A 126,036-nucleotide genomic window follows, 5' to 3' on the forward strand; every position below is an offset into this window, starting at 1 on the left:
AAAGGACTTGACTTTAATAAATTAGCATTTTTCTAATTACTGAGAAGTTGTTTTTTGTTTTTTTTAAACATGACTGGATGATCTCTAGCGTGACAAGCAAACCTACCAGGTCTTAGTAACAGTGTTTGTTTGTTTGTTTGTTTATAAGAGAAGTAGGTCACAGTAGTAATGTTGCGCTCAAGGAAACGTCAGTGGTCAGAATTTCCTAGTTTCCAACCTCAATGCGTGCACACCACCTAGAGTAAACAAAAACCATGGCTGACCCTGACAAATTGTTGAGTTTCATTGGTAAGTGCAGCCACCTAGCTTAAACACAGAGGACTAAAAACAATGCTTGAGGTTTAGACGCCACATTTGATTTTATGGCACTTGATGACACTGGTGATATATTAATGCATCAATTAACATCCAGAACAGGTATTATTGTATGATAGTACTGATTATTTTAGGCTTCAATAGTTGCTGCAATTGTTGTGTGATGTCAGACTCTTCATGAAGTCGGGGTCGATGGATTTGCTCCCAGTAGGAACTCCGACTTTCAGTGGCATTCCACTGCAGTTTTTCTTGTAGGAGGCCAGAAATTTATGAGTTCCGAGTTGTCTGGAATGCAGCAAAAGTAGCCGTGATAAATCTGGCTCCCATCTGCAACTCTCACAATCCCACCTTCCATTGCTGTTCAATGTGGAGGCTTATTATCATTGATTGACACAAAATTTCCATTATTTGTAGGACAAGGCGTGAGCAACAGTAATGTTGAAACTAAAAGACAGTAGTCATGAAAAGTTGAGTTTTAACTGAGTTAAAAGTGGGCGAGATCTTTCTTGATTCTCACCACACTAACTTGGGACTTCCTTGAGACTTGAAGGTTAAGATCTGTGACTTGCACGTTGCACCTCTGATGCTAGTATCTAAATTAATCGAAACATAAGGTGACTAAAATGACAACCAGTTTCAGCAACCGAAAGCTCACGCCTTTTAAAGGTTAGGGTGAAACCCTGGTAAACAGATTTTCGTGTGTAAAACTGATGGAGCTTCCCTTTAATCTGGCCTCTGTAGCTAACAAACCTCTGGGAATTCTTTCTTGAATTATGTCATTAAGACAGTCTGAGCAGGAGAGCAATCCTCCCCCTAGATAACACAGACCACAACCCTCTGAATTGGATCCAAATTGTCCTTGAGAAAGATACTGGACTCCTATTGGCCGACTGCAACCTCTGATCTCTCTTGAGGTCTAGTAGTCACGATAATGCACTCATGACTCAGGATAAATTAAATACTACATTATTTTTGAGTCATCACTTTACTTTTACGCATGTCTCTTAAATTGAGTGAGATCAAAGTGAATTGACCTCCGCTCGCCTCAGAGAAAACTGCTCTCTGAGGTGGGGGTGGGGGGCTGCCGTACTTTCTGCCAATCTTCACACTGGAAAGACTGAAACTGATGAGCTGTGGCTTCTTAGTGAAAGCAGTGATTAATATCTATATGAATTATAATGGCTAAATCAGGAGACTTATATCTAGCAGACAACTTGGAGAAGACATGAGAGGTCACACAAATAAAGATTTTTACTTTACCCTGACAAAGTCCCGAGAGGTTTTCTCCTTCCAGTCCGTCCCGAATACCCCGGAGAAGCTGCCTAGCGCTACGGAGGCACAGAGGGAGAGTTAGAGGAGAGCGTCAGAGTTTCAGTTCAGTATTATTCCTCTCTCTGTTCCCTTGTTCTTCCAATTCCCCTTTGATAAATCATATTCAGGGAGGTGCTAAGAACAGAGAACCTTTGATCCGAGAACAAAGAGGTGAGAAAAGAGGCAGCAAGTTTGGAGTTTTCACCCCAGAATAACTGTTCCATTGTACGGCTGCACAATTAAAATTAAGTTAGGATTATAAGGATTATAAATGTAATTTTAATTCACTTTGGATATCTTAAATTAATCTACCATGTTCAACTCACAGTTTTACACTTATTATTACTAAATAAATGCACAGAATCCATTGTGTGAAGTTTACAAGTTAATAATTGCTGCTGTTCAACATTTAGTATAAGGAGCACAATCTGACTGAAGCTGGGAAACGTACAGTCGTCGAAGACGCCGGCGTGGGCCAGCAGCAACGTGACCAGTTTGGGGTCCTTGTCCAGCTGCATGGCGTGCTTGCTCTCATTGGAAAGCAGAGTGCAAACGTTGACAGCAAAGTCCACTTCATTGGGTAGGCCCGAGAGGAGAGACAGCACCAGTTTGTTGTAGTCGCACGGCGGAACGAAATCCGTAGACAGTCCATAGCTTTGGCGGAGATAGTCTGGAAAAGAAGAGAGATCCCAGTGTTACTTTACATCAGGCTGACGTGAGCGAAATATGACAAATAAAGCTAAAGTACATATCTCTGAGCTACTTTGAGACATCTGAGCCATAGACTGAGCCAAAATACTATTGGTTTTATGCCTTTATAAGGCTGCGATAAGATTACATCAGCTCCACACCTGCCATTCTCTCAGTTAACATGAGCTGCAACCGAAGCCTTGACTAAGTGAACAACAAGCCTTATAGTGATGATTGTGAAAATTTCCAATTCCAGAGCGAATGGACTGACATATACATTGCTGTAAATAAAGAATACACATGAAGAGGCACTACAAGTCAAATCATGACTAGTTTTTGGCTGTTTGTCATGAGGGTTCTGTGGAATATATCTATTAACATTATACTGTGAGAGGTATTTGTAGCCATCAACTGACTGGATTAAGTATTCTGTGTGGACCACGATGCCCCGGTCATTTTCTATTTGGCCCACCTGATGCTGAAGTTGAATAGCCCTGCTACATATATTCCATAATAAAATCTAGCAGCTAAATGTCAGTGAGGTGAGAGAAACATCTTTAACTTGTGCTTTGCTACAGGCCTCCATACAACAGCGTACACCCACTGAAACATTTACTGGACAAGATCCAGCAGCACAGTACAACTAACTACACATTACAGAGTAACATTTTCACTTTGTAAGACAAAAATATATATACACACGTCTAAATTTTCCAACATGAAGCCGGTAAATTTAAAGGGACAGTTCACCCAAAAATCCAAAATCCATATATTTCCTCTAGCCTGTAGTGCAATTTCTCAGTAAGTACATGCATGCTTCACACGCCTCTGCTTCAGAGTGATCCTACATGAAACTTCTCAAAACAAGGTCTGAATAATCCTGACTAAGCAGGCCATTTTTTCTGGAACGAGACATTGCTGTTGAGTTTGTCAAATGTATTTTTTGGCGATTTGAACACTACAAGCCGAGTGCTGTCTAGCTCCATTATACTCCAGAGAAAGCAGACATCTCCAAACTCAGCAACTTGCACCAAAACAAACGAGATGCAATAACAGCACAACACATAAGAGGAAAATGTGTAGTTTTGATTTTGGGCTGTAAGTGTCCCTTCAAGACTGGTTAGGCCCTCAATAAAGATCAGACAACAGGAAAAATGGATACTGAACTGTTGTATGCAAAGGACCATTATGTAAAGGACCAGTTTATAAGAGTTGATGCAGTCAAGCAATGAGGTTGTAAAGTGAAGTAACCTTTAACTGACTGCATACTGTTTCCCTTATTCTACCCTCCCAGGTGTGTAAGACGAACTCAGGTGACTGCACAAAACGCAGAAGGGCGAATTTAGTGGCAGTGGTTTGTCCATTCTGGCCTACTGAAACATAGCGGTACAACTTGGTGGCCTCCATGGAAGAGAACCCATGCCCTTTGTGAATAAAAGCGGCTCATTATAAAAGGTACACAACACCCACAGATGCACACAATGATTCATGTTTGTCATTACACACTAATGAAACCATACTGATGAATATTATAATCCATTTCTGTGATTTTCTGCCAGTAAATCCATGTAAATATTGCACACTAGACCTTTGAAGCCAAGAAATGAAGCATTACAATACTGACTACCACAGCAAAAGTAAACGCGAGTGGATTTTATGTACACAGTGTAATGCTAATGATGTGACACATGAACTACATACACAAAGTTTGTCTCTGGAGGAGATACAGGTCAGTGAAGTAGGACAAGACAAACAACACTGTAGAGGAGATTGGATTTTAACAGTCATCACTGCAACATGTGAATACAGCAAAAGACTGGAGACGTCTGATTACTACTGATACTAAAACAACTAGTAAGATTACATTAGGCTGAAACTGAATGTCAGTCTGAAAAGCTTGCATAGTTTGTGTAATGTAACTTCAACCATTTGTTCAACCATTGTGGGCTGCTCAACAATTCTGGCTTGTGACATTCACATTTGCAGCTGATAGGCTGAGGGACTGCCCTCATTTGCATAATATCCCATGATGCACTGCTGAGAGTTTAAATTTTCAAAATGCAAATGTTACTGTTTATTAGTGTTTGGTCAGAGGATGGTGGTTTGTGTTGATAATTGTAATTTTTGTGCTGGTTTGCTGTTACATGAGTGAGGTTGCTAGTACATTTCTTCACTCCAGCAGTATCATCTCACAGAAATCTGGAATGGTGTCCACTAACATTACATGCTAATGAGATGCGCTATAACACTCTCTCATGTAGTTTAGAAATAGAAACATGGCATACACGTGGCATTACAGATCAGTGTTGCAGGTCCAATACCTAATTAATATTTTACGTCATATCCGTCCCATCTCTTAAATAGACTGCTGCAGAGTGAGAGGAAAGCCTTCAGATGCCCTCGTCTTGTGCTATTGCCTGTGCGCACCTTCAGCCCGTTTAACTCAGATTTATTTTTCCTTAACTGACTTTAAGCAAACCAAATGGGGCATTAAGCTGTTCAGTGAAAGCTGTCTTTAGTTCAAATTAGTTTGATGAGCCGTGTCTTGTCTGACTGAGGAACATGAATGTTCTCTAACTTTTAATTGTGTTTGTCTCTGACTCAGTCAACCTCCATGATGAGCTTTTTATAATTAAAAGACTTCTAATCCTAAATACTAGAGAACCCTGTGTGCAGTGGGGGAAAGAATCATGACTTGAATGTTATTCAGCAGCTCTACATGACAGACGATCCAGTCTGTCAAAGTGCAATCATTGCGTCAACAAAAGAGCTCAGTTTCCTCCCATCTTACAGTTTGATTTTCTGCCATCCATCATTTTGTGTGCATAGGTGCCATTTTTCTATACAGTAGATATTTCAATTTGGTCTAGGGGCTTTGTAGACGGCTGCCTCTGGAAACCAATCATAAAGCGGACAGGAGTCCTGCTGAGTGAATTTGATTTCCATGTTGAAAAGGTTTGTGCGGGCAAATGTAATTCAGCCCAGTTGCTATTACAGCAGCAACAGCTCCGTTCAAAAGCTGCCTGTCTCTGCCCGTCCTCCAACACCTGCAGCGAGCCGGCACTGTACAGAAGTGCAGCGGACTGATGTACGACAGGCAGTTTGACAGACAAGGAGAGTATTAAAAGCTGTCGCAGGCCTATGACCAAAACATGACGAGACAAGGGGGCAGACGAGAGCTCAGTGAGAGATTTTCAAACCAACTGTCAAATAATTAACCATCTTTGAGCCTGCAAAGTCAACATAGCAGCCTAGCTGACTTACTACATTACAGTTACATCTAAAGTCAGAGCCTGGGGGACAGACAGAGTTCACTTCTGAGAGGTCTGCAGCAAAACCAAAATCACCCAGGCTGATACATCAGCTGATACTAGCTTAATGCAGATATGTCGATATTCATGTATATCTAAGGAAATGGCTAACAAGAAAATGTAGCACAGAAATGCCTAAGTAGGTTTCGGGTCATGTAGACACAGTGTCGTTATCATCATCATCACCAACATAGTTTGTCCACAAGAGAGCACTGACTGATTTGTAAGCAGTAAAATGTCTCACTCTGCATGTATCTTTGCCATAATTTAAAAAATGACAAAAACAATCAAACATAATGTTTCTGTATCATCATTATTTATGTTCTGTGTTCATGTAAAGTCTTGTGCCTGGAATGTGGCTTTTAGTCCAAAAGTCACATTCCTTTTAGCTCCACCTTTGGTCTCCAACACCTGCCAAGGGAAATGTCTGGCTCTTTCTTGGTTAAATACTCCAGTCAGAGCCACAATGATTAATGGATTAATTGATATTAAAAGAAGAAGAGAAAATGAATCACTGACTATTCTGATAAATGGTTTGTCATTAAAAATCTTATTTCCAGCTACTCAAATGTGGAGATTTCATGGTTTTCTTAGTCAGCTTGATTTTTCAGTCAGCCAATATTAGCATTATTATTAAAATATTCAGTAATTCACTGATACTGAACAGTATTGATTTATTCTTTTCTCGGTGTATCTTTCTACAAATGATCGTCAAGTGTATATGCTAAATGATTTAACATGTTAAAAATAACATATAATATTCTATAATAAAGTCAACTGTTTGAGAAAACAGCCTTCAGCACAATCCACATAGATAAGATGCATTTTCATCCTAGCTCAAACACTCATTCTATCTGCCACCATATCGGTAATCTGTGAATCTTTGAATTCTTAACTTAACTAGGGCATTTTTTACTATTTGTTGGCATTTTGTAGTCAGCCTTAGCTCCAGTATTATCATTAGCTACTAGCTAGCTCCAGACTTTGTCTGCCGTTTGGCGCTGGCAGGGTAGATCATGTTCAGTCAGGGCAGCTCACTGCTGCTGGAAAGACATTATGAGAGCAGTGAGAGTGAATCAAAACAGTAACGTTGCAGGGCACATAACAATGTAGAAGCTGCAGAGACAGGTGATAACTGTGGGTTTGTCACTACGAGCAACAACTTTTAAAATAAAAATGCTGGATTTAGCAGCTTTAAAATTAATAGTTTCAGCCTTAGTAAATGGGATAAAATCTGCAACAAGCTTTCCAAAAGAGTAAAATTGCAATGTCAACTTTTCACCACTGTTCACCACTGCTGGTCGTGCCTTTTCCCACCCCGGTCATGTTTTGGAGTCAATTAGCTCGGCAAGCAGAGGGCTGATTGCTAGAGAAAAGAGCCTGCGACTAAAAGGCTGCAGGCTCTAATCTGAACTGAGGTGGAGGGAAAACCAACAAGTGCTTCCTTCTTGCCTTCATCAATAACTGCTGTCAGGACAGTCAATTACCTCAGAGAGCAGCTCAGCGGTCAACACTACAACACTGTGAGCCTAATGGACAACTCGCACTCACTGTGAGTAAGCGGGGCTGGACAATACAGACGAGAGGGTGGCCTTGGCGAGCTGTACAAAAACATTTAGAATAAATTATGATGTGGTTTCTCAGAGGCCGTTCTTTCATCGTGAAAGCAGCAGCATGCTTGGGTTTAGAGGATTATTAGTCAATGCTTAGGTGTGTGTGTGTGTGTGTGTGTGTGTGCAAGAAAAAAAGGCACTGCCACTGCAAGTGCATGCTTCATAGCCTTGGTTCAAACAAAGCAGAGCTTAGCAAGGTGAAAACTGAATTAAATGAGTCACCAGGTAATAAAAGTGATGAATGTGAAGTACAATAAGCAGACCTGTGAACTAGTCAAACGGCAGAAAGCTTAGCTGTGACGGGGGTCCTCAGCAAAGTTTGTAAAAGTAAACACAAGCATTGATATTGCCACAAAACTTAGCTGTAGTTATTTTCTTTGCATGAAAAAACAAACTTTATAGAGACAGAATTAATCAAGTGGCCTGATGTTCCTACGCCATGAGATACTGAATAAATATCACCATGGAGATTAGGCACCAAAAACACCAAGGTGAAACAAATAGCAAAGGACTCTGTGAAAGCTTGAAGTGAGCAGAACAGAACGACCTGACCAAAAGGAAAAAATAAAGAATATGTACCAACTTTACACTTTACTTCTGAGGTGAGATTTCACATCAGATTTCTCAATGTGGAGATGTAGTCAGTAGACATTTTGGGGAAAATGCTTATTTGCTTCCTTGCTAAGAGTTCAATGAGGAAATTGATACTAGTTCTTGGCAATATCATTATTATACTGATAACATAATGAGATAAGATTTTAGGTATTGTTATATGGCACAGGCCCAAGTGCTGTCTTTTTCTGGTTTTTAAAGCTGCATTGCAGTAAAGTCATAGGATTTTTCTGAACTCAGTTTGTTCTAGCTGCTCTATTATTTGCCTTTACAATCCAAGTCATTTTATCCACATCACTGAGTTCTCTTATAGTGTTGATAATTCTTGAAAGCACCAACAGTCATCCCATTTGGTCAAAAATATTGTGATATTTTTGATTGATAGCACCCTCATGTCTATACATGTATGTAGCTGCAGCTAGCAACCACTTGGATTAGCTCAGCTCTGTCAAATGTTTACAAAATCCACCTGCAGCACCTGTACAGCTCACTGATTAACATACTATATTTTGAGAGTTTACTCCATACTTACTCTTCTCTTCAGTCAGCAAAAGTGTTTTACAGGAGATTATGTGCCGGACTATTTTCTTGGCCGAGACCAGTTACTTCCAGACCTCCGCTCCCAGCGACTGCTCCCAGCCAAGAAATGGCACATAATAGACTTGGGCAGTATCAACATATCCATCTAGTGGGTAAGAAATCTACTGACCCAAAGCCAGTTTTAGTTGCCCCAATACAAATTATTAGCAGTTATCAAATAACAACAAAGAGTTAAGTGTCATGTTTAATCTAGGGCTGCAACCTCTTTAAAATTTCAGAAAATAGTGAAGTCCAAGGTGAAGTCATTAAATACCTTGTTTTGTCAACTTAAAACCAAGACATTGAGTGTAACATGAACAGAAAAAAGCAGCAAAATCTCATAATTTGAGGATGAAAACAGCATTTTCTGTCATTTTGCATGAAAAAATACTTAAGTGATTATTCAGTTATCAAAGTCGGTTACTTATTTTTGACCTCTTGCTTGATTGGGTAAATGAGTTGCTAGATTTATTAGTCTAATGTGGTATTTCAATTGCCCCAGGCAAGCCTCATTGTTAAGCCCTGCAAAGCCGGGTAACTGTTTCCTTCTGTCTCAAGACCTTGTGTGAACAGGCTGCTGGTTCCAGCTTCATATTTAGCATTCAGACAGGATTGGTGTCAATTTTCTCATCTAACCCTTAGCAAAGAAGTGAATAAGCACGTCTCCCCACATGTTGAACTATTCCTTTCAAAATCCCTGCTATTTCCACACACTAGTTCAGGCACATTCAGAGCAACGAAAAGCAGCCTACTTGACTACATTACATGAAGATCTGACATTTTAGTAGCACAACACAGTGGATTTTTAAAAGAGTTAAACTGCAAACTATTTCATAACTAGAACAACAGTCAGTCAAGCCAAACACTGCAGCTTGTAACACTATTGAAATAAATTCACCCCACTAGAAAATCTTTGAAACAAATGGCTTTTGTTGAAGCACATTTCTATGCATATTCTTGACCTGTGGGCTGACCAATTTCCCATGCATCTCACACACCGCTCTGATGATGCTTTGCTGTGATCACATCAGCGTGAGGATTAAGTGTTTGAGTTGGCCAAAGGGCAGAAAAACGGGATGAACTTCAGAGAGAAACAGAGAAACTGAGTGAGACAGAAAACAAGACAGTATGCAAATAGAAACTCGATCCATGTATCTGATACAGATGAGACCAAGACAGAAAGAAAGAGTGAACTTGTGACCAAAGAGAGCGCGAGAAAGAATAAGAAAGCTTTTGAATATTAAGTATGGTCTACACAAGAAGCAGAGTCTACCTGATACACTGTGTTGCTGGTAGTTATAAGAGTTGGGAATTGCACCGATTGGAAGAGAGGCTTTGGGATTCCCCGGCTGCGCTTCTTCATCATCCTCGCCGAAGTGGTGGACTTTCTCATACTTCTCCAAGTATCTGTGGAGGAAGGGAAAAAAAACACAGGCGATGAGCCAAGACTTGCTTAGTGTGAATTTTGCTGTGAATTTGTGCTCTACTTTCTTCCAAGACTTGAGTGACTTAGGATTTGTTTTCTTAATTATGCAGACACATTTCCCTGTGAGTGCAGAAGCCTTGAAGTTGATGCAGCGTTCTGTCTCTGTGATATTGAGTACAGACTCCTAACTAACCACTGGCAGACTCTGTGTATTTTAAAATTAAAGTGGAAGCAGCTTCTATCAGCTAAACACTAAGAACCAGGACTAAAAAATTCCCCCATTAGAGCGAAAAGTGTTTACTGTGATGGACTCATTTGTCTCTTTCTCCAGTTAAGCACAACAGCATGAAACATAAAAACTACTGCAGGTTGGTTAGATTTAAAAAGCTGCTAAAAAAACATGAATCAATGGAACTCCTACCTAAAAAGGACTGCAGTGTATCCTCAATCTCGACAAGCCGGGGACTATGGATACAGGTTTGACTGTGTGATATATTATTCTTGGTTTGCTTTTACTTTCCTAACTACTTAGCTCTGACACTGGGTGCTGCTGTCATGTTTTAAAGCATAATCTTGAAAGAAGAAAAAGGTTCTATAATTTCCCTTGAACTCATCCTTGAATCTTGTGCTGTGCTCGCAAATCTTTAAAGAAAACAACTGCCTCAATTATAAAAAATATTCTTGCATGAAAATTCAGCATCACTATGCAAAACTCCTTAATCTGAAATTTTAAATATTTTATCAAGAATAAAAATGTTTTCATAGCACAAAAGAGTGGCTATAATGTTTACAATATCTTATAGGCTACAGTATGGAAACTATTTTGATTTTCCAAAGCTGGACAAAAGCCAATATACTGAGCAATTTGTGTTTTGTTCAGCCATGTTTGGAGGGAAAACAGTCCGTTATTGATGCCAGACAAAATACTCAAACAAGTGTCACAGCTTTCAGATACTTCAAAAAGGGTGAAATCAATCACTCTTTCTGTAGCAAGTTTTATCATAAAGGCTCTAAACCCATACATGTTGTTTGTGGGAAAACAAATCCCATGACATGGCAACAGAAGTTAGTTCATGTCTCAAAACTCGAGGAAATGGTTCTAAACCAATCAGCAGTTTGGAAGAGTGACAATAAGCTTGAAACTCTGAAAATCTGTTCAGACAGATATTTGGGAAGCATGTGGCTTTTTGGTGCTTTAATCGCACACTTAGCATCTGCTCCTTTTCTATATTTTATATCATGTTTTATCTATGTTTTATTTTATTCCATTTGATTTTATTTCTTTGACTGCAAATCACTTTGTGACTGGTGTCTGTGAAAGGGGCTATATAAATAAACTTTGCTATCTAGAAGCCAAATGTACCAAGATACTCAATTTGAACTTCTCAAATGTACCAAATCAAAAGTCCTTCCTTCAGGGCTTATGAGTCAATGAAAGCAAAACATGGATTTTTGAAACAACAGGCCATCATTTAAGCTAAACAGCCTTCAATGCTGAAGGAATGTTAATGATGCCACCATAACCCAGTCAAACTAGGAACAACAAACAGCATGAGCAGTGTAAGCAACCATGACTGAGAAACGGAGAGTGTCACCTATAGTCACTCAAACATCAACAACAGCGAATCTGAGGGAAAAACTCCTATAGTGTCTCACTGGGCTGAGAAGCACAGACACACCACAGCAACAAGCATTTCATAAAAATCAAGAGTGTCTTACAGAGGGCACCTTATGTTCACATAAGGCACTCATTGAGTATTCGTCTGATGGACTCAGACACCGATCCACATTACAGTCATGGTGTGACAATAAAAAAAAGCACAAAAATGACAATAAGCCTCCATAAACCACCATGTTTTGAACAAACACATTACAAATGAATGACAAGCATGAACATTAACATCTGTATTTTTGAACATACAAAAGCAGAACTTAAACTCTCAGCAATGCATCATGGGAAATGATACAAATGAGGGCTGTCTCTCAGACTACCAGCTGCACATGTCACAAGTCAGAATCCCACAGCACCAAACAATGGTTGAAGGACACCATTACACAAGTTACACTAGACAAGGTACACAACCTCTCCAGTCTTAAACACTCCTTTTTTGATGATGATGATTATCAGTAAGATTACTTGTGCTGATGTAGTATTGGTATCAGCAGATACCCAAATTCAGATATTGGAATTGGATCAGAACCGAATCAAAGTGGATTAATACGTCACTACTTTTAACTACGGAACATAAACTAGACTTCGGAATTTATTCACCATCACAAAAAAATACAACAAGGATTTCCATTTACTTTCAATTCTAAAATTATTTTTTTTCCAGACTCTTAGCTGCTTAAAATCTATGTTGTCCAATAGTGTTTATACCACTGTAAAGATGAATATTATTCTTTACAGCAACATATTTCAGAGGATGCCCAAAACATTTTGAAATAAATCAGTGAATATCAGTTTGAAACACTCTCTTAGATTTCAGTGCAAAATGTTTGTAGTTTTACTTTTAATACCAATACAAACTACACTTTTCATAGCAACAAGTGAACTAGCTTCAACACCAACAGCTGCGAGTCAACATGAAGCAAACAATTCATCTTCGACTGTAATCATTCTCACGTTCTTGAGAAGTTTGCACTTCATGAGCATGCAACCACCAAGTCAAGCTTTCTTGGGTTTGATAAACACCTCATAATAATGTGGAGCAATCTGCCAGACAAACAAAAACACACACACACGGCAAAATACCTCAGCAGTGATAGTGTGGTGAACCCTGCCTGTGTGGCAATGAGTCACCGAGCGAACGAGCCGAGCGCCTGTTTCTGAATGAGGCCCCGCTTGTTCATCGTGGCCAAGGTAATCCCCCGTCCGCTGGCTGCTGGGTGACACGCTGGACTATAAATACACTCAGCCTTCATTTGTAGAGAGAGAGAGAGAGAGAGAGAGAGAGAGGAAGAGAGAGAGAGAGAGAGAGAGAGAGAGAGAGAGAGAGGGAGGGAGGAAGGGAGAGAATGGGAAGCGCGAGAGAGAGCGGGAGAGATAGGCCCCAGTCCCGACTGCAGCGTCATCAACCGCTGTCTGGGCATAAGCAAGGGAAAAAAAAAGCTGTGTGTAAAGACGGGTGGGGGCAGCTGCTCCCATCTGCACTTCCCCTTTTTTTCATACATGCATGATGCGAGAGAACATCAATCCCCTCCCACTTGAGTAGCACGCGACCACCAACCAACAGATGCCACCACAACGGTTTAGGCAAATAATATTGAGGTATGTTTTCCCTCCAAAATGTGCAAAAGGGAGGGAAACTGACTGAAGAGGCCTGAGAATGATGAACTGAACTGCAGCAACAGCCACCGTCATCAGATCTGTGCAATTTCTGGTCATCTGGGTTACACCGGTTCACATACTTCTGGCTTTGATTACTCTCAGCTCGCTGGCTGCCCAAATGCCCTCGGTGCGTCTGTGTGTGTGGGAGTCGGTTGCCCCCTGCTGGACGTGGACGCAGACATGCAAAAACACACATCCACTGCCAATTTTCTGGACAGAAATGTTTGCTGGGATTTAATAGAGCCGGCTGTCCAACACAGTCTGAGGGTGGTTTGCTTTGTCAATAATCGTGGGACCATTTATTGACGGCAGGAGCCAAATGAGAAAATACTATGAAAAGCTGGATCGTTTACAGGACAGACCATTTGTTGCCTGACAGCAAACTTAAAGTCACAATAGAACGCAAAATACAGCAACTAAGTTGACAGAATCCTCGCGAAAGCCATGGGCTCACTAGTTGAAATAATGGAAACGGAATAACTTCATTTACTTGACTGCAATACTAGCCACTGTGCTCTAATGGTATTCCTGTGACTCATTGGAGCGGTAAAGGAAAAGTCTGTTTCACCTGTGTGACCAATGCATGCATGCACACAGAAGGGTCAGCACAAAAAAGAAGCGATACAACTCAACTGAAATGGAAGTGTTTGCACTTATAAAAGAGTTATCTGCCTGGTCAATCTTGATGGCACGGTAGCTCAGTGGTTAGCAGCGTTTCCTGGGTTCAGACTAGGCCTTTTCACAGTAGAAGAATTTTTACACAGCAAAGGCAGGTGATGCATGTCGAGGAAAAGATGCTTTCTTTTCACCTGAGTTAGACTTTGTACGATTGGTTTTCAGTGTAAAAGTACACCAACTCCTTGGAAGTATACTTGATGATCACTCAAGCATATTCTACCTTGGACTGTGCGTTTTATATGATGTAATTCTGAATAAAGCTTTAGCCTCAGCTGTAAAGCTCAATGAATATACTGGGTCAGGGCTGAAACACATTAGTTCAATTTATTCATAACTTTTTTTGCATGATGAGTAAAATCATGCAGATATTATAATGTGCTCAAGAAGTCAACAATATGAACAACAACACCAGGTAGCTAGCTAGCTCTGGATACATTTAATAGTCGTATCTACGAGATGGAAAAACTGAAAAAGTCTCATGTAGCCATGTCGCTAGCTAGCTAGCTAGCTATCCATCAAGCAGTCTTCTGATTAAGGATGTTCATGATTAGTTGACTCATCATTGCTACCCTCACCACACTGCAACGCTGGCTAGTGGCAGGTGGCTAATGCCCAGATGGCCCAGATGTTGTAATCAGCAACGCAGGTTAGCCACACTGTTTAACACCTAACGTAAATGACTTCATTAGGGCTGAAACGATTCCTCGAATAATTCAAGTAACTCGATTACAAAAAATGATCGAGGAATTTTCTCTGCCTCGAGGAATCGTTTAATTTTGCCAGCTCAAAGCATGGTATTTCGCCCGGACTACTTTTAATGCGGCACAACGCGCTGACGTCACGCACGTAAAAGAGGAAGAAAGAGGCGGCGGATATGTTCGGTTTTAACCATGGATGTAGAGGTAATGACGAAGAAGGCGACGAAAGCAATGAGAAAGGCACAAAGAAAAGGCAGAAAATGTCAAAAGTGTGGGAGCATTTCAAGCTGGACACGTTGTGCTAATTAATGAGATTAAAGTTACTGTACCTTGCTAACATAACGTTAGCCCTGCGGAGAACTAGGTTTCTATTAATTATGACTACTGTCGATGCGTGGCTAACGTGCCTTTCATACAGGCTTTATTTAATCTGTAAAAACACAGCGCTGTAGAGTGATGAGGGTGAAAAATAAAAACATAATAAAGCTAACTGGGTAGTTGTCAATTTTAGCTCAGTAGTCATTGATGGATAAAACATCAAGTAGCACTGGTGCCTAATGTGCTCCAATACAGCAGGTATCATAATTTTATTTTGAACACTGCAAAAACTCAAAATCTTATCAAGACTTTAACTTAAAACTTAACTAGAACTTAAAATGTGCTTGACACAAATGAAAGTTCAATTGAAACACGTGGGAAAAACACCTAACCTTTTAAGTGATGTGTGTTATCAGGTGTAATGACATTTTTAGGTTAGAAATAAGAAAATTTCTTGGTAAGATCCTTAGTTTTTTGAGTGAAGGCAGTGAATTTGGTCAGCTGGTGTAAGTTCAGGGTTTTTAAACAATGTGCATCTAAAAATAAAGACATTGATTGTCTAAAAAAGGAAACCAATGGTTCATTATTAGGTGAAATGTCTTATTTTCTCATGTATATTTATAATTGCTCTTTAACTAAACAAAAATATGTTTTATTTATATATTACTTGATTAATCGATGTAATTTTCAGTAGAATACTCGATTACTAAAATATTCGATAGCTGCAGCCCTAGACTTCATTGACCCACAGATGCTGTGATCATGCTCAGTCTGAAAAGCTTTCAGAGTGTTGCGGTGATGTTTTGTAGTGCTACACATTTCAGTGGCATTTTAAATACAATTTGGTTATTCAAGGTTGTGACTACTGGCGGCTTCAAATGACTCTTAATAGACAGAACAATTTTTCAGACAATGTTTAACCTTATCAATGAATAAATTGTGCTCAAGTTTTATTGTTTGAGTGTTTTCTTGCTTTTAAACTAGTTGACTCATGTAAATGAAAAATTTGTGGAATTGACATGGAAGTCACTAAGAACATCCCTACTTCTGAAATCTGAGCTGAAATTATTAAACCAGGCTCTATGTAATTGAAGCATCTGGTACTGACAGTCCACAGGTGGGTCATGCATGCTTTACTGCATGATGGACCATCTCGGGCGTGACTTGGCACATTATGTCTAGTAGTGGAAGTGTAAATCAACACAGCATGGTTTGTCTCGGCGCAGCCAAAAGTGATATTGGAAAAGCCTTATATGACCCTGGTTACTATTACTTGGGGAAGGTCCATGAACATGGAGAGAATGGACTCATTATGTGTAAAATGCACTTAGCAAATAAAGAGACTATGTCTGCTGAAGAGTTGCATAAGACCCAGAGCAAAGCTTTTAACCATATCATCTAATGAAGTGGTAATGCCAGATTCTAGGTTCACTGTCAAGTACAAGGCAGATCTGCTCATCCGCTAGTTAGCAAGGAGACTGAGAGACGGAGATTAGGCTATCAGTGGTGGCCAACACTGCTGCAGGGCAGGTCAAATTACAGACAGGCCAAAAACACAAGTCTCAAGAGCCTTCAGATGTTATCTGTGATAGCAAGTTTGGCCTGCTGCTCTTATTTTGTTAAAAGTCTCTTATTATGCTGTAGAAAAAGGCAGAGGCAGACAAACACTAGCCCACACAGCCTCGTCTTTATCCATAACCAGTCGTCATCTGAGCATCACTAAAGTCTGAGCAGCAGCTCGGATGAGGCGGGGGAATACAAACACAGCTAATGCAAGCCAGATCAAAGGCCACTTCAGCCAGATGTTTTATATGAGCGGGAGAGTCTATCGGCATACACAGGAAGCAGAGCAGGACCAACAAACGTGATGGTACCAAGAATAATCTCCTAACCAGGTGTGAAAATCAACACCCGCCAAGAAGAAAAAGGTAGTGAGATGTGTGTGTGGTGGAAGGCTGTTTTGTTTTCCATTTTCATTTTTTCAGTAGAGAAAATCACACGTTGTCTTTCACCTAATCAAATTACTAAATCAGGTGAGAGCTGCCTCAAGTTCAGTATGTTATCTGAAAATCAAGACTTCTGACATTAAATGCACCATTAACCAGGCAGTTTGGCACCATTAACTTCGAGTATACTTCAGGACATAAATAGATGAGTAGAGATATTAACAGATGATTTTCAGTGCCTGTAAACTATTTTCACTTTAGAATTCAACTTTGTCTCTATACATTTCAGTTAAAAGACAGTTCACCCCCCAAATCAAAAGTACATTTTTTCTTCTTACTTGTTGTGCCATTAATCCATTTCAATAGTTTTTGTGTACATTGCAGAGTTTTGGAGATATCGGGCCTAAAGCTGTCTCCCTTTGCTTGTGATACTCAAAGCTACAAAAAAACAAATACATTTGAAAAACTCTGCAGAAATGTTTAAAAATAATCCAAAGACCTTGTTGTGATCAGTTTAACATAGGAACTATTTTCTCTCTAACAGACACTTTCTTTGTACTAGAGATAAAGTAGTTCTTAAATGAAACTGCTCACAAGAAAGTGTGGAAAAAAGCCAAGTGCCATCTAGTTCTATTATACTGAAGAGAAGACAGACAGATGGATAAATAGCACTACAGGTAAATGAAAACATGTGCATTTCTGATTTTGGGGTGAACGGTCCCTGTAAATGAGAAATGTCTTTGTATCAAACATGTGAGTTCTCTGTGTTCCCTGTCCCCACAAGTAGAGGCGTTTGGACTTCTGTTCTTCTGCTATGCACGCAGGGTCACAGGACATCTTTAATATTGATAGAATTCTGCTTATTGTAAATTTTTTCATTTAAAAAACTAATTTGATAACTTTGAAATACTATTATCTATAATCCACTTGCAGCTGGCTGCAAATCAGAAGGAAAAGTATGTCATTCCCAAACTCACATGACAAGTATGACACTGTCTAATTGCAGAGGTCGTGAGAATTCGGGGTTCTAGAAGTGAGGTCAAAAGCCAGTAACGGTTGAGAAACATGTGCAACTAGTATGGTGTTTGCAGAGGATTAATATTAACTATGAATCATTCTAATACAACTGACATGAGTACACCTGTGATTGCAGCCGTCTCTCTACACAAACAGTCAACGTGACGGGTGAAAGTGTGGTGTCTTCATTTTACTATACAGGAAGCAGCATTTTCAACTCTGAAAAAGAGAGATTACTAGACGCTGTTTGATTCAGCAGACAGAGGTATAGTCAAAGGGCTGCTTTCTTTACCTGTGATCACTATGGACAGTAAAACCTGTCCTTGGCAGCAGAGCTAAAAAGCCTAAGTTGCTCATAATGAAGCATGGAGTCAAAACGTGAAAATCAAATCAAGGTTTTATTTAAAAATCCTAAAGCCCTCTGGATGAAGATTATTCCTCACAATGAAAGCCATATGACATGACGGGATATCAGAGAAACACAGTCCCCATTTAAACGAGGCCAGCCCCACGCTAGAGGATAATTAGGAAGATTTTGGGTCTGATTCACCCCTCCTGATAATCGCGGGGTGTTCCCAATTCAAGACTGGTCTGAACAGATCATCTCTCCAAATGATCCTGTAGTGTGAGGGGTTTACTGATATAGTCTTAATGTTACCTACTGGATCAGACTCTCCCCAACTTTGAGTCCTAAACACCAAGCGCGTTTGATATTTATCACTTGAAATCCTGTAGTGTGAAAGGAACAGTAATTGAATATTGAGCAGAAATCTGCAGTAACTAATAGACATGGGCGGTATCCAGGTATTATGATATACCAGGGTATTTAGAAATTCAGAGGGTATGATTTTCAATACCGTCATCGCTAATAAAGTCTCTCAAACACAGAAGTTCCTTTTTTGACTGTTGGAAAATAAAAATACAAAATTAATTTACTAAAATAGGGAACTTATTTGGGGGTAGAAAAAAATAATTGGCTTGTCATTGTTGCTCTACAGCTAATTAATTAATTATAACTATGTAGAATCATGAAAATACTGCCCTATATGACTTTCCTCCAGCTATAAAAGCAGTTTATTAGCCACATGATACATCAGCCAAATGACGTGTTGGTATCCACGGCAACAAGTGCCATCGGGTCCTTTAAAAGAAATCTATGGAATAAAAGCGCATATTTCCTATGTATTCATTAATCTATAACCAACAAGTATTTAAACTCAGTAAGACTTGTCTAAAAAAGCTAACTGCACATTAGACACAACGCATTGTATGCTAGGCAATGTCATATAAGATACACACTGACTTTTAACACCAGCTTTTAATGATTTGTTTTTCACACAAGTATCGTCATAGACTGTATACCCTGATGAAATGTCAGGAAAGCATGAAGGTATGAAAAAACAGAAACTGCACAAGCCTAGTAGCTAATGAGATGAAGCTGACGGGGAGGCGAGTAGAATAAAAACACACAACTAACAATTATTTTCATTATCGATTTAAGCTACAGGGAGTTTTTAGCTGTTCATGCAACAGTCTTGATTCCATACTGAAGTCTCTATAAGACCTCCATACGTTAACAAGACTGTCCGCGAAAAGATCTGCAATTACTGTATAGTATTTCTTAATGGCTGCCAGCGGGTTGGTTTCCCCGTGAAATCAGATGAAAGGAGCATGTGTTTACATTTTCACAAGCAAAGTTAAAGCGAGTAGCACGGTGGACAGTTAAACAGAAGCAGGAGGAGATTTTTATTTTGGGATTTATTTATTTATTTGGTATTTATTTTCCTGATATTTTTGCTTTAAAATCATGACTGAACCCATTAAATGATTATCAACATAATTGGCAACTAATCAATCGTCTACTTGCTGCAGTGACTTTATAGTTGTGGTAAAACTGAAGTTTTAAAAATTGGTTAAAGGACCAGTGTGTAGGATTTAGTGGCATCATGTGGTGAGGTTGTAGATTGCAACAGCTGAACACCACTCAACTCCCCCTCTCATATGTCAAACTACAGTGGCCGCAAAACTCGCAAAAGGCCCTGTCTAGAGCCAGTGTTTAGTTTGTCTGTTCTAGGCTACTGTAAAAACATGCAGAGCTGCAACAATTAATTGATTAGTTGTCAACTATTGAAATTAATCACCACCTATTTTGATAATCGATTTATAGATCTGAGTGAGAGAGGAAAGAAATCTTTGATTTCAGCTTCAATGTGAATATTTTGGGGTATCTTTAGATACTAACTGTTCATTTTAAGGTAAGAAAAGCACAGATTCTTATCTTCAGTTGATTATACGCGAATTAAATCACTTATGAATATTGTGTTCCATTCTGCAACTAGACCCCACAAAATGCTGCACACTGGGCCTTTAACACAAATGTTATGTCCGTGGTCTCACGTTTTTCAAATGAGATGAGATTTGACATTCCTCTAGTGTTCACCAGGCATTAAACATTTCCAACCATGTGTACAAAGCTCATCAGGGCAACAGATATAATAGCTTTGAGCTAAAGCAGAGAATCAAGTGAGCAGTTCCTAGATGTCAGTGCCTCATGGGCCCGATTTCCTCCCAGTGGGGATGCAGTGGAGAGGGCAAACAAAGGTTGAGCCAGGGTATCTGTCACCTGACTTGGCTACTGTGTTCAGTGCGCTACAGTTTGGAAAAGGAGTCAAAGACTGTAGCAACGCCACAGGCCTTATTTCAAAACACCTTTCACTCGCTCTCAGATTACGGTGCGCGCCTGGGCGAAGCGGATGGCGCTTTGCTGAAAAATCAGGGCTCTGTTGCCCCACGAGGGTTGAGGGCTTAGCACAAACTGCTCCCAAATCATATGAAACTACTAATGGAAGAGGAAAACCATGGAGACGTGAAGTAGTATTGACTGAGAGACATCCAAATCAGTGTAGCCGCAGGAAAACTAGAGGCAGACGTTAGTAAGTCTAACCCAATCCACTGAAACGGTGCAGAGATGTAGAAAATAAATGTAGCCATGTCAAATTATAGAAATGGTAAAAGAGAGAGAGGTAAAAGAGAAAAAATAAAGGAATTTAGGTGCTATATTGCAATACTGTTCAAAAACCAATAAAATTGTTCTTTAAACTTTCAGTCATTTCCATAGTCTGTCAAGATATTTATGCCTTGTTGCTTATTTTCTCTTTATACCAGCTGTTCTGTTTGACAACATCTCGCTCATCAATAATTCTCACACCTGAAAATGTCTCATTCAAACTGATATATTTTGCTACAGTCTTGCTAATAAAGCCAGCCAAAAACAGAGCTGCATTTCAACTCTGCCCTTAGTGTGTCAGTGTGATTCAATGCCAGCGCTTTGATCTGGAGTGTGAATCCATCCTCCCCCGAAGTTGAAATGAAATCAGCGCCATTGGTAGGACTGATGTCAAAGCAGCGCTTCAACAAGTTGAAAACGAGCTGGAAAAATGTTTCTGGCAAGCATCGCTCACTTATTACCGAGTGACATTCAGATATCAAATAGACGGCAGCAGGAGCTGGCACTGAACTCCAGTGCTGCTTATTACTCTGCACTGAGTGGGAGGTGCTGACCGGAGAGAGCCACATCGCGATCGGCCTGTTCATTCATACAGGGGAACGCGGTCAACAGACAGACCGTCCTGAATCAGAACAGTCCCAAGTTTGATCTCTGAAGCAAAGGGGTAGTCTTCAGTCCTTCCTTTTACCAGATGCCTCAGAGAGAAAAAGGGGCATCAGGAAACAGCAACAGTGTTGTCAACTTGAAGTTGAACTTGTTAAAGGCAAAATATAGAATACAGAGCAAAATTACTACTGCATTAAAGAGACCGTTCACCCTGAAAACAATAATACATATATAGAGAGGTCTGCCTTCTCTCAAATACAGTTGGACTAAATGGCACTGAATTTGTGGTGCTCAAAGTGGCAAGAAGCACATTTGAAATACTCAACAGCAATGCCTCTTTCCAGAAATCATGACCCAGCTACTCAAGATAACCCACAGACCTTGTTGTGAGCAGTGTCAAGTAAGAACTACTTACTTTCACCTAGGAAGAAAGTTTCTTGGAGAAAAAGTAGTTCCAGTAAATCCTACTACAAAGACTCTGGTAGATTATACTGTACAAATAAAATAGTACCTACATGAAACTGGCCACAACAAGATGTGTGGATTATCTTGAGTAACCGGGTTAGGGCTGTAAGTAAGAATTATTTTTTATTGTCGATTAATCTGACGATTACTTTCTCGATTATTTGCTTAGTTATGTGGCCCATAAAATGTCAGAAAATGGTGAAAAATGTTGGGCATTATTTCTCAAAACCCAATATAACATTCTCAAATGTCATGTTTTGCCCAAAACCCAAACATGTTCAGTTTGCTGTCATAGAGGACTAAAGAAACTAGAAACTATTCACAATTGAGAAGCTGGAATCAGAGAATTTTGACATTTTTCTTTTAAAAAAAATTACTCAAACCAATGAATCGATTATTAAAATAATAAGCAAGTAATTTAATAATCGATCAGCTCTAAACCATGTCATGATTTCTGAAAAGAGAAACCGCTGTTAATTTTTTTTTTCTTTGGCACTTTAATGCACTGCAATCCCAATGCCATTTTATCCCATTACATTGGCTAGAAGGCAGACATCTCTACGACTGAGAGCTACAAAACTCTGCAACTTAGACTAAAACTATCTAGATGGATATATAATCACTTAAGGAAAGAGGGGTGAACTGTCCCTTTAATTGTCACTTGATGCTCCTTTCAAGCTATCTAATCATTGTTTCCACAGCATATCTAGAGATTATTTCAGTAGCAGTCTTAAAAAATGCACACGCAGCTTAAAAATGCTTGGGAAGCCAGTGGTTACAGATGGTCATTCAACTGGATAATCGAGATTAACACCTGATATTAGCAAACATCCACCCAGCTTAAGTGTCCTTGAGCGAGACACTGAATCTAAACCAGCTCCAGTGAGCAAACATCCACCGTGTACTAGCTACAACCCCTGACCTTACTGGATGAGGACAAAATGAAAATCTACCCCCCCATGGTGACTGCATTATAAGCCCACTTTTGCATAGAAAAACAGGAGGGAAAAAAATGTTTAATTTCTCTGTTGTACTCTGTCAGCAAAAAAGCAGCACGAGGGAGGCGGGGATGGCCTCTATTATCAGCCTTTGGTTGAGGCAAGACAAGTCCAGCTGCTGCCTCTGACATCCACTACGCTGAACCGCCTTAGATAAACTTCACAAAGTAGCTCCAACGGCTGTCGCGACATGAGTGTGATAGTCAGCACGTTGGTCGACTCAGCTGTCAGGCCTCCATTGCTCATCCGCTTTCCAAAAAATATTTTGTACAGGTAATCATTACAGTGACTGGACTGTTTTCAATAATATGTGTGGAAAATTTCAGGGGGGGGAAATATTCTTAAAAACAACCATGTTGTTCATGGCTCCTTATGATTTTCTGCTTCATCTTGTCATCAGCAGAACAAGGTATCAGCCTGCTGGTATTCATAAACCACTGTGACATAATAGCACATTAGCTGGCCTAACTGTGTCCTCTGAAAAGTGATACAGACACTCAACATATCACATCAGTTTTCTCTCTGTGACAGGTACTTCAACTCAAAAATAAGCCTGATAGTCAAAGACAAAAAGCAGATTTCTGAATGTTAGGGTGTTACTATAACTACTTCCACTCAAACACCAGACCTAAACAACTGTCTTGAGCTTTCAAGCAGACCATTACCACATTATTCGGTCATGATGCTAATCCTGCATTCATGTGGTGTCGGAATACTGGGAAAAATTAGTTCCCGACTAGGAAAATTCATGCTAACATCCCTTAAAGTCGGAGCAACAACTTGGAAAGTCTGAGAAAATTATTACAAGAGTTAATTACATGAGTTCTTGTCTGCTGGCATCATATGCAAAGGAACATTTTTAAATTAAACTAAATCTTTGGTTGTAACTTCTTTTTAATCAATTCATGTATTGCAGATCTTTTTTTTGTTCATGTGTAATTTGACTTACGGTATTAGGGTGAAATGTTTTGCTGTCCACACAGTGTGACTTGGATTAGTTAGAAAAGTTATTTATTGGCACACACAAAGTCAAAATAATGACTTTGACACAAGAAATGGGACCATGCAAGAAGCATCTTAATGCACCGTGAATATGAACCTATTTGTGGTTTGTGGCCATTACTATAATCGGAGGACTGGGCAATATATTGATATTATATTGTATTGTGATATAAGACTGCATGACAGACTGTTCTATTGCTTGTCTTTACCAATTTAGTAATTATATCCACATAACTGATGATTATAATAACACTATTTTGTGAAAGCACCAATAGTCATACAATATTACTGCAAAATAGATAGATATCTATCATGGTATTAAGTCAAATACTGCATTGTGATACTTGCTGTATTAATGCTGGGCGTTATAGACAAAAACCAAACCCATTTATTAGCATAGCTGGCTCCAACCTTAAGAGTACACAATATATTGACCCACATGATTAATAATTACCAATACTGACTCATCTGAAACATCATTATTTTGATAGATCTTTCGGCTATATTGCCCAGGCTTAGATTAATTTTAGCAGCACTGCAAGCAAGGGGTAGAAATGAACTTTTTAAAATGTGAACATCTATCAGCCACTGACAGAAATATCTTCAAAGTCACAAGCCACTCAATAGTAAATCACTATTTTGTGTCTAAAGTCTACTAGCTACTTCCATATTTTCCCAGCATTTGGCCCATGGCTGGTGCTTATTTCCAAAACCTGCTGCACACCTATAAGCACATGTGCATGAGGTCTTCTCTCCCACAGAGAAATGCCGGTTATCTGTGAACTTTTCAGGAGCTACAAGTCTCCTCAGCTATTCACAGTTGGTGCTCAGATTGACTGCTATACTTCCAACTTGAGAGCTTGCATCAAAAGCCAACTTATTAAAAAAAAGCCACACATAACTAGCCACCGCATATGATGTCAACCAGGTGACCTGCAGTTGCCTGTGAAACATCTATGGGAGGATACAAGTGTTTCTCTTGCTACAGAGGTGTAATCCCCCACAGGCAGGTGCTAGTGATGGGAACAATCGTTACATGAGGCAGAGGTAGGGGGAAGAAAGGGAGCACGAGAAAGCGGTAACACCAAAACCACAAATGCCAGCTGTTGGGGAGAGCTGCATTTACACCAGCCTCCCATCACTGGCAGCTGACTGGTACACATGTTACAGAGCCGCTCAATCATAAGTGCTGAATCAAAAGCAGAGGCCCTGTGGCTACATCACTTTCAGAAAGGAATAACCACCATGGCCACTGCAGAAAAACGCCTCTCAAGTGTGTTCTAGGGCTGCAGCTAACAACTATTTTCACAGTTGATTAATCCGGTGATTATATTCTCTATTCATAGCCGTTTGTTTCCAATGTCAGAAAACGTTGAAAAATATTAATCAGTGTTTCACAAAGCCTAAGATGACCCCTTCAAATGCCTCATTTTACTCATAACCCAAAGATATTTGGTTTATTGTCACAGAGGATTTAAGAAACCAAAAAATGTTAACATTTAAGAAGCTAAGATGAGATTAATCGATTATCAGAATAGTTGGTGCTTACTTTAATAACCGATTCACTGTTGCAGCTCGTGTGTTCTCCAAAACTTTGTGCCATACTAAATGCTGAAGACACTAATTTTTTTCTTTTTCATATACAACAGATCAAGAGTTATTTTCTGATGAGGAAAAGCCATAGAACATATCTACCATGTCATGACAAAAGTACACAACACAGCCCTTGCTTTGCCTGTCACAATATTGCACTAGTGCTGCTTCTTCCTAGCAGAGGGGAGCGCAGAGAGAGCCTAGATCCTGCTGACTGCATCTTAACATTTGTAAACACTTCCCACATGCTACCTGAGAGCAGGCAGAGAGAGCTGCTTACTTACCGAAGGTAGTACTGTTTTAAAGCGAATGCAGCGTTGGAACAACTCCTTGGAAAGTTAAACTCTTCTCCAAGTTCAATCCATTGGTTTTTGTCAGAGACCTGAAAGAGATAAGAGATAAAGAGGGTGAGAGGAGTTGATTAGGAGCGGTTGCACTGCTGCAACCATCTGCTACAGGTTCCACCACACACAATGAGACAGTATTGTAACACATAAATACAGATGCATGGCTATTTTAACGACCCTGTCCCCCAGAGCTGAATGGACACCGTAGCTGACCGTGCTACGAGAAGTCCCCGGTTCGAATCTCTATCTTGGGGTCTGGTCCTTTGGCTCTTCGGGGTGAGCTCCTAATCAAGCTCGGACGTTACAATATCACAGTTACAAATCAATAAGTTTCTCAAACTGCTGAAATGATCGAAAAATGGTGGAAATGGTGAGCTTATGGCAGCACATGTACTATAAAAGCATTTAATTAGCTGCTAATGTTTGTTATAGGACCATATTTACATTTGACACATCAGTAAGTACAACTGCTTGGCTCCCTTTAGGATACTATAGAGGCTAGTTAGCACTGGAGCTAACATGCTAGCTTTCCATTTTGGCGATAAACCACAACGAGGCTGAACTCCAGTAAACTGTCTGCACGAGAAAACAAACGGTCCAGCCGAGCTGTTTGATTTTGGAGTAGCTTTCGCCACCGTTTGCTGTATCCCCTACATGGGCCTGTGAGGCCTACATTTTGTGTTCAGCCATGAAGCCGAAGAAAGATGGCCATGGCGAGAAAGAAAATTCAAGCTTCCCCCTGCGTGGAAACTGCCGGTAAAAGCCCGGGCGAGACGCTCTGTCCTCCGCGGTGTTTCCCCGAGGCCGGGCTCCGTGCCGATAATCGATGTTAAACGTGCCCGCTAATTTTGAGTCGCTCCAACTGCACTCTGACTCCGAGCGGCTGGTTGGACTCTCAATTCAAACCACACAACAACACAAGCCACCACATTGCATAGAGATACATGGCAAACTAGCACAAGGCCAACACCGAGCCCACTAACGCTTCTCTAAAAGGGTTACACTTGTCCCGGGTTGAGTTGTAGAGTGGTCCACCGGGGAGTCCACACACGGCAGAGTGTGTGGGGGGAAAATCCACTTTTAGTTCCCACTCACCTTAGCAAATCCACCTAAAGAGACGACTCTGATATAGAGAGCATTCAGATCCAGCTCTTTCCCACCCACGAAAGGAATCTTCTTGAACGGCGATCTGAGGGGATAACACAAGAAATAAAGGCACATATGTTTAAATAACAGTTTGGGCTGACTCGCAGTGGCATGCAATGAAGATTTAAAGTTGCATTTCTTGGGAATAAAGACGCCCCAATCTCACCCTCTGCTTTGGTGAAATTGCCGCAGCTCGTCCAGGAAAGCCTGTCCTTTCCTTCGCTGATCTAGTAGATTTTTCCCCGTCGAATTTGCCATTGTTTTTGCATGCAAAAACGGTTAAACCCCACTTCAGTCGCTTCTTAAGACACCAAGGATCCCATACTCCGCCGGCGCTCAGTCATTCGCGAAGCTGAGTGTTTAAAAAGTTAAAGAAATAGCTGATAGCAAGAAGAGCGGCAGCTCGCTAATAAAGACTGATGCACACAGAAAGCAAGCCCGATTCAACCCCGGACTAAGTTCCAACGAACAGTCAGAAATACGAGCGATTCACCGGCAGATTAGAAGCGCCATGGCAGAATGTGGAGAATAAATGCTTTTGGTCGCGGTTGTATTCGTTTGGAGTGGTTTGACAGTGTGTTACGGACGCAGCTCCGAGGCTATCGCACACACTGTAGAGCGGCAGAGGGATCCAGTTCTCAGACAAAAAGATGTGAAGGCCGCGGAGCCCGGCCTGCCATGCGTGCAGCGCCCTCTGCGGCCACAGGCGGCACTGCACCGTCCAGAGAGCAGCAGAAGCGGGTGCTGGAACAATAGAGACTGTTTTCTTTTTTAGGGACCGTCTGACAACTCGTCTCTGTGTGGAAAACGGGTCAGGAGGTACTTGGAAATGTCCCGTGGGGGGAGGGGATAACACTAATTAACATAGCTCCCTTGTTATCTCAACCAGGCGTGTAATGGAGGGCAACCCCACGTTTTATTGCTAAAATGCTATTTTTCTAGACTGACACAAAGCCTCCATATATTAATAATAGGCTTAAAAGTAACGAAATTAAATGTCTTCTCACTGATATTGGTTATTGTATTTATCCCAACAATTTCCTATTTATACAAACACCACAACAATATTTTAAAATGCCATGCAGCCACTTACACAGCAGGAAATCAAAGTCTATCGACATTTATTAAAACTGTTGACTGCTAAAATAAGGTATAAGTACACACTTTTTTTTATTTCTGTAAGAAATAATTTTGTCCTCCAGATCAATAATTCTATGAAGTGTTTCCTCACCACTGTTGCCATAGTGCTTGCTCATAGTGAGAACAATTTGGCTTTAGGCTAAATAATATTATTCTGTCATGATTTTATGCTATAGAAATAAAATTTCCAAACTGTTTACCACTACACTGAGTATATTTGAACACTTACGGACACTCATTTTCTGTCAAATTCATTTATTGCATTGGTGACACTGGTAAAATATTTTGCTCAAAATGTATTGATGTGTATATATGTATTTTTATTTCTGCAAGAAATAATCTTGCCAACATATCATTGCTTCTATGAATACATGAGTAGACTAATTACTGTTACTGGTGCTAAGTTTTTCCTCATCACTGTCACCTTAATGCTTGCTCATGGTGAGCACAATCTCTGTAGACTAAATAATATTATAAAGAGACTTGCTCTATATGAAAAATGCTCTGAGATTGCTTCTGTTATGATTTGGCGCCATATAAATCAAACTGATTTGATTAGCCATGTGCTTTTTCATTATTAATGCCTGAAAGTTTTCCAGACTGTTCACCACTGCACTGAATATATTTGAACATTTATACACAAATGCTTTCCGTAAAATTTATTTCTTGCATTGGTGATATTGGTCATATTTTGTTCAAAATGTATTTACTGTGACATTATTTCAATTATTTTTTACATCTGTATATTTCATGTGACATCCAAGAACTATAATTGGACATGACACAAATTGATTGATTTTATATGTTCAGCATTATAGTATACATTGGGTTTGATTTGGATTATTTCCTCAATTTTTCTGCTTATTTTGCTGACTTTAGAGGAATTTCGCAAAATAAATAGGCTACATAATGATGTTAGTTCAAATGCACCATTTCACCACACACCGAAGAATATCTGTTAAATTTACTTATAGTGTTTGATGTCAAAGTTTTCTGTGGTTAACCTGTTTTTTTCATGATGCAATTTGATGCTGTGAAACTTGTGAACCTTGTGGTAAGCCGCCCCTATCCCTTGCTGACCACTTCAAAACGACTTTTATCTCACGGGATGGTTGAAAATTACTCCTGATCCCTTCTCCCTGTAACTGCCAAGCGGATATCTTCTTGATGGGGTTACATTCAACCATTACACGTACCCCTTTGCTCAATGAAAAACCTGTCACAAAATGGCGGAGACGTACGTTAGCAGACCCCATTTTGAGGAATTGACACTAAGACAGCGGAAAAGTGCGTGTCCTTGCGTGTGGTTTTCAAAACAGTGCTCTTCTTTTGCAAACAAACTGCGGCACACCCGAGTTCACCTCACGCCTGTTTGGACTCCCCCGCTCGTCGACCGAATTCTGGGCTAACGACTCGCTCCTGCGCTAGCTAGCTTATTAGCTTAGCAAGCGTTAGCTAAGTTAGCAAAATTACCACGAACCTCGTGTTAATCCAATTAGCCGCTGACATGTCACGTTCACAACGAATTTATCTACGGTTTCGTGTCATTTCTAGCCACTATGAACGACGCTGTATTGATTGTCCTTGTTTTAATCGTTCTGGCGCTAACTAGCTTTACCGTTAGCGTGTCAGATTCCAGTCCCTTATAAACACTGCCAATATTGGTAACTAGGCTAACTCTGGATGCTAGCAGCGCACCTAGAAACTCCCAAAGCACACATTTGTTGCAGTTGTAGTTATTCGACGCTGTATAATGTCAAACGCTGAGCAGTTTTCACCACAACAGATTTGTCAATTGGTTTAGGTTGCGATATTAAGCTAATCGTTTAAGGGACGCTGGTGTTGCAGCTAGCGGGCTAGCATAGCCAGTTAGCCGTCTTATGTGCGTACCTTTGCTTTATATTTCTGCTTACTATTAGATAGGTATTCGGTTATTTTGTGATCATGTTTTTTATTTTGTATTTTCATTCATTTTGGAGATAACAATTTATATGAAAGTGCCGTAACAGCATTTGAATTTACGTAATTCGTCTGTTCAATAGGGTAATCCTATAAACCTGTACATTAGTTTGCATTCAGATATTGTCGTGAAGTACAGTGGAATAAACAAACATAAATAAATAGTATGTATAGCAACATATTCAGGATAAGACCCAAAATAATTGGTATGTCAATGTATTAAAACACAGTTAACATCACTTCTTAAAAGAACAGGAACTGTTATTACATTCCCTTCCTCATTCTTGTGTTTTTTTCTTTTATAGGTTTTCAGTTTTAAGCAGTCCATCCTGTTAACAATGAAGCACATACTTGTTAGTCAGTATACCTTTTTTTTTCTATTTGTATAAATTGCCCCTATGTTACCTCTTGTGGACTTTATCCATGTGGATACTGTGTGTACAGTGTATATATTGGATTATGGCGTGCTGAATGTGAAACCCATCTTGGTATTTGCAAACCAGATTTCACTGTCCAGGCTGATAAGTTTATAAATATTATAACAGTTTACATGCACACAATGTAACGGTGTTTGGCCTTATTCTGGAAAAGACATTATTCCAACTAAGCTGTTTACATGGCTAATGAAAACAAGTATTCCTCTAATATTCCTGTTTACAAGCAGCTGTGCATCCTCTGGACACTTAAGGAAACTTCTTTGTGTCAAAATAGGACTATTCCAAAGTTTTCCACTGTTGGCAGACTTGTTTGACTGTGCAAACACAGCCTCCCTCTTTCATTCATTTAATCACCTTCTTGACAAGGTCAGCACTGCGATATTCGTGCATATCCAAAAACCTGCTGACATCAGATCTTTAAAGTAGCATTTAAAAGTAAGTTTGCCTGTGATTTTCTTTTGTGCACACATCTCTACTGGCTTGTTGGTTTGTTTACAGCATGGAGCTGACTGTAAATAAACATGAGGACGTGTGTCACGAACTGCAGTAAATGAATTACACTCAAAATACAAATGTAGGGAGGAGGGGCGAGAGCTTGTAACTATAACTGTACAAAAAGTGCAGTTGGTGTATTATTAAGATATTTTTTAGATATCATGGTGACATCCCTAAGAAATATTCAGTAACTGTTTAAACGAACAGCAGATCTGAAGTCGAGACTGATTGACTGTGTAATATTGATGTGATAGAAAACACTTAGCTCCAAAAACAACAACATACTGAAGACACTGCATATCAGTTACTGGGGAAGCTTTGTAGGGCAAAAAATATGTAAAAAGCTGTTTCAGTTTTCTTATTTCCCAATATGAGATTTCAAGTTTTTGACTGTGGCTTTAATACAGAGCAGTCTGACCGTTCATTAGCAGCCAAACGGTGGAAATGCTCAAATAGATCAAAAGAAACTCGTACATTTTTTAGTGTGGAGGGAATTGTAAATGAAAAGGTGTATCAGCTGACTTCCCACAGATTATTATACTGGCCGCCAAAAGCACCAAGTAAAAAGCAGATATATTTTTAGAGGCATTCTTAATGCACTAAATATTCTTGAGAACTGTGATATATCATGTCTTACCAAAAAAAAACCCCTAAAATTATTTAAAAAATATTTATTATAATACTCAATTTAAAAACGTGTTAAAAGTCAGTTGTGTATATGTGTTTAAAATGTGCTGTTATAATCATCTTTGTTTTAAGATCAAATTTTTAAATGAAAATGTCGCTTTACAGTTGTGTCAGGCATTAAAAGGTTTCTCCAGTGTTTTACTGGTGCTTGATCACTTTTCACACCTTTTTGAAACCACGAGGTGAGACATGAGAGTTTAATGGTTTCAAAAAAAATTTCGACAACTTCATTAAATAATATAGCTATCAGATGTGTCTACATTTAATGAAAAACTAAATCACACGTAGGCTGGCCAGGTACAAGCCTTAAAAGCCAAGTTTTTTTTTCTTTTACAATATATTTTCCAGCATAATTGAAGACAAAAAAAATCAAACCCCCCTTCAAAATATGGTCAAGAATGAATATATGTCAAATTAATTTGACAGCCATCAAATTATATCATGAACTAATGCTATAAAGGTGCACATTAAGGGAAATCCGTAAACAAAAAGCAGTTCTGTCCTTGACATCTTTACTGCCACCCGTTTACACTGCATTTAAAAAGTGACGAATGGTGTTCAGCGGCTGTGAATGTGCACTTGAAAGCTGCACGGTCAGTTATGCCATCACACAGAGGTCCTCATCTGATGTGACAGCCAGGCCTCTCATGGCATATGGCGCAAATGGGGCCAGTAGGCTCAAGCTGCCTCCAAGCGCACAGACAAAAGATCCCAGTGGGACGCTAACTGCTCGTAACGTCCCTTACACCTCCCTGCTCCCTGTGGCCTCCACGCCTGAGGTCCATGTCTCTGGAGTGATGTTTGGCTCATTTGGTGGGAAATGGCTCCACCTTCTGGCAGCCGGGCGTCAGCGTCCGAATGACGGGACGGATTCACCTCATTGCGTTAGGAACATATTGTACTTGCAGGGATCAGTTGAGAGATTTTAAACTGGATACAGTCACAGTTGGAGCAAGATGCATGCTGGGAGATTAGGGGCGGGCGCTGTGGGTGGCGGCGAGTGATGCTAACGCAGCCGGAAGTTGAGCAGTGCAGCATGCTTGGTCTGTAATTCAAAAAGTTTTTGTGTATTAAAACTTTTGAAAGTATTTTTAAGTCAGCATATTATCACTTGTGTCTGACATAGTTGTGGATTAAATATTAGGGCTGCAACTAATGCTTATTTATTGATTTGAATTTGTTGATCATTTCCTTGATCAATCGATTAATTTATAATTTTCTTGATTAATCAGTTAGTTGTTTGGTCCATAAAATGTAAAAAAAAAAAAGGGGGGGAAATGTCCAAGATGATGTACTCAAATGTCCATTTTTGTCCAAAAAACAAGACATTGGAGAAGAGTATGGAAACCAAGAAATATTTACATTTAGGATGTTGAAATCTGAAAATTTTGACTTTTTTACTTAAAAATGACTAAAAGTTAATTGATTACCAGAATAGTTGCCAAATATTTTTTTTTCACTTGATTAATAATTGATTGATTAATTGTTGCAGCTCTATTAAATATTAATACATTTATCACATTACAAATACACTTTTTTTCAAATTAAATCTTACCATTAAAGGGATAGTTTGAGTTTTTTTTTAAAATAAGGTTGTATGAGATACTTAACCTTAGAAAGTCTATTACATACAGGAGATGGTATTTGGCATGACCCGAATTTGAAAAAGTTCTGCTGTGGACAGTATGAGCAGCAAAATGTATTTTAGCCATCTAAAAATTCAATATCCGTTTAGGTTTTATGTTAGAATATTTTCAGCACTTTATAAAAAGAGAGCCTTTATTAACAGGAAACTGTCATAAGCCAAATATCACTCTTTAAATCAACCAAGAGCACTTGGGCCTTCACTAAGCCCCGCCCTCCTTCGTTATTGTTGCTACACCTGTCAAGCTTTCTCTTCGCAAACTGCACATATGCAGTTTACAGTGATAACGGTGGCAGATTTAACATCGACACTGGGAGTAATTGTTGAAACATGAGTTCTTGGGTTCCTCAGAGACATAAACAAAAGCAGGTTCTTATTTCAAGCTGAGAACCGTGGATTTTGTCAGCCAAAGTGACTGAGCAGCATAAGAGCCACACTAATCCGACCTAGTTGGTCCAACAATTCACTTTTTTCAGCGTACACCTCTCGTATTGACGCTTTGTCATCCATCTGTTCAGCCCTGAATTGCACTAATATAAGAAAGCTGCTATACAAATAAAGTTAGATTGATGATACAGTCTGATTTCTTCATTGCTTAGACTGGCACAGACATAGTCATAGCCACATTTTAATATTAATCCAACTAATTGTTTCAACTTTAAAAAGTCTTATTTATGTGTTTATTTATTTCACAGGGACATCACAGATGTATACAGATATATTGTACACTCATCTGTAGAAGGGGGAGCTTCTCTGTACTTGCTTTAAGTCTCAGTTTACGATGTATATATGTGAGCTGGTTTTTGTGACATCACAAGTTTTGAAGCCAATCGTGGATCAATATGCAACTTGAATAAGTGTGCTGTGGAAAACTGAAACCTCTTTTTCACATGCATGGAGAATGGAAAGTGAAAAAAGTCAAGTAGTTAAAGTTTTGTAATGAAAAATATCTGCATATTCATGGGCTTCTCATTGAAGAAGAAGCAGTAGGTGTATTTTCAAGATAATTTTTAACAAGAACCATATCAGACACAAATTTTTAAAAAGCACCATGTTGTTACATGTCTCATAACATGTCTGGAGGAGGCAGTGTGGTAAATCAGTGGCAGACCATTTTCATATGTTTTGGGGCTCCCCTCTAATCCATTCATATTAGTTAGAGATTGCCAAAGAAATAAGGAACTTTTTTTGGAATAGAACTTGAAGGCTCTTTTATTAAGTTATTTTGTTTGTGAGGAAGAAAGGCATTACATGGAAGTGGCTGAAGGCAAATCCTCCATCAAACGATGGCTGGATTGCAGTTGTCATCAACATACACTTTATGGAGAAACTGACCTTTTCCATAAGACTATGATCTGGACATTATGTTAAATACTGGGGAAAAAATGGCTGACTTAGCCTGTAGGATGTAACCAAGTGACCGAGTGCAATTAAAAAACATGTTTTATACTTATTTGTGGTCCATACCAACCTTTGATCTTAATCTGAAAACACCAATGAAATGAAAGTTCCAAAGAAACATGTCTTGCAGGGATCTTTAAAGGGATAGTTTGGATAGTTTGGCCCCCACTTTGGAGAAGCACCAGCACAGAAGCTAAGCAATGTGGCTAAACTGGTTTTACTGACCCTGTCCACAGCAGTACATCACTTAATTGGTGGTGTCCCTCTCTGCTTGTGAGAACTATCCCTTTAAGGCTTCTTTAACAACACTATAAATGCTGTTTTAATGTCATGATTTGAGTGGCAGCAAATCCCGTGTGCCCTGGAACCAACATGATTAAACTGGAGGCCGGCGGCTGCTCCTGGATGTGTGGTGGTGACAGTGACATTTGTGTGACATCTCCATATTTCCATGTCCCGTCACAGCTTGAGGATAGTTTCTGTATCACCCTTACATTAGATGTAGAGGAGGTTTCAGAACATAACTTCAGACGAGGGATGCAGAAATGATTGGCCTATCACTGCTATATTATTTATATCTGTGTGGGTTATATTAATATTTGGTGTGACAGATTATGTCAAAGGATTTAATTTGAATTTTTAGACAAAATGCTCATAAAAGCCAATGTATATTTGTGAAGTTTTTTGATGAACTTTACTAGAAAAAATAAATAAGCATTCGAAAAGTCAAAACTGTTCTTTGTTTTTGTTGTCACTGTGATGTCAGATTAATCCTACATCTCAGCCTGAGGTGTGCATAAACTACAGGTTATATTAACTTATTCTTAAATGTAAAAATGTGAAATTATCGGGTATCTTATCAGTATCAGTCATGAGAAGAAAATTTTGTCATTATTGGTATCAACTGACAAAAAAAAAACTTTTCCTCATGGCCTATAGTGTTATTTATCCATTTAGATTATTTTATGTGAGTTGCGGAGTTTTGGAGATATCAGCTGTAGAGATGTCTGTCTCTCTCCAATATAATGCAACTAAATGGTACTCGGTTTGTGGTGCCCAAAACACCAAAAAAATATATTTGAAAAACTTCAAAACCAGCGTCTCTTTCCAAATTCTAAGACCCGGTTACTCAAGATAATCCACAGACCTTGTTATGGGCAGTTTGATGTCGGAACTACTTTCTCTAACTGAAATTAAGGGATAGAAATGAAAACACATTGAGACATTGCAAAAACTGTCATTACAAAAACTGACCAGTAGATGTCGCACTGTGTCTGAACTGTTCATCAGCAGCCTGTAGGTCTGTACAGAGCTGTAGACATGGCAGTACTGTTAGATGTGTGAGCTGTAGTGCTGATAGATGATAGATGATAGCTTGTCATTATATGTGAGTAAGCAGACTCTCTAAACCGAGTTGGAATGGTAGCTTTAACATAATTCCTGTGCAGACAAAGCAATATTGAGCGTATAGTGTTAAAACAGGCAGGTCAGTGAAACTCAGCCAACATCAGCTAATAGACAGATGATCTGCCCCCCCCCCCCCCCACTGTCAGCTGATGGCTCAGTTGATTCTCTTCTATGCATTCAATTGGCAAGTCCCATATAGATCTGTCTATTTAAAGCTACTACAAGTCAGTTTTGACACAGAGATTAACTGTGGACAGTAGCTCCAGCCACTCACACTCACAATATATATGTATATATATATACATATATATATATATATATATATATATATATATATATATATATATATATATATATATATATATATATATATATATAAAATAAGTGTGAGCTTCCATTTTTGACAAATAAAAGTTTCAGTTTATTGTCACATATAGTAGTTGCATGTGTTTTCTTATTAGTCCTCAACAGAACAATATCCAGTTTCAGGGAGCTTGGAGGGGTCAGCTGGCAGGGAGGCCGGCTCGGCAGCTGGAAGACTGGCTGTTTCCTGAAGTATTTATAACAAAAAAGGTTGAAGCGGAGGCTGCCATGGTTTCAATCCACAATGGCCAGGGTGCGGCTGAAACTCAACACAAACTTGCCCCCCTCCTCCCCCACAGATGGGGCAGCCCTGAACAGTCCCTGAAGAGATAGCTGGATGTAAAGGGTCATATTGTTAAACATGAAGTAGGCCAGTGTTGGCTGTGTGTGTGTTTTTTAATATTTGTTTCTCTACATTTGATCAAATTCTTAACCTTTTGTGACATTCCACTTTCTTCTCATCTTGTTCATTGTAGTTTTATCCACTGACCTGTGTCACACATGCATCACTTTCAACAACAATCCTGTCAAAAGGCTGTGAAAGTGGACTGACATCTAAATTAACCACTGGAATTTAAACAGAAAAGTTTTTCCGTCAAATTGTTTCTTCTGACCAGCTTCAGATCCACTCAGTACAAAAGTATTTAAAGGCATAATATTCACTCTATATTTGGTGTCTGTATTTCCTTATTTTCTCATTATTTTGCTGCACTCAGGACGACCAACCCAGAACACTGGTATTTGACATCCTGGCATGTTTCGGGTGCATTTACAAACAGCTCGGACAAATCTTACTGAATCTGCCTTTAAGTTTTGCCACAAAGGTCTATCTTTATATATCAGCCAGTATTCTTTATTTGTATATATAAAATCCAAAATGACATCAGGGCAATTAAACAATGATATCAGCCTACCAATATATTGGTCTGGCACCAAATAGGGAAATTATTAAACATTTTCTATGTAAAATATGTGAACTCTGCAGTATTTTGTTCTATACTGTGATGCTAACATATGTTTGGTGTTAGTAAGAGAGGTCTAATAACAGAAATATAAACTTACTCAGACTTATTTGGGATTTTGAAGGGGTGGTGCTGTGTAAAAAGTCATCATAAACATAGATCAGAGAGCAGTTGAAAATCCATTGTATTTAGCAGCGTTTTACAGCTGGGGGCTCAGATACGCCAAATACGAATGATGTATAATTTTTTTAGGGGACATCAAAAACATGACACCAGTTCAAAATTATGTTCATAAACACTTCCGATATAAAGAATTCATTCAGTATTAAGCTGATAAAACAATGTAAATGTAAAAAATATGTATGTGCTTCCAATAATAATAATATAATAAACTAGGGTTATAAATCAAGGTTGAAATGTGCAGTATGGGGGTACTTTAACAAACCTTACAGAATCATAAACGTGGGCTAAAATCTATTCAGCTGGTGGAGGAACAGAGAAAAACAAGACTGCATAAAAACAGTTTGAAAAGGGGGTAAAGAAAATCCCTTAATGTAAGATTTGTGCTTTCCCAGATTAATATAGGCACTCGTACATTGTTTCTATGAATGGGTTTTCATCATCCAGTAAAATGACACTCAGGTGAGGCTGTGACCCCGCCCCCAGCGCGCCGAGCGCTCTGATTGGCTGGTTCGAACACCGCTGCCCACAAACACACAGCAGCAGCAACAGCAGCAGCAGCAGCGGAGAACATGAGTAACAACTCCCGATAAGAGGAATACTAACTCAAGATTTCCACAAGGAAAGGCGCCGTAAATCAACACAAACTGCCCGGACTTTCTGCTTCAAGGCTTTATACACTTAAGGGTTGCTGGTAAGGATGAGACTTTTACTTTTCTAAGAAGGGAATTATCGGTAAATGTAGTTTCTCCGAAAGTTTTCGCCTGGCTGCGCAGAGGTTTTCTGTGGTTTCTCCCCAAAATCCATGAGGGAGCCTCGTGGAAGTTGAGAGGGGGAATATTTCCGTTATTTTTCTATACAACTGAAATCCGATGTGTTTTTAAGTTTCTAAATATATAACCCTGTCTTTGTAAGCTGTCAAGAGGTCAGACATAATGCAATATTGAATGTGTAATTGAAATACAGTGGGGTATTTCTTAGGTTTTTTGCCTCAGACGTCTTCCACAGCTATCTTAAAGTCTATCTTAAGTGCCATTTACTTTAAATTAAAGGCTGCGGTTATGTCTGTCACTTAATTGTAAAATAAATGTGGCACTTTCTTTTTCACGTGAGCCACAATTGAATTTAAATAAGTGTGCAATTTAAACCTGCACTTTGCAGCTTTCACTGTTACATAATGGCAGGTAATTGACACTGACAGGTCTGTGCGTGTTTGTGTGAGAAACAACAGCTCTCAGTGTGGTGCAGGTGGGAATAAACAGGTAAGAGGATCAGTAGTATACTGGAGCATATCTAATGTGGACACCGTCTCCCCTTAGATGTTGCTGCATGATGCTGATATCAGTTTGCAGTGGCCCATGGTGGGATTAAAGGGACAGTTCACCCCAAAGTCAAGAATGCATATTTCCCTCCCTACCTGTTGTGTTTTTCATTCATCTAGATTGTTTTGTGGTGAGTGTGTGCTGAATTTTGGAGACACTGGCAGTAAAGATGTCAATCTAGATGGATAAATAGCATCACAGGTAGGAGTTAAAATATTTGTGGCACAAGAAAAACTCTAAATATTAGAAACTAATAGCTTCTGACTTACTCAGTCTGCTACTCTGGCTTCAACACCCCAGTCTGAGGATGTACAGCAGCCTCAATGGGTCAAAACTCAAAATTCCCAAATGCAGCCAGGGGCTCTCTTAATTTTTATTTATCATCTCCATATATTTATTATTTTCTTATGGCACCAGCTTAATGAGTAGGAACAGCTTAATGTAGCAGTCGTCCACTTTAAAAATGATTTCATTTGCTGCTTTTACATGCAGTATAGAAATGATGCTGCTGAAATAAAACTCAGAAAGACTGACTGACATGATGTGCACTATTTTTGGAAACATTATTCATGATATACTGTTTTTAGAAATGTATGATTCAACTTTTTCCCATGGACTAGTTGTTATATATCGAACTACAATACTTGTTGAATCGTAATACATATCAAATCTGCACCCAAATATCATGATGGTGTTGAATCATGAGAAAAGTGTATCATCCCATATGTAGTTTTGATTTTGAGGTGAACTGTCCCTCTATGAGAATGTTGTGTTCGTGAGAGATCATTAGGAAGATCAGGTTCTGTGGAGGGTGAGAAAAGGCACTCATGCCGCCGTTTTTGGATCAAAGCACACACTGAGTGACGGGTGTGTTTTACCCTGCTGGTGTAGCTATTGTGCCAGTACAATAAAGAGGGACATATTAACGTGAAGTCTTGTACATGTGACAGTCCTGGTTTCCTGTTTGAGGAAAAAGGATGAAGTAAAGGCTCGGCAGGTGCTTCCTACAAAGAGGGTTACACTTGGGAAAGACCATACACACACACTGCACTATAGAGACATGTGATGTTATGTTTATTTATACCTTCACAACAAGAAGTTTTATTAGCTAGACTCTGTGATTCATAGCCTCATAATCAGCCAGAGTGTCCATTTATTTTTACTCAATTCTGTATGAACTAATAACAGATGTGGGTGGTGATTCAGAGGTCTGGAACCACGCTGCTTGTAAACATGGCTGTGAATTAATGTTTCCACAGTGATTTCATGGCATGTCATTGGATTTCACAATTACACAGAATGTGATGTAACTGTAACTCATGACTGAAGGAAAAAGGAAGGGGGTTGAATGAGAGCAGACTTGTCATTATTTTTCATCCTGACATGCTGTTCATGATCACAGTTACTGTACAATCAACACCACATTCAATGATTCTACCGTCTCTATTGATCGTCTGATTGGTAGTTTGACCCCGCTGGCTTGACCTGCTCAGCTGTTGGGAAATTGATTTACTATCAAACTGCATTAATATTACAGACGGTCTGATCAACCACAATCACACAGTGAAGCAGCAGCAGAGTGCAGAGTGTCCATCTTCACTGAGACACTTATATTAGTCTAGACACTCTCCACCCACAGAGTGACGAGTCAAAATTAGCTTAATCTGTTTCCTAAAAAGCACTAGGTGAACACTCCTCCGGAAACTTGGGATTCACCGGCATGGGATTTTTATTCTTTCTGGTCTATTTTCTTCTCTTTATGGAAATGAATCACACAACTAACTAATTGCTAAATATTTAAAGCTGCGCTTATCAATACTTTTATTTTAACAATGGAAAAATTACTGCATCATCAAAAAAAAATAAAAAAAATCTGCTTGGCCACATTTGGTTGTTTTGTAGCTTTTATCACCGGTGCTGGACAGACCTGCTGACTGGACCCAATAGGATAGACCTACAACCAATCAGGACAGGGTGATTACTCTGGTGAGATTTATTTTGCAATCATGACCAGCTCACTGTACATCATCCTTTACATTGCTATTTTTACTAGCTAGGCTCCATCCTTGTTAAATAACTTATTTGAGGAGTTTGGTCTCATAGATTGACAGTGTAGTGTTAAGAACATAGACTAACTGAGTTAGCTAAAATGCATACGTTTTTGACAAATCTATGCAGAATTGTTGATGGCATTATGGCATGTGGGCTGCCACAAATAAATCAATGAATGGGAAACACTGGTGTTGTTGTCTTTTTAAACTATACAACGATCTGTCACCAGATCAGTACAGTACGTCACTCTGTTTGAGACAAAGCTGTCACTACCCAGCTCTCAATGAATGAGCGCACACATGAGTAGCAACCCCAATTCCAGCTATCTTCATAATCACCATCTGCTTGATCTTTGGCATCAGGCCCCGCAGTTTAGGCCTGCCAAGGCCCCCGAAAGAAGTTAAGACCCATACACACACACACCAGATGAGACAAAGGAGGCTTAATGAGTTAAAAATGCACGTGGGCACATATGGGCCACGGTGCTGCGTGTGTGGACACAATGGAGACGATAATGAAATCTTGGATTAGCCCTCATTTATTTAGGCTAAAGCTTACAGGAGGGTAGTGGGGTGGAGTGTGGGTCATGGGTAAGTTTGTGTGTATGTGTAAAAGGAGGTTTGTTATTGTGTTAGTGGATGTGTGTAGATACTGTAAATAGTTGCACAGTAAGGCTGATATCATGTGTTATTTGGGAGGAAATGTACTAGTTAATGCTTCCCAATGCTTCATGGGAAATTATACAAATGAGAACCCTCTCTTGATCTATCAGCAGCGTGAATGCCTCAAGCCAGAATCCTACAGTTCTTCACAATACATTACACAAACTATACAAACTTTCCAGATTAAGGTTCGTTTTTCACCTCATTTAATCTTAATAGTAATAATAAAAAATTAATAATAATAATAATAAACACCAAGGAAAAAAGAGCACTGGTATCTGTATAGCATTGGCAGGTATTCAAATGCAGATATCAGAATGTGATTAGAACTTTTAAAAAGTGGGTTTGTACATCTCCACTGATAGTTTGAGGGCTGCACTTTATTTGAATTTTCCTGTTTCCACTAATCCTTTTAAAGATATCCTTGAATCGCTCTGTTTATGGGGGAATGAGTTTGTGTCTGCTCACTGAAGATCTAAGGGAGCACAGGTTTCTCCCAACATGTCTGAGCACTGATGAGGCTGATTAAGGTGAAAGGTGCCCCAGTTTTTAAAGCCGACCCCCCCTCCTCATTCACTTGCTAACCAGGATTATTATGTGACAAACAAACGTGGCTAATTAGGCTGAGCTCGATGACCCCTCGACCTTTCACATCCCCTTAGCCTGACCTTCTGCGAAGAGCTGGGTAGGGGCGACATGGTTGTTTGGGCTACAGAGGCTTATCTAAACTGACTGATAAAGCCTGTTAGAGGGCAGCGCTGGGGTTGTCTGTTTGGACTTTGTATAACCCAATTTATGGAAAACTGTTGGCAGAACTCTGACATGAAATAATATCATTACTTTTACAGTTTTAGATTAGATTAGCGTTAGATAATAAAATGCTTCAAATTGGTGCAAACTCTGCTGTGCTGCACCAAGACAAAGTGAGGCGAGTTAATAAACCAGGCAGCATGTGGATGAAAAAGGAGCAAAAGAGTCACAGATCTTACAGACGGAGGCGGCCAATTGTATCTTTACCACTGAAGACAAAAGGCAGATGTTAGTGGGTTTAATGTCCGAAGTAAAGGAGATTTTTCTCTGATTGAATTTAAAGTATCACACATAGAGTGTCATCAGTAAAGGAAATGGTTTTAACATGATTAACTAATATGTTCACAGTAAAGGATGAAGTCAGCTGTGCTTCACAAACTGTATTTACACTGGTACTAGTAAACATCCATTATGACGATGTGGCAGTTTTTGTCTTCTAGACAGATGTCATGTTTGAAATCAAAAGGTTACTTTCCACAACCGTTGTGATGTGAGGCACTTCTATTCATTATGAGATGACAGTCAGTTATTTTATTAAAATAACAGCTGAGGAAAGATCAACTGTGGTTTGGGAGTGTGCTCAGGTATTTCAATCTGCCGGCCTGCTGGACGCCTGTGCTGCGACTGAAGCAATGATGTCATTGCAGTCAGTTGGCCTTGGTGTGTGTGTGTGCATGTGTGTGTGTGTGTGTGTGAGGTCAGCACAAACGGCTCAGAGTGGGCATCCCTCCAGGCCTGCTGCAGCTTAAAGGATGCCGTGCCCGTGTGTTGGTCACCGCCAATTGACACAGTCAACTGACTGCTGACATCATGCAGGGAGGGAGTTTAAAAATGAGGAAAATGACTCTGAACATGGAAAGTTTTTTAACTGTCAGTTCAAGCTTTGCAGTCGGCACTGGGGACATGATGGAGCTCCGTTTGAAGACGGTCTTGTTGTGGTTTGGCTGTTTCTCCATTTAGTATTGTTCTCAGTCAAAGTCAATAATCTGAGGAAAATATGTCTCCAAAATTCAAACAAATCGGTGGGCGTCACCTGACTACACCACACAGCCACACCACATATTTTCCTAAACAGCTAATAACTTGGACAAAATTCTCACCATAGGGCAGATTGGGTGTCTCCTCTTGTAACTCCTGTTAACCACTGAAGTCACTGTTTGGATATTCTCTTGCAATTTTTATTTTTTATTTTTTTGTTGTTGTCACATGGTTTAAAATGTGAGGAATCTCTTTGTCAAGTCGGCGTAGTAGTTCTTGCTCCTTGAAACCCTGAGAAACCCTGAAGTAGTATAGTAGCATCTTCTGCTGAGAGACTATTGACGTAGTAATGCTGGCTTTGTTTCCTTCTATTGACTATTGGATTTAACATATTATGGCAAGTGTTTTGTCTTGATTTGAGAGTGTTGTGCAAGTTCAGATCACACAGATTAAAGTGAACTAGTTCACAGTCATAGTTAATTTTGAGTGTATTTTCCCTGCTTTCTCTACTTGCAGCTATTGGCTAGTGGGTTTACCCTTTTTTTTTTAGAAAAAAAAAATTAGGGATGATACCCTTTGATTGGTTGTTGTGCTACTGACCAAAGTCTCATTGTTTTGACAGTGACTGGTGTTGCTTTCATAAGGAGAGAAGTGTTTCATGATTCATTATTGTAGGGAGCTGGACATATGCAGAAGTGATGTATTTTATTTTTGAATAAAAGGCTATTTACTGAACAGTTCCTTGGTTCCAAACTAACTGAAACCATGTTGAAGTACAACAACACAGTAAAATTGCATCAGTTTTCCCCAGCATTAGAGGACAAAAGAGCTAAGTGAATAAAAAGTTAATTTTGATGAGACGTGTGTGGATTTTACTCTACCAGTGTTTGGATAGCTTTATCAGTGAGTGTCAGCAAAGGTAACATGATCACGTTCACACACTCTTTCACTTGTGTCAAAGACAGCTTGGGATATTTTGTATGGCTACACTACTGACAGTACAGATTAGGGCTGAACAATATGCAATCATATTGCAATTATTTTTACAGATATTGCAATTGTGATATGCGTCATGATTTTGTGGGAATGGGTTATTTCCACTGAAAAAATGTGATTTTTTTTTTTTATTTTTTATTTTTTTTTTTTTAACCAAACAAGCATATTCCCTTACATCTGGAGAATATGATTTATGGGTCGGGGCATCTCTGTAACACCACAGTTCTTCATTTATAATTTATTTAAAAAAAAATTGCAGCATTTGTAATTTGGCTATGGCACTTGGCCATCTAACGATTTTGTAATATTTTGATTAATTGTTTAGCTCTAGCGGAGATACTGTTGGATAAAGAAATAGTTTTAAAGACCTTAAGTCAGTGGACTGATATGTTTTGGGTAAATGCTTGGCTAAATGTGTTTAAATCCAATGACAATCTTATGTGGCAGCTCACATGCAAGGGTTGAGGCGCTGCAAGCTGAAGCCTGTTTTTACCGACCTGGAATCAGTTTGCACCAATCCCTCTGCTGCTCAAGGTTGTGGAAAACAAGGCAGGAAGCCCGATCCTGAGTCAGCAGCACCGAGGGGCTTTGAAATCCCGGAGATGACCCCGACAGCGTGCGGTGAGCCATGGATTACCATCAACAAATCAAAATGGGATTGGCAGGTGGCTCCCACTTATTCAAGCCTTTAAGATGGACTTTACTCCCACTGTCTCACCTCTATGGAAAACCCACTCCAACAAGGACAAGAGGAAGGAGGCCAAGAAATGCTTTAATCCTGCTTGAAAGGCAGATAGTCTTTTACCATGGAAAACCATGATGAGCAAGCTTGTTCATGCCCAGGGGGGACTGAATTGCTTTAGAAAGTGAAGTTTGATTGAAGGTGTTGGGCTCAGTTCGACAACAGTCTGTTGACGTATATTTACTTTTTATTCTCCTCAACTGAATGAATTTCCCTCTCGACACTGTGCAGCCGGGCCCCATCTGTAATGAAAAGGGGGAGGCCGCGCTCTAAATGAAATGCTCCTCCGACAGGGTAATTAAGTCCAGACACAAAGGGCTCAGCAGGAAGGAGTTTAATAGAGGAGGCGTTAGTATTCTCCTGGGGGAAGTTGGGTCCAGCAGAACCCTTTTGGACTGCAGGGAAGGGGAAGGACGCAGGAGGTTCACTGGCCTTCAGCCACTTCACACCGTGGCGGGTACTGAGGACGCACACACAAAGATATTACTCATCTGTTTCTGTTTACTGGCGTTAGCAAAATTAAGTCCCAAAAATAGGGCCTCTTTTTCACATAAGAAACCTCTCAAATAAGATAGTGTCCAGTACAATCCAAACTGAGAGGCTTTAAGGTGAAAAATTTATGATGACAAAGAAGTTGAAGCAGTACCTAAAGGCCGAAGTATACGAAAAACATGGACATGCCCAATTTGTTGCAGCCACACAGACTTGTCCATGCAGCTACAATGCCAATCCCCCAAGTGGACTCTAGAAAATAGAATAAAAGAACCCACTGCTCATCTTCAGTGTCTGCGTACATGATAATCCAGTCATAAGAGTCCATCAAATGCAGAGTGGGGAAAGATAGAACAAAAGACAAAATTTCCCAAATTTCCTCTTTTAATGAGGCCTAAAAACTATCCAGTATTCCAAAGAGAAAAGCTTTCAGGTAAACTTATATAATAGACATCCTGAGAAATTTGTCAAGTAGAAATGTTTTTCCATCTTGAAGTCCCTTTGGATGTCCAAACCTTTAGGCTCAGAGCTACTGGGTTGGTATATATGAACGAGGTAGGGAAAGCTGTGAAGACATGCTCTAATTGTGCTAACTTCCAGGGAATTAAAAAATTAAATTTAAAAAAAATAATAATAAATAAATAAATAAATTTCCGGAGACCTGCACAAAAACACCTCAACCCCCTGGAGGTCCTTAAAACTGCCAACTTTTGTTTTATTTTTACTCATATGTACTTTTATTCCCCTGACACACACACACAATGCTATGTACTGGAAAATCAAAAGGACATCATCGCCTGGCATTCTGCTTTTAACTCATTACATAATGTGTTCTCATTTCTTTTTTGCACTTATGCACGGGTGCTCGCATGCACCGCCGGAGTGCCGCAGGCTGCATGCGTACGCCACGTGCTGTGTGTGTGTTGCGGTGACGGAGCGGCGTAGAGGTGGATGCGCTCTGCTGTCTGGAATAGCGCTGATCCTCTTAAATGATTACTAGCTGCGACCAACGAGAGAGGAGGCGACCTGCGTGGAGAACATGCGGACAGATGTCTCACCCCCACCCTCAGCGAAACGCACACAGCATCTATGTTTAGTGCAGTCTGCAGGGAAGCTCGGACTAGATCTCTTTCCTTTAATAGACTCCAAGTCTATTATATCGCTCATTTGTAGCTGGACAAAGGGAATTCCTTTAATTCATTCAGAACCTCTTCCTGGCAGGATGTGGATTGTGTCTAGAGCACTATAAGGAGAAAATAGGCCTCTTAATGAGAAAGTTACCTAAAGTTTGTTTATATCAATACATCCCTTCAGATTAGCCAAATTGTGAGCGTTTAGTTGAAATTGTTTATAAAAAATGTGTCTTTGTAGGTGCATTAGGACAAATTGACACTGTCCCCAATTAAATCTATTTGTGAATACATGTGCCATGCCTACAGGTCGTTGACTTTAAAATGATCTTGAATTCCTGGCTGAAATATATGTACAATCAGCGTAGAATCTGGATATTACACAACACATGAAATCTGCATGTCTGCAATTGCATGTATGCGTAACTCTACAATGCTTTCACAAATGTAACATCTGGAAACGCCATCTGAAGTTGATGGTTAAAAAGTGGTTGAGTCCATTCAGTCTGAAAATAGCAGTTTTCCTGGGGGGATAAAAACCCACAACAAAGCTTTTATTTCACTCATAACAAGAAATACAGGTTAGTCGATCCAAACCTGACCAGGGTCTTTTGTGTACCAGGTTTCTGTGCCTCATTTACTCAGTTAATCCTAATGCGGCTTTAGAAACATAGGAATGTCTCACATGCACCTGAACAAAAGCTGACGTTTCAGTAATGGAGAATAGCGATTCTTGGGAAGTTGTAAAATTCCAACTCTGAAACGTCAGCAATCAGCAATTTAAGTTTATCCACAAAGAGGCTCTGCTGCACACCTCACCCCAAAGAAATCTAAGAACATAATCTCAAAAACTTCCAAAATCCTTTATAAAGGTAGATGCAGGCAGATGGCAGAGAAAACGACACGTTGCAGATGGATGTTAGAAGAGTGCCGGCATTGTCGCATGTGTTTTCCCCCAGAACCCGTTGGAATGTGCGTGGTAGTGCTCAGTATCACAGTGTCGAGCCCTGCCCTTTCCAGCGTGCCACTCCCAAGTTCACCACCACTATAAAACATGTTTTGTCTTTGCGTCCCCTCTTTTGGCTTCGATTCTCTCGCCCTCCTCTGTGCTTGACATTTGACTGTGTGTGGGTGCCTTTGGTCCCTGTAGGGAGTCGCGCTCTCAGGCTCTGATGAGGCCCCAGATGCACACAACTGGAGTCCAGAGCCAAAGATTTGCCCTTTGTTCCATGTTGTTGTGTGCGACCCTTCACGAACGCCTGCGCGCTGAAAAGAAGCAGAACCATTCTGGATTGTTTCCCTTTCCTCTGAAATCCTAAATGTCGGCGTTCCGTCACTGTTTCTAGTTATTCCATTGTAGCCTTGAGGACGCAGCTTTGACAGACTGCACTGACCCTTTGAAATCTTTTCAAGTTTGGCCTGGATGCTACAAATCAGCCTTTCAGAGCTGGTATTTGACCTTTTTTTTGTCAGTCAATGATATTTCCATTCTCGTTCCTTCACAAAATACTTTTGTACTCCATTGATGCTAAAACTGTCATTTTAGCAGCAGAAGAAATCATTCAGTGCATGTTGAGGTTTCATTTCTCAATTTCAGTTGTTTTACTGACTGTTCAAATTATACCTTTGACCCAACATCAAGAATATGCTGAGGACTTCAAGCAAATTTCAGGGATGTACTTATTTTTCTTTGTCAGTATTTAGTTTTGTGCATGATTTTATGTACCAGGACATTTGATGTAATCTCCGACCTTGTGTTGGTAAAATGAGACAGTACATGGGTCGGGGGATGGATGTTCTGTACATACAAGAAGTCAACTTGCCTTGCCTGAAGTCGTTAGAACAGAGCTTGTTGGAACAGCTGTGGAAAACCAACATCTGTGCATCTGAGTCGATTGAATGACGTCATGTGTTCTGTTCTTTGCTTTCTTGGAGTTTGCTCTCTCCAAGGATAATTTGTCCGAACACTTTCCACATGGACGCTTGTGTCATCTCTCTAGATACCTACATCGACATCCTCAACCATTAAAAAACATCACAGCGGCAAGCTCTGCACTTATTGTTTTCCTGCTTCCCACCCCAAACTTTGTGCTGAGTGCTGGTGTGGGCGTTCAGGGGGAGTGCACTGGTGGGACAAGAGGGAGGTGGGGGATGAAAAGGAAGTGGAGGTAACCCCCCTGCTCACCTCCCCTATTCTATCTCATTCCATTTCATTGCATCCTGGTTGGGGAGTTCCTGGTTTGGTTGCTGGTTTGGAGACAAGGAGTGTGGTTTGTGTGGTGTGTGTGTGTGTGTGTGTGTGTGTGTGTGTGTGTGTGTGTGTGTGTGTGTGTGTGGTGGGGAGGGTGGCAAGCTAACAAAACAATGGAGGCTTTGTGCGAGGGTCCCGCCGTGACAGGATTGTTGGGGGGGAAGCAGGGGGGCGGTCAGGGCTTAGTGAAGCGTAGCCACTTCATTAGTCAGGGCTCTCCTTTTGCACCTCCTCCTCCTCCCATCCATCCTCCCTCCCTGTCATGCTCTCGCAGCCTTTCCCTCCCCGCTCACTCGTGGAACCACAGAGGCAGCAGGAACAGCACTGAGCGTAGCACAGCAGGGTTTTGATGAGGATGTGCTTTCGAGGCTGATCAGAGTTGTTTGGCCGCAGTTTCCTCACTCGGTACCGAACTGTTTTTGTTCTGAGGTAGGTTGCCTTGTGTTGTCATCCCTCCTGTCCCGTCCCGTCCCGTCCTTGGCTGCTGACTTGCATCTTCTCTCCCTGGGCTGCAGTTTTGGTGTCGGATGACTGGACGCAGCACTCTCAGGCGGGCCTTTGATGTACAGCTGAGGATGTGATTTTAGTGTTTGTGGTTATGGGAGCATTTATAAGTCCTTCCTGTCAATTTTATTACTTTGTGCAGGATGACAAACATACATCTAGAAGTTTGGTGTTGAATTTTAGGTTTATACAAGGTGATATTTGTGTGTCCAAGGAGGAAAGGGGGGTGGTGATGATAGTGGGGGACTATTGCCTCAGCTGTGTTGACCAAATTATCAGTGTTATTAGGCTCTACGTGCTTGTGATTGCTTTCTCCCCCCCCAACCCACACTGCCTCTCTTTGTCAAACACACACCCTCGGGGACAGCGGAGCATCAGGGTAATCCTTCACATCCTGTGTGGGAAAGGGCAGAGAGGAGCGCTCGGACTAACCCAATCACTTCCTCGTGAGAAAGTCTGATGCAGTCAGAGTCAAAGAAAAACATCATCATCCCGGATGGTTTTTACCCAGAGGGCTGTTGAGAGCAGCATCCTGAGTGCCTGTTTTGCAGCTTATATCCTGTTACACTCTGTAATGTTCTTCCATTATTGCTTTATCACTACGACAATGCATCACAGCTACATTGATTCAAATTTCTGTGCTGATTCACCAGGACAACCTGCAAAATTTGCTTTGTAAAGTTGATTAGACACTCATTACACGGTGAATTGGAAGAGGACTAATAACTGTCTTCTCTGCTGATAGCTTTTTTAGGGCAGTCACTATGATGGTCAGGGCTGATATACTGTAGATGAAAGAGCCACATGTTCGGCTCTGAAATTAGTCTAAAAGACTGAATGGACTTTATCTTGATGGGGTAATCAGGGTATGTCCTCAATTAAGCTTAAAAGTCAGTGTGTGGAACCAGTTAAGCTAGCAGGTCATTCACAGGGTTTTCTGGTCTTGTCCCAGGAGTCAGAAGACTCAAGTGTGGCCCTGGACGATGAACAGAATATATTTAGTTACCGACATCACAAATCTTTTGCTGAATTGTTTCAGTCATTTTTCAAGCAAAAATGTAAAACTTTTGCTGGTTCCAGCTTCTTTGAGACTTTTCTGCTTTTCTTTGTCATTTATGACATTAAATAAAAGGTCTTTGGGTTTTGAACTGTTGGACAAAATAAGCAATATAAAGGCTTTTCTGTGGGCTTGGGGAAATTCTGATGAGCATTTGTTTACTTTGTTTTGACATTTTATTACTATAAATTACTAGTATCACTATACTAATTGAGGAAATAATCATTAGTTGCAGCCCTACACTATAACTTAACTAACTTTACAACATCCAGTGATTTCAAACCAGTCCAGTTCATATGTCCTGAATATTTAACTGGTCATGTGGTGTTGAATCAGTAGTGAACCAACTATATATTCTTATATATCTTATCTTATCTATATCTTATATACGGATGTATAAAAACATTCTGGTTACATTTCTCGTTATTGTGATACAGATTTTAGATTGCATCATCCAGCCCGGGGTGATTTTTTTACATGCATTACAAAACACATTGAGTTTGCATGAAATGAAATGCTATATTAACTCTATTGAATGTTGATGTGGTTTTCTTCTGATTGAATAGTTTGATATTTTTGGGATGGCGCTAATTTGCTTTCTTGCTGAGACTTGAATATGAAGCTCCATACCACTCTCATATGCGTTAGGTATAGGAGCTACAGCAGGACGCGATCAGCTCAGGCAGCAGGAAAAGGCAAGCCTGTCTCTCAAAAATCTGCTAAGTCACACATAGTGTCTCATTTGTTTAGTCCAAATACAAACAGAAATCTAAGACCACTGTGTGGACTATTTCTTAGCAAACAGTTTATCTGTCTGCTCAGCATTTCTGCTGGTTATCTTGTTGATGACAAGACTCCAAGTGCTGGCTGCTTCTGGCGGTTGCTCACCACGACATAGTAACAGTAACTTCCTTGTTTCCCCCTGCTTCTAGCTAAATGCCCCCTGGAGTGTTATCAGTCTTCTTCACCTCTCACTGTTAACAAGAAAGCAAACAATTGTTGTTATTTAAAACATTAAGCTGTTTTTTAAAAACTGCTTATCCCATAATCAGATACCATGTGCATCATGATAAGCATTTTTCTGAGACTCAGAGGCGACCATCTGAACTTCCCTAATCACACTCTCTCCCTCTGAACTGCCATGTGACAGATGTACAACCGACTTTTTGATATGATCTCTTTTTTACCATTTTCTCTGTCTTATCTTTCCACAGAATGAAGAAGTGAATCATCTGTGATCGCAGTCATGGCTGTCCAGACTGGCATCCAGGTAGGCTGATCAACATCTACATAGGAATGGGTGTACTTTGATTGGCCAGAGGGAAAATTTAGTTCCTTTCAGTCCATCATTGAAAGTGGCACCTGAGGTCAAGGTTTGTAGGTCTTGTAAAAGTTGTGTTTCTAATCCAGTTGAGGAATTTTGGCTGGGATTTCTGACTTTGTTTGGTTGGTATTGGTTAGTTTGGTTGGTTAGTAGCAGCTAACATCCTCATTTTCTTTTCTTCGTGGACCGTAACTATTTAGCAGGTGTAGCTTAATATCTGTGCCAAGTTTCATATCTCAAAGTCAAATTGCAGTAATACTGAACCTGACTCTGGGTACTTCCTATAGCACCCTCTTTCGGTCAGTCAGTATCAGTTTTTGTGTCCAAGCAGTGAGTCACCAAGACTATCTTTGTGCCAAATTGGTGGGGAAAAGTTCCCAGACAGTGCCAGAGTTATTCAGATTAAATAAAGAACTGCAGACATCTGTCTCCCACTCGACAGCTGCGGCAAGCCCACCTGTGTTACAGCACGCCGTCTTGTTGTTGTTATGCATGTCTGACGTTCCACTGCTCGGACCCCGAGGAGTTTCTCCACACATTTTTTAGGGGGAGTGGGTGGAATGTGCAACACTTTTTTTCCCTTCCCCTCCTAGCAACAAAGTGTCAGCCATCCCAAAAAACCCAAAACAACAAACGTATCCTGTTACAGATTTTGTCATATGGCAGCACCTCACTGAGAAAGGCTTTCTTTCTGTCATCTGGTTTGGAAAGTCCTGGCTCTCCCCACCCGTCTTGGACTGTGGATATGCAAAATATGTATCCCAGTGTTGTGCTCATAACATGTGGCAGGAAACCTCTCAGACTGATACCCAAGTGTTGACGAGGCTGTGAGAAGCCTCTAGTTGTTGATGAACTGCGATTGAATCCTCTGTGCTTCAGCCGCACCAAATTACCCCCAATGATTGTGTTAATTAGATGTTTTTTATATTAAGATTCGGTTAGATGGTGCATAACCTCTGTGCACTGCCTCATATTTCCCCCAGATCATTGTTTTTTTTTTTGTATAAAATTTGAGTAAGAGTACTCCACATACATTATAAATGAATAATCCTTCAGGATCCTTCAGTACCCCTGCCAAAGAGGTTTTTGGTGCACTGTGTTTGTCTGTTTTTTTCGCAGGATTATTAAAAAACTATTGCCCCAATTTTCATGAAACTAGGTGGAAGGGTGAAGCACTGGCCAAGGAAGAACCCATTGAATTTTGGAGTGGACCCAAATCAAGGGGCAGATACACAAATTATTTTGCACTTTATTAGCATCGTTAGTGGAGGTCTATGCTCTCAGAGTGCCCTCTCAGAGCTCTTTTCCTTTTTTCTTCTTACTCTCTTCTCTTTTTAGTTTAAAGTTGTTTTTAGGTAAGTGCACTTCATTCCTGTTCAGTAATAAAGAACAGGAGAAAATGACAGCAGTGGTTCTTAGTGCTGCAAACGTTTGTTATCGATTAACCTTCTGATTATTTTCACAATTAATCTTTAGTCTGCAAAATTACAAAAAATTGTGGGAATTGTTTATCACAATTTCCTAGAGTACAAAATGAGTTCTTCAGGTAGCTACTTTGTTCCAACCAACAGTCTAAAACCAAAATATTCTTCATTTACTACCATAAATGACAACAAAAAGCAGCATATCCTCACATTTGGGAAGCTGGAAGCAATTATTTGACAATTTTGCAATCATTGCAGCTCTAGTGACATTGGCGTCTCTCAAAATATAGGAGGAAATGCAATACAATTACCTCACATTTGTCTGCCATGATCTGGACATATTGTGCTGATTTATGTGTATGTAACACAAGAAATGGAAGAAGTGCATATTTTTTCCCCTAATATCGCGTGCTATCAAAGGCACCCTGTGAGGATATTGATCTTTATCAGTCTGTGGGGATGCTGCAGAGACCGTAACGCTGCAGCTACTTCCGAAGCTCAGCTCAGAGCTTCACTGCCCATGTAGAGCACAGTCACATCCGATAACTGGTCACACTCTGACTGCTCTGTTCACCCATGCTGAAAATGTATGCACTCATGGAAGTATAAGTAGCATATGCGCTCATCTTTTAATGCAACAGTAAGACACAACCATTGTAAAATTCAGTGTAATGTCTGCAGGTTTTGGTCTCATGACTTGGATGTCTGAACAGATCTCAGAAATCTTCTGTGATGGTCACAAATTGTTGCTGTGAGGTTGAAACCTTGTCTCCTTGTTTTTAGCTCGACTGTTTTTGAGTTGACCTGATGGGGCTGGATTTTCTCAATCCTTCACTTCAAGTTCAAAAATAGAAAGGAAAAATCACTGGAATGACGAGGTTCATACAGATGTACGTCAGTGACAGGAGTCAGGGAGGTGGCGTTGTCTCCTTTGCACCTACTTTGCACCTTTTTTTAAAATGTCACAATAGAAACTCATGCACCTCTTAAAGAAATGCTTAGTTTGTTTTTAAACCCTTAATATATTTTATAGTAAGGGAAATGGAACAAGTTATAAACACAGCATTAACAATATCACCTAACAAAAGTAGATATGGCTAATGTGGCAGCAAACCAACATGGAGAAACGTTATTATTTATTTGGAGTTGTGTTTCAGGCCACATGATGAAAAGTCTTGTATTCACCTTTTAGCTCAGTTTGGTCTCCTGAGGAAAATATTTGGCTCTTTAGCTGCTAAATGCTCCACCATGTTCCGATACAAACCCCTCCAGATACAGCCTAAAATGCTGGAGCAGGTGAGTATGCAAGACTATGCATCTGATATCATATAATTCGAACACTGGCAAAAATCTGGCAATGTGATATGTATCATGATACAGGGGTTATGATTTAATATATTAAGATATTGTAAGGATGTGATATATTACTATTATAATATACAAACTATTTTATGCAAACTAGCCTATTATAAAGAACACACCACCATGTGCAAAGGTAAAAAAGTTCAGTTTTTTAATGCAGTCAGTAATAATTTAGTCATTTTACTGTGAGAATAAACCAAGAAAAGCAGGAAATCTCTTTGTTGTTTTTGTTGTTGTTGTTTTTTAAGAATCTGAAAACTGCATTTTCTGCCATTTTTTATATGAATATTTTAACGATTAACTGTTGATCAAAATAGTTTAATAGTTTAATTCTCTTTTACCACTTGCCTGGTTGGGCAAGTAAGTTGCCAGACTTACTAGCCCAATGTGGCAGTTTACATGCCCCCTGCAAGCTGGCAGTCCCAGCTGTTGAGCCTTGCTGAAAGAGGCTGAAAGGCTCCTTAGACCTGAGGAGAAACTGCAGAGTGGACGCTAAATTCAGCCTTAATTTCACCATTTGTGGAACACAATATGTATATTTTTGTTTTGGTGATTTCTGTCACAGACAAAAGTGGTGCAGCTTTTGTATTTGCTATTCTAAACACTCAGTCTAAACACAGTGTGTGGGAGGTTCAGTAGTGTTTGTTTGTAGTGGACAGAGGAATAACTGGGTAGTCAGCATGAGCAGAGATGCACACCATGGCTGAACGGATAAAAGAGTAACACCCACAAAAGCTTAGAGGCAACTCCAACGAGGATGTTTGACTGACAAGTGATCTCTTGGAGGAGAAACATTGAAACAAAGCTTTCCTAAAATTCCTTATTAAAACCAAGGCTACGATGTCTTTTTTTTTTCCCAGTGTTTCAAATATCTAAAGTGAAAGTGACCAAACACAAACTCCAAGTTGCTCCTTTGGTATTCAAAAAGAGCAGCATGACCTCATTAGTTCAGCCTGGCCAAACCAAACAGCTCTGGGTTTAGTTATGATCCTGAAAGGTCAAAGGTCAACAACCAGGCCATGGGAAGCCTTAAAGAAATCGGAATAGGTAAAGTAATTGCAAAGAAAGAAACCAATACTTCATATTTTAAATAAAAGGGGTGGGGAAGTGCTTTGGTATAATTTAACTCAACTATAGTTTGAGTTGGAGCTGAATATTTGACATATTGAAGGTTTTTCATTTCTCATGCTTGTTGTTTACAGGCTTCATATACGTGAATCACTAACGTATGGCGTGAAGGAAAGGTTTTGCAATAATGTGAACAGATGATCTGTCATGAGAGCAGCTTATATAATGAGAACGAAGCTTGAAATAACTAGAGAACATTATAGTCATGAGAAAAGATCATGACATTATAAGAAAATCTAGTATGTATATGTTGCATTTAAACTCTGGATTGCTGTGATTACTTTGAAATATATTGCAACATCCCACGTTTCCCCTTGACTTCTTGCTGTTGACTGTTGTTTCAGGGAGTTCAGTTCCAGGAGTAAACGTACAGGCATAAACTGCTCGGTACGCTGCAATTCTCACTGGGATTACAAACCACATTCCAGTGACTAATGAAGGACACAAGTGGTTAAAGAAAAATAGATTAACTGAGTTTCTTTATACTCTTATATACTTAGGTCTTAGTTTACAACACTAGTCTGCTTTAAACCCTGAATGCTCACCGTGAACCTGTTTACAGTCAGGTGACAGAGTACCAGGTGGATTATCCCACTGTTCAGTCGTCTTTTATGTAACCTCTAAACCTTTCACTACGCTGTCTTGTTTTCTAATTAGCTTGGATGTCGAGAAACACACATATGTTGTTGTGAACCTGCAGAACACCGCAGGCAGCCTGCCCCTCTGACCCGTCTTATGTAATGTGTATGTTCGTACAAGTGTGTGTGGGTCGGCTCATCCCTTTTGATGTCAAGTGACCTTTTTCAGTTTTGAACATCAGATGTTTTTGACACTTTCTCTCGTATTTTTTTTCTTTTTAAATGTGCGTTTTCCCCATTCTCACATATTTGTTCACCTCACCGATCTTTTGGGTTCAAAGGTCACACTGATGAGGACGAGAGTGAAACTAAAACAAACTAAAAACAACTTTCCAAATTGAATGACACTGATTTTGGTGCATGTCCTAATCCTAACTGTGACCCTTAAGGGGAATTAATTAAATTAGTAAAATGAGTCAAAGTTGCCTGAATGCTAAAGGGACATTCCACCGATTTCACTCATGAAGTTCAGTATACATGAGGAGTACTACTCAGTCTGTGAAAACAGTTGTATAACATTTTGTGTGTTTCTGGAAGAAAAATAACATTGAAAAATCTGTTTTTTTAACTCAAAAATCTGGGGTAGGGATGCACCAATACCAGTAATAGATTTCAGCCCAATACTGTGCTCATTTACTTGTAATTGGACTCATAAAACTGTTCTGATACCACCATGCCCAATACCACTTTCCAAAAAGTAGCTCCTTCAACACAAGCAATTTGATAAAACATGTATAGAAGCAACATAAAAAGTTTAAGGAGTTTGTTAATGCTAGCAGCGAGAAACGGCAGCAACAATTTGTTACATTGTGAAAGTGAGGAGTATCTGATGAAAGTAAAATGTTTTTTAAAGCCATTGTAAGAACTAAGATCCAAATGTAAGTTCTTGTACTTGAAACTGAAAAAATAGTTGTATTGGTGCATCCTAGTCAGCGGAATAAACTGCAGGTGTCGCGTTTGAAAGAGATGGGTATTTAGGCTGTGTTCCATTTACCTTGAACGTTGGAAGTCAGCTGGCAGTGACGAGACATCACACTTGCGTTGACTATGTTTCAGTAGTTCGAAAAGAAAGAGGAACGCCTCATGGAAAACTTTTGTTGTGCTTGATAACAACATATTTACGTGGGATTTTACACAACTTGTCCATGGACAGAAACTGGACCGGGCTGCGTATACGACTGATTCAATGAGACACAGAAGGCAGAAGTCTCCAAAATATCCATTTGGGAACTCAGACATTTCAACTTCCTTGTTCAAATGGAGTGCACCATTAGGAGACGGGGTCCATTGAAAGATACAGTTGCACTGCATTATGGGAACTGTAGGATTTAGTGCTTTTGGGGCTTGACCCACACTAGGGAATAAAAGTCGGTGGGTTGATTGTGATATTCTAAGAAAACCTGGAATGTGTATGTGTATTTTTTTTTAATTTTCAACACTGAATTGACATGATTATTTTGGGAATATATTGCACTATTCCACTTCCCCCTTTGACTTCTTGCTTCTTTAGCCATCCTGGCTATAAGTGGCTCGGATGACGGATGTGGTTGAGCCACATTATGGGAACTGTAGGATCCAGTGTTTTAGAGCTTGACCATCACTAGGGAATAGAAGTCAGCATCTCGGCCTCTGCTGCTTTGATTTTGACCATTTTTTTCCCAATCTGTCTCTTGAGAATCCCCTAATTTTATGCCCCTTGTGAAAACACTGCACAGATGGTTTATGGTTAATCTACATGAAAGATCTGACTTTTCCATTAAATAAAATTTCCAAATGAATGTAGACCCATTGTCACCCATTTTGGCAACACTGTAAACATTCATTATCTGCCTGATTCAGTGCTTTATTGAAGTGATTTCACACTACCCAAAAAGCACACAGTATCTTTAGCAGTGTTGGTCAGGGAGCATCATCAGAAGAACATCACTGTACAACAGCCTCTCTGTGCGACTGGCCAGAAGGTTTCCTGTTTGTGGGCTGAACAGACACAAAGAATTCAAGGCCTCAACAAGACTCAGCCTTGTTTTAAGCACAATAACCCCTTCAGCCCTGCAGAGGCAGCGTCCCGTTATTGCTCGATGACATGTGATGGATACAAAGATTAAAGGCTGTATCTTAAACAGATGTCAACAAACTGGATGGAGTGAGTTGGGGAGGAGGAGGGGGGTCACCCAGAAGTGAGTTATGTAATGTCTGGACAAGTCGTCATAGTGCACATCTGCTGTTGGTTTCTAGATTACCACGCCTGCTTCCTGCGGACAATGAAAAAGTTGCAAAATAAACAACATAGCCATTTTGTGTATCTGAATTGCATGCATTTTTGGAAATGGAAACTATCATTCTATAAAATCGAGTTGTAAAAGGAAGTTTTGCCCATAATTTTGTTCATCTTTCTCCTAAAAGTACGTCACGTAATAATAATTTCATTAATGTCACAGTGGTGGCTGTGTGACCAAGAACACTGAGGCTACACAGGACTACTTTCCGTCTCGTCTTTTTATCTTAGCCGTAGTGAATTGTCGGTGCAGAACTGAAGCATGAGAGAGAAGGGAATGGGAGGGAGGGCTGTGACAGTAGAGATGGATATGTTGGGACATCAGTGTCAAGAGCTGGGATCGGCGGCTCGCTCCAGGCGCTCAGCCCCGGACTGTGAGCTAGTGCTAGACACCCATTTAACCAGTCGAGTGCAACAACAGCATTCATTTGTCTTAGTTTTTCCTTCTGGATTTAAAATCAAAGACAAAAAAATCTTGGCTGTAAAGTTGTCTTGAAAGACGTTACAAAATAAGAGACCTGTTGGGGTTGGGGTGGTTAGAGATGAATCTGAGATCGTGGTTTTCACTCTCAGAGTGTAAACCACAATGGTTACCAAGCCAAGTCTGAGCGCAGAGTGGCAGCGTCGGAGCATGCTGCAAACTCCAGCAGAGCACAGAAGTGAAGCGCGGTATGACGGCATCCCTGACGTGTCCTCTCTGCATGGATGGGCCACTAAAATTCCTTTGATATATTCTCACAGTACAAGGCTGAATGTTAACTAGGGTATGATAATGCTGTGGTGTTGCCTTGTAGAGACAGTTGGCTGTGGAGAAATTGCTAACCTATATTCAAGCAATCCATAATAAGGTGTTTACAAAAAACATTTATATAGGTTTGTTGACTCTTGTACAGTTTGTTTTCCCTTGTGTTGAGGACATGATGAGGCTTATCTCACAGCGCTTTGCTGAAGAGATAAGATTAGTTCTGCATGTTTTTTTTTTACCTGTTTGAATAACAGAAGAAAGTATTTTTACCACAAGTTAAGTTCTGAACACAAATCTTTACTCTCTGTAGCATTCTAAATGAAAGAGAGAGTCCCATAATGACATAATATTGCATAAATTATTATTGTCATTTTATCAGCCAGCAAGGCAACAAACGCACATCTCAGTCTTGCAACATTTTTAGAATATTATCTCAGCATTTTGGGGAATATACTTATTAGCTTCCTTGCTGAAAGAAAGTAAACTAATATGAAGTTACGTCCATTTTGCATAGCTTGGTAACAGGCTAGCTAATTTAGCTCTGTCCACAGGTAACAACATCTGCCAGCTGGCACTTGTAAAGTAAGGCTGGGTATTAATCAAAGATTTTCAATGTCGATACCAGTACCAATACCTTGGTTGCAATACTTCAAGTCCAGTTACTCACTTTAAAGGAAGAGGCTTTTAAAAGACCTTCATAATGTAATGTTTTTCCTGCACACCTCTACAACATGTAACATTAAACAGCCAATCCCCAGCATTATTAGATCTTGGTACAAGCTGCATGTTTCATGGCTCACTGATGCTGAGTCTTAAGTCCACTCACTTAGGACTTTTTCAATACTTAATGATATTGAAGCAACTCGCTTAAAAGCATTAAAGTTCAATACCCAGCCCTAACCATATGTTGCAGTTTTACAGTGGCTTAGATTGTTCCCCTGTGTTTCCTGTCTTTATGCTAAGCTAATTACCTACTTTGAAAAACCAAAGGCACACCATTTCATCTGCCTTGCTCTTAAACTTGCAGTGAACTAAACTTTTCATACACGCTCTAACACCACCCAACTAAACCTCTGTTTGCAGGATAAGTGAAAAGCCTTATGGGCACTGCACACGTGCAGCTCTCAACATAGATGAGAAGGAAGTGAGATTGTTCTCCACTTAGATACTTAGACAGCAAATCTAGCAACTCACTTGCCCAATGGGGCAAGTGGTAAAATAACACTATCCTGACGTGGCATTTTGTTTGCCCCGGGTAATGTGGCAGTGCTTGTTGTTGAGCCCTGGAGTGTATTTCCCAAAATGTTTGTATTCCTTTCAAAGTTGAATGTCTTAAAACCGTGACTCAGTGCGAGAGTAGCACTCAGATCAGATTAGGCAGATGTCTCAATAAGTGGGCAGCCACACTAATCTGTTATAACATTCTGTCAGGCTTTCTGTGTGTGTCTAATCCTTTGAGTCATACAAGAAGATGATGTGGACCGTATTAATTTTATCATCTTCCGAGATCTTGGTGGCTGCCGTCTTTTTTTCTAGAACACCTCTTTGATTTCGATTCCGTATATAAATGGTTACCAGTGTTTTTCTCCCACTAAAGCTCAGTTTCTTCAACTTTTCCGTTCTCTTGTCTTCAGGTATGGTTCGGCGAGAAATTCGATGCCCCATTGCTGAGCCCCAGGAGCCCTCGCAGCCCACTAGCGCAGCGACACGGCCCCGGTCTCGCAGATGTCTTCCAGTACGACCAGTGGCTGGCAGTGCGACATGAGGCCACCCTGGTGCCCATGCAGGAGGATCTGGCCATCTGGCTCACTGGCATGCTGGGTAAGAAACACTGTTTTATTGATTCTGACTCATTTTGGGGTTTTCTTTGCTGACTCTGTTTGGTATCATGTTGTTTTGACATCTTTCAGGGAAAACAGATGGAAATTTTGGGCTTACATAGATAGTAAATGTCTCCAAACTTGTGCATATGTGAATTATCACTGCGCAGTTGCATACTAACAGTTTGCCCCTCGAGGCTAGGAAAATACTGAAGCACAATTGACACGGGTCTTCCATGTAATTGGATTTGGATGCTGCTATTTCCAACCAAGCCTTAGCGAACGACAGAAACAGGAGAGGAACAAAATCCCTTATTTCACCCGTCTCTACCATTATACTGACACCTATTGTCCCCTACGATACAATGGAGCAGTGAGGAAACTGAAGCTGACTGGAAACTGACTCTATTGTTGACTGGTAAAACCGTTTTTTTCACCAGTCAGCTCAGTTTTTCTCATGAGGAATGCATGCAGGTATTAAAAGCTCAACATGAGTTATTGGTACCGTGACCGGGATGACCTGTAAACCACATTTTTTACACTTTTTAAACTGTTTGACCCATCTGATAGTGAATCCTGAGGGGCCAGATACTACAGAAACAGGTGGTGTGCAGCGGATAAAGTTTCAAGCCCCGAGGCTCGGCCGTTGTTGTGTGGAAAATAAACTTTTGTGGGGAAATCTTTAGTCACTTAGTGGTATAGCTGTTGTGGATTTTATTCACATGGCCTGAGTTTCCTTGGGTGGAGATTTACAATAAGGGGTCGTGGGAGCGACATAAGTCCTTGAGGCGTTTCTGTTGAACTGTCAGTGTGTCACTGTGTTTGTAAGTCCTACAACAAAAGGCACTGTAGGAGAGAAAAATGTGTATAGAGTGCAGAAGAATTTAGTATTAAATTTAGGCTGTAATTTTGTACTGTACATGTAGATTTGATCCACAAAAAGTGAAATATAACAAGCCTGATCTCAGCTAATAATTTACATTGTGCTGTATGTTTCATTCTGTGTCTTTCCACTTTTGTTTTTACAGGAGAGGAGGTGCGAGCAGAGTTTTTCATGGAGGAGCTGAATAACGGCGTCAAGCTCTGCCAGCTTATCGGCGTGCTGCAGACTAAGATCGCCCAGAGCTGCCCCTCCGCGCTCTGCAAGGTGAGTCAGACAGCAGCGATGAAAATAGCTCGGACGATCGTCCAAAGGGCAGCTTTCATGCTCACACATGGGGGATGTTTGGGGAGAGCTCGGCAGGTCACGGTGCAGAATAATGTCTGACTGTGTTCATTTGAAGTTCAGTTTTCTGTTAACTCTCAGGAGCTGTCAGGTGCAGTTTTGACACTTTTACACACATGTTGATCTCTGTAGCTAACTGCACTGGCAATAATAACATAAAGACTACAGAAACTCCCCGTTTACACCGTTTTAAAATGTGATCTGTATCCTATAATGTTAGTGCAAGGTGTAAATGCTACGTGATCTGGAGGGAGTGTGGCTTGCATGGTGTTCAAGTCTTATGTAGGTGTAAACACAATCTGTAAATCAATCTAAACGTATCTGGATACAGATTACATTAATACCAGGTGTAAATGGGGTCTAAGTTAGTGTGTGTCCTAAACCATTAACTGATGGTAAAGGAGCACAATGGCCCCCCACACAAGGTATATTAGCATAAAACAAGTCAAGTTAGCTTTAGAAGAAAGCATAAACCAAGTAACATTCGCATAAAATAACTTAATAAATAATTTAAGCAGTTAGCATATGCAACTAATGTTAGCATAAAGCAACTAACATTAGTGCAAAAAATATGCATGTGCACACATCTCACAATGATGTTGTCAGAAACCCGTTTGTATTTTTTTTTTCCATGTTTTTATATCCCCTAACTTGATCACATATGCCCTCACTGATTTGTATGATGATGATGCTTCATAGATGTTATTACTCCTGACAGCTGTTCCCCACGAGGAAGGTTGCATGCAAGCGGGACGCCTCTCCAGGTTCCTTCTTCGCCCGCGACAACACCGCCAACTTCCTGGCCTGGTGTCGCCACATCGGCGTGGAGGAGACGTACCTGTTTGAGTCAGAAGGCCTTGGTAAGAGCAGCAGCAGATATCACTACACCTACACACATTGCTCTCATCTACTCTGGAGAAAATGCATCCTTTCTGTATTTCTGTTCACTATAGAAACACAACGCCCCTGTCTGTTGCTCTCCACTTTTGCCTCAATTCCTGTACAGCAGCCTTTCGAGCCTTGATGTGTAAATCCACGTCTGACTAAATCTGAACTTTGAGTTTTAGGAAACAAGAACAATGTTTGTTTTTGGCTGATATGACCTGGTTGTACCCAAACATGAATCTCTGTTGTTGTAATGTAACTTATTAAACTGCTATTTCTGCTGCTCAGGCAAAGACCAGGTTAGTTTGTCACAATCCCACCTCATAAACAGCCAGATAAAAATCCCACTAAAGGCAGCAGTGAGTAAGAGTTTTGTTTATCTAAGCAGAATGTCACCTCAATTCTCTGTTGCACTTCAGTGCCCAGGAATAAAAGACTCGCCGAAGTGTCCAAATAACTTTCTTACACCTGTCTCACTGCAGCCTAGTTACTGCTCTTGAATAGGAAAACTTTGGAAGGGGTATCATGATGAGTTTTCCTGCATGTTCTTGGCCACTGTCTATCTACTGGAAAAAAATCTTGCTATTTTTCCTCTTAAACTCGAGTTTCTTTAGCGAGCATCTGTTGAGTCCAAGACAGTTTGAAAATGAGGCCAAGATGAAGTTAAAACCAAGTAAAAATAAGATACCAGATGTCCCGTGCAAGACCAGACAAGTACTTTTGGGAGTCATTTAAATATTTACTCATATGTACAAAACACTACAGCATATTTATTTAACCAACAACCGTTGGATGAGAATAAGAGGACAAGACAAGGAAATTATGCCAGAAAACTTTAAAAGTAGGTGGAAAGAAACAAAGTCAGACAGTGAAACAAACATGATAAGACAAAGACATTAAGTGTTAGCTGTATTTTTGATGATTGACTACATCTTTCTTGTTTTGAGTAAGCCAACATGAATATAATGGACCCCTCACTTTTCGGAGTCAATGTTGGGGTTCATATTGAGGATGTATTAAACAGACTGTGGTTGTAATCTTCTAATAACTTTGCAGAGCTCTACTGTTTAAGCCTTCCTTCTTAATGGTTTAATAGGATCTGTAGTGGAGAGCAATCACCCTGAGTACTCCGTATGCGGGATCACTTCATTACAAGTAATGGCTCTCTAAAAAAAGGGATTGGGGTGATTTAGAAAGAAAGCCATACATCTGCTCATCCAAGAATGGAAACAAGATTCTCTAACTCTTCAATAGGTTTTGATTAGTTTGTTTAGTCCTTTAAAGTTGTGCGCCTCACCTCAAACCTCTGTTCTCTTCTGCATGAGTCACCCAGCAGCGCCTCAGGGAATAGCTAACTTTATCTGCTCATAATGTCACGTTTTCCAACGTAACGTGAGTTTAGTTGCATCTCGTCTTTGCTGTCCTGTTCTGTCTCCCTTTAAAAAAAGAAAAAGAAAGCAGACGTGGCAGCTGCTTCTTCAGATTATTCATTAACAATGTGTTAATTGTTGTGTTTTCTGCCTCAGTGCTGCACAAGGAGCCTCGGCAAGTTTGTCTCTGTCTGCTGGAGATCGGCCGCATCGTCTCCAAGTAAGTCCTTTAACACAGAAGAAGAAATTAATCATTAAGATAGGGTTTAAAGGAACATTCTGGCTGTTTTTCATGTGGATGTCCAGTCAGTGCTGGAGGTAGATGTGGTCAGTTGAAGCAATAAAATTAAACTGTGCCTGAAAAAAAATTTCCCTTATGATTGGTTTCACGTTTTCATGCCACAGCTGCACATATAAACTCTGCTGTGTGTCTCTCAGGTACGGCGTGGAGCCTCCTGTGCTGGTGAAGCTGGAGAAGGAGATCGAGTTGGAGGAGACTCTGCTGATGACGGAGGAGCCGCCTCCAGCCGTCAAAACCTTCAGCGTGTGCTGTCAGCATGGCGGCCTCTACCAGCCCGGGGTGAGTTCTGACTGACAGCTGGAACATATGATCAGGAAATAAACACTGTCGTGTTTTTAAACAGACAGAACATGAAACGTTCCACCTGGAGGCAGGACGTGTGGCACGAGAACGGCCCTCGTCTTCTTTAGCTGGTCAGGTGTCCTCTAACCTCAGTTCAGTCTCACAGGAACAAGCCAAAAGAGGACTGCTGATGTAAAGTGTTGAAGGGCTCCAGATGATCACGTTAGCATCACATAGGTGGTACATGTGCGACCCAGTTGAAGCTGAGCCAAAGCTCTTGCCGCTTCACTGGTGCCCCACAGGGTATGACGCATCATGGCCGACCACGTGACGCTTCGCCGGCGCCCTGTGACTTGCTGCCACACGTGACCTCCGAGCTACAGATATGTGCCGTCATATAGCCATAAGCGAGCGCTGCGATGAACTTGCCGTTAATGTACCAGAGTAAATTCACCATCTATATCAGCTGTGGTTCTAAATCATTTCTGATGGACAGTGTGATTCTAACACTGTCAGTGTCGGGTGGGTTTATTGCCCCCGTGGGTCAAAGAAGGCTCTAACACTGTCAGGGTTGGGGGTTTATTCCCAGAGGAGACAGCAGGGCTAAAAATAACTGCACTCATTGAAGCGGAAGGGAGTTTGGAGCCAAAAGCATCCACCAACTTGCATTTTTCTTTTGCACGGTTAAATAAGCAGCATGTAGCAGTTATTTTAGTTTTTAGTGTAGTGTGTCTTCATCACCTCGTCACTTGTATCTCATCTTGGGAAAGACATTTTAACACGTCTCACAGCTCGATTCAGTGTCACTAATTACATCACTGCTCACTTACGTGGCAGCGAAAACTGGAGATCCTTAAAGGGACGTGTGTTACTGTGTGACGGTGAGACGGTCAGATTCTCTGAAGTCAATAACACAAATAAAGTGACAGATCGAGGCAGCTGGCAGCTGAAAAAAGTACAATGGAGTTTCAGAATGAATGAGGGTTTTTTAGGTGGGCCTTCTTTTAACTAACCAAAATATGTTGTTGACGCTGTCCAGCTACAGTGATGATGCTCCCCTCTAAACTAAATGTGTGACAACTTCCTTCCTCCTGTAGCTGATAGACTGACTATCAATAAGTACCTCATACAACCCCACTTCAAAAAATCTGGACTATCCCTTTAAATGCATTGCTCTGTTTGAGACTTCAAACTTTAGACTTCCAATATGGCCGCCTTATGTTCCTGTCTCATCCCTTCTAGGAGCACGGTATGGACGACCCACCCTGCAACTGCTCCAACAGGGTTTCCATTGAGTACCTGTCTGAGGGACGCTACAGACTGGGAGACAAGACCCTCTTTATCCGGGTGAGTGCTCTTAACTCACACACACACACACACACACACACACACACACTGTGTGCAGTGGCAGCAGACTCGTGTTTTGGCTCCCTTGATGTTGGTAATCCACTAAGGTCACTAAGTTGTCCCAGTCAACAGTAGCAGCTCGGTCATGACACAGCTTTTGAAATTCAATATTTCAAGTGTCTTCATTATTCTGAGAAAGAAATGCTACCAGTGTCAACAATCCAGTTTAGTAGGGATACTTGAATGCAGAGAAAAAGGCATTTTGAGATAATAGAAGAGTGGTTGAAGGTTAGCGTAGATGCTGTGATAGCATTTTCTCGAAAGACGTTTTCGCTCCTCTCCTGACCAGCTTCAGCCAGAGTTTGATCTGATTGGTTGAAGTTAGTCTGTGTTAGACGTGATGGACAGGTGGTACATCCAATCAGCCTCCAAGTGTTTTTTTTTTTCTTTAAGTGCCTGCTCTTTTCCAAATAGTTTCTAAGGACGACTTCCTGGATGTTGACTATCACATTAAGACCACTCTGCAGATCACAGGTTAACACTGTTATAGCTTAAATTACACAATAAAAATAAGCTAAACAATGTAAAATAAATACTCTTTTATCATTTTAACCATGTTTTAAACATTTTGAATGTGTTAATCTTTTTCACTTCATCACAGTTTTTAACATCATGACAGATGATGAATTTACTATATTTTTAACTTGAAACACATCACTTGAAAACATGTATTATGCATTTTTAACTTGTCACATACAAATAAATTATAGTGGTCAGTGTTTTAAATACAAGCAGCAGAAGCACACAATCATCAAGTCTGTTTAAATTGGCACTGGCTGCTCTACTAGTCCTGTTTAAATGAGAGCTGAAGTACAGTTCACAGTAGAGGCATAAATACTGTGTTTATGTGCTATTAAAAGTGTGGCAACACAGGCTGCTGTCAGTCTGTGTGTGTGTGAGCTCTGGCAGAGGAGTCCTTACTACATCACTGGTGCACACACGTAAGCTCGTTACCCAATCGTGGCCGATTGCGTTAGGCGATTACATCATAATTACACGACTGTCCGTGGTGAAAAGCCTGAGGACAGAAGGACAGGCGCTCATTTATAGATCTGCTGCAGCAGCTATTTTAGAATATTCCAGGAATATGTCAGTGTTGATTTTTGACTGTCTACAAAGATCCGTGAAGACATTTTTGTCTTGTTTACACCAAAGTAAATGTGTTTTCCTGCAGGAGAAAATCTGCTCACCAAATGATTTGTTTTGGCTCCACAGATGCTTCATGGTAAACATGTGATGGTGCGTGTCGGCGGCGGCTGGGACACGCTGCGCGGCTTCCTGATGAAGTACGACCCTCTGCGGGTGCTGCAGTTCACCACTCTGGAGCAGAAGATCCTGGCCTTTCAGAAAGGCCCCCCAGGCCAGGGAGGTCACCATGGCAATGCGGCTCCGCCCCCTCCTCCTGACATGGACCCTCTCGCCGCGGTCAACAACCTCATTTCCTCCTCCTCAGCTTCCTCTTCCTCGTCCACCTCATCATCTTCCTCGTCATCCAGCTCTGCCTGTAAGCCAGTGTCAGTGACCACTGCAGGTCAGACGTGTCGCTCGTACACCGCCTCCCCTGCCTGCACACCCACACTGCCCAGAAAAGGTTCCGCTACAGCGCTCAAGAAGAACCTCCAGGGGGCGCCTTCTTCGCCCAGGAAGCCCACCCAGCTGCCCCTGCCTGTCACCACCAAAGGCTCCTCCTCGCTGCCCGCCACACCTGTGGGCAGCTCCTCCAAACAGTCTCCCAGTCCGGGGTGTCAGGGTGTGCAGCTCCACCGCAGAGCTCTGACTCCATCCTCAGCTCCATCAGCTGCCCCTGCAGATCCAAACTCCGCCTCCAAACTGAAGCTCAGGCCGACACCACGTGGCCCCGCCTCTCAGCCGAGGAGCCCCGTCTGCCCCGAGCCGTCTTCCAAATGCCCCAAACCCTCCAGCCCCTGCACCTCCCCCACCGCCACCTCTGTGCCTCACCCCGTCACTGCACCAGTACGGGCGCCTGCCCCTAAAGATGCCCGTCCCCCAACAGGCGCCAGCCAGCGCTCTCGCCTTGCACAGCGCCGCCCTGGCTCCCCAGCCTCACGTCTCCGTCTAGAGGCAGCAAGGCGGGCCCGAACGGCCACAAAAACTGTGGTGACGACAACGCCAAGAGCGGTGACAACAGCGCCCCAAACCCGCACCCCCACCCCCAGCTCACGGACAGCCTCTCCGGCACCGCCAAAACCCGCCTTCTCCCAACCGAAGAGCAAAGAGGTCCCAGCCAAAGCCAAAGGGCCACCCCCAAACAAGGCAACCGCCACCCCTCCACGCAGTCCTGCTGCTGCCGTCCCCGGGCGGGTCCTGGGGGGCAACACAGGCCCATCTCCCGCCAGCAAAGCCAATCAGAAAACGCCAGCTACAGCGCAGAGAGCGGGGCGAAAGCAAGCAGCCGCCACAATCCCCATCAACGGGAAGTCGACTCTGAAACCCGAACAGACTCCTGGACAAGCCCTGGCCCCGCAGAAAACCAGCCCCAACGTCAAAGCCGTCAAAACCGACCCCGGCGTCAGCAAGAAGGTCCCACAGTGCAAGAACAAGAGTGGGGACCCTTATTTTGAAATGAACAGTAGGAGGAGGCAGAAGACGTAACGGGACAGAACGTTTCCGAGGACTTCGCCAAAGCCAGCAGGCTGGTCTCACGTAGCTCATTACAAAACCAGCAGCACTTGTTGGAGCTCAGACTCTTCAAACAAACAAATCCAGTCACTAATCCGCATCGAAAAGCTTCTCATGTTTGACCGTTTTTTTTGTCTCCAGATTTATTTTTTTGTTTGTTGGTTTTTGTATGTTATTTAATAGTCTTTAATTTTATTTTTTTTAATCCAAAAGGGTCAAAGATGTCATGCTTTGTATGTCTCGTCTTTGTGGTGATTTAATGGTCTTTTTTTAAGATGTCAGCTCCACGTACCTGTTAACACTAAAACTTGCACAACGTTTACATTCTCACCTTCATTACAGCCGTTACAAACCATGTGTCAACTGACCTTTAAAGAACTAAGGATAGAATTTAGCAGGAAAATCATGTTAAAACACTAACCTCAGCGCTTTTTTTAGCTCAACACAGGATCCCAGGACACAGCCATGATTCAGTAAAATGCACTTAAGTGAAGGTTCATTCATGGCGGAGCAGCTTCTGAGTCCTGTTTTCTCCCACACGTTACCAAAGTTGTGGCATTTTCTGGAGTTCAGTGACACAACTGGAACAGAAGAGATGGTTTCTGGTTCATTTTTAATCCCCCAGTGAGAACAGACCTTCCACTGGCGGACAGTCAGATGTGATACTCGACTGATTTTTTTTGTATAAACGATATCTAGGTGGGAGGTTTGTGTCTGGCGATGGCGCCGGACAAAGCGTCATCAGGACCGGACCTCCCTGTCGTGTGCCTTCATCAGAAATCTCTTGTTTCTGAGCGGCATTAGAATGTATTAGATGATCTGAGACGGTGGTGGGTGGGAGGGGGGGGGGGTGTTAATGGTTTTTACTGATGAAAATTGCACAGTGTGTACAAGCACTCAAGACTTTGGTTTCCGAGAGAAAAAGCCAGAGTCGCAGATGAACTACTGATCAAAACGCCTCTTTTCTTTTTAAACAGGAAACCCTCGAGGCCCTCTGGCGGCCAAAATCATTTTAGAGCAGAATCTACTTGGTATAGACTTTGTTTTTATATGGTTTCTAATTTTTTTGTGTGTATTAAAAATCTAGTTTTCTATGTGGTGTTTGTGTGTGTATGTGTGCGTGTGTATATACAGTATATATATTATCAGTGAGGCTTTTTTCTTGTTTGGCACTTTACAGAAACCGCTGTGTTTTGTCAGATTTTGAATGTTGATTCTGTCGATTGTGTCTCTCGTTCCAGCTACCTTTTTGTCAATTTGATTAATAAATGGACAAAGTGTTTTAAAGGTGATCTCGGCTGCGTTGCGTCCATTTTTATTTAACAGGTTTTGCTGCTGCACGTTGCTCCTCCAAATGTTTTTGAGGATTTGTTTTCACTCTAAAGCCTCTAAAACTCTCTTAGTCTGAATACCCAGCAAATTCCTCAGAGTATTTAGACTGTTAAAAAAAACAGAAAAGAAAGCAACAGAGGTTCTTAGCAACAGAGGTAGGACTGAGTCAGAAGTAAATCTTTGCACTGAAGTCCTGAGTCATGACAGAGAGCTAAATTTCCTGTGCTCAGTAGGAAACAGATCATTGAGACCTCCTTCTTTTCTGTCCTGGATGATGGTGATAGAATCTGTAGACACGCCTCTGCCTCCATTCAGTTCATCACTCTGCCCAACATTTATCACCAGTGACAGTTATTCTACTCATCATTGAATCTTGAAGAGGGTGGGTGGACGTCTCTAACAGTAAGAGCTTAATGGCAGCTTACCATCATATATCACTTCCTTATTAAACTGCTCCCATAGTCGTTATTTGATTATTTAAGTGATTAGCTGATGTTCTGTGAGAAAGAAATTGGGAAAACTGTTTTTAGTTTTTGTTCCGCTCACATTTTAACACAGACATTAAAACTTAACACTACAATTATTTCGACATGTTTGTTTTCTTGTTAATTCTTTTTTGTGGGTATTTATTTTGTGACACCGTTGACAATGATTCCTCCAGATTTAAATCAGGACTAATCAAGGCTATAATAAACATATAAAGTTGGAAACGCGCCAACACTTAAGTGTAAGTAAAACAGAAGAAGAAACATAAATAAATGAAACAGCTGACACGTGTTTCAGGCTTTGTAGTTTTGCTAAATTAAAAAAAAACTACTATATTGATAAGAAATACTGTGGAAGGGTTAACAGTTTTTTTTTTAACCAATGATACTAATTAAGATCAGCCGACAAGCACAACACCTGACCTGACTTTAAGTAGCATCAGTGGTGACGTCTGTGCTCCTCCGACTAGTTCATGTGAAAATGGTTGCTTTAAAAAAAAAAAAAAAACGTCTGTTAGTTGGTCATTTTATTGATGGAAATTTTAAATAAGTTTTTCCTGTTACAAAGTGTAGTTTTGTGGATGTGATGTTGAAAAATGAACACAAAGGTTTGAAAGAATATACGTGCAGAAAAATAACAGTAGAAGGACCACTTCAAAAACAAAGTTTGTTTTACCACCAAATCCAAGTGAATATTTGAAAGAAATCTGACAAATAAAATATTATTTATGTGGGATCATGACAAGAGGGATGTGATCCTTTCTGTTGCAGGTCGATGATGAAAAACATACTTTTCTACTGTGGTTTCAACAATGAAGAAGAGATGATTCAGTGTTCAGATGACATCCATCTGAATGGCAAATTATTTAATTAAGGTAATTAAGAATTTCTTATAGAAGACCTTCTGAATTGTTCTTTTTTTATTTGCTATCATGTGCATTATTTCATTTGAGTGCTGTGACCACATCACTTCTAACAGCTCTGACAGTGTTGACCCTGTGCAGAGGTCTGATCAGCCAGTCAGTGAACTCACCTCAGTGTGAATATGAACTACAGTTTGACATGTTGCTGCCCTCTAGTGGTGATTAAGAGACACTGCAACTGCAGTCATCACTGTGCTTCTCAAACCCTTATGATGTCCTGGGGTCATTTTGGACCCCAAACGAAAACTTTTTCTGTCATAATATGCTTGTTTTTTCATCAAATGGTCTGAAAATAACAGGGGTTGTTTAATACTATGATCTTCACAACTAAAATAAATTTGAAGTAATTTGATTGAATTATGAGTGTTTTTTTTTTTTTTATTTAGTAATGTTCATTGTCCACTGGGGTCCAAAAATACCCCACAGCAAAAGGGGTGCAAAGGGGCAAATTGTCATGCCATACTGCCCGATGGAAGTTTAACTTATACCAGTGTCTGATAATCCATAAATTTATTTGCCTTTGATTTTTACTATATAAGTGTAAAATTTGTATTAATAGGTTGGTCTGAAGTTGAATAAAAAGATGAAACACAAATTTGTGTGACAATATTTTGTGCTTTTTAACAGTCAAAACAGACCCCAGAGGACAATGAATGTTACTCTGTCGGGAGGACATCATGAGGGTTAAACCTGCACTTTTACACACTCCAGCTCAGCAGAGAGGTCTGGAGGAACAATCGTCAGCTTAAATGAAATCAGCTGTTGTCAACTGACTGGTTCACTGAGACCATTCAATCAGTCACATGTGCGTCCTGGACACCAAACTCCACTCAAACTGGTCATTTCTGTGCATTAGAGACAACAGTGGATGAAGAAAACACTCCCCCACAAGTAAATGTCTTCCTTTCAAAACCTTACTTATTGTATATAAATATTATCAGCAACATTTACTCCAAGTATCAAAAGTAAAAGTACTCATCGTGCAGTAAAGTGGTCCCTGTCAGTTTTTGATTATTACTGTTGTATTTTACTGCCTTAGATGTTTAAGGTTGAGCTCATTTGAATGACTTTATATACTGTTGTGTAGTTTTCATGTTCTATTAGATCATCATATATTTGTAGCATGGCTGTCCTGTGAGAACCATGTACCTCTAGAAAGTCAGCTTTCCAAAGAGAACAGCCCTGTTTTCAGCTTTGTGTCAATGCAAAGTAAAGTGGGGTTTAAACTGTTTATTTGGCTTAAGAAGAAGGAGAATTTTATCTTCAGTTCATCCTTCAGTTTATCAGAAAAAAACCCCACTAAATTTGAAGATATGATTTTCACTGCAAAGGAGAAGTATGACAAATTGTAATGTGATAAGTAAACAGTGGTGTAACACTAATTAGAGGGTGGGATATCTTTAAAATATTTCACGTTAGCGAGTGATAAACCTGTAAATGAAGGTTCTGGTTCTGTCAGGTCAGACAGAGTCAGGCTGCTGTTTTTAAGCTCTTAATTTGTGTGATTGGTATCACCTGTGTTTACTCTGCTATCAAACCTTTGCTGGTTCCAGTATCTCACATGTGAGGGTTTGTTGCTTTTCTTTGTCATTTATGCCAGTAAATGAAAAGTCTTTGGGTTTTGGGCAGTTGGTTGGAAAAAATAAATAAATCTGATGTCATTTTGCACTCTGGGAAAAAAAAAAAAGTGGCCATGTGGTGATAAAAACACTGTAAGGAACAATTTCTGGTGTGTGGACTTAATTTTATACTTTAGCTTCTGAAAGGGGGACATTCCAGAAAAAAAAAGTCTGGGACCCACTGGCTTTGTCTGTAAAATGTTCCCCAAAAAGTTTAGAAAAAAATGCACATCATGATTTCCCAGAGGTCAAAATTATATTAAATTTTTCTTTTTCTTTTTTTTTTTTTTTCCCCCAATCAGCAGTCCAAAACCCAAAGACTCTTCATTTAATGTCATAAATGAAAAGGACATAAACAAACTTTCTCATGTAAGAAGCTGGAATCTGAAATGATCAAAATCATTTTTTGTCCAGCAGCCAGTACATATTGCCGTTGGATGTATGTGCTTTTTTTTTTTTTTTTTTTGAGTCTTTAGCCCCTTTCACAAGCTGAGAATGTCATTTGATATGTTAATTTGATACCAAATTAAACTTTGACTTTTAAGATATTATCAAACATAAATACTTTGTAAGGATATTTGTACCTGACACTTAAAATAATCATTAGTTGCAGCTCTACTCAGGAGGTGGTAGAGACCAAAAATAGAGCTAAAAGAAGGAAAATATTTGACTTTTAATCAGAAACAACTCCAAGTTGTATTCTCCAAGTTGTCAAACTTAAAAGCTGATACATCAGTGTTGTTTTTCTGGTTGTTTCTGACGTCCACAAGTGGCCAAAATCTACTTACTTCAGGTTTAAAGAATATAGACTTTGAATACAAAAGACATAGAATATACACACATTTACTATTCACAGCAAGAAAGAACAAAAGGTTTACCTGTAGGTATTATTTATTAAATATCAAAACATGTTAAATTACAAATGACCTCATTCTTCAGAGACAAGTCTGCATACTTCTTTGTTTTTTGTTGAAGTCATGAGGGCAGAGAGTTCAGCTCCCTGCTGAATAAAATACTGACAGACATTTCCAGGCTTCAGGTTTCATCAGTCGTCTCAGTGCGCCGTAGTCTAAACGCTGAGTGTGAAACCCTGAGAACAGTCACGACACAGGAGTTCAAACAGATTCACAGGTTAAAACACAATCAAGTTAAATATATATTAAAATCCAGTGTGCAAATTACAAAAAGACTGAGCGGACGGCCTGATCGAGAACACAGAAGTAAGCAAGAGGTTAAAACATCTGTTCTGCAGAGTGAACGCAGAGGAGGAAACTACTGAATGATTTTTCTTATTTTGTTTAAGGGCTAGAAAGGAACAAACGTGCAACGTTGTGTTTATTTACTTAGTTTTTGTTTGCTTGTTGACTGTTCCTGACCCTCAGTTTACTGACCTGTGTGACACCATCATAACTTATTTCACTAAAACCTTCAGGGACAAATGGCACTTGACATTTAGAGTTTAGTCTAAAACATAAAATCATCAAATAATCTGTAAAATATTAGAGGATCCTGTGTATTCTAAGGTTTAAAGTAACTTTAAGGTACACTTTAAGGTGTTTTTTTTATTAAACATCTGGCCTGAGTGTGCAGTTTAACACCAAACTATAAAAGCATCAAGTTTGTCTTTGTGGACGTGTGTTTTAAGTAGTTTGTCTCTCTACAAATAAAATGCCTCGCTTTGTAAATTGTGAGTTGTACCTTTAGTGCAAAAACAGTAAAACGAGCAGAAGCAACAGACATTTCTGTGATTTAAAAAAAGACTTTCTTTAGTTCCTCTCTAGCAGTTTCAGTGACCGTCAAAATGTCGTTTCAGTGTTAAATTAAAGTGGCGTTCAGGGCGAAGAAAACGTCAGTCTTTGTACAAAAACTCCGTCTCGTTTTCAAGATTTTAAAAACTCCAGATCCACCTGAAGAGCGTCAGTGATATAATCCGTCTTGGGGTCATTTATGCTGCGTTTGATGAGACTGAAGTTTCCAGCACCAGTAAAAAAAAAAAAAAAAAAAAAAAAATCACCAAAGTTTTTGTCTTGTTTGAAACTTGGCAGTCTGAGTATCCACAGGTCCCAAAAAAAAATCACCTCGGAGATCTTTTCCTCTCGGGTTCAGATCCCGACCGCACCTGTGCGTGCATCGGCCCGCTTTCGCACGGAGGCGTCACAGGAGCAGAGGCGTGTGTTCGCCGGCCGGCTCCATCCTCTTGGTGAGCTGCCGCGCTCGGGCCAGGAGGCGGTTGGGCAGCGGGGGGAAGTGGTGGCTCGGGTCGAGGACGTTGGTCTTGCGCCGCTCGCGTTCCTGCAGCCACATGAGGTACGGGCTGGGCGGGAAGAACGGCCGGGAGCGCTCGCGGTACAGCTGCAGGACGATGCCGCAGACGCCAAGCACCACCCACACCGTGATCATGATGTAGTCTGATTGAAGGGAAGGAAAGTTGGAGAGAGACGAGATTCTGATTCCTGTGGAAGCTCATTTTCATTTTATTATTTTAGTTTTTTTCTGATCACTTGTATAAATTTGTGCTGTGAACTCACCGATGGTTTGGAAGGGCACGTCAGTGAACACCTGACTGAAGTTGTTGTTGAGGAAACGTTTGAGGATGTTCAGTGTGATGTAGGAGAGGCTGGTGTAAATGTAGGCGTTGAAGGCCAGGATGACGGCGTAAGCGCCAACCACGCCGCACGTGACGATGTTTCCCTGATGTCAAAGAAAACACAAAAAAAACAGTTATATTATTCTCACTTTTTGGATGTAGAATGAGGCATTTAGCTGCCGAAACTGGGGCTGGGGCACACTTTCCTTTGTGTGCAACAAACAGGAGAGAACACAGTGAAAATAATGTTTTTAAAAAGCTTAACACCAACAAATACAGACTGAAGCAGAATATTTTGTTAGAGCTACTGTATGTTTTTTTCAAGAAATATGGACTTTTGGATGTTATGATGCTCTGGAATTATTGGAAATGTCTGAAATCTGAAACAATTCTATGTAACTATCATTGTAATCTAATTCTACAAATAGTATAATACTAATAATAAAATGCACAATAAGTATTTCTTGGTGGGTGCAGTGATTTCCTGGAGTCTTGTCATGACTGTGAGGCAGACAACCAGGGAAACAGAAAAACACAAGAAGTAGTCACAGCAGGCGACTCCTTGATATTTTTTCCTTTTCTGTTTGTGTACAGATGAGGTGTTCGTTATGGAGCTTTAGAGGTGCTGCTGGGACAGAGCTAGGCTAGCTGTTTCCCTCTGTTTCCAGTCTTTATGCTAAGCTACGCTAATCGTGCCCTGGCTGGAGTTTCATATTTACCGCACAGACACGAGAGCGGCACCAATCTTCTCTGCTAACTATCGGCAAGAAACCAAATACACATTTTTTAAAAGGTCAAACTATTCCTTTAAGAACTGAAAGGGCCAGTAGAGACATGAACGAGACCTGTGGTGTCTATCTGACCACGATGTGTCATTCTTAACACAACCACTAGATGGCAGCAAAGCACAGAGCTTCAGTGCTACACACACTGTAGTAGTGAGTGAGTTGAAGTGATGTATATATTACCTCTCTGGGCCAACGCACGAAGAAGAGCGGAACAACGATCATGATGCAGCAGAACGTCACCCAGAAAACCACATCTGAACGCCTGAACACATCCAGGTCACCTAAAAACACACATGAAACACACTGAATATATCATTTACCTGTATTTATACGTCGGTCATGACTGGCTGAAGAGCCACTGACATTACACACAATAATGACTGACTGTGTCATTCCGGGGGACCAGACAGTGTTTTCTTCCTACCGAGAGGAGTGAAGAGGACAGTGGAGGCGATGAGGAAGCCGAGCATCAGCCCGACCACGACGATGCAGGCCATGACCGAGCCGAAGCGCCACCAGCTCATCACCAGGAGGACGCCGCCCACCACGCCGATCACTGCTGACAACACCAGACGGACTGCAGAGGGACACGAACAGACAGACACTCAGACATTTGCTAGTTCGACACATTTTGAACGTGTGAAGAGACAGAAAGCCGCGAGAAAAACTCACTGTCGTAGTCCAGCTCTGTTGTTCTTGTGATCAGCACGAAGAAGAAGAACGCCGCGAAGCTGAATCCCATGCAAAACAACTCTGAGAGATGGAAACGGAAGAAAGAAGCAGGAGAATTAAGTAACTTTTATTAATTCATTAGAGAAGTGGGGTCAGCCTGATGATCACTCTGCACAAACATCACTGAGGCTCAGATCTACTGGCAGCGGAGGCCGATCACAGTCATGGGTTCGGTTTGGAACAAATACATTTCTGCATCACATGCGAGCGAGACCACATGAGCGGCAGGACACCGCCGCACCCAACAAGTTGAGCTTCTGATGTTCATCTTACAAACGCTTGCAAATGAAAGCTGCATACTGTAGATACCCACAACTCTTTGTTGTACAGTGTCAGCCTCGCCACACCAGAGCTCTGCTTCCGTTCGAGTCATTTTGAAGTTGCTGAGAAGAAGATACGGCTTCCTAACATGACCTTTGATCTCCATTAATCTATTCTGTTGACCTTAAGTGAACTGTGACTGGCGAAAGATAAATTTAGAGGAGACGTGTTTTCAGTCGAGTCCTGTCTTAATCAAACTTGTTTACGTAGACTTGGACGTCAATGACCTCCACGTTTTCGTAACATGAGAGAAACAGAAACTATGCAGAAGAAGAAAAAGTAGCCACACAAGTACAGATAAAATCAACAAGATACCAACTCACTCGTGTTTGTTATCGTCAGGTAAACTTTGTCTCTGTGGACGAGACTCACTAAGATGTCGCCTGGACCATTAATGCCATGCAGGGCAGATTTAAGAGATAATGTGGTTTTGCAGGTACTCTGTCAGTATTACTTACAGCAGAAGGTGGTTGGCACGCCCCTAGTGTCAGCAGCAAAAATCAATATCGTTTTTAAGTGTACGCTATATTATAGCCAAACATTGCTCTCTCCAGAGCGTTCAGACTCCTTTGGCAGTCAGTGAGTTCACCTCGCAGAAGACGTTCTGTTCAGAATCAGAACTAACCCTTTAAAATCACACAACACACACAGACTAAGTTATCGATTGAGGCAGCAGTTGGCTAGCATCTCCTGTGTTCTGCGAGGTATAATTACTGATTTTACCAAAGGAGTTTGGTGGGTTTAGAGAGAGTGATATAACAGCTCACATAATGACGGGTTCACGCCAGATAAGGTTGTCTGGCAGCAAAGCAAAGCAGTGAAAATATTCTGAATACACCGAGTTAAAATGTATTTTGCTGTCGAGCCTGTCCACAGCGGCACATTGCTTAGCCTCCTACACTGATAAGTACCTCATACAACCAATTCAAAAAAACCAAACTGTCCCTTTAATGGTATTATTGTCAACATTATGAAAACACAATAAAAATCACATAAAGCAGTGTCAAACTACTCACCACATTTGAAGAATCGATGGCCACAGAAGCAGACAAACAGGCCTGCCATACCAGTGATGGTGAAGAAAACCTTCGTAGATATTTTTCCTGAACATTAGAAAAACAGAACGAAAGAATAACACACATCATTAACTGTGTTTAAAGCAAAGTTGCTAAAGATCAAACCGACTCTGCCTCTGCGATAAGCTTCCTGCTGTTTCTGAGAAGGCAGGACGTGCTGTGAGCCCACGCTGCCTACAACCTACTTTAACCTTCTTGATTTGTTCATCAAGAGATTATTAATCAGTTTGTTTCTACTTAACCTGTGAGGTCAGTTTTCCACTGATGTAACTCAGAAATACGGAAAATAAACTTGCTGGATACATTTTAAAGTTGCTGTATCACAGGACTGCCTAATTCTTGCAAATTTAAATGAAAAAAAAAAAGGAATAAATCCAACAAACACTGGACTGACAAGTTCAGCATCTGAACCACACAGCAGCTCACCGAGCGTTTGACAGCCGTCCAGAGTGGAAGCGAAGCTGCAGGCGTAGGTGTGGACGGGGACGTAGGAGGACGAGGTGTTCCGCAGCGGGTCTCTGACGATGACGGAGTAGATGACGCCCTGACCGGGGATGGAGTTGAACACCGCTGTGCTCAGATCTGTTGATAACAACGTCATGACCTGCAGAGAGATGATTTAAAGAAGAGTTAGGAAGCAGCGTGTCAGCTGTTGTTTTCCTCTTGCTCGTCTTATTATTAAACACGTTCTTCTTCTTTTTAAAGCTTTATGTTAAGCAGCTCAACACAGAACATGGATTTTCCACAAAGTTCATGTTGTTTGAGCCCCACCCGTTTGCCGTTCTCCATCATGCCGCGGACGTCGGCCACGGCCTGAATGCTGGTGAACAGGCTGCGCTCCGATAGGTCGTTCTCAGGCAGAAAGTACTGGTAGACGTCGTACTGCAGCCGCCACCGCGTGTTGGATTCTGTCGATTCGTCGCAGGCTGGAGGAGCTTCTCCCCTGACAGACAGCGAGGACAGACAGGACAAATCATCATGTGAAGCTGGCTTCAGCTACGTTACGTTTCTGTCTGAAGTTCTTCTCCACTGTGAGTGAAAGACTCGATGCTTCAACTTTGTGAATAACAACAGTCCTAACTTTGATAAACAAGTCTCTCCATTGTACATGGAAATGTAAGGCTGCAGCTAACAATTATTTTCAGAATTGATTCAATGGTTGATTATTTTCTGAATTAATAGTAGTTTTAAAATGTCAGAAAATGGTGAAAAATATCATGGATTTTTATTTCTTAAAATGCAGCTTAAACTGAGTAATTGATTATCAAAATAGTTGCAGATTAATTTAATAGCCCTATGGAAACATAATAATATTTATGTTTAAATGTCACTTAACAGACACAATGAACACAGGGTAAGAGAGAGAGTGTGTGAGAGTGAGAGAGTTTGAAGACACCAAAATCAAAACTTGATGTAATTTTGCCCTCACATAACGTAATTCTTTGTAAATCTGTGGTTTATCGTGAAAGGTGTGATCAGAAGGTGTGAATGTTGACCACCAGAGATTCAGCAGTGACGGCAGCATTTTGTAGGAAGCAAGGGAGGAGAGTGTGAAGGAGGTGTATTTACTTCTGTGTTAACACACGACACCGATATGAACAACCTTTAAACGACGGACATGGTTACACTCATCTGCATAGTAGAATATTTTGGGCTGTTAGTACAAAACAATCAGACAAAGTAATTGCAAGATACAAACAGATACACATGCTGCCTGGAGAGAAACCAAACTATCAAATATTTTATTTGTATATGTTGATTAAACTTCCCCAGAGCCAAGAAAAGCCTAGAAACACAACAACAGTAAAAAAAAGAAAACTATGTTGATTTAGTAGCTGCAAAAACAGTACAACACAAAACAATGTTTTCAAATGGAAAAAAAAATATTTCCTTTCTTTCCTTTTATGTGGATGTGTGAATAAATCTCAGCAAAGGCTGGTTGTAGCTACAGGAAATTATCTCCTGATCCAGGCACGTGTATCTTTGACTTATTTAAATTTACCCTTTTTTTTTTCTCTTTGTGAACAAATGACTCTCACAGTTCAGGTTTGGATATTATAGAGCGTGTTAGGTGTGATCATCATGTGGACTGTTCACAAGATACAATAACAGCTGCTTATACCAGTCAGACAGGTCAAACAAGTCAAGTTTTAACTGATTAACAATCAAAGACAATCAAAAGGGCCACTTGTATTTGTCCAAAACCAATGTTGGTAATCAGCTGAAAACTACATTTTCCACGTTTTATGTTTTGATGTCCAAAAAGTCTGATAAAAAGTGTAATAACTGATAATTCACCCAGCAGAGAAAAGCTGGTAATCATTCATTAGCAGTGGGCTCTATCTCAAATCACTACGGTGATCCAAAACCACAGCAGAAACTGTTATACAGAACTGAAACCTACAAGCAAACGCACAAACCTTTTCTTCCTCAAAAGCATTAACCATTTAGATAAACTAAACCAGCTACGAACCAGCAGTAATGGCACAACAGGAAATGAATCAACAAGCGAATAAGCCCTCAGTTTATCTGCCTCAAGCCGGCTCTGACACATAACACACATTCTTGAGAAAATGGAGCGAGTAGTAGCGGCCACAGCGGAGGAGGAGGGGAGGCTGCATGTGTGTGACAGACGGCAAGCACGAGATCATTACGAGGCAAATAAGCAGCCCCTGTGGTTTGTTGACTGGTCCTGGCAGATGGGTTAGTGTTGCTTACAACCGTACAGGCTGAACAGGAAGTTGAGCAGACGATTCCAGCCTAGCGTGTTACCTCTCATATCCTAAGTTCGCAGGTGCAAAACGGATCGTGGTCTCATAGAGGTTGTAGTGGATGTAGACGTTTGGGTCGATGTCCAGGTTGAACTCTGTGTTACAAGCCCCAGGGACCGGATCTTAAAAAGAGGACAAACTGGTTATTAGATGTTGCATCAGGCCGACAGAAGACAAAAAAAAACTCAGTTGAGGCTGAATGGAACTGTGCCATGTCAGGATGACTTGTTATACGGGTGTTTCAGCACACTACGAAGGAACATGCTCAATCACTGCCAGGAGTCACTGATGGTTTACATGAGCTTCCTCAAGTCAAAATCATATTGAAGTCAGTTTTTTTTTGCCTGTGGTGAAAGTTACTGTGCTTTGGTTTTGCAGAAACAGTTTCCATTAACAGCAGCTTCCTTGTTTCTGACTTTTTATGCAAGAAGAGAAGCACGCAGACATGTTTTTTTTTTTAAACGGCCTGACATAATGAGTCAGAGGAGTGTTTGAGAAAGTAAGGAGTACCAGTGCTGGTGTATGGGAGGATGACCCCGGTGCCCGCCACAGTGTCACCATCAGGAGAAGACAGGAACAAGGAGAGGGTCGCTTGGCCTGGCTCGAGGGCTGACAAGAGCCCGGAGTCGACCGCTGTCAGAGAGAGACCCTGGCCCGGCATCTGAACCAAAACACAGAAATCATCTGGTCAGCGGCTGCACAAACAATATGCAAAAGCAAATACACGGTATGATCACAGTTTAGACAGTAAGAAAACTTACTCACAGCGACAATGCTAATATGCTGATATTTAGCAGGTACGATCTTTACCACGTTCACCAACTTAGTTCGGCATGTCAACATGCTAACATGCTAGCACTAAACTCAAGGTACAGTTGAAGTTGTTGAGAATGTCGTTTGTTCTGCAGATATTTGGTCAAAAACCAAAGTATCAGACAAATTTAAATTTGTAAATTTGCTTATGATCGACCTTAAGGAAAAATCAAGGGACTCAGCAAAGATATCATAATTCATCTAAGAATTGTAACAAATCTCATGGTAATAATGGTAATGGTAATAATAATACCACCTTGAGCTAGTAAATCTAACAACTCACTTGCCTGGTCATTCAAATGGTAAAAATGAATTAAACAAAGCGTTTGTTCCGGAGCTGATTATGGAAGTAACTATGGAGTGAGCCATCTTGCTTCCTCTTCATCTGTGCTCCAATCGGGCACTTCTGAGAAAAAAACTAAATTTATGAGCTGAAGCACAAGCGCACATTTTAATTATCTTATCAAGAGTTTAGTTGGGTGGCATTAGAAGATGTGGGTAAAACTAAAGTTAGCCCAGTAATTCATCAAACCACCTGCAAATTGGTTTTTGAAAGTACCTGCCCTTTTCCAAACACTTTCTACAGACAACTTCACAGAGGGTTTTGTTTAAAAAAAAAAACATCTGGTGTGTCAGGTTAATATTTGATGGTTGAGGAGGAGACAATCCTCTGCCAGCAATAACTTATAAAAGTATTTACTTCTGTTAATCATAACACAGTTGCTTCTTTGTTTGATGGATTACTGACCGTCTTATTAACCAACCGTACATGTCACTTGCTCAGGATTATAATTCACTGCACGCTCTTAAATCAGTGAATTTTTTAAATGTCTGAGCTTGTGATAAGGCTCATGAGACTGTCGGAGACCAAAAAGGTCAACAAAATGTTTGCGTCCGTGTTTAGAAAGTGACTCGAGCCAGGTCATTCACAAGAAAACTCGCTCTGTCTCCTGGGATCAAATTGTATTAAATGTAATGAAACTGAATAAATTCTTTTCACAGGCAGAGGAAGTAAGAAGTTCAAATAAGTCCAAGAGTTCACACAGATATCCATCTGTGTCACGTAAGTCTGGTGATATCCAAAACTTTTATCATTGCCATCACATTAATCACATGAAAAGACCAAGACTAATATTGAATGCATCCGTCTAGCAAGTATTGTTTGTGTATCCAGAGCCTGATTTATCATATCCCTCTGTGCCATAGAGCTCCACTGTTCTCTACTAAAAAACACACTGATGAGTCACACTGTTGCACTGGGTATAGAGGTGCCACAATTTCAATATTATTAGAAAATCAATTAAAATGATCTAAATAGAATCAAAATCAAGGGCAAATATAGTTTAAAAACCTATTATGTTTTACACAATATACCAACTGTTTTGGAGTTGGAATTTGCCTTCTTTTAAAAATAAAATGACATATTTGTGACCTGTTTTTTTTTTTTATTATATATTTTCAGTAGGAATTAATGGGCGGTTGTAAATACCATTTTTTCTGATACCGATTCCAATACTTGAACATTTGCAGGATGCGGGCGGGAAGCTGCCTGAATCCAGATCAACAAATCCGCCTCCTCCACTGAGTTGATTGATTCTCTGAATATGGAAACTGATTATGATGAGTTGACAGTTCAGTCTGATATCAGGCCAGCTGGGAAGTAGCAAGGTCCTGTTTTGGGGCAAACCAGTGCCGATGGCAGTGGCCAGCGTTTATCTGCTCACTAGTCGTGTTGTTTTTTTGTGGCTGTACTCAGACAACAGTAGCTAGCATATCCAGCTGCTATTTATGCATCATGTCGGTTCAGAATTTCTGTGCATCCCTACATGGTATCCTAGCATGAAGCTTTTTTCCAGATCATGACATCTCGCATTTCATGGCTACGATCTGAGCCAACAATCAATTCAGTCCAGCAGCATTGTGGCTAAATAGTGCGTACCAACTAAATGTAATATTGACCAGTTAAGAAATTACACTTAGGATTGTGGTTGTGCAGAGGGCAAGACAGCCTTTTCAGGGAACACACCACATGTTTTGCCACAAATTTTTCAGTTAGCAAATGCTGAATTACTGTTGTCTGATGAGCCTGGCAGCGTCGACACACTGTGCCCACATAGTATGACTCGCAGTCCAAGTGCTCATACAATAAGTTCATTGTACATGACACCCATCTTGTATCTTGTTCAGGCAGAGCTGGAGTGGGTAGACACACACTTCGATTTGGTTTCCCCTGAATTTATCTAATGGTCCACTGAGGGAGAGCAACTTCAAACCATCATAGTTATAAGTGTGTAACAGCTTAACACGAATACACAAACACACACACATCAGTGTATACTGTGTGTTGAGTATGAGTTCAGAAGAAGAAACGGACAGTCAGCAATAACCACAGTGACTGACTGATAAAATAAATAACAAACATAAAAAAGGATGTTGCGGTTTACCACTAGCAGTGAGCGAGTGAGTGAGAGATAAAAATAAGGGAAAAAGGAAAGTAATGAAAGAGATAACAACAAAAAGAAAACTAGAGTGTGCATGTTCACCCTGCGCTAACCCATTTCTGTTTGACACGCTTCCTCTTTTTCTGTGTGAATTTCCTGTGTAGATTTTGCTCAATTTGGTGCCAGCGATCGGCTCCATGTCGAGTTTTGACCTTCATTTGCGTCACCAGGCTCTTCTTTTTCTGCCGCACAGAGACTCGTGGATTTAATTCTCCTTCCTTTTGCTTTTCGCCCCTTCTATCACCCGCAAAAATAAAGCTGAACTAAATTGGGCTGTCTGCCCGTCTGCGCAGGGTGAACCTACACCAAGCTGTCCCCCCCCCCCCCGAGACTTCTGGGACCGACGCCAGAGGGTTTTCCCTCAGGGCCGCCCTGTCTGCCACTCATGACCGGTGGACTGTACATCAGCTGACTGCCACTTCTCTCAGAGGGTCAGACGACCTCGCTCACAAAGCCTCATTCATTAACGGGAGGTAGAACTTGCTGCCTGTTCATACGCCATGAAGCACCTTCATTTCACAGTTTTATTTTCACTATTTCAAATAAGTACACCAAAGATGCTCATTTAACACAAGAAAATGATTAGATTTACTGATTTAACAGAAAAATCGACATCGTTAACCGAGCTTTCATCTCACTTCTGACTTTACTGCCTCGACTCCATAAATGTATGAGTAACGTCATGGTGAGTGAAGCCTCTGTACCATGAAGAACACATGAAGAAAAGCTCATGTGTTCATTATTAGCATTACATGTATTGGTGTCAACTCAAAAAGGAGTCTTTATGGGTTTTCCCTTTACTGTTACACTCGTTTATCTGTGTGACACAAACAACATGGCTTCAACTCTCACGGCTCTACATGTTCCCAGAAGGACAAAAGGTGATGGTAAGAAGACCGGAAAGGTGAGCCAGCTGAGCTGCTGATGTCATGACTCTCATCACGTTTTTACAGACCTCTGTCTGTGAGTGGACCACTGCTATTAAGTATTTACCTACAGCAAATCACAGACATCCAGGGGCATGTAGTCCCTCATCTTAACACCGGGGCACGTGTCCAGTACAACACAGCTGTGATATTACATAAACATTTCTACATCAAAATCTGGAAATGACTAGATGTTGATGTAGTATATTTTGTTGTCTATTTACGTTATCCCAAATGTTTCCCCCCGTTTCAACTTTTTAAAGTTATTTTTTTTGGGCATTTTTTGCCTTTAATGATAGTGACAGCTGAAGGTATGACAGGAAAGGGGGGTGAAGAGACAGGGGATGACATGCAGCAAATGGGCCGCAGGCGGGATTCGAACCGGCGGCCGCTGCAGAGGACCAACAGCCTCAGTACATGGTGCGCACGCCCTACCGACTGAGCTATAGGGGCGCCCCCCCCCGTTTCAACTTTAACTTTAGAGACTACTTTGTAATCTTTTATGTCAATGCTGTATAATATTTTGCAACATCTCTAAATTGTGGTGTTACGGCACGCAGCCCATTATCGTCCGTTATTTCCAGTTAAACACTGTGAAACCAGGGGCCCTCGTCTGAAACTGTGAAGCAGGTCACCACTTCCTCACCCTGGTGTAGGAGAGCGTGGCGTTGCGGTGCTGCGTGTGGAACTGCAGTGTGATGAAAGCCACCTCTGGGGGGATCCTGGACACAACGGCCTGCACCGTCTCATTCTGGGAGACGCTCACGTTCTGGAACGTTCCTGGCAGGAAAATCACCCGGTCTGTGACAGAGAGAGAGAGAGAGAGAGAGAGATATGATACCAATTTGCGTTCCGACCATTTTCCAATTCATGATGAATAAGGAATAAGGGACAGTAATGTCAGTGTTGTATGATGGGATAAATGAGATTATAACTAAAGTTATTAATGCAGTAAACCACAGTAAATCCCATGGCTTTGTTTTATTAGTTCTGATGTTTTTTTTCTAAAATAATCAAAAATATTTTAGAGTCATTTCAAACTTACAAAACTGAAACTTAAACATGTTTATTTATTCATTTGTAATGACCTCTCACCCACGTGTAGTACTTTACACACCCCACTGATGGGTTCACTTTCACTAATTTAGTCTATAAAATGTCCAAAAGTTGCATAAAATGCTCATCAAAATTTCCCAGAGCCCAAAGTGATGTCTTCAAATTGACTATTTTGTCCAACAACAGTTCAAAACCCAAAGACTCTTCATTTATGGTTATAAATGACAAAGAAAAGCAGCTAATTCTCACAATTAAGAAGCTTTAACCGGCAAATGTTTGACATTTTTACTTGAAAAATGACTGAAACAATTAATTAGTATCAAGCATCAAAGTGGTTGGCAATTATTTTTCTTTTGATCAATTAATCGATAAATCGACTAATCATTGCAGGCCTAAATAACAGTGAAGCATACCCAATACACCCAATACACCAGCTAACTGAAGGATTTTGAAAATACAGCAGCACTGTTTTCTGCCAGATGTTTTCAGATGATTTTTTTCCCTACGAGTATTTCTCTCCCTCCCTCTCACTCATGATCTTCCCAAGTTAACATGAGCACCGTCGCACCATTACTCAGCCGAAGGAAGTAGGCTGCATAATATTAGGTTAAAGACATTAAGTTGGTTTTCCTGTTTAGGTCAATCCAAGTTTCTGTGGAGAAGAACAACAGCTGACTGTGATGGATACAAGACAACATACAGTAACCTGTACATTCCCTGACATCACAGTTGGTGGTGAGCCAAGTAGGCAACCTAAAACCAGGTCAGCAGCATCAGAGAAGGATCTTGAATGAAGACATACTCTCTATATTAAGTAATGCTGCAGCAGGCGATCACCATGTATTTTACTGCTTGAGTAAATGTTCAGATCACAGCGGGCTACCATTATTTTTACCAGAGTGATGGCTGCGAGTGCTCATTTAATTTGATTTGAAATGTAGGTTATTTGTCAGTCCTTTGTGTTCAAACACCACTTTCAACTTTTATCTGGAAACCTTTGGACTGGCCAGTAAAGCATATCTGATCATCTTGCTTGCGTCAATGCAGTTTTTTCCCCCCTTCTCTTCTTTAATAACACAGTAATAATCAATTTACACGATGCATTTACTCCTTAGTAACCGTTAACTGTTGATCTGAGTGGAATGCGCAGAAAAGCAAGATATTTGCTGTGTAATACCACAATGACCGCTTTAAACGATTACACTGCAACAGCAACGATCTGTCGATTAGATATGACAAGCACGTGTAGTTTGACCGAGAAATAATAAAAAAAAATCTATGGCAAGTGGTTTCGCAATAATTATTAAAGTGACAGTTCCATTCCAAAACATTTGTCAGGAGTAAACACGGACAAATGCATTTTTTTTTAATGATTGCAACTTTACAGGAAATCAAGACGGTTCTTTCACCCACAATCATTTCAATAGTCATTTAATCATCAGCGCTTGTCTGCATGCTATTCTTCAACTCGGCTTATCAGACTGAACTTTCCTCACTGTTTATCTCCTTTACTTACTTATTTAATCCCTCTGATTGACTTCACTAAGATTCCAAGTTTGAGAAAAGGTTGACACGGTATTTAATGCTGGTTGTCTTTATTTGCTCATCATTTGGCACAATATGACCAAAGACCTTTTTGAATCACTTGTTCTGTTTTAGGATTTGTTCGTGTTATTCTCCTTATTGCTCAGGTCATATGTATGTCTATATGCCCTTTTGTATTTGAATGTTTGCCGAGATGTGAGATGGGTTTGCGTGTCATACACAGAGGAAGAATGTCAAGTATGTAAGCTCTGTGGAGTTTTTGCAGATTACATGTGCTGCCTTATCCATCAAGAGTTTTTGCTGATCAGGCTCCAGCTCAGGAGTGACCTGCTGCCTTGATTTCTCTGACATGTGAAGAATGTGAGCCAGAGAGGGCTTATGTGAGGTAGAAACCCTAATCCAGGATATATATTCTTGGGTTTATTTGATTGATTTTATATCGTCATATTCTAAAGAATATACAGTATATACTGTATATTATTGGCTTTCTATTCTGAGCTGCAACAATTAGTTGATTAATCGATTAGTTGATCTAGAGAAAATTAGTTGCTAGTTACTATTTTGATAATATATTAATCTTTTCAGGCACACAATGTTAATGATTTGCTGGTTCCAGCATTTTACTCTTGCATGATTGTGTGGGGTGCCTTTGAGGGCTGCTAACATTAAAGGAACTTTAGTTTCTTTAGTCTCCCATGAGTATCTATTTGCTATTTCAGAGGCTTTTCCTCTCAGACAATATGAAAATTAGGAGTGGAAACACTCAATACACCATGAAGCTCAAAATAATCTAAAACAGACATAAATCTGTGGTATCTTGAGCATTCAAGCTGCAATGTGACATCCACATATCTTGTCTTCTCATGATGAAATTCAGCTATCTGTCAGGAAATGTCTGTTTACCTATCAGAGTAAATACTGCCACCTCACTTAGTTTCACTATCTCATTTATTTAGATTCAAAGATCTCGAATTACACTGTTCGCTGAACTTTGTTTTTTCTATCTAACTCACACAATTTCACAATTTCTTTTAGTCTTACACACTGAATTGCAAATAAACTAAGAGCTGGGCAATATATCAATAGTATATCAATTTCATCTTATATGTTGAATATAGATATATCTAGAGCTGCAACAATTAATCAACTGATTGGTTTAAGTCTTCTTTTTTTTTTAGGAAAAAAGTCCAAATTCTCTGATTTGAGCTCTTAAATGTGAAAATCTTTTGGTTTATTTACTCCTCTATGACAGTAAACTGAATATCTTTGGGTTGCGAGTAAAACAAGGTATTTGAGAAATCACTGATTGACATTTTTCACAATTTTCTGACATTTTAACACAAATGTATATTAATCAATTCATTGACTATGAAAATAATCATTAGTTGGAGCCCTATCATAATACACGTGCTGTCTTCTCCTAGTTTTAAAGGCTGCATTACAGCAAAGTAATGTAATTTTCTAAACTTGCCAGACTGTCTTCATTCACTAAGTCAATATTGCCATATTACGCATGATTACTTTTCAATAATCTCATTGGATTCATATTATGCTAAAGCACTAATAGTAATCCCTTCAACACTGTCACAACATGGGTAATTGATTACTGATGATTACTGATATTTGATTTTGTCCATATAGCTGAATTGCATACAAACGGTGAATATACTATGATGCTAATACAGAAGAACATGTTCGTATGACATCGAATAAAAAAGGAATAACTAAACTCAAAACAGAAGAATTGCTCTGTGATGATGAACCTCACAAAACCTTCTTACACAAAAAAATATATCATCTTCAAACGTGCAAAAGATAAACCCTCGTCTCAGACCTCATATATGACTGAACTGAATGCACTAAATGATGTTTGAGGTGTATAAACTGGACTAAATGAAGGTCTGACCAGGCTGTGTGTGTGATAAAATGACATATTTTCCCGCTAGCTAACGTTAGCTGAAGCGACACCACAATAACAAGTGTCCGAGTGACACTTCAGTGATTTGCACGGAGGATACAGTATCAGCGACCTTTAACTCGGCTGTTGTGCAGATTTTGCTCACATATAACCGTAAATCAACCTCTTTTAAATTTGCGAATGCTAAATATTGCTGCTAAAATTGAAATGGCATCTCTAGTAACTCACTTTCCACTTGAGAATGAACTTCACACAGCAGGAGCAGCAGCAGCGGGCACCACATCCACCGAGACATTCTCCTCCTCTTCTTCTTCTTCTTCGTTTATTTGACAACTAAACGTTTTTATCTGCGGCTCGGTGAAATCATTGGGAACCTCGTAGTCTCCTGTGTCTCGGTAGTAGAGATCCCTGCAAACGCAAAGGCGACATGCTTCACTGAGCCGACCGCTTTCGTGGGAGCTGGGCACCCTCCTCTCTCTCTCTTCCTGCCGCTCTGACTGCTGCTGAACGATGCCTCCGCGAGAATCACGCCCACAAGTCCCGCGATAACTCTTCCGGCCATCTCCAATGATCAAAACAGGCTCCTTCCGCCAAAGGAACCCCAGAGCTGCGAGAGTGATCGTTTTAGCTCAAACCATGATCTTACCACACTCTCACACTGTGATCTTACGTTACCACACTATAAAAACATAATAAGTTTGTATATCATGCACAAATCTCGCGATATCGCAAACCAAGGGTTCCCTTTAGACACGAGAACAATGGTGATTTTTTTTTTTTTTTTTTTTTTTTTGAAGAATTTGTTTGACAGAAACTTCCTTTTGGTAAGTCTGATAACCCTGGAAGATTATGTTATGGTCTGGTCCAGAGTGAGGTTGTTACAAAACCTTCTTACATGTCATTACATATTGGAGTAACTATGCTAAGAATATTCCTTGGATAAAAGTTGGATGATTTTTTCTATGGTGAAAAATATACATTTTTATATATTCCATATGTATCTTGTATATGTGAGACATATTTACTCATATAAACCTGTGCATTTACACTTGTTGATATAACCCTGACAGTGTACTTAATTTGCTAACCGTATTTGCTGTTTGCCTGATCAGCACAGTGGAAGGATGTTCTGACCCTGGGCCTTAAATACACCCATACAATATTTTGGTAATAACAAATGGTTACCAAAGTAACTACTATTAGCATTGCCGGGGTCTGCAACCTTCAGCGCTGCAGCTCTTTTGGTGCTCACCAGTGGCTCCTGGTGGCTTTGACAAAAAACTATATATACACTATAAAAAACATTTTAATTTCAATTTATGATTGTTGTTGGCCTAAAGTAATTTCTTATATTCTCCAGTTGTAAAAAAAAAATATGTTGCCTGTAAATGAAATCAAAACCATTATTAATTCTTTGTAAACTAAAATGTCCATCATAGCTTATGTTCACTCTAAGTTTTGCCAGTAGTTACTTTTGAGCCTCCCTAGGTTAGGTATGGAAGTCAAATAAAAAAAGAGAAATTTCAGAAGAAAAGAGAGAATTTAATAGCTGCAGCTCAACATATTTTTTTTCCTTTTTTTTGGTCCAAAGTGGTTCCTTTAATAGTAAAGGTTGCCAACCCCTCAGCTACTGGAATAAACACCTGAGTGTGGGAGGAATGCTTTTCAACACTACAAATGGTAGTACTCTGCAGCAGAAGGGGTAGTTGGATGTTACAGCATATCCTGTGTGTTGGATAATGTTTCTATTCCTGCTTTTCAGCTGCTGCTGACAGTATGTAACAACAACATCAACACTGAAAGTGAGAAGTTGAGTTCCCGCACAGACCACCCAAACAGAACTAGAAACATGAGAATCTGAACTGTGTGTCAGACGTTTGAAAGATAAAAAAAAAAAAAAAAAAAAAAAAAATCTACCCAGCAGAGACAATTTCAAGTTTACAGATTTATTTTAACTCAAGCCCTTCTTTTACCCATTCACACATTAAAACCTTGCAGGCACCACAGACTCATGCATGCTGGAAAAATTAGCAAACATAACAGAAGTACCGACAAAAAAGAAAAAGAAAAACAAACGTGTGTGTGCACTCTGTGTCTGAATCAGCAGACGGGGATGCAGCTCTGGAGCATCATGCTATAAATGGTCCAACAGAAGCAAGAGGAAAAGTGAAGTAGTAAGTGGCAACGGACTGTACACACTGTACACAGTAGTGGCAGCAGTAAGGGGGAAAGGGGTGGGTAGTCACCGTGGGCCCTCTAACTCTTTCGTAAGCTGACGTCGGCGCTGGTCAGGAGCGGCGACAGCGACGTGCTCTCTGATGCGTCTTCTCTCTTCAGAATCAGGAAAGCCTCGCGACTGATTCCCAGCAGCTCTCGGAGTCCGTTGTTCTCCAGCTGAAATACACAAACAAATTCAGATGCAGTAATACTCCTACTGTAACAACAAAATCACGATTACTACTTGCTACCTGTTGTTACCAGACTTTTAACTTAATCCATAATCAGGAATATTTGCATTGGTTACTAAATATACCATCAGCCTTTAACATATTTGAAAATATGTTTCCAAAGAGACATCTTTATGGTGAAAAATAGTAGTTTGGTCTAGGGCAGAGGTCAGCAACCTGTCCTCTCTAAAGAGCCATTTTTGGCCAAAAAAAAAGATAGACATGTTGATCGTTTGTTTTTTTTGTGAACGCCCGAATGCAGCGTCACCTTAAATGCTGCTGCCACAAGGAATTACCTGCAGTCCTTAAATCAAACAATCATCAAGTGTACCCTATGGTTAATGTTAATAGAAACTGGAGTTTGAGAAAGGCCAGTTTCAACATAAGAGCGCTCACACTGTTACCAGTGTTTATAGCAAACTAATGAAAACGTTTATCAGGCTCAATGATCAATGCTTTGGTGATCCGTTTGAAGTGTGGTTAAGAGAGAGTTTAAGTGTGTGATTTTGTTACAGCCAGAACGGTCTGACTGATAATGACTGCATCAATGGACATAGTCTCTTAGGGGTCATACTATTTATATATACAGTACATAAGGTTTTGCACTAATGGGACATATTTGGCATATCTTCGGTGTCTTGATTTGTCATTTCTGTGCACAGACAAGAGTCTATACCCTCCATCAGATTTTTAATGGGACAACTAGGGCCTTGTATATTTGGGGTAGAGTCCTGCACTGGGTCGGGTACAGGTGACCCGCAAAAATGTTGTGTAACGGGTAAAATAAAATAAAAAAGTTTATAGAAATTCACAGATGCAGGCAGGGGTAAAAATTAAATAATTGCAGGTGGGCAACAGGTGAGAACCATAATATATCACATACAATACAATAAATACAATATATCGTTGAAGGCCAAGTCAGATATTTGGGAAGATTTTGAGGCACTCATGAAATGAAACACTGTCAGACACTTAGCTGCTCGTAAAAGTTTTAAAAAGTATGTTGAAGCTGGCTGTTGATAGCCACAAGTGAGGCTCAACGTCACTATGGAAACACATCGACAGCTGCAGGAGCACAGGCGTAGCACCAGCTGAGAACACAAGTGAGCTTTTATCGACTGTTCCGGGTCAGTGCGGATTTGACTTAGAGATAGTTGCAGGTAATGAGTCAGTTCTGGATCTCATCTTTGCGGATGTGGGTTTGCAATGCTGGACTCTGATTTGAGGTTAGTGAAACTCCATGTGGAACAAGGAAGAACATTTTCTTTTACCTCTAGTTGTTTGATCCTCTCCTCATCTTCACATGTCCGGCCTTCATCCACCTCTATCGCTTTCCTCATCACAGAGGCCATTTCATTAATCTTGTCTATATGAGCCTGCATTTCCTACAAGGATGAAAAGCAAATATACAAATAAAAGGAAGTGAAAATGTGCAACATGGCTAAATAATATATCAAAAATACTTAAAATAGTAGTTTTTACTTGAAACTACTCCTTATTAGAGCAATTAACAAGGTTTTTTTTTTCAGTTTACAACTGAAGGAAAAAAATTGAAGACTGACTGTAGTGTGCTGCTCCTTCAGCTGGGTCACGATGGCGGGGTCGTCCCTCTTGCTCGCCATGAGGAGCCTGAACACCTGCTCCCTGTATTTTGTCATGATGAGCTCTAACGCAGACTGGTGTTCCTCCAATGATGTTCGAAGCTCTGCAGGGAGAGTGAACATAGCCTTGGTTTGTGCAACAACCTACACAGTGCTGGTAGAGAAAAAGTGACTAACTTGGACTTATTTTCCTCAGGAATTGACCACAAAGCAGTCATCCAAATCATCATTAAAAAAAATAATATTAAATTACAATCTACCTTTGTTTTCCTGCTGGAGCTCTCTGATCTGACGGTTTTCCTGTTGGATTCCCAGGACCAGACTAGAACGGGGACGATGTCGTGCTACCTGGTTCAGTGAATCAATCTCTTCCTGATACTGCAAACATGAGATAAACAATCCAACTCTCATTAAACAACTGAAAGATTTTAGTCAACATGTTAGATGCTTCATAACTGGAAAACAGTGCTGAGCCAGAATCACTGTCAAAATAGTTTTTTTTTTAGACTGTTTTAATTTCGCTGACTTTTCAAATGAAAACTTTTCAAATTGAAAATAGTGATTTACTTCACGTCTTTATGCTTTCATCAACAGCCTTCATTCTCTACAATGTCAGCTTTTAGAAACTTTGTAGGTGTCTATAAAAAGAACATTCATACTCAGTTGGCATCAACATCATGTGATACCTGTTTCATGGCCTCCACTCGCTTGTTGAGCGATGTTGTCTGTTCGATTAACATCTCAGCAGCGTTGTCATGGTTACGGAGCCTTTCCACTAATGACTTGGCATCTGCCAGGACTTTCTCTAAGGTACAATTCATGCCTGAGGAAACATAAATCATCATTACACAAAACTATTAAGGTTTAATAACAACAGCATTTTAATTCTGGCAGAGAATAATGGATCACTTTCTTTAGAATTGGATTATGATGCCATTTAGAGATGGGAGGCATTTCAGTGTGATAAATACCAGATTAGTCCACAGACTAATCCATTTAATGTGTTCTTAGTGATAAATAAAATATTAAATTGTCTTGCAAAAGCTGGGCTAACTTGTTCCCTTTTCTTCTGTGAAGGTCAATGAATTCCACTGTCAAATCACTGGTTCAAAATTCTTGCATGTAAATGTATCCTGTGAGGAAAAATACACTGAATATGAATATTACCAAACATTTTAATATTTAAAGGGACAATTTATCCCAAAACAAGAAATACATATTTTTCCTCTTACCTGTCATGCTATTTGTCCATCAAGACAGTTTTGATACAAGTTGCTGAGTTATGGAGGTATCATTCATAGAGATGTCTGTCTTCTTTTCATACATAGGCACCATTTTCTTCCTACCAAACTGCACCTGCCAACCTTATCACTGCACAGAAGGAAGCGTCCATCTACTCATGGACAAGAGCCCATCGCTGTCACAAGCACAAACCTCTCCTCCATGAGTAGATGCATGCCTCTTTCTCAAAAGACTTTTTTTTTATTTTTTATAATAATAATAATAATAATAATAATATATACATATATAGGTGCTTTGGACACCACAAGCTGAGTGCCATTTAGTTCCATTATATCTGAGAGAAGCCAGTCATGTTTACAGCCAGTATTTCCAAAACTCTGCAACTCACACAAAACCTAACTGCACAAAAAGTAAGAGGAAAGATATGCATTTTTAAACGTTGGATTAATATTGACAAACTTGAACAGTGCTCACTGTTGCCATTTAAAAGTCTGTACACATCAGTTTAATCAGGCTTTTATCTCAGATAATAAATTAGGCCACATTATAGCTCTTTATACCTCTTACTGACATCAAGTGCAGAGTGACAGTAACAAAACCTGAAGGTCCCCATGTGTATATCTTTAGGTTAGGTCCAATTAGAATAATTAAGTACATAAAACCTACAACAATTGCTCAAGACAATTTAGAAAATAAAGTAAAAAGACATGCCTCAACAGAACACTAACCAAACTGTACTTAGCCCATTGCTAACTCTGCCCTCCTTCTCCTCGTCACACCTTGAATGACAGCTGCTGTGTCAGCTAATTCGCTCAGGCTAACATTGGAAATGATATATCTAGTTAGTGGTACGCCATATTTACCTTAGGTATACTACACGTAAAGTCAATTGCACACTCACTTTTTCTGGTTCAGTTAATTGACCAAGAATAACATTATATTACCACAGCACAAACAGAAATCCTTGCTAACTTATTAGCTGACTTAGCACACTAAAGCTATGCATGTAATGCAAATCCACCATAGGTTCATACTGCAAACATCTAGGTCTCTGTAGTTGATAGAGATTCAAAATTGTTATTGATAATAAACGTTAGGAAATACATTTGTACAGCTGTAACCTACCTGGAGAACTCAAACTGCAAGACATTGCAAGACAAGCTAGTCCGTTACTTCCTGTTGATGTTTGGTAGCTAACATTAGCTCCAGGCTAATTAGACTCCATCTAAGAGCGATAAGTAGATATTCTGATGCAGCTCTATTCCTTCTTAAACCATAAACAGATGTTGGCAGACGCCAACAAGCTGATTTAAGCACTTAATTGCTATAGAAGTCAATGTCGAGATGATTTAAGCGACTACAGCTAGCCATAAAGGACCCCAAAATATCGTCCAATCCCGCGAGACTATATAATATCAGGACTCTCGCGTTAATTTGTTACAGACAGAAAACATGGCGGACAGGCTAACACAGCTTCAAGACGCTGTCAATTCGGTAAGGCAAATTTATGATTTTTAAAGCAAAAACCAACGAAAATAACTATAATTTGAGTTCGTCTTGTGGTTATAACTTATTACACACAAAAAGTTGCTGCACTGTTGACGTTCCAACATTCGAAACTCGAAGTAACTTGTTACTAACGTTAGCCATAACTAGCAAACGACTGGCTGCCTGGCAGCGTTAGCAACTTGTATCCTGTTTGAATGAAAGTGTTTAATCTAAATGTTATTTTGTGTGTCCAGCTTGCAGATCAGTTTTGTAATGCTATCGGCGTCCTGCAGCAGTGTGCGCCTCCTGCCTCCTTCACTAACATCCAGACGAACATCAACAAAGATCAGCCAGCAAACCCTACTGAAGGTGGGTTATTTGTTCTTATTTTGAATATATAATCCCTATAACATAATTGTTGTTACTTACTTCTCCACGTTCTCATTCAGTATATCTTGACTCTCAACACTCTGGTTTACATAATTGATGCACTGACCTCATTAAATTGTTTGGGTATTTCCAGGATCATAATAAAACATACTAAAGGACATTATTTGTAACAACATACTTGTATAAACCATAATAAGTAATTAACTATTAATTTAAAATGGGATTAAAATGAATAGAGGTTTCTGAACTGTTCACAAATAAATAAGTTACAGCTGTATGAACCAGGGTTCTCAAATTTTTTCAAGGCGAGACCCCATAAAGAAGTTTATCCCTGTGATGTTGCTGTTCTCTAAGTCCTAACCCTACGTTCAGGAAACGCTGGACTATACAGTATACATAAAAAAAAATAATCTGAATTTGTTACAGTACTTGGTATTGGTCCAGCCCCTTTACCTGGTTCCAGATCTCCGAATCACTGCACACATCTCAGATCTTTATGGTAATACAAATACTATGATAATGAACTATGTTGAAGTGAAACAAAACGGCAATTCAGTCTGCTTATACAGCTGCAATACCACATCTTTAGGACTGGAATCAATCTTGCAGGAGAAAATGTTGATACATCCTTTGTTTACATTTCACTCCATAAACAATACATTTTTCTTTCTTTCTCTTTCCATCTTTGTCTTTCCTTATGCTAATGAGTCACAGGATAAAGAAACATTATTTGTTTAACAAATTCATTCAAGTTTTTTTTTTTTTTTTTTTTTTTTATCTCTGTCTAGAATATGCCCAGCTGTTTGCAGCCCTGATCGCCAGAACAGCCAAAGATGTGGACGTATTAATCGACTCTCTGCCCAGTGAGGAGTCCACGGCAGCTCTGCAGGTCAGCACATTCAGCACAGTTAAAACATACATTTCACTTGCAGATTCTCACAAAAGGCCAGTTAGTACTTCAAGCTTTTAGTCAGCAGGGGGAGCCAGGTGATTGCTTGTACATCTGTTTTCTACAGTGACACCTCATGACTCTGGAAAGGATATTTAGGTCTCATGGGCATAAGACAGAGAAACAAATTATTGTAGCTGGTCTTCTGGTTATTTATTGTCGGAAGCCCACAAACTCTGGGACTAGTTTTCATCACTCAAAAGTGGAAGTCAAATGGAAAGTGTAATCATAGCTGAGTGCAACATGCAGTCCTGCAAATGACCATTTCTAACACAAATATCTCTTGATATCAATGTGGACAAACGTTACTTAAAAAGTTTGATTCTGTCACTTGGTTAACTTCAGAACATGAGAGAGGAAAGATGAACATAGCTGCTGCAGGGCTCATCTTTTGAAATTAGAGGACATTTGAGGATACTTCCTGTGGGAGTTCTTGATACATTCTCATATGTTATTAATCCTATTGGGACACTCAAGTCACAGTTCAGTTAAAAACAAAACAACATCAGGAGACACAAAGGAGGTAGCAAATAAAACATTGAATCAATAGTACAGTATTATATAATTATACATTACAGTTGAGATGTGGCATGAGAGTGTACCCCAATATGGTGTTTGGTGAGAAGACTTTATAAGGAATTCAGTAATTAAGCTGTGTACCACAGTGGTTCTCAAGCTTTTCACTTCTGGCAGCCCCACTTTCAGAAACTGAAAAAAGTTTACATCCTCCCACCTCAGTTATTATTGAGAGCAACCAAGCTGCTGTACATTAACAATAGACCTACTTCACAGCAGCTATTTTGACGTGAAATGGTAACAAAAACAGTTGTTACAGATGATACCAGTGTTTATCCTGCAGTCCACAACTGAGCCAAGCTAGCCTAAAATTGCTAACTACACCAAATTTATATATTAAAAAAAAAAGTTCTTTCCAAAGGCATTTATGAGTTTCTGACTCTGGCGAAGTGGTTAAAAACAGTAAATGTCCCCAAAACTACTGTACTTCTGGACTGTCTCTTAAACAAAATCACACACATTGACATCTATTCTATGTGATCTGCACTTGATAAATAGTGTAATTACTGATATTTTTTAGTTCCATTCTCTAAGCCTTCCTTGAAACTTTTTAAAGCTCCACATGGGAGGCCTGTGTTCAAGTGTTTCACTTGATTGTAGGTGAATAGAGAAGACAATGTGAATTTCCAGGGTCAGCATCTTCACATTACTGTAGGTCATAACAGCTAAATAACAGTATTAACAAGAAAATGAGTATGTATCTGCAGTGTCAGGAGAGGCTCTCAGAACAGCAGGTGTCCTGTAGTGTGTGTATAGACAAAGATTCACTCCTAATTAGTCATGTGTCAAAACAATATTTCATAAAAGAGACAGTCAGCTGCAGGGGAACATCCCAAGAGACTGTGGGCACACCTGGGATTCACTCTCTCACATTTTTTTTTTTTTTTTTTTTTTCATCCTGCACCATCAGTCAGTTATTTCTGGCAGCTTTGTCTTGACAGTCTGAACATACAACTATTGATCTGGAAAACAGTAGGATGCAGTAAAAGGTTACCTTATTTTCTCACTTAATTCTAGTAGTATGTTGCCACGCAGTTTGTCTGCAAGACTTCAGTCATAAAATTGTTGAATCTTAATTTAGCTGATTTTTGTTCATTGACATAAATGTAACTGAACGTGTTAAATGGACCCATGATATTGTCCATCAGTTGCAGACCCCTAAATTGAATCAAATCAAAATTATATTATGACAGATTTTGTGATATATCGTATCATTGTCCAAATTATCGTTATAATTTTGGATTGTGATTAAACTTCCCTAGTAATTTTATTAATTTAGTAGTGATTTTTGTCAAAAGAAATCCATATGCTCCGTGTGGGAGCAGAAATTTAAAAGGAAATAAACCTTTTGGACGCAAAGTGCATTTGCTTTAAATTAAGGTAAACAGCTGTGTTGTCCACCTTTGTAATTAAGGGTGGAAATTTGACTTCTGCTAGAAAAATTCAGCTTGATAAAAATATGAAGTTAAGTATCATGGCAACAGCATCAAATAAATCAATATTGGATATTAAGTTTACATTGAGCAAGTTTCAGTTACACGTTATTGCAAAATGCCCTCTTATTGCAAGCCTTGTACAGTCATTTATCACTTGTAATATCAGTGGGAGACAAGTTGGACAAGATGTTTTAATAGGGAAACGTAACAGCACTGTGCTGTGTGTTGTAGTAGACCACAGATTATGTACTCTTTAACTGCGCAACATTTACTTTTTGTAGTCATTATGGTAATGATTTTACAGCACTCTCAAAATAAGGATGATAAACGTATGAGCTTGCAATGATGGGCCAAAACAAAGGAGGCCAAATGTTATCTATGGGCACTAAATTGGGCAGCTCTGGTTTTGGTGAACAATCCTTTAAACTAAGTATATTTTCTTGTTTCTCCATCTACTGTGATTTAAAGACAGATACATTAGGGAAAGAAAGAGGGTTGTTAAGTACAGAACCTCCTTTGATAAATAATGAGTCTTTAGAACAAAAGGCTGAAACTCAAAGTTCGTACTGTTTGCTTGTGCATTGCTCATTTTAAGGGCTTGTTTGCACCGCAACATTGTATAAATAAATAAAAAATATAGTCTCATATCAGTCATTTGATGCACAACGCAGAAAATACCACCACTGTAAATGAGTCTGTGACCTCTCGTCAGGCGGCCAGTCTGCGGCAGCTGGAGGAGGAGAACCACGAGGCAGCAGCTCGTCTAGAGGAGGTGGTTTACCGCGGCGATATGCTGCTGGAGAAGATCCAGAGCGCCCTGGCTGACATCGCTCAGTCACAGCTCCGCACCCGCAACGGGGCACCAAGCCAGCCTTCACCAGCCGAATCCTGACCTGAATGTACATAATGCAGCCCTGGACAATTTTCAGTCATTTTCACTCCTTATTTTTACCCTCCGGCATCAGCTGCAAACCTCAGAACACTCAAATATGCTGAATGTGTGTGTAAAGGAAACTTGAGAGGCCATATAGTCAGTGAAAAATCACTTTGTTGATAACTTATGCCAATGCAAGTTGGAAAGAGTACAGAAAACATCTGATACTGAAAGTATGGAAAAATATCATCATGGAGGTTTTCCATGATTCAAAAGACTGGTCAGAATGTGTGAATGGTCACCTTGTTTTTTATGTTTTATGTATATGTTGTATATTAAGTATGTTTTTTTTTTTTTTTTGTAGATATTTATGAATGAAATGTTTGTTTTGGAAGAAGCCTCACAAAGCTCTTCAGGCCGGTTAACAAATCTGTTCAGCTCATTCATTGTAATTCCATATCTGATGAGTCTTGTTCTTTTATAATAAAGCCTGAACAAACACTTTGGGAATTTAGTTTGTTCAAACTACACATCAAGTGATTTTTAGTTCAGTAGAACTGTTTACATAAATTTGTGTAATTGCTTTCCAGTGAAATCTGTATTGGGAAACAATTGGAAAGCATTTTTATGAATTTATTGTGGTCTCAAGGTCCAGATGAAAACAAGGCATTACGTATAATACAAGACAATAAAAGGTCATGATCTAGAATATATATTTTTGTAAGAATCATATCAAAGATGCTTGCATTGTCTTGTTTATCATGAATCACACAAATGATAAATCATGACTTATCAATAAAGTAAGACCGATAACAAACCTGTCATGCCAGTTGGTTTGTTGTACAAAACTATTTGGGAAGTCATCCTTAGAAACTGGAAAAGGGTAAGCACTTTCAAAAAAACTCTTGGCAAGTGATTGGATAAACCAGCTATCATGTCTAACATGGTAATTTCAACCAATCAGATCAAACTTGCTGAAGCCTGTAAGGAGAAGAGCCTTCAGTGCCGTTCTTTTCACTCTCCCGTTCTGATATAACTGATGCTGTCAGTGTATTTACACTAACCTCTTCTGGAGCCGCAATTGTTTGTTCAAGACAAGTTGCTTCCATTGACACTTCTAACTGTTGTTACACCTAAAACCCCACCCAGCTGCCTCACAAGGTGGCCGATATCAGGGAGTAAAAAGAAATTCCAACATTGATATAGTGGCCAATATTCATTTATATATGTATATATTTTATATATGCATATATATGTATACATATATGTTTGCAATGATCTCTCAAATGTGGTTGGCAGGATATTTTATGCTTTAACAATGAAATTTATTGTCCAAAATTACACCAGGGTAAACTTTGATATTTTTAATAATTATATAAAACTAAAGTTTGAATATTGGCGATTCATAATAGACAACTTATATGATGACACCAGTATAGACCAATATAGCTTTGATAGGTCATATCGGCCATGAATATCAGTCGGGATCTACTAGCAGGAAGTACGGACTCTACCCACTGATCTACTAAATGATGCACTCAGTTCTTTGTTGGAATGGTGTCATTTTCAATATGACCTCAGTTCTGCTTTTTAGGGACGATGTTTCATGTGACCTTCGACCTTGTGTTTCAGTTTCTTAATTCTGTTAATTGCTAATCAATGCTGGGATGTTTATTCTCTTGTTTTCTCGCATTCTCAATCACGCGGGTGCTGCTTGTTTAAACTTCAAAATGTCTTTTAGGAAGTTATCTATGGCTTGAGTATATTTCATGACATTTGAGAGGATTTCATCACTAAGATAAAAATAGCAATCAGGGAAAAATGATGATATGCTGAGGGGTGAAATAGGGAAGTGAGTTGCTGATGATGTAATTTTTAGGAAGTTTGGACTATTTAAGATTCCATATGCGAAATCAGAAAATCTGAGGTAGAAAAAAAGGGGCAGAAACACATTCAAGACGAGTTCTTGTGGTGTATTTTGGACTTTTTGTGAAGCTCTGGCATATGATACCCAAATTAGTGTATTTGTGTGCAATTGAAAGCTCTCATAACTTTTTCTATGAATTCTCTAAAAATAAGAGAAATATTTATTTGTATGTATCCATTTTCTAAAGCCCAAATAGCCTGAGATGACCTGGATGTTCACAAGATGATTTACAGAATAGGAAAATGCATGATAATGCCTCACCAATGTTATTTTAATGGATTTCTTTTAAATCCAATAAAACAGCCTCTGTGCTTCTTCTGACAATCTAATAAACAATGTGAATAATAAAAATCATTTGAAAATCACAATGTTTTCCCACAGCAGCAGTCATGTGATGCAGTCTTGATTTCATGAAAAATGTGTCTCAGTGGTGTGAGTGTGTTTCAGACTGAACTCTGTGAAGCATAGGCTGCAGGCCAGAGGGTTTATAGCCCAAATCTAAATTTAGTGTGTGTGTCTATGTGTGTGTGTCACAGCTCAGTGGGCCTCACTGATGTAAGAAATATAAAAACAGCCTTGTCTTCTGGACACCACACCCAGATGTGTTAAGCAGGATACACCCACCTCTGTGTATGTTGACATCATGGCTTTGGCAGTAAAAGACCTCAGGACGTCCAAATAAGGAGATTTATGGCAAGGACACCTCACCTACCAGCCTGGAGGCTTTCCACTGTGTTTTGGGCAACAAAAGTTTGTCGTTGGTTTTACAGTTCAGTTATCTGCATTCCCCAGTAGTAACTGACTGCATACAACTGTTCTTTGTCCTATAGACCTTTAGCATATAGACAACTGAATACGGAAATGAAAGATTACGGATAGGGTGAATGCATCTCTAAGCAACCTTGTTGGGATGAAGGGGAGAAAAGTTCATTTGTTTCCCTTGGTATTTCTACATTGTTATATTGAAATGTAAAAAAATATATTCTGTCCAATTTAAACAGTGACCACATTTTACATATTTTATTGTTAATTCTTTTTGTTTTCAATCTTATCATACTTTATGGTGTTTTATATCCAATGTTGTCACTCAGCAAAACTAGTCCATGGGGTATGTATCACAGTTTTGTTGTCCTATTTGTGTAGTAGGGGTGATCGGGGACAATTGTAACAGGGGGCAATCGTAACACACTCAGTTCAGAAAGAAGCTAGTAGGATTCTTTCTCTGCCTGTGGAGCGAGAGCAGGATAATTTCACCTCGGCAGAAGTGTTCAACAAAAAAAAAGATTTTCATTTTGAGGTATGAAACTTACTTTATGGATGTACTGTATTTTTCTTCTGCTGTCTTAAGATGACTGCAAATTTAAACTTGATTTTTATCACTAGGTTACTGATTAAAAATTAACATGAACAAATTATGTTAATATAGGTGTTGTTCGCTAGCATACAAGATATTATCATGGCTGTAATCTTAACACTGTACTACAAAATAAATAAATATATTTCACTAAATTTAAATGTAAAATTACTTTTAACTCAATTCTATCTACAGCACTACTCAAATGCTCTGATGCCTGGCATTTAAAAGAATTTGAACCTTACACACACAAAAAAAAATCTTATTAATAAAATCTTATCTAATTATATTATTAGATACTACAGCAGTAATGTGATACATATGAGGATGTGATTTTATTTGAGACACAGTGGATCAGCATGACTTCTTTTCAGACTAACTTCTTTCATTAAATGTAATACTTTAGTCTTGTCCTTATCAGTGAAAATATATCAATCATTTTATTAATTAGTGCACATGTAAATGTTTCTCACATCAAATGATGACTGTGTTTTTCAAATAGAGTTATGAAGGAAAATGTAAAAATGTTACAATGGACCACAGTCTCCCCTACTAATATTTCAAAATAAATCATTAATATAGGTTTTCTTTCTGTGTTCAGCTATAGCAATTAAAAAAACTTAAATTTGTATTTTTGATTACAGTGTGACCTTTTATTGACCTTAGATACCTTCTAGTAGTTTATATGGCATTTGCTATTTATGTGTGAAGGAACAAATTATTTCACCATGTTGTTTGTGAGATATCATTCTAGAAAATATAATAATATTAGTTCTTTACAGTAAGAGTTTGCTCTAAGCATAAACAATGGAATTATGTAACAAAGATTTCATCCACTGAGGCTACAGTATATTCTTTCATAGCTTCAAATGCTTGCTAGCCAAGTGAACCTGCGTCCTGGAACGCAACCCCCTGTGGGGCGGTTCACATCCTCTCATTGGCTGATGCACATGTCATTCGTATGTAAATTCCCCATTTGATTGGCCAGTGGAAACCACAGGTCCCTTTCTTCATCGGTGATTGGTTATCGCTAATGTCATTCAAATACTACGCCGTTGCGTGGCTGCTGGAGCGTCTGATGAGCCCGACGGTCCCAGGAAGCACCGCTGCTTATTTCATATTTTATAGCGATAAAGACGAAGGAAGCGCTGAATTTTGAGGTCAGGGAGTACAAATGAAGACCGTAAAATATTTTAAAATTATTTCGGCTTAGCTCGTTGTCACCGTCAGAGGACTTACGTTATGATTTGGCTTTGATATCGACGATGTTTACTGTGCAGCCTGACAAGTTCCTCTAAAGGGTTGCCAATAACTGGAGCCTCCAGCCTTCAACTGCCTAAATATTAGGCAGAAAAATACGGGAAAAAGACCTTTTTTTTCACCTGGGTCGTGGGGTGGCGGCAAGCCAATAATTGACTCTGGAGCAGGACACGGAGGTAGGTGAAAATCTTTCTCACGGAGTGCTCTTTATTTTTATGCTGTCGGTTTTTTATTTGTGGCTGTCATGGAACCTGCCAGACAGAGACGCATAGGGAATAACGTTAACCTTACAACGGACACATAGCTAGCTAACGAAACACAGCAACAAACTAAACCAGTATTTGCTAGCCTAATATTAATAAAACTTACCGGTATTTCACCTATAAATATTCTCTACTATGAATTATTATTGCTGTGCCAGGCAGCAGGGGCAGGAGTGTAGGAGACAGTTAATGTGGTTTGACAGGGTGGCACAAAAACTTTCAATTTAGACGAGGCTAGGTGAGTTGTGAAACATTAGCCGGACAAGACATTAATGTGTAGCTCGTTTAATGCTCCATGCAGGTGCACACCATCTCTGCACTGATTGTGTGTACTTCAAAGGCATGATAATTACTTTAAATATTAAACTACTACTCAACCGATAATGAGACAGATACTGAAAATTATATTAGGGAGAGAAAAAAAACGAATACATCACCATTATAAAGAATCTAGAATATGTATAAACACACACTTTTGCTTTTTTTTTTTTTTTTTTTGCAAAAGTGGTTAAAACTTGAGACAAATATATGTTATAGAGGCAGTTTAACAGGCAACCCTTACTGAATAATATTAGGACACAGAAACAGTAAACTTTCACTAGTAATAATGAATAATAATTAATAAATCTATAATAATTAATTTAATAATTAATAATTATAAATAACTACAATTAAAAAACACAGTTAGCAGTTATATAAATTTATGTATATATCAAACTGTTAACCATTAAGTAAAGAGATCACATATACATAGAATGTATAGAGCCAACATTATGTTACGTTTAAAACAAAAAAGTTTTCATATAGGCCTGCATCGGACAACATATATGCCATTGCTGATACCAATTATGATACTAATAGGCCAATATTGGCCGATAATATTGGTCAACCCATATATCAGTCTGGCTCTATATTAAGCATAAAAAGAAGTTACACTGGCATAACACAACAGCACATATACTTAAAATATATTTTAACTTGAAGATGACTTGTTGGCATTTCTTTCCAATTTTGAAGCATATTCTGAAGTATTTGGTAACACTGGAAAAACAAACTGAGTAAGTGTGGGATAAGGATAAAAAGTGTAATACTACATAATGTTAGGAATATTACTGAATAATTCATAAACACCATGAAGTTGCCTACTAATCATTATTTCTCACGATTAATTGTTTAATCTATAAAATATTACCAAAAAAAGTTAAAAATCCTCATCACAGTTTTTTTCAAAACCCAAAGTGACAGCTTCAGATTGCTCCTTTTGTCCAATCAGCAGTCCAAAACTGAAAGACTCTTCTTTTACTGTCAAATGAGAAAGAAAAGTAGCAAATCCATGCATTTAAGAAGCTGACATTTTTGTTTGGAAAATGACTGAAATGTTTAGGCTAATCGATAATTTAAATAGTTGGTAGCTAATTTTCTTTTGATTAACTCATCGATTAACCAACTCATCATTGCAGCTCTATTTTTGACACAAAAATGGTTTTTAGTTTTGTTATAGGCTTTTAGTGCGTGTGTGTGTGAGCATGTGTGTATAAACGCTCCATTCCTCTCCCAGGCGTCATGACTGAACCCTTTCATTCAGGACGGAAAGGGTTTCCTGTCCAGTCACTTACAGTACTTAAAGGGTGGAGTGTGTGTGTGTGTGTGTGTGTGTGTGAGTGAGTGTGTGTGTGTGTGGACTTGCATACACACACTAACTAAATCATTTTACACCAGACTGAGAAATCCAACATCTGGGGGAAAATGTTACACTCTGAATCCTCTGCCTGGATTTAGTTGTATTTCAACTTTAAGTGTATTATCTAAACAATTTCCCTACATGTATAAAAGTTTTAAGTCTAACTCTCAGCTCCCTATCTGCCAGGTGAGATAAAGTGCCAACAGGATTATTGCGTTCTTGTGATGTTGTTGTTGTAGTGGCCATGTAGAATGTACCCATGCAGATAAACTCAGGATAATCCACATACCTCGCTATCAGCACTATTCATTGGCAAATACCTAATCTATATCTATATGGTTTTAAAAAGTCTGCGACGACTGTTGATAATGCAGAATACCTTAGTCATGGTTTTCTTGAGTGATATAGTGCTGTTCACCTGTTGAAATGTAATTTTTCAATCTCAGGGTAGAAGATCTCCAAAGTGTGGCAAATGAAACCACAACTATCTGCATGGCACCACTATGCGTTAATACACAAATACAGCTGTGTATTTTGTGCCATTTGAGTGCACTAGTCCTTTAACAGTTTCAGTAAGATTAAGAAACAGCATTTAAGTTTTTAAACAAATTTTCATTGACTGTGCGACCAAATACTTTACTTTATTTGTAGATTATAGCTCTGGTCAGCCAGATTTTTTGCCTCCGGTTTAAGGCTGCAGGCTTCAAATTGTGAACATGCTTTTATAATGCCTTCCTTGTAAGTGCCTGAGTGGTGGAGCCTTGTTTATTTAGCTCTGGGGGTGGATCTGGCTAACTTCAAGCCCAATGGAATCCCTTCAGACTGAGCTCAAAGGCCCGGCTGGCTCAGCTGTGAGCTAACAGTCTAACTAGTTTTAATGATGCTTCATTTTCCACCTTGGTAGGGAAACAAGCAAAAAACACCCATCCAGGGCCATGGCTCAAGTGTGCTCATTAATTCCATTACTCAATTTCAGCTCCGTACAAACAGACTGGGAGATGTGACCAATATAGGGAAAAAGTAATAATGGTAATGTGATATTGTATGCTTTGATTGAATAGCTTTACAAGATGGTTTTTTTTTTATCTAAATTGAGTCAGTAGCTTTTAAATAATATTAGATTTGCACAGAACACTAGTGTGATAAACCACAGAGAATTACCACCTGACTCCCCAGTTTACCACAGCTCTACGCTGTTTTGGTCTCATAAACCACGACTTTACAGTTTTCATTCACTCTCTCCGCTCTCATAATTTTGTTTTTGGCAGCAACAGGTTGTTGTTTTCAGTGTTAAAGCTCTCAAAACCCACTAGAATGCTATCAAGAGCCAGATATTTCTCTCAAGAGTTGGTGGAGACCAAAAGCAGAACTAAAAGTAGAGTGAATATTGGACTTACATTCCTCATAAACGCTAAGTAAATGTCCAGCATTTCCAAATTTCCAATATTTGCATTAGACAAAATGAAATTAAGGTTGAGACAGACAAGAGAAGACAACTTTTCAGCCCCACAGCATTTCCTGGTGGTATTATTGTTGCGCTGTTGTGGAAAAGACAATAGGTGTTGTGTCAAAATCTGTTTCCCTGTCGAAATGTGTTCCCCCTTAGCTTATACTGCATTCAAATGGACCTCTTGAACACTTAATTGCATGTGAAGTCATGTACATGACTTTTGTCATGCTATGCATGGACATAACATAGTAATAATAAATAAATAAGTAATAACACAGGTGTGGGGTGGAGGGGGGGAATACAGTTAGCAGTCTCTGGTGAAGACAGTATTTTCCTGGGGAAAATGGTTTCCGGTGGCAGACTGTTGAAAGCAAGTCTTAGAGTCAACCAATCTAAATGCGGATGGTGTCATTATTCTATGCAATCAGCATTTACTTAAATGTAGTGTCATAATAATTACGGTCTGGGTAAAACTCTGTGTAGTGATGCTTTTTATGACCAAAATGTATGAATTTACTATGGCCAGTGTGTTAAGAAAAATATGTGGCTTTCATTATTGTCAATGTCAATAATGTCCAATTTCTGTACATTCTCTATGTTGGCCAGCTTTAGTATGTATTTATATTTTAAAGTGATGTCCTGCGTGTTTGTGCACTATATCAAAATACAACTAGTTGAGCACAGCACCCTACCTCCACTATCCAGCATGTTCACACATTGTTGACCAAGCATTTCTCTGTGAGTGACTTAAATTTGCACTTGGCTGACCAAAAAGAACACCAGTCCAGGGCTGAATTCTGCATCTGTGTCAAGCTGTTGTAATGCCTACAGTACATAAACTGGCCTCAAAGTCACATGGGGCTGATGCACATCTTCTAAAAAAGATGCAATGTATGCTGCCTTCGTGAGCTCATGGTTATGACATAGGAAGTTTTGTTTGGCATCAAGTGGTTAAGTTGTGAAAACACTGCCGTGTCTTGAAGCCACTAAGGCTAACAATTTAGCACGCAAGGTAATGCAAGAAATGCAAAGGCATAATGACAAGATGAGGCTGCTGCGAATATCATGAGCCCATTTGAAGGGAGTAATCACATAAGGCCCACGTGACCACTTGAACTGTGATTAATCTGCTTGTGCTGATTTTTGTTTGTTCAAGATTGTCATTAATTGGTGATAATTACTAGCGGTGTTTCCCTTTTAAGAGGAGCTCACTTCAAGTGTTGTTCTCAGGTATGGACCTCAGTACCTTCAGTAACTCACAGCACCCTTATTTGGCAGTGTGTGTTTTCCAGTCTATAGAAACCTTCCAAGTCAAGCAGTTTTCAGCAGTGATTCAGTGATCTTTCTCAGAAGTCAGGAAGTGTCCTGTTGTTGTGGGATTGTTTGGGCCGGGACGGAAAAAGGACTGGCGGTGACTAGACGAAACATGGGTCCTATCTTTGGGCTGCAGGGCTGTTTTATCTCTGTGTGAGCTAATCAAGCCCATTCATACCCCTCTGATGGTGTACTGCTGAAACATTTTGATGATGCACACATCCACCCTCTTCCTCTTTCTCGCTATTACACAATATGTTCAACATCTGCTCATGTTAAAATTCTATTAATTTAAGCACAAGAGAATTAAACTTCCCTACTTAGTGCTTACGCTTTTCCTAGCAGTCTTTTACACAATCATTCATGTTCGGTGTTTTTTCAGACAACCTCCACCTCTAGTATGTGTGTGTTTCTTCTACCCTCTGTCATTTTTATTCCACCCACACAAGGCCTTCACATCAAATCCAAGATGTCAGTATGTGCCCTTGTAGAGAAGGTAGTTCGTAAAGTGAGTGGGAGAGAACAATCATTTCATAAAAGAGAGCAAGAATAAAAACTAGAGTTCTGTTCTTATGTGATGTGTTATTCTTGTTAATGAATGATGGGTCTCTTCATGTGACAGGCAGATTTCCAGGATATTTTTCTTTCAGTTTGGAATAGTTATTTGTCAGTTTGATATTATCCGAGACGGTTTAAAAATGCAGTGAATGCATACTGAGAAAGATCAGATGAGATTTCACTGATGAGTTCCTGGAATGAAACCCTGCAGACCATGAATCATCCAGCAGCACATGATTCCCTGTCCCTGTTTTAGGGTCGCAAGAATATTTTTGTACCAGGGATCTGACTTGGGCACCACCTGGTAGTCTGGTTGCTGGAGTACCACTTAAATAGGACAATACACCATGTTAGACACATTAATTTCAACTCCGTTGCAGAGTTAGGTTGTTGATTGACGCTCTTCAAATGTCGTAAAGGGCAGACATGCAGATGGTGCAGGGGTAAACTTATCGGCCACGCCGCCTCATAGCTGTCTGTGTTTGTGGGTGGAAAGCTAGTGAGGGTTCTTGTCCCTGTTGTAATACTGCTGATTCCTACTGGTCTGTTCAGGAGGCTGTGTTGTATCAGGCTTTAAAGCAGCTCTATGTAACTTTTGCCAATGACGACATCTGTGATGATTACAGGAAAAAGGACCAGTCAGACTACAATGTGGCTCAGCAATGTTTATCACTGAATCAGCGAGACAAAGGTAGCGCAAGAAGCTTGGTCATGTAGGGACTACTCACTGGGCTGGTGAACTACCACAGCCTATGAAGTAATGTTTAACATGCCAACAACCTGGGGACATGTTTCTCTCTTTCTACATGATTTTTACTCCCGACACATTATTGTGCATTATTTCACCCAACAAAGAGTGAGAAACAGTTGTCGACCAATATGGGTTTTTTAATGGCGGATGACAATATTATGAGAGCAGGGCGGTCGATATATGAATACGATATCACAACAAAAGAAAAGTCATGTATTATTCCATGCATATTCCGATCTAATGTGATGTTCCAGTAACATGTTGTTTTAGATGGAATTTGTATTAATTAATGGAATAGAAAAATACATTGGGCTGTACAGTAGATTTAAGAACATCAGTGGTATTTAAATGAGAGTGAGGAACAGTATGTCAGAAGCAATGACATTCCTCTGCATTATTATTATTATTATTATAGCATATTTAACTCTTTTAGGATGGGAGAAACTAGGGATGCGCATACATATTGGGGCTGATAAATTATCAGTTGATACTGGCTTATCACAACTATACTGGTATTGGTGTATATAAAATATTAAGCTATAAAAGTATATAGTATTAAGCTGTCAGATTATATAGTAGTAAAATTATATTTGTCAATTTGGTTCAATCTGAGCAATGGAATATTAAATCATCCATCTTTTAAGGCTTTAGTGTATGAATATTATGTCAATACTGTGATGTGAGACTAGATCATCTTAGTTTTTGGATACTGTTATATCCTGACATGGAAGTGTTGTCTTTTCCTGGTTTTTTAAGGCTGCAGTAAGTAAAGTGATGTCATTTTCTGAACTTACCAGACTGATCGCTGTTCTGTTATTTGCCCGCGTTGTCACTATATCCACATTGTATCACTGATTATTTATCAAAAATCTCATTGTGTTAATATTTTGTGAAAGCACCAATAGTCAACCCTGTTGTCGAATTTACAGTACATTATTTTAGAGAAAATGTGTCTATCAAGACATATACTGTGTATATAGTCTAAAATCAGATATTATTTATAGGCTATCTCACTCTGCCCTTCCATCTTTACTATATATATATAAATATATATATATATATATATATGTATATATATATATACATATATGTAGATAACTGAATTTAGTTTTTACTGATATCTGCATCAGCCCCAAAATTCCAGTACTGGTTGTCCTCGAATCAGGAGGAGGAGGGACAAAAGCCAGTTGACAAAATTTTGCTGTAACATGTTTAAATGCTGGTCTGAATTAGCCCCAATGATAAATGCTAAAATAGCATTAAACATGAGTACAAGTATAGAAGAGTGATCATGTCAGTGAACTGGATCAGTCATGTCAGTTACACAGCAATATATAGCTGAGGTTTGCTAACATTAGCCACCATAAGCTACTGGTCATACCAGACCAAGTAAGGCTGCAACTGAATTGAGTGAGGGTGTGATTTATTTATTCAGTCACTGTAATGATTTTAACTTTTAATTTGTAAGAGGAAGAAAGTGTTATTTCTTCTTTCAAAACTTAGACTTACTTACAGAAGTTATACTTAAATAGTTACAGATGTACAAGTGTTGAAAATTGATGCCAAAATTCAGCAGTAGACAATTATGACTTCTGTGTAAACAATGTCTGGACTGATGTTGTCTTACAGGATAGTATGGCCATGACGGGAGGGACTGCAGCTGCCCTTCCCATGAGCAACCACACCCGAGAGAGGGTGACTGTGGCCAAGCTGACACTAGAAAACTTCTACAGCACTCTGCTCACCCAGCACGAGGAGCGAGAGATGAGGTAAAACTGCCTGCGTAGTTTTATAGCCAGCAGTACTGTGTTTTCTCCACCCAAATGCATAGTAACACACCTGTCCAATTGCATCTGTTTCTTTATATCAATCATATTCCTGGCGATTTTAATTTACCTTTTACTTGCTGAACAATGTTCACAACATGCAGTACAAGTCGTTTAACACCCTTACCACAGAGCTGCCAGTTCCCCTCTGTAAATGTAGCTGTTGTTTAGAGTATCAAGTGTCACTCCATCCGGAAACAATGCAGAGGGGTTTCATCTCAGGTGTGAGCAACAAAGGACAGCTCATAATCTACCTCTTGCATTCTCACATTACCACTTTAGAGCTGACCTCTAGTACAGGTAACATGGTTCAGCGATTCAGAGATTCATATTCAAGATCGGAAGTGATTTAGATTATTTAATCCCGCCTTGTGTGTTTCCATTCAAAAACATCTCATTTCTATATTGTGCAGTAACTAGGATAACAGTGTTTTTGCTGTATTTTTGCAGCCCTTATTCAGTGTGCATACCTTTTAAAAGCATGAGTTTCATTAATTTTTTTTTTTTTAATTCAAAGGCAGAAGAAGCTGGAGAAGGCCATGGACGAAGAGGGTTTGCCAGATGAGGAGGTACAGTGCGCTTTGTCTGAAAATGTTCAACAAAAAAGTTTTTTTCTTTTTCATTCATTCACTTCGCTTGGCTCACTGTCTGTCTGCCTGTGTTTTGCAGAAAGTAATGCGCCGCTCGCAGCATGCCCGCAAGGAGACAGAGTTTTTGCGGCTGAAGAGGACAAGACTCGGTCTGGATGACTTTGAGTCCCTCAAAGTTATTGGACGTGGCGCTTTTGGAGAGGTACAACAAAAGAACAGCATGGAAAACTGAAGCTTGTAAAGTTTATAAATGTTGTAGTTGCTGCTTATTCACATTCCATATGAATATAGCTGTAATGTCGCCCCCTTCAGGTCCGTTTGGTGCAGAAAAAAGACACAGGGCACATTTATGCCATGAAGATTTTGAGGAAAGCCGACATGCTGGAGAAAGAACAGGTAAAGCATTTGTTAACTCTACAGTTAAAGGCTGTTTAAACCGCTTCTGCTGCTGCATTTGTGCTCTTGTACTTAAAGTGTCTGAGTTTCTCTGCTGTCTCGCTGCAGGTTGCTCATATCCGGGCAGAGAGGGATATTCTAGTGGAGGCAGATGGCGCCTGGGTGGTGAAGATGTTTTACAGCTTCCAGGACAAGAGGAACCTCTACCTCATCATGGAGTTCCTCCCTGGAGGTTTGGACTGATTACTTAAGATTGAATTGTTTGACCTGAGCATTTGAGCTCATCCATTGTTAGTATGTTGATTGCTTTTGAGTTTGTTTGTGACCTTTGACCATGAATCTGATTTGTAAAATAAGAATTCCACCACAAATTATCTGACACATTTCACCAAACATAGTCCTGTAAAAATATCAGTCCCCTACAAATTTGCATCTCTGTGATTTATAGTAAATTCCAAATGATAAATGAAAGTTTTGACAGGATTGTGGGTGCATATTCAGGAGGTTCATTGCTCATAGTAAGGGGATGTTGTGCAGAGCCTTGTCCTGCCCTGTTAAGTCTGTAAATTAATATAAAATACAGACCTCACTTAGTTTGAGTGAATGTGCAGAAGGAAACAGACATGGGGGAGTAATTTCTAAATCACATGAGGTCCCCTGGGAATACTAGTCCCGTGTGAATAGCACTTAAGGCAGAAAATGTATTGAACTGGATACTGAATAAATCAGTATTCTGTGACATAAATCAGTACAAAAATGTTGTGTTTTATCATGATCAAGTTTTAATTTTAAGTTTCTCCTTCATGCAAAATATTTCCCTAAGCTAAGGAGTGCTGCGTATAGCTCTTAGCATTTAGACTAAGGCTTTTAGAGTGGTTACTATCATAATAAAGCACATATGCACTTCAGTTACTTTGGTTATGCAGCATTATGGTCAGTGTTAGCTAGCTTCTCCCAGATGGACTACAAAGACAAAAGAATCAGAATCAGAAATACTTTATTGATCCCCAGGGGGAAATTTAAAAAGTAAGAGAAACACTGAGCCAAACTGGACAGAAGATGAGAATGTTGTTCTTGAAGAATTTAGAAAGCACAAGCACATAATACAGAGTAAATTTAAACCAGCCATAACAAATACGAAGAAAGAAGCTGACAAAATTAATGCAAGAAATCTGAAACAAAACGTAGATGATGTAATGAAGAAATATGACAACATTACTGGTGAAAAAACTGGTGAGTTTCAATGAAACAATAAAGCTAATGTTAATATAAGACAGTAATGTTAACATTTGGACAGCTAGTTAAAAAGTTGCTTGTGCAAACATTATTGTTATATTGTTATATTGTTACAGTGTAATAACTGTTACAGCATCTTGGTATCTCTGCCTCTTTTTCAACCACCATAAATTCAGCCACGGTCTCATGCTCCCAAAATTTTTTCACTTTTAATTTTTTCTTTATGTATTTATCTGGGTTTTTTGTCTTTAATTTCATGGGACAGCTGTAGAGAGACAGGAAAGGGAGCAGAGAGTGAGGTGATTGGATGCAGCAAAGGGCTGCTGGAATTGAAACCAGGGTGGTGCAGGGGGCTGATTTTCAGAGGAAATGGTTACTAAGGACTTTTTAGCAACACATATGTGAATATAGCTAAAGCTAAAACATTTACAGATCAGAGGGTTTTCTCTTACAACATCCTGAGGAAATCCTTATGGTGATTTTATGCAATTCAGTTTTTTCTAAGGCATCCTTGGATAAAAATTTAAAGGCAGCCCTAGCCTAAGTGGTTTTATTCAATTGGGCATTGAACTCTGAACTTGTTTCCAGGCGACATGATGACCCTGCTGATGAAGAAGGACACCCTGTCTGAAGAGGCCACCCAGTTCTACATCGCAGAGACGGTCCTGGCCATCGACTCCATCCACCAGCTGGGCTTCATCCACAGAGACATCAAACCAGACAACCTGCTGCTAGACTCCAGGGTGAGACTCACAGACAGACACTCACACATGTCTTTACTGTCAGTAAAGTGGACAGTGTGCTGGGCAAGTGCATGGTGCCTCATCAGATGTTTCTCTGCTCACAGGGACATGTGAAACTGTCGGATTTCGGCTTGTGTACAGGCTTGAAGAAGGCTCATCGCACAGAATTTTACAGAAACCTGACACACAACCCGCCCAGTGATTTCTGTGAGTTCAAAATCACTTCCAAAACACATTGTTTGTTAGACATTGTTTTGGTCTCATGGAAAACATATACTGTTAGTTATTATTTAAGTAATCACTAACTTTTCCTCTCTTTTACTTTTCTCCATCTTGCAGCTTTTCAAAATATGAACTCCAAGAGGAAAGCAGAAACCTGGAAGAAGAACAGGAGGCAGCTGGTAAGACTTTGGTATTTTACTGAATGTGTATACGAAGCCCAAGAGTAAGAACGAGGGAATGGTGCTCATACTGACTGCAACATGCAGAAGAAGAAAAGAAAAAGTAGCTCCCTGCAGAAAATGGACACAGCAGCCTTTGAATCCCAACTAACATACCTTCATGTCAATTATTAACAGGAGTAGAGCATGTTTGGCTTGCCAGTTTTATTGGTTGAATTTATTTATTTTTAATATCCTCCTACCCAGAGCGCTCACCCTTTATCTTTCTGTGTGACTCTCAGGCTTATTCTACTGTGGGAACGCCGGACTACATCGCCCCTGAAGTCTTCATGCAGACGGGATACAACAAGCTGTGTGACTGGTGGTCTCTGGGTGTCATCATGTATGAAATGCTCATTGGTAAGACACACATTAAGAGAGGTTAATGCAATCAGTTTGGAAAATGGAGTCACAGTCTTAATCCAAATAGATGTATTATTTTAGTGTTATTTCAATTATTTTTACATTGGAGATTGACACATTTTTTAACCGCTTGTTGTCTGTGTGTTCAGGTTATCCACCCTTCTGCTCTGAGACGCCGCAGGAGACGTACAGGAAGGTAATGAACTGGAAGGAAACCCTCGTCTTCCCACCTGAAGTCCCCATTTCAGAGAGGGCCAAAGACTTGATATTAAGGTATATAAAGATGCACTTTTATTTCAGGTCATGTCAGAGGGCATAGAGAAGAATGAGGAAATAAATGTGGAAATATAAATACAAATAAATAAAAGCGCAAATAGGTAAATTAAAAAATGTGGAAATATGAATAAAAATAAATTATCCTAGATATATTTTTTCCCTTTTGTTTTGTTTGAATGAACAAATGAATCCTGCCCGGATGTCCTTTAAAGAATAGCAAAAACAACAGGGAAAACATAAATAAAATAAAATAATAATAATTTTTTAAAAATCCAATTAATATTTTTTATTTATATACAAAATAAAAAAACTCAAAACTATTAGATTAGATTAGATTTATACAAAACCAAAATCGATGAACAAATAAATATGAAAATAAATAAAAATGCTTACAATTATTTTATTTGTCATTATACACTTTTCTTTATATCTCCACATTTTTCTTTATATTTTCACATTTTAATGTACTCATTCATTCTTTAATTTCTCTTAATATTTCCACATTTTTATTTGACCATTATTGTATTTATTCCTGTTTATATTTCCACATTTTTTATAGCATTCCTATGCCTCCACAGCTTTGCATAGTGAATAATAATATGTTTGGAGTATAAAGGTTAATTGTACAGTTATATTCTCTGTGTGCTGTTTGTGTGTTTCAGGTATTGCACTGATGCTGAGAACAGGATCGGGGCTGTGAGTGTGGAGGAGATCAAGAGTCATCAGTTTTTTGAGTCGGTGGACTGGGAGCACATCAGGTACATGAAGCTCCTTTCAGACGTACCCAACGGTGCGTAAATGCATTGGCAATTTAACATGATGGTCTCATGTCTGAATAAGTGCTCGAGTCAGATGACAGTCTAAATAGGTCAGACCTACAGTATAACATTTCTGTAACGCTTCAGTGTGACTCAAGTGCTGTCAGACTAATGTCAAAGCTACAGCAACACAAGGTAAAACATGCAGAGGGAGAATTAAGCCTGATTAATCATAAATAAAATACCTTTAATAAACTATGAAACTGATTGTTAGAAAGATTTTTAGATTTTTCTTCTGTCACTGAAGTTTTTCCTCCTGTGTCACTGAAGTTTTTCCTCCTGTGTGGTGCTAAAGAGGTTAAAGAACAACTCAGCACCCCTTGAAAATTGTTCCTTTGCTGCCCTCCAGTGGTTAAAATCACCCCTGGTGATGGTCAAGTGCTCTCCTGGACCAAATTATGACAAAAAGATGTTACTTCACAGCGATGTTATGTATTCCATGCATTAAAGATAAACCTGCAGTTTCAGGAAAATTCCATTCTGTGGTTAATGGAAAGGCGCCCATGTTGAGCATTAAATACTCATTATTTTTTTTATTATTTTTTATCTTGCCTCCACAGGGAGCGGCCAGCAGCCATCTCCATTGAAATCAAGAGCATCGACGACACCTCAAACTTTGATGACTTCCCTGAATCAGATATCCTTCAGCCAGGTTCGTCTTAAAAATCCCATATTGGGAACATTAGCTTTGGGTCCAATTCTGACAGAGCGTGGCCGTTACTCTCTTAAAGGGATAGTTCAGATTATTTTATTATTTAAAGTACAGATTATTTACAGTACAGTAGATGGTGGTCAATATGCCCTGAGTTGAAGCAGAGGGGAGTTCCAGCATGGAATCTAAGCAATGTACTGTTGTGTACAGCAAAACAGCAGCAAAACATATTTTATTTTATGTAGGCACTTAACAAGGTCCTTATGAAAAAAATAAGATAGATTTTGAATGCTTTACCTTGCTGTCAAACAGGCTTTTCAGACAGCAAACCATCGTTTATATAGCCAAATATCACTCACTCACACTCAACCAGACTCAGTTGGTGAAATCAGTCATTTTGCCTGAGAACACAGGAGTTGCTGGTCGAGTGGTGCCTCAATCTGTGCGTTTGTTTGTGTCATTGTGTGACTTTGATGAATCCAAACCAACCTTGTAAAAGTCACACGATAACACAAACAAACTACCTGATGGAGGCAGCGGTTCACCAGCAAACCCTCATGGTCCCGGAGGTAAAATGATTGATTTCACCAGTGGAGTCTGGTTGAGCAAAACTGACGATACACCAAGACTTTCCCGTTGGAAAATAATATGACAATTTTGGAAATACAGCGTACACATAAACTGTTATTGGTTTTCTTAATTTGATAAAATACATTTTGCTGTTGACCCTGTCCACAGCAGTTCAGTGCTTAGTTTCAATGAGTACCTCATAACCTCACTTAAAAAACCCCAAACAATCCCCTCAATATAATCATGGCTTTAAAAGTGCTTCTCATTTACATGATTTGATCTGTAGCACCCTCAAGAGTCAAATTAAATTAACACCTCCTTTTCTTTTGTGTTCATTTACAGCCAGTGCAACGGAGCCGGACTTCAAATCGAAGGACTGGGTGTTCCTCAACTACACGTACAAACGCTTCGAGGGCCTGACTCAGCGAGGCACCATCCCCACATACATGAAGGCAGGGAAGGCCTGACACGCCGCGATGGGGAGGAAAAAAAAACAGACGTTTACGGACACAGGGTCGGGCCGTGGAGCCCCGCTGGTGCTGAAGGCCGCGCTGTCAGCCTCTCAGTCTAAATTTAACCCTCATCACAAGTTATTTAGGTCTGCTCAGCCGCCGCAAGAACCGCCAAGAGCTCGGAAATTAAGGAGCGTTACCGCATTACCTCGGTTGTTTATATTGTATACACGTGCCGTCTTTAGCCATAGCTCTCAGGCCAGCTCACTAACTAGGACACTAAATCAGCATATCTGCATGTTCAGCGGCATACTGCTTCTGGAGAGGATTTTTCTTTTACTGCCAAAAGGCCGAGGTGGGATTGAGGATGGAATACAGATCACTGCTTCGACATCTTCACAGCGATAGTTTCTACACTGGTGGCTAAATTAGCTCCGATGCAAACAGAAGACAAGCTCTGTACACTGTAGTCAAACCCTGAAAGATTAGTGAGTAACAACAGGGATCCCTCACTTTCTCTCACCTGTACTGTTCCACTCTGTTCATGGATTTTAAAGGGAAGTTCCAGCATGGTTTCCAGGGTTTTGGCTCATGTTCTGCTTCATAATTAAGTGTAACTCCCACTGAGAAAAATGGCATCAGTGTGAAAAATCACACAATTTTAGCCATGCTAGCAGCATAGCTCTAGGGATGGAAATGTCCGTTGGCTACTTTTATCCAGTATGAAATATTGCAACAACTATTGGATGGTTTGCCATGAAATTTGAGTATGTCTTTTTTATTTTGCCAATACTGGCAAGTGTTAGCATACTGCTAACATGCTAAACTAAGATGGTGAACATGGTTGGAACATTAAAGGGACGGTGTGTAAGATAAGGCCAGAATTTTAGTTTCAAATGTTAAAATAATTATAATAATAAAAAAAAAAATAGAGCAATATGCAATATAAGGTCAGAGCTGTTACTTCTTATCTACTGATGTTAGCATGCTAAACAGTTAGCCCCAGCCAGTCCTGTCTCATAATACCACTTTGTACCCAAAGAGGCCAAAGAGCGACAGCACAACTCTGGTGTCCATCCTTAGTTTCAGATCTGTGTAAGCAGCAAGCTCCTGATTTCCGTATTGAACAGAAAAATTCATTCATACACCGTTTGAATTCAAGTTTTTCTCCTTTAACAAACTAAGAGCTGAAACTCACCAAAACCGTCTTTGTTTGTCTTTCCACTATTCCAAAAATCATCAACTTTGTGAAGAGTGTAGTGAGCAGCAGTTAGTGGTTACTCTGGTGATATGCTGCCCCCTATCTGTATAGAGTCTGAATCGACAAGTGGTTATGTCTTACATATTGCCCCTTTAAACTTGGTGAACGTCAACATGTTAAAATTGTCTCTGGTTGTTCTTATGTTGATGTTTGCAGCCTCAAGGAGCTGCCAGCATGGCTGTCAGCTGTCAGGTTCTGGAAGAAGTATAATAATACATTTATATGTATAAAAAAAAGTGACACGGGAGTTCTTTCAAAAGTTCTTATTATATTTTTGCCTCTTATTCACAGTGGTGAAGGAGGTTGATTTGAACGTGTCTAATTGTTTTCAGCAACAATTAGCACTAAAGGGATTAAAAAAAAAAAAATACAACAAATGAGCAAAACTTCAAATCATGCTGGAATCCTCCTTGAACTTGTGTTGGTAACAGTGCGACTTTGTGTCGGCCCTGTGGGGCGAGACTTCCTGCAGCGCTGCTGCTGCCGTTCTCACAGAGGCACGACTTGTTGCCAGGAAACGTGTGAATGCAGTTTACCCTGCACTTGACAGCCGTTACTCTGGAGTGTTGCCCATTCACTCATGCCAAACAAAGAGCAGAGTGTGTCACTTCCCTTTAGAGCCAGTTGTTTTGTTCAGATCAGCGCTGCAGTAATTGATATTTCCCCTGATTTTAATTCTAGAAAGCCCCAGAGCCAATCACTACACTCTTTGGATAAAAACATGCAAAGTGCCTTTAAATAGCTGATAAATATTTAACTAAATATTTTAGCGATGTTATTGGAGATTAATCAGAAGGTATTAATTACCAGTAGAAATAATAAAGCTGTTTATAGGAGAAAACAAACAGGGAATGCTAAAAGGAAAAATTATAAGCTTGTGGGAAAGCAACAACTGAAAGCTCTGATGTGTCGTATTTAGTATGTCTGCAGAGTGATAAAACGTGAAGTGATAAAGGCAGTGTAGAGAAAAATGGTTATACAATAAAACAAGGGGCTCATAAAAACACAATGTGTCAAGGCAAACACAATGAACAAAGTCTGCTTGTTTTTTGAGTTAAGATTAAACGGAAATCGATGTGAGAAACTACATATGAATAGATAAACGTGGTGGATATCTTGGACACGTGGTTTGTGTTTTCATAACTGTCTGTTAATTTTAAGTTAAATGTCCATCGGATGTGTTAAATGTCTTTTTTCCTCCAACAAAACCCTCACCATAAAAAGCTAACACCAGGCCTGTCTTTTTCAACGAAACATCCCGCGTAACTATCATGTCTGCTCAGAGTTGTGATGAGACACAGCGCTAAAAGTAGTTACCAAAGAACTCTGATCATCCTCGATGTAGCCATCGCTTACTGTACTGCACTTAACTCAAAACTACCTTTCCGAGAGAGCTACACTTGGTTAATGGAATAATTTGCCATTTTCTATTTCTACACTTATCCGAACATGAGCGTGCGGAGTCGTCAAAATGTTGTCAGAATGCGAGAAAGGCTCTAAATGTACATACTGGGACAGGAAATGTACAGATGACTTCACCGTATTGGACTAAGTTCAGCTGTAGCCATCACAGGAATCCCATCTTAATCTGTTAGTGGTGCTATTTCTGAGGAATTGATGAATAAAGTAGTCTCGTAGTTTGATAAATTACAGTGGTGTATTGTTACACTTCACCTGTATCAGCCCCTCTTATATTTTATCTGTTTTATTCAGGTAGACCTGTTAAAATTGGCCAAGAATGCACCATAAAAAATAACAAAAAAATGTTTTTCAAACAGCAAAAGCAATGTACAAATAGGGTGGACTGGTGTGCATATTTCTATGTTATTTATTATTTTTCATGTTTTGTTTTTTTAAGTTCATAAATGACATTTTGTGTTAATATTCAGTGAATTTAAATTGGATGATTTTCCTGTCAATTATTTTTTCCTAGAATTTAAAGGGGCACTCCAGTATTTTAGTATTGGACTTCCATAAAGCTTGGGGACACACAGGAGACAAATTAGAAGAAGAATGGTCAAAATTAGGGATAACCAGATTGATTGTCATCAGTAAAAATGCGCAATCAGGATGCACACCGTCTGTGAAAACTGATCAGTGTCACAAAAGACTTGTCGCCTGCTAACTGAGCTAAAGGAGCACCCTTCAAATGATTTGTATATCAGTTACGCACCTTGTTTTGTCAAATCATTTGCCAACTCAACACTCCCTGTATCCATTTCAAATAAATCAGCTTCAGCAATTCAAATAAAAGCCCTCTAAGGTTTCAGTTGACAAAAGCTGTAATTTCTGAACAAGGCTTTTATTGTGAAGCATTTGCAGGAGCATGCTGTGACTTCCAGCTCCACTCTCATTAATGGACTATTATGTTTCACTCAGGAGCAGCTCAGTCACCTGCAAACCTTGTTGTAAAACTGGATATTACTGGTCTGGTCTGGCTTAATGGCTCATTTGACCTATAATGCTGCTATACCAGCTGCTATAATAAAACAAAACAAACAAAAAAAAGGTTGTTATTGGCCAATAAAGTGATCAGGGCATCCCTGGTCAAAATGAGTGCAGCAGTGGCTGAGGTATCTTTACTGTAGTCCCTAGTATGGCTAGTTCCTAAAAGAGTGAATCCTACACTTCCCATAATGCCACATTCATCCGACTGTCCCTGCTTTTTTTCCTTTCAAACTCGCCCCTTGTTTGTAACGCAGCCTCCAGGTTAGTAATTTGTAGCTGCTAAAGCCAAGCTGAGATAGATGAGAGAAGCTCATCCAGGATCTTTTTTAACCTGTGTGTCATGCCCCGCCCCCTTTTAGGTGAAAGCAAACCCTCTACTTTCACTTGCTGGAAATGCAAATTCTGAGGTCATTCCCAGTTTAATAGCATTAGACAGGAATACCATGTTTTAGCTATTAGGAGCCCAAACCCAATAGCCACTCAGGTACGTCCATCAATGATCAGCGTCATAATAAAGAAAAAAAATAAAGAAATAGGGACTGAGTTGTTAAGATACTTTATTTAGCTGTTAGTCTGTCCAGCATGACATTACTGTAAATGAAGGGGAACCTCTGTCTCTGTTTTGACAGCCGTTTGTGCTTATTATGCAGCCTTTTACTATGAGCAGAAAGAAGAAGGAAACAAATCAGTTGTAGCTTCATTTCCTACGTTACTTTAGGATTTATTATTAGAGGGTAGGTCAGCTCAGTTTATGTGAATTGTTGCTGTTAAAATACCCTCTGCTCGCGGTGGTCTTTAGACTGGACTGACTGTTAAACCAAACTCATTTAAAAAACAAGTGTTTGATGGTAGGAACAGATTTTTTCATTGTAAAATGTTTAGTCACACCATCACCAAGACTCTCTTCTGATTCGCTTTCATCAATAGGCACAGTTAGCATACATGTCATTTACATCATTAATTAACAAATCATTACTAAACATCATTGTGTTGAACTGCTTGCCACAGACACACAGTATTAAAAATGAGTGGAGTGCCCCTTTAATTACCTATAGTCAAACAGTCTGCGTCACATCAGATAGACAACCCTGATTGGCCAGTATTTTGACGCCCTATTTCACAGCCAAACCGTTAAGATTGTTCATGAAGAACTCGTGTGAGTGTGACCGTGTGAGTGCAACTGTTCGGCATTTTCACAAAGTAGATACTCAGTGCTTTTTGTTGTGAGGTGATGTGTGACCGTGTTCAATGTCAAACTCATGTTCTGTGTTGTAATAGAGGAATGATCACACTTTTTTGTTTTCTAGACTAGATGCACACAAGATGAAAAAGGAGGGTAAATACTGTACTTGTGGGATCCATACAATTCTATATATGTCCACAATGACTTGAAATCCATGACTGTGCCACTTTAGCTAAAGGGAGCTAAATTATTTCTCCATGAGACTGAGAAGAGTTAAGGAAATGTTTCACTTTTATCATGAATTAAGCTAAACAATTCATT

At 39.8% G+C, this 126,036-nt stretch overlaps 6 protein-coding genes across 7 annotated transcripts in view; 3 read left to right on the forward strand and 3 right to left on the reverse strand.

The window, feature by feature from the left end:
- Window positions 1-27,765, reverse strand: part of arid2 (AT-rich interactive domain 2) — a 50,732-nt gene extending 22,967 nt beyond the window's left edge. The window contains exons 1-6 of the mRNA XM_084710658.1: window positions 27,176-27,765; window positions 26,959-27,052; window positions 25,801-25,898; window positions 9,705-9,838; window positions 2,078-2,296; window positions 1,576-1,643 (exon numbers count right to left, since the gene is read on the reverse strand). Of these exons, the coding sequence (XP_084566784.1) occupies window positions 1,576-1,643; window positions 2,078-2,296; window positions 9,705-9,838; window positions 25,801-25,898; window positions 26,959-27,052; window positions 27,176-27,267 (705 nt within the window). The 5' untranslated portion in view covers window positions 27,268-27,765. The remainder of the gene's footprint in view (window positions 1-1,575; window positions 1,644-2,077; window positions 2,297-9,704; window positions 9,839-25,800; window positions 25,899-26,958; window positions 27,053-27,175) is intronic.
- Window positions 27,766-38,227: 10,462 nt separating this feature from the next.
- On the forward strand, window positions 38,228-70,799 carry gas2l3 (growth arrest-specific 2 like 3). Of its 2 annotated transcripts, none has more exons than XM_084710916.1 (9): window positions 38,228-38,379; window positions 51,896-51,951; window positions 61,212-61,398; window positions 62,426-62,544; window positions 63,341-63,482; window positions 65,034-65,097; window positions 65,316-65,457; window positions 66,703-66,807; window positions 68,083-70,799. In XM_084710916.1, exons 2-9 carry the CDS (start codon window positions 51,928-51,930, stop codon window positions 69,478-69,480), a joined length of 2,181 nt encoding a protein of 726 aa, XP_084567042.1. In that variant the 5' UTR covers window positions 38,228-38,379; window positions 51,896-51,927; the 3' UTR covers window positions 69,481-70,799. The 2 variants fall into 2 exon arrangements, with proteins under 2 accessions (XP_084567042.1, XP_084567041.1); XM_084710915.1 differs by lacking the exon at window positions 38,228-38,379 and adding an exon at window positions 49,341-49,549.
- Window positions 70,800-75,070: 4,271 nt separating this feature from the next.
- On the reverse strand, window positions 75,071-91,408 carry tm7sf3 (transmembrane 7 superfamily member 3). Its single transcript, XM_084711226.1, has 12 exons — window positions 91,129-91,408; window positions 87,028-87,182; window positions 82,652-82,802; window positions 82,143-82,263; window positions 80,142-80,313; window positions 79,797-79,974; window positions 79,311-79,397; window positions 77,914-77,994; window positions 77,666-77,818; window positions 77,422-77,522; window positions 76,395-76,557; window positions 75,071-76,274 (listed from the first exon to the last, which is right to left on the reverse strand). Exons 1-12 carry the CDS (start codon window positions 91,193-91,195, stop codon window positions 76,021-76,023), a joined length of 1,683 nt encoding a protein of 560 aa, XP_084567352.1. The 5' UTR covers window positions 91,196-91,408; the 3' UTR covers window positions 75,071-76,020.
- A 1,422-nt stretch (window positions 91,409-92,830) lies between these two features.
- Window positions 92,831-97,455, reverse strand: fgfr1op2 (FGFR1 oncogene partner 2). The gene is made up of 6 exons (XM_084711163.1): window positions 97,316-97,455; window positions 95,635-95,771; window positions 95,209-95,326; window positions 94,910-95,052; window positions 94,619-94,732; window positions 92,831-93,294 (listed from the first exon to the last, which is right to left on the reverse strand). Exons 1-6 carry the CDS (start codon window positions 97,338-97,340, stop codon window positions 93,157-93,159), a joined length of 675 nt encoding a protein of 224 aa, XP_084567289.1. The 5' UTR covers window positions 97,341-97,455; the 3' UTR covers window positions 92,831-93,156.
- Window positions 97,456-97,556: 101 nt separating this feature from the next.
- On the forward strand, window positions 97,557-102,404 carry med21 (mediator complex subunit 21). The gene is made up of 4 exons (XM_084711164.1): window positions 97,557-97,684; window positions 97,933-98,047; window positions 98,857-98,957; window positions 101,742-102,404. The coding sequence occupies exons 1-4, from the start codon at window positions 97,643-97,645 to the stop codon at window positions 101,919-101,921; spliced, it is 438 nt and encodes a 145-aa protein (XP_084567290.1). The 5' UTR covers window positions 97,557-97,642; the 3' UTR covers window positions 101,922-102,404.
- Window positions 102,405-106,247: 3,843 nt separating this feature from the next.
- LOC146306593 (serine/threonine-protein kinase 38-like) lies at window positions 106,248-121,192 on the forward strand. The gene is made up of 14 exons (XM_084710772.1): window positions 106,248-106,620; window positions 114,091-114,230; window positions 114,805-114,856; window positions 114,957-115,079; window positions 115,190-115,273; window positions 115,382-115,505; window positions 117,098-117,252; window positions 117,357-117,459; window positions 117,592-117,653; window positions 117,935-118,052; window positions 118,205-118,328; window positions 118,994-119,089; window positions 119,710-119,801; window positions 120,714-121,192. Exons 2-14 carry the CDS (start codon window positions 114,097-114,099, stop codon window positions 120,836-120,838), a joined length of 1,392 nt encoding a protein of 463 aa, XP_084566898.1. The 5' UTR covers window positions 106,248-106,620; window positions 114,091-114,096; the 3' UTR covers window positions 120,839-121,192.
- Window positions 121,193-126,036: the final 4,844 nt, after the last annotated feature.

This window comes from Lutjanus erythropterus, chromosome 22, assembly GCF_056507025.1.
Source record: "Lutjanus erythropterus isolate fLutEry1 chromosome 22, fLutEry1.hap2, whole genome shotgun sequence".
NCBI lineage: Eukaryota > Metazoa > Chordata > Actinopteri > Lutjaniformes > Lutjanidae > Lutjanus > Lutjanus erythropterus.

What these genes read in the sequence shown, in the direction of transcription:
- fgfr1op2 (XM_084711163.1), bottom strand. Translation starts at nt 97,340, where the DNA reads ATGTCTTGCAGTTTGAGTTCTCCAG. An exon ending in GAGTGGAGGCCATGAAACAG is followed by an intron (nt 95,327 to 95,634) that starts GTATCACATGAT and finishes TCATGTTTGCAG; the next exon opens with TATCAGGAAGAGATTGATTC. An exon ending in TGAAGGAGCAGCACACTACA is followed by an intron (nt 94,733 to 94,909) that starts GTCAGTCTTCAA and finishes TCATCCTTGTAG; the next exon opens with GAAATGCAGGCTCATATAGA.
- LOC146306593 (XM_084710772.1), top strand. Translation starts at nt 114,097, where the DNA reads ATGGCCATGACGGGAGGGACTGCAGCTGCCCTTCCCATGAGCAACCAC. An exon ending in CACGAGGAGCGAGAGATGAG is followed by an intron (nt 114,231 to 114,804) that starts GTAAAACTGCCT and finishes TTTAATTCAAAG; the next exon opens with GCAGAAGAAGCTGGAGAAGG. An exon ending in ACATGCTGGAGAAAGAACAG is followed by an intron (nt 115,274 to 115,381) that starts GTAAAGCATTTG and finishes GTCTCGCTGCAG; the next exon opens with GTTGCTCATATCCGGGCAGA.
- gas2l3 (XM_084710916.1), top strand. Translation starts at nt 51,928, where the DNA reads ATGGCTGTCCAGACTGGCATCCAG. An exon ending in CTGTCCAGACTGGCATCCAG is followed by an intron (nt 51,952 to 61,211) that starts GTAGGCTGATCA and finishes TCTTGTCTTCAG; the next exon opens with GTATGGTTCGGCGAGAAATT. An exon ending in GCGGCCTCTACCAGCCCGGG is followed by an intron (nt 65,458 to 66,702) that starts GTGAGTTCTGAC and finishes CATCCCTTCTAG; the next exon opens with GAGCACGGTATGGACGACCC.
- med21 (XM_084711164.1), top strand. Translation starts at nt 97,643, where the DNA reads ATGGCGGACAGGCTAACACAGCTTCAAGACGCTGTCAATTCG. An exon ending in TTCAAGACGCTGTCAATTCG is followed by an intron (nt 97,685 to 97,932) that starts GTAAGGCAAATT and finishes TTGTGTGTCCAG; the next exon opens with CTTGCAGATCAGTTTTGTAA. An exon ending in GCCAGCAAACCCTACTGAAG is followed by an intron (nt 98,048 to 98,856) that starts GTGGGTTATTTG and finishes ATCTCTGTCTAG; the next exon opens with AATATGCCCAGCTGTTTGCA.
- tm7sf3 (XM_084711226.1), bottom strand. Translation starts at nt 91,195, where the DNA reads ATGTCTCGGTGGATGTGGTGCCCGCTGCTGCTGCTCCTGCTGTGTGAA. An exon ending in CCACGCTCTCCTACACCAGG is followed by an intron (nt 82,803 to 87,027) that starts GTGAGGAAGTGG and finishes GTTTTGGTTCAG; the next exon opens with ATGCCGGGCCAGGGTCTCTC. An exon ending in AACAGAGCTGGACTACGACA is followed by an intron (nt 77,819 to 77,913) that starts GTGAGTTTTTCT and finishes GTCCCTCTGCAG; the next exon opens with TCCGTCTGGTGTTGTCAGCA.